The sequence below is a fragment of the Podarcis filfolensis genome (genome assembly GCF_964270895.1).
Source record: "Podarcis filfolensis genome assembly, chromosome: 6".
NCBI classification, from domain to species: domain Eukaryota; kingdom Metazoa; phylum Chordata; class Lepidosauria; order Squamata; family Lacertidae; genus Podarcis; species Podarcis filfolensis.
Window position 1 is genome coordinate 93,515,593 of NC_139609.1, and position 143,507 is coordinate 93,659,099.

The 143,507-nt window shown below is 48.1% G+C and overlaps 1 protein-coding gene across 4 annotated transcripts; it reads left to right on the forward strand.

The window, feature by feature from the left end:
* The first annotated feature begins 28,520 nt into the window (after positions 1-28,520).
* On the forward strand, positions 28,521-119,239 carry UCKL1 (uridine-cytidine kinase 1 like 1). Of its 4 annotated transcripts, none has more exons than XM_083618780.1 (15): positions 28,521-28,646; positions 59,273-59,466; positions 61,888-61,994; positions 70,627-70,797; positions 79,028-79,099; positions 81,985-82,174; positions 83,474-83,535; positions 87,915-87,931; positions 110,358-110,456; positions 110,871-110,964; positions 112,148-112,210; positions 115,015-115,137; positions 116,298-116,405; positions 117,587-117,743; positions 118,858-119,239. In XM_083618780.1, exons 1-15 carry the CDS (start codon positions 28,567-28,569, stop codon positions 118,932-118,934), a joined length of 1,614 nt encoding a protein of 537 aa, XP_083474906.1. In that variant the 5' UTR covers positions 28,521-28,566; the 3' UTR covers positions 118,935-119,239. The 4 variants fall into 4 exon arrangements, with proteins under 4 accessions (XP_083474906.1, XP_083474905.1, XP_083474907.1 ...); XM_083618779.1 differs by lacking the exon at positions 87,915-87,931 and adding an exon at positions 93,512-93,531; XM_083618781.1 differs by lacking the exons at positions 28,521-28,646; positions 87,915-87,931 and adding exons at positions 47,828-48,283; positions 93,512-93,531.
* The last annotated feature ends 24,268 nt before the right edge of the window (positions 119,240-143,507 follow it).

The following is a 143,507-nucleotide window of genomic DNA, read 5'->3' on the forward strand; positions in this document are numbered from 1 at the left end:
TGGTCGGAAATGCTCCTGTAGTGTAGCGCTCAGAGCATTGGATTGGGACCCGAGAAACCAAGGTTCAGATCCTTCACTTGGCTGTGAAGCTTGCCGGGTGACTTTGGCCCAGTCATGGCCCCTCAGCCTAACCTACCTCACAGGGTTGTTGTGAGAATAAAATGGGGAGAGGGAGAGAGCACGTTGTCCTGAACTCTTTAGAGCAGCGTTTCTCAACCTGTGGGTCCCCAGATGTGGTTGGACTACAACTCCCATCATTCCTAGCCAGCATGACCAGTGGTCAGGGATGATGGGAGTTGTAGTCCAACAACATCTGGGGACCCACAGGTTGAGAACCGTTGCTTTAGAGGGAAGGTGGGATCTGAATGTAATAATAAGGAAGTAAATCGAAGACAAAAGCAGAGTTCCCAGTCGCCAGGAGGCTTAACCTCACATTCAGGAAAACACGGGTAGAAGTCATCCTTCCCTCCTCTGTAGGGGAAAGTTGGGGGCAGAGATGGGGTTCGATATTTCCTGCTCATGCAGAATGCCTGAACTTGGCTCATTAAAACAAAAATACCGGGAAGGTCCCACCAACTATAATTAAATCACTGGTTGACTTCTGCAGCGCAGAGGGATGCCAACCGTATTGGGCCAGCGGGTGCATTTGGGATTCTGAGAGAGTGCCGTGGGCGCCGGTCACAAAATGGCCGCCATGGGGCTGTGGTGTCATCCAAGATGGCTGCCGCGAGAGTGTGGCATGATGCAAAAACAGCTGCTAGGGAAGGGGGAGCCAGCAGGATCTGAGCAGAAAGATTGAACAGGGTCTCTCGTGCATTGTGGATTTCTGAGGGGAATTTTGCGGGGACCTTTTTTGCAGGCGCCATTGGAGGTATGGAGACCTTGGTGACTCCTGCTATAGAGGGTGGGAAGTGTACTTGAATAGGATTGGGTGTGTCCTGGCGTGTTATATTATGTTAATTCAGCATAACGAACACCTCAGCATTTACCTCAGCTGGTGGGGCTTTGAGTTGAAACCAGTCTCTCCGCCATCACATGGCGAATGGAACCAGTATGTGCTGCCCGATATCAGGAATCCCCAGAAGTGCTTTTTGGCTATATCCTAAAGCGCCAGATTTAGGCCACAGGGAAAATTGTCTAGGTTCTCAGTAAGGTTATAAACGCTCTTTCCGCCATCTCTGAATTTTCAAAGGATAGACACCTCTGGCCTAAGGGACCGCTTCTGGGATCAAGTCTGGCTACTGTTTCTGCCTAGAGGGGAGTTATTTTTAAGGCCCAGGTAGCTTTGTTGAACTACAACTCTCATCAGCCAAAGCCGGCATTGAGAATGGTCAGGCCTGCTGGGAGTTGTAGTCCAGTGATGGAATAATGGAGAAATCAATCCCATTTAACTTTGATGAAGGTGTAGCTCTAACAGTCTTCCCCCAACCTCATGCCCTCCAGATGTTTTGGAGTACAGCTGTTATGGCTGATGGGAGTTGTTGTCCAGAACATCTGGCGGCCACCAGGTTGGGAGAAACTGAGTTGTACCAACCCTGCGGTATTTGGCAGAAGAAGCCAACTGGAAGTCTTTGAAGCCTAGAAGACACTTTGGGCCTGTCTGCTATCGATGCGGTTGGCAAGTCTTGGGGTTTGAATTGACAATTTTAAGCTTCAGGGTTCCTAGGAGAAGGAATGGGATGATCAAATGAGGAGCCATAATGTAGGATGGCAGTGTTCTCATTGAGAGCTTTCGGCATTCACACACACATTCATAGAATCAGAGTTGGAAAGGGTGTGTGGATCATCTAGTCCAACCCCTTGCAATGCAGGAATCTCAGCTAAAGCATCCATGATAGATGAACATCCAACGTCTGCTCAAAAACCTCCAAGGAAGGAGAGCCCACCATCTCCCGAGGGGGTCCGTTCCACTGTCAAACAGCTCTTGCCATCAGAAAGTCAGAATCTCCTTTCACTTGAAGCCACTGGTTAGAGTCCTTCCCTCGGGAGCAAGAGAAAGCCAGCTTGCTCCATCTTCCATGTGACAATATTTGAAAATGGCTACCATATCTCCTCTCAGTCTCCTCTTTTCCAGGCTAAACATGCCCAACTCCTTTAGATGTTCCTCATCTTGAGCTCCTAGTTTCTTTCCCTTAACCAGCCAAAATGCCATCCTTCTGAATTAAATGTGCAACGCACTTGATCTCTGTAGCTGCAACAACCCAACAAGGCAGAAGTGCTTACGGAGGAGAACTGGGCATCAGTTTGCTTGTTTGTTAGCCTTGTTTGCTTTTTGAAGTTTGCACTGCTGAAGACACAAGCTACTCCACCCCCCTGCCCCCGGTTTCAGTTCCACAGTTTGTACTGAAAATCGGGAAACGCCAAAGGGGCTATTGGCACCTGTCCTGCCCCATTATTTTCCAAATGGTCCTGGGGTTCATGTGAAAGTGTACTAGAGATCCGTAGTGGTCCCTTCAAGGTGGCCGGGGCTGATGGGAATCTGGAGGGCACTAGGTTGGTGAAGCTGGCTTTAGAGTGATGTGCAGACAAGGCCAATGGCAGCATGACAGAAATGCTTTTCCTGCACCGGGGTAAGAGAAAGTCGCAGTATTTCCAGAACACCTTCCATCCCTTCTGCTCTTTTGAACGATTTCTTGTCTCCGGCCTTTGACGCTATCCTCAAAGTAATATCTAATTTAATGGTTTTAGCACAGGGAAAACTTGGGATGGAAGCTACCCCCTAATGAATAATAAGGCCGAATGATCTCTCCCATCCCCTCTCACATTGAATTTCAGAAGGTAAACCTTTTTGTTAATTAAGCTCCTGCCATTATTTCTCTCTCTCTCCCTCTCTCTCTCTCTCTCCACCAGTTCATAGTCCTTTCTTCACGCTAGAAAGACCTCATTCAGTAATTTCAGAGGGGCGGGGAAATCATTAATGGCATGCCTAGAAGTGTCAACTTAACTCTTTGTCAGGCTGGCTCTCTGGGGAAATCTTGGCAGCTGAATTAAAACTTCCGCATTTTGCCCAGTCAGAAGGACTTGCACTTATTTAATCAAACCCCTCAAAGTCTTGGGTCTGTTGGAACCAAGATGCTGGTGACTTTTTTGTGCACAGAGAAGCTTTTCCTTGGCCGGTTCAGTTCAGAGAAGCCACAGGTGCAAGACCTACCAACTGCGTCACCTTTAACAAGATAGCTGCCTCTTTTTGCAAAAGTTGCGCAGTCTTTGAAAAGCAGGAAGGAGGAGGAAGGGAGCAGAGTTCAGCGGTAGAACACCAGATCTACATAAGAGGGTCACCTGCTTCAATCCTTGGAGCCTGCAATTAAGCGAGGGACATCTAGCTTGCTTATGCTTCTCCCGAGGACTGCTCCACACCAGATGCAGCCGCAACCCAGTGTTCTTGTCAAGCGGCCAGGATTGGCACAGTTTTGCCAGCCCAGGGTGGCAGGCAGGTGCACCTGCACCAAGCAGGTGTTTGGCCACATTCAAACACTACATTTTCATGAGTACGCTTAAATCATCTTAAGGTCCACACTTTTAAAAATTGTACAGTTCAAAATAGCCCTACAGTGGTACCTCTGGTTGCGGACGGGATCCGTTCCAGAGGCTCGTTCGCAACATGAAAAGAGTGCAACCCACTGCGGCGCGTCTGCGCACGCGCGGGTTGTGATTCGCCACTTCTGCGCATGCACATGATGTCATTTTGCGCTTCTGCGTATGCACAAGTGGCGAAACCCGGAAGTAACCCTTCTGGGTCGCCGCGGGACATAACCTGAAAGAACGTAACATGAAGCAAACATAACATGAAGTACATGGCTTCAACTTTTTAATCCACCCCCCCCCAAACCACAGCTTTCTCAAATACCATACTGTACTACATTTCCTTCTGGGGGAATAAGGGTTGCTGTTTCTCTATATCTGTATTCATATACCCGTGTTGGGACCCTAGGGAGTGGGACATGGTGGATGAGAGAGTATGGGTTACGCCAGCCCTGCAGAGTAGCGCACTGCAGTTATGCCTATGGGTGGGTGGTTGGGGGTGAGTGAAGTGTATGACAATCCTGCAGGGTAGTCTATAGAGTTGTGGCACCATATTTTGAGCACTTTTTTGGGGGGGGGAATGCAGAGGGGATGATGGGAGGGCTCTCAAGCTCACGGTAGGAGCAACACAGGGTGGGGAAAGGGGCGATTAATTGCTATCCCACCCATATGATGGGGGGGAGGGATCTTGTGGATAGGTTGCTGCTGCTTGCAAACAAATAAATGGATATATTCGTTTCAAAAGGCTTTTGCACAAAAAAAGGAAAGAGAAGAGAAGAGGCAGTGGAGGCTGTTTCAAAATGTCTGATGAGGTAGTGACCTTTGGTCAGGACCAGCCCTACCATTAGGTAGGTGGGGAAAGCAATGTTTTTGTGAGTGCCACGTTGCCTGGGTGTTCTAAGCTAACCTGCTGCCCTCAGTTATAGAAAAGGATACTGCCCCATCACCAGTGTTGGTGTTCAGCCAGTCCAGTTGCCTTCCATACATGGAATTGGGAAGAGACCGCCATCTTGTCCTTTGCCTCAGGCGGCTAAATAATAATAATGAATTTTTATTTATACCCCACCCTTCCTAGTTCAGGAAACTGGGCTCAGGGTGGCTAACAACAAATTTAAAACACTTAATTGATGCTACAAAAAAACCCAGCATAAAATACGGTATAAAATGTAAGTAACAATAAAATCAAGAATCAAAAATCAATCTGGGGGAAAAAGTCTTAGTTTTGCCGCCACTGGAGAAACCACTGTAAAGATGGATCAGCGATCCCTCCTTAAAGCACTTAAACCCTTTGCTTCCCCTCCCCAGATTGATGAAAGGCACCCCCCTCCATTGTTTACCACCTGGAAACGGGTTTAGCAGCGGGTTTAGCAGCGGTGGGGAAAGGGGAAAGCACAGAACTACAAAGATGTGCTCAGATGCAAATGCCGCAGATATAATTAGCTCTCGCTTTGCAAACCAAAGCCGTCCTCTGTGCTCCACAGCCTCACTTTATAGATTTGCTACCTGTGGTTTTAGCAGACGGTTGGTAAAGAACAAAGCGGATGGAAGGGGATAGGTTGTTTTCGTTTGTTGAGCGCCTTAAGTGGGTAGGCCAAAGGCAGCCAGAGATAAATAGCAGCTGATAATATCTTGCCTTTTAACCCCGGAAACCTGGCAGCTGGGTAAGCCATCCTACCTGACCGTGGCGCCAGGCCTATAGGACTGGCTCACCTGGCAGGGCAGCACTGGTCCACAGCAATAGCCTCCTGGCAGCAGCGCCACTGTTGCTTACTGGTTGGCTGGCCGTGATGGTGAGGTTTACGCTGTGCAGTTGCCCCAGTGAGAGCACCAGATTGCCTCTTCTGTGCTTGGGCAACCTAGCTGCCTCGCCCCTCCTGGTAAATGGCAGCAATTCCTGTGCCAGGAGGCTGTTGCTGTGGTTGTGCCACTCTGGGAGAACCGTTCCTTGACTTTAGTGCGGACTGTCTGAATGAATAGTTTGGTGGTATAGCATCATCTGTGCATTCAGGAAGTCGCAAGTTCGCTCTGCTGCATCCTTCCTTATCCATGGTCCGCCCAGGCTGCCTCACTCTTCAATCCCACCAGAGTCCCTTCCTTCCTTCCTGCTTGTTTCCTTCTTCGCTTTTCCTGACTTTAAAAAGTCTCCTTCCTCCCCTTTGCTGTGTAGTTCCAGAATAATTGGAAGGACAAGCCGAGAACAAGCCAACGTGTGTGTGGGTGCTGTACCCTGATGTCAGATGATTCCCAGTCCCAAATATAACCCCCTACTCTGTCCACCCCTAGTTCTAGCATCCATGATTACCCCATTCACCTATGGCGAGCAACAGTCGGGCTGCAGGCGACTAGGCAAGGATCCTACCGTAGAATGGGAGAGAGCTGGTTCATTCACATTGTGTCCTGCTGATGATAAAGTCAGGTCTGGGCAAGGCAGCGAATGGAAATGGTTTTGTATGCTTCCAACGACGTGTTTGCAAAGGTTACGCTTTCTGCTAGACAAACTCCAGGGCTGTGCAATGCTTTGCTTTTCTCTCAAGCCCTTGCATTATCTCAAGTAATCCAAATAACAAGTCACCAATGTTATTATCTCCTTATTGCAGAGGGAGGTTAAGACGAAGAAGCTAGTCTAATAAGCCAAGCCAGTGAGTTCATAGCTGTGCTGAGATTTGAGCGGGGGACTCGTAGCTTATTTGCTTAATGCAAGATCCCTTCCATTTACGGCTTTGAGACGGAAATGTAGCCTCCCTAGAGTACATCTCGTCTACTGATGCATGGAGATATCATGGCAACATCTCGTCTCCAGAGGCACGAGTGACATATTTCTGGTGTCCTCCAGAGGCTGGCTGCAAAATAGACTTTGCCGGTTGGGTCGGACTGCACGTTTTCTCGCTGGTTGTGTGCAATAGGCATTCGCGTCACAGGCATTCATTTCCTGGGGATTCAGGGGAAAAATAATGCAGAATCGCCTAGGCAAAATCAGGCCTTTGCTCTTGTGCATTTCTGCTTATAGACTGGTGCAAACAGATTGTTAGTGAGAACAGCCGAAATGTCTGTAGGTGAAAAGGAAGTGAGAGTGAACTGCAGCCATAAGCAGAGTTTCGATTTCATGAGTACTTCGGATGAATAGGGTTGTAACCTGGAGGGCAGCTCCCAGGGTTGCAAGCGGCAAATTCTGAAACGTGGGAGCTCCTTGTGACAACCCCTACAGCCCTGCCCCTCCTAAGAATATACCGCAGTAATGACTTTTTGCCTACTGCAGACATTAGGGCTTCAGTACTTCAGTTTGTTTCTTACCCCCAACTCCTGCCTTGCTTAACATGCAGGCTGGCGAAGAGTTCTGTTGAACTCAAAAGCTTACTGTCATGTGACATTTTGATAGGTGGAATACTGTAATAAAAGGAACGTTGCGGTTTTTCGGAATAAAAGTTAGCAGTTCAGCCCTTTAGCCGTTCACGCTAATGTAACGTACCTCTTCTTCTGCTTAGCTTATTTCAGGTGTAGGAACCCTGGGATTCTCCAGGGGCTGTTGCATTGCGGTGCCCATCACCTTTGACCTTTGGCCATGCTGGCTGGGGTTGGTGGGAGCTGGAGTGCAAATGCTCCCTGTCCCTGGCTTATTTGGTGGGTTGTTTTTCCCTCTTTTATTTGGCATGCCAAGGAATGGCAAGAAACAGCCCAGGAGACGATGCCATCACCTGCTGCGGAATGCGTGCTGGCGCTTCATGCATGCCCTGGGAGTATCCCTCCCAATTTTGGCTCCCAAGAACCACCTCCAAGCCACTCCTGCTACCTCAGTTTTCTTAATGAAAAGCTATTCACCTCAACCTGTCGTTGATTCCGAGTGGTGTACGGAGAATGAACCAGTTCAGGACCCCTGTGAGTCACCCAGTCCAACATCTCATTCCTGTTTGTTTATCCGAGTTGCATGTTTGATTGGGGGGTGCCGAGTGAGCTTGAGATAAGTCGAGAAGGGCCCTCAACACTAGCTCACGTGTGATCCAAAGGAATGATCTGGGCCGTGCTCCCCAAACCTGGTGCCTTCCAGAAGTTGCTGGACTACAACTCCTATCATCCCTGACCATGTTGTCGGCAGATGATAGGAGCCGGAGTCCAACAATCTCTGAAGAGCACCCGGTTGGGGAAGTGAGCCTGGATCATGGAATTCCGTTTCTTCGGCTTCTGAAACCTCCTCTTCCCAGTCCCAACACCACTCCCTGGGCTCTGATCCGCCTTCCCTGAAGCATGGTGTAGTGGTTAAGAGCGATAGACTCGTAATCTGGGGAACCGGGTTCGCGTCTCCGCTCCTCCAGATGCAGCTGCTAGGTGACCTTGGGCTGGTTGCACTTTTCTGAAGGTTCACAGCCTCACTCACCTCACAGAGTGTTTGTTGTGGGGGAGGAAGGGAAAGGAGATGGTTAGCCACTTTGAGACTCCTTAAGGCAGCGGTTCTCAACCTGTAGGTCCCCAGATGTTGTTGGACTACAACTCCCATCATCCCTGAGCTCTGGCCTTGCTAGCTAGTGATGATGGGAATTGTAGTCCAACAACATCTGGGGACCCACAGGTTGAGAACCGCTGCCTTAAGGGGAATGAAAGGCGGGATATCAAGTCCAAACACCTCCTCCTCCTCCTCCTCTTCTTCTTCTTCTTCTTCTTCTTCTTCTTCTTCTTCTTCTTCTTCTTCTTTTTCTTCTTCTGTGTAGGAACTAGTCTACTTTTGCTTCTGGCCCCACCTACCACTGGGATGTAGCCCCCAGAAGAGGAAATGGCCCTCAGGATGGCCTAGACTGTGCAATAACTCTCTTTGGGGGGGGGAATCTAAAACCATAGAGTGTCGTCCTCTCGGGGAAAGCCATCAACATCTTTGGACTCTTGTCCTGAAGAAACTAGATGTATTGCAGCCTTGGAGCCGATGGGATTTCGAGTCCAAACATCTGGAGGGCACGAGAATGGGGGAGGCTGCCTTCTAGACCCAGCGTGGCATAGTGGTTCAGAGCGGTGGACTCGTAATCTGGTGAACTGGGTTCACTTCCCCACTCCTCCACCTGCAGCTGCTGGGTGACCTTGGGCTAGTCATATTTATTTGAAGTCTCTCAGCCCCACTCACCTCACAGAGAGTTTGTTGTGGGGGAGGAAGGGAAAGGAGATTGTTAGCCGCTCTGAGACTCCTTCGGGTAGTGATAAAGCGGGATATCAAATCCAAACTCCTCTTCTTCTTAAACAGATACAGCTCTGAAGTTTGAGTGGCTTGTGTCTTGGGGATAAAGGGGCCGGTTCACAAGACGTTTTGTTCCTGAACCGTGTGGCTCTTGTGCTGTTAACCCCCTTCTAAGCGAAGGACATAGAAGCTTGCACTTAGATTAAAAAAAAACCACACGAAAAACCTCAAATAACAGGAAGAGAAAATATATCTTCAATAACTGAAATAATAAAGTGTGGAGACTTTACACATTTATGCATGCTTTCCTGTGCACAGATTATTTTGCCCCAGTCTGAACATTTGTGGATATTTTTTTTTATAAAACTAGATTTAAGAAGGGTTGGGAACAATGCATCACTGGGAAGGGGCTAATGTGGGTGGGTGGATGGGTGCAAAATATGACGGGCTGTTTTGGGGCGGGGGAGGGATCTGGAAGAAGAACTCCTACCTCATTTTCCAGCCAGTGCAACCCAAACTTCCTCTGGCTCATAAGCCTCTAAATGACTTCAGGGTTTTGTTTCATTTTCCTGCCTCAATGAGGGCCAGGAGCTATTTTTTACACAATGAAAACCAACGTTGCTCAGGGTTCACCGTGAGCAGCAACCTCTCGTCCTATTTGATCCTGTTCTCATGTTTGACCTCAGAAAAGTCCCGCCGAAGCTTTTCTCCCTGCGACTGCTGCACTCACAACACGACTGAATTGTATGTGTGGTGGGTTGTTCCATCCAAACGGGCCATTCATACTGGGTCGCCGTCATTTCTCCGCAAATTGTGTTGCATCCACTGCCATAAATAATTTCTAGATCAGCTAGCAAGAGAGGCGTTAACATTTCAGTTTCAGGGAATATAAGGTAAAGGGGTAAAGGGACCCCTGACCATTAGGTCCAGTCGTGGCCGACTCTGGGGTTGTGGCGCTCATCTCGCTTTACTGGCCGAGGGAGCCGGCGTACAGCTTCCGGGTCATGTGGCCAGCATGACTAAGCCGCTGCTGGTGAAACCAGAGCAGCGCACGGAAACGCCGTTTACCTTCCCGCCGGAGTGGTACCTATTTATCTACTTGGACTTTGACGTGCTTTCGAACTGCTAGGTTGGCAGGAGCTGGGACTGAGCAACGGGAGCTCACTCCATCAAGGGGATTCAAACCGCTGACCTTCTGATCGGCAAGTCCTATAGGGTCAGGCAATAAGCACGCTATATGTATTTTAAGCCCTCTGCCCCTGAGTTTCTAGAAGCAACCCACCCTTTCCCACTGCTCCCCAAGACTTGTGCAGATTCAGATGTTGCTGCTGAGAGGGAGGTTGGAGGAGCTTGAACATACATGTGCAGTCACCTGTGTGCACCCAGAGGTGCTCTTTGCAGCATCAGCTGATCTTGGCAGAAATGCTTGCAACTTCTTTTTTGAGATGGTCATTCATTGTGCATGCCCACACCTGCATTCTTAGGATTATTGAGGGTATCAGGTGGAAATCGCCAGCTTTTGGACTTCCTTCTCCCATGAAAAGCGTCTTGCTGAAATACTCCCTTCCCATCTAGGTCCAGTTTGCATACTCAGAGGAGGAAGAGAATGAATGGGTTGCAGCCTTCCAGAAGGTCGTCCCAGGTTTGGCCTCTGGTGTCTCAAGTTAATAGGCCATTGGTAGCCAGTCATAGGGGAGCCTTTGCCCGCAGACCCTGGGTGAACTGCTGGCAGTCAAAAATAGGCAGACCTGGAGCAAGGATGACCTCAGGCAAATTTCTGCCTCCAGAGAGGCCAGTTCTGAACCCTCTTCTCCATCAAAGCAAAGAAATCAAAACCTCCTTGCAGGCAAAGAAGCAGCACTTCACAGCTCGTTTATTTGTTATTTATTTAGAAAGATTATTACACTTTTCCTTACAAGATAAATACAGTGGGCGCTCGGGTTGCGAACGTGATCCGTGCGGGATGCACGTTCGCAACCTGCGTCTGCGCACGCGCGTGTTGCGATTCGGCACTTCTGCGCATGCGTGACCGGCGAAACCTGGAAGTAACCCGTTCCGGCACTTCTGGGTTTTGGCGGTCCCCAGCCTGAAAAAACGCAACCTGAAGTGTCTGTAACCTGAAATATGACTGTACATGCAGCCAGAGTGGTCTTGTAGCGTACAACTTCATATAAAAACACATAGAGCTTGGGGTTCTAGCTTAGCTTCCCCTCCCTGCTCTGCTCCTTTTTTAGGGCGTGGTTTCGTCATTTCGAAAGCTCAGGGGAGCGTTCAAAAGTCGGTCCCTGCACCTGCAGCCTGAAGTGGTATAGTCATCCCCCTCATGTCAGGACTCTCCCACTTCATACCACCGGCTGCTCTCAGGCCTCGGATGTCATAAGATGCGTTTTTGTGTGTTAGCTGTGGCTGTACTTGAGCACTTTTGAGGCCTGGTTATGCGCTGGAGCTGTTGAGGGGTTGCAGTACCCCTTGTGAAGTGTGGTTGGCTTTGAACGTCAGCTGTTGACACTGAAAGCTCAGTTTGTTGCCACCAGGAGCTGAAGCTAGCATTTCTGGAGAATCCTGCGTGCAAGGGGACCATAGCAGATGAGTCTCGCGTGGCTGGGACCTCACACCTGCCCTGTGCCCTTGGGGAAGGTTAGACGTATCTCCTTTGCATGCAGAAGGTCCCAGGGTGAAACCCAGGATCGGGAGAGGCTTCTGCCCAAAACCTTGCAGAGCCGCTTCCAGACGTTGTAGACAGTACTGAGATACATGGACTAATTGATTCATAGAATCATAGAATTGCAATATCCTGTACACTCAGTCATTAAAAAAGAAATAAATTAAGGGAGGACACTCCCGAACAACACCCCTGGACCATGTGAAATGTTTTGGGAGTGAGCTTGCAAGTACAATATCAGTCTTCCTAAGTTAGTAAGACTTGGACGGTTAATTGAAATCCTTTTCAAGCTCCATAGGGTGGCCTGGACTCCCAGTTTCCCAGCAACCTTAGTTGCAAACCTGAGCTGCAAAGCAGAAAGTTTGTGACAGAGGAGCTCCCAGTTAGGAGAGTTGCTAGTGCAACTCCAGCAACTATATTAACTTTATATGAGATGACGTTTTCTCAGCATGAAATACTTGCATGGAGGCAAGCCAGGGAGAGGCCGGAAGGATTTCAGATCTTAGCAGCGTTGAATGTGTGGATGCTGTGGGCTCGCAGTTCCATGCAGCCATGACCTTCTTAGACCCGGGATTGTCACGCTCAACCTAACCTACCTCGCAGGCTTGTTGTGAGGATATACTGGAGAGGGAAGAACCTTTAAGCTCCTCAAAGGACAGGTTGGATATCGTAATGAAGGTTTATTATCAGCTCTGCATAAGAGTGTTTTCCCAGGTTGATGCTGTTTCATGTGGCACAGCTGGAGATAATCTTAACTGCTATAGGATTCTCACTGGACCAGCAGTGGTTTGTGTTAAATTAGTGGTGGTTTTGTTGCCACTACCGCAATAAACGACTTCAGCGATAGTTTACTAGTGTATCCCCTGGGGAGGGGGCTTGTAAAAGACAGCCCAGTCAGTTCTGCCCTGCACCATCCATCTGTCTTCCTGGGCATAAAATGTTTGGTACAGTGTCCATCAGAAAATGCACCATTTCCCCATGATCTTTCATTCAGTGCACAGGAATATGGGTTAGTTAGCTGCAAAATTTATTAACATGTGGCCAAAGCAAGAACTGCAACTGTTGTTTGAACCCAACAGAAAAACCGAATCGTCAAAAGTTCAGAAGTTGTTTATTGCAGGAGTTGCAAAGGGGAGGGGTAAACCCTAATTTATTCCTCGGTGGCTTGCTAAAGTGAGTCCATTCACACCATTGCTCTCTCACCAAGTGGTCAAGTTTCTCAGTCGCTTTGGGATGGTGGTTTGCTTCACTGGTCATTTGGCCAAGGTGAAGTCTTCAAAAAGTGAACTGTTATATTTCTACCGAACTTTTCAAATGACCCCATTTCGTACAGAGCTCTCAAAGCGCCATCTGAAAACCATGGGGTCAGGGAGGAGGGATCAATTGAGTTGGCAGCTTCCCACAGCTTAAGTTGCATTTAGCTCCGCCACATAAAGTAATCTCAAAAAAATTGCTTTTGTAAAATGAAGTGGTTGCACTGAATTTCTCCCTATGGCACTTGGATGTCCACTTCTGCTGAAGAAACATCTTGCAGGTGAGAAAACAGCTATTTGAAGCCACACCGAAGCTTTTCAGCTATCTTGACAATCAGGTCCTCCGCGTTAATGGGGTAAGTGGCAAAAGTGCCCAAAGGATCTTTGCACTCCACTGAAATTCAACACGCTTAATGGGGCACCCTGGCCTATGCAGAGTTAGACTGGGCCTAAGCCCAGTGAAATCAAGGAGCGCTGAAGCTTCTAATTCTGCCTTAGACTGGGCTGTTAGTCGCATTAAAATCGGACGGCATAATGTGCTTTTGTGCTCGATGCCACAAAAAGGGCTACAGGTGGAGAAACAGTCCTATGCATCCATCAGAATGTGCTTGGGTCCTGTTCTTGCCATGCGCTCTTGGAGAGACCAGCCCAGGAAGGAAAGACCCAAGGGCTTTTCCTCCTTCTCAGGAGTTGAGGACAAGACTGCCACATACAAAGCTAGCATACCAGTATAATTCAGCAGAGCGGGGTGGGGTGTCTGTGGAGGAATTTATCACCTTGCTACTGTAGTTCTCCAACCCTACGGAGATCAAACGATGCATTCGGAATTAAAGACAATCACCCTGAACATGGTGCCCATCACTGGGATGTGGGCACACACATCTGCCACCCCCCATCAAAGTGGACCAGGGGCCAGTTCTGTGAGAGAGATGGCGGGAGGAGAGGGGATGCAATGGAAGCTGTGTTTTGGTGCGACTCTCATGTGCTTCCATGTGTCTAAGGAGGCCTGCCCCTGCGATACATTCTCGCCCGTATATCCGAAACCACCTTTCCTTTTCCCCTCCCACTGCATCCCTTTCTTCGTGGTACCCATTCCCGGGCATCTCCAAATGTTGTTTTGAATTGTTTCTTTTTTCCTTTTTTTGTCTTTTTATTTCTTCCTTCTGATGCCAGGCATTAATGCATAAGTGTATTTTGAAAAGTTAAAATGGGGAGGGGGAAAAAAAAAGATTTTCAGTCTATCACTTGTAACCATATATAAATAAATATATATAAATATATATTAAAAAGTGTTTATTTGCAAAAAAAGAAAAAGGAGAAAAAATCCAACACAAAAAAATTAAAAAATGTTTTAACTGTAAACTCTCTTATAGACTTCTGATTTGTGACGACCTGTCCTTTTGGTAATCATTGACAAAATAATTCCTCAGCTTGAGTACTGTAATAAAATAAATATTAATATTGGCGCCACTGAAAACCCTTGAAGGGAGAAATCTATGTACTGTATGTATTTAAAAAACAACAACAACCCACAGCTGTATGAAATAAATGTTTATTGCCTTTTTTCATACTTGGCGTGAGTTTCCTTGCTGGTGAAAAGAAAGCGTGGCAGAGCTTGACCCAAAGAGCCTTATGCACAATTATGTATTGTGCTCTGATTCACAACTTTCAGGAAGTATTAGCATCTGCTAATGCATTCACCTCACATACAACTACAAGCTATAGGGCTGATTCACACAGAATACTAAGCAATTATTCTCCAACCTTGTGCCCTTACGTTGTGTAGGACTGCAAATCCCACCAATCATGGCCGATGGTCGAGGATGATGGGAGTTGTAGTCCAAAATCTCTTGAGGGACCTAGGTTAGGGACGCCTGCACTAAACAACAGAGGAGCCTTCAAAGGTCATCACATCCATGTTCTTTCTGTTCCCCACTTGATGGACACCTGTCATTCGTGGACTGAAGTCAACCATCGTTTGCTGGATTTTCTGAACTGTTGGGGCACTGCTTGTTTCCAAAGGATTGGGAACGAGTATGGTTTTTCAAGCTGATTAAGATGAAATCACGTGGGTAGCGCTGTGGATTAAACCACAGAGCCTAGGGCTTGCTGATCAGAAGGTCAGCAGTTCGAATCCCCGTGACGGGGTGAGCTCCCATTGCTCGGCCCCTGCTCCTGCCAACCTAGCAGTTCGAAAGCACATCAAAGTGCAAGTAGATAAATAGGTATCGCTCTGGCGGGAAGGTAAACGGCGTTTTCGTGCGCTGCTCTGGTTCACCAGAAGTGGCTTAGTCATACTGGCCACATGACCCGGAAGCTGTACGCCGGCTCCCTAGCCAATAAAGTGAGATGAGCGCGGCAACCCCAGAGTCGGTCACGACTGGACCTAATGGTCAGGGGTCCCTTTACCTTTACCTTAAGATGAAATTGCAAGCCATGGTTTGCCTTAAAATTTGAGGAGGGACGAAATTGCCACACGTCAGAAAGGAATGGATCTCTGGCTTGCTGTTTCTCTGTGCAAATCCCGAGTGTTTCACCACATGCCATTCAAAGTTACACGCGTCTTGCCATTTAAATTAGGCGCATTTTGTATCTTGAGTTGAGCTGGTAAAGTGAACAGGTTTCTTGCTGCTAGAGAGAGCGGAAATCCCGCGGAAATCCTTGCAACATTATGGTCTGGATCACAAATAATGCTAAGGCATGGCATGTTTAATAAATCACAGATTAACCACAAACAGACAAAAAGTTTGCTTTATTTTCCATCTGCTCCTGCCTTATGTTTAATGTAGTTTGGTGAGCTTCCAGAGTGGGGTGATCAAACAAGCCATAGTTAATGAAGAGTGCTAGGTTCACCAAACCATAGTTAAAGGCTTGTAAGCCAACAACCAGCTATGGTTTCAGACGGTGGCTTGTTGGCTGTAAACAAACTGGGCAGGGTTCACACATAATGTTAAGCCAGAGTTCAATAAACTATTGTTTAATAAGCCATGATTTACTGATTTCTGCAAACCAGGCCTATTTCCACCCAAATATTTTTTTTAAAAAAATGGTGCAAAATGCAGGCAAAGCTGCTGGTACAGTTTTCTAGCGGCAAATTCCATGTGTAAGTCGTCTTTTACATTTTTTATAACCCCTCTGTGTTTACGCTGTTGGTTGAAGAACGAGAAGCACTCGAGAGACAAAATTGACGCGGCTTTTCCATCTGCTTCCTGCAGCCGAAGCCTGACAGCTGTCCTGAAAGCTTGTAGTTGTAAAAACCAAAGCTGTTTTTGTGGAATAAACATGGCGCATCAGGGAATGGGTGGCTGGAGCCAAACAGTGGCGCCTGATGTGTTGGCGTTGAGGCGGCAGCATCAGGTGGAAGCTGACTGGAGCTCGCAGCTCTCCTGGGGATGAACTGGGAACACGAGAGGGGTCTCTTGGGAGATGTTGTTCCTGTCGTTTGCAACAAGGGGGCATGGATGGGAGGGCACAGAAATGTTTCTTCCTAACGCCAAGCACTTGTTTGTTTGCTGTGCCGCTGGGAAGCTTGCCAATCTGGCAGAGACTGTCGATTCTTTCCGGCGCTGACCATGGCACCGCAAAAATTAAATACACCACCGTGGGGTTTTCAGGGGAGGGGACAGGAATTCTTGCAGAGAGCACTGAAAAGAAAATTGGAATCTATTCTATTACCGCTGTCAGCTTTTACACAAGGCCTTTCCATTCACACCAGGCTTCTCGCATAGCTTGATTGGTTAGAGTGTGATGCTGGTAATAGCAAGGTCGCAGGTTTGATCCTCGTATGGGGCATATTCCTGAATGGCAGGGGTTGAACTAGAATCAGGAGTCAGCAAACTTTTTCAGCAGGGGGCCAGTTCACTGTCCCTCAGACCTTGGGGGCCGGACTATATTTTTTTTTTGGGGGGGGGGGAATGAACGAATTCCTATGCCCCACAAATAACTCAGAGATGCATTTTAAATAAAAGCACACATTCTACTCATGTAAAAACACCAGGCAGGCCCCACAAATAACCCAGAGATGCATTTTAAATAAAAGGACACATTCTACTCGTGTCAAAACATGCGGATTCCTGGATCGTCTGTGGGCTGGATTTAGAAGGCGTTTGGGCCAGATCTGGCCCCCGGGCCTTAGTTTGCCTACCCAAGGACTAGATCAGGCATCCCCAACCTTTGGCCCTCCAGATGTTTTGGACTACAAGTCCCATCATCCCTGACCACTGGTCCTGCTAGCTAGGGATCATGGGAGTTGTAGGCCAAAACATCTGGAGGGCCGCAGGTTGGGGGTGCCTGGACTAGATGATCGTTGGTGTCCCTTCCGCCTCTTCAGTTCTATGACCTTCTGCATGAAAGAATATAGAAGACTTGATATACCAAAAGGAAAGTAAAAAACAAACCGCAGGTACCACATTAGATTACACTCTGATGGGCCGCAAGTTGAAGCCACTGCTTCGAGTCCTACCCTCAGTAGGAGCAGAAAACAAGCATGTTCCCTCTTCTGTGTGACATCCCTTGAGCTAAACTGTATCGGGAAGAATTTTTTAAGTTTGATGTCTTGCTGTGTTTTTATATTATGTTGGGAGCTGCCCATAGTGGCTGGGGCAACCTAGTCAGATGGGTGGGGTAAAAGTACAGTCGTAACTTGGTTGTCAAATGGAATCAGTTCCAGAAGTCCATTCGACTTCTGAAAACATTTGACAACCAAGGCGCAGCTTCCGATTGGCTGCAGGAGCTTCCTGCACGCAATTGGAAGCCGCGTTGGACGTTCGACTTCCAAAGAACGTTTTCAAACCGGAACACTCACTTCTGGGTTTGTTCCATTCGGGAGCCAAAACGTTTGACTCCCAAGGCATTCGGCTTCCAAGGTACAACTGTAATACATTATGGTAAAGAAGATGGTGCCTGTTTAACGTGCAAAACATGTCTTCAACCTTTGCCAAAAACTACACAGCAGGTGGCGCTGTGGGTTAAACCACAGAGCCTAGGACTTGCCGATCAGAAGGTCGGCGGTTCGAATCCCCACAACGGGGTGAGCTCCCATTGCTCGGTCCCTGCTCCTGCCAACCTAGCAGTTTGAAAGCACGTCAAAGTGCAAGTAGATAAATAGGTACTGCTCCGGCGGGAAGGTAAACGGCGTTTCCGTGCGCTGCTCTGGTTCGCCAGAAGCGGCTTAGTCATGCTGGCCACATGACCCGGAAGCTGTATGCCGGCTCCCATGGCCAGTAAAGCAAGATGAGCGTCGCAACCCCAGAGTCGGTCACGACTGGACCAGGGGTCCCCTTACCTTTTTCACATAGAAGGCACCTCAATTGGGATGCCGCTACACAGAGCAGGCATAGGATTTCTCACGCTGAGGGCATTCCTCCAAGGTGGGGGATCGTGGCAATAGGTGATTCGATCAATAGGCACAAAGTTGGCTGGGTGTGTGATGGGTATGCAAAATAAAGAGGGGCATGATCTCCAGGGTCCCTTCCAACTCTATAATTCTGTGATTCTATGAAGTACCATCAGCCAGTCATGAGGTTACAATAGACCATTCTATGGTAATTACAACCCACTCCATTAAATCTAAGCCAGTCAGATGTCCAGATTGTACACAAAGATTTCAAACTACGTGTGTGCCAAGAACCTTTCAACTCCTCAATATAGTGCTCTTATTCATTAACTTGCGATGGCGCATTGTGGTTATCCATCACTGATTCCCGCATTATTCTGTCAAGTCCATGTGCTGGCCATACCGGGGGCAGTGTTCTTTTTTAATCTATAAACTTCAACATCCTTTTCCAGTACCTCTTGATTCATTAACTTATTCATTAGCTGGATTCCCTTCTTATCCAAGAACAAACGATTAAGTGAAATAGTTCCACGTAGAGGATTCCCTGCATTCCTTTGATGGAGATGTCTGTGCTTTTGTGCCAAGCTAAAAACTACCACGAAAATGGGCGTCTTTAAGAAAATGCAGTTTTAAGGAAACAAGAGTTTTCTCCTCTATATGTTCTCACCTTTGTGCTCTTAAGTGCGGCACGAGCTTTCGTGGAAAACGGCCTGTTTCATGAGAGGCATTTGTCGGCGCATTCAAGACGTCTCTCTCACAATTCCCATCAGGCCACTGGGTGGCAGTCTTGACACAGCTTCTAAGGCATTGCACAAAGGCTACAGTGACTGGTCACAAGAAATCTCAATTCTCCGCTTCTTCAAAGCTAGCTCTAGCTGTGTGGTCTTTGCTAGCTTTGCACCTGGGATAGCTCAGTTGGTGGAGGGTTGTGGTTTGAGTCCCACCTTCAGCAAAAGATTACTGTCTAGCCAGGGGTTGAGCTAGATGATTATCGTGGTCCCTTCCAACTCTACAGTTCTATGTTTCTATGAAAGGCACTGGCCTTTCTCTAATCCGGGAATGGCAATGCTTCACAGAAGCAGAGATGCACCTAGGGGTCCTTTGTGCCCTTAGAGGAAGAATGACCGGCTGGGAGGAGCACAGAAAGAAGAAACGTCATGGTGTGTCTGCAGCAGCACAACCGGGCGCCTTCATCTGCCCTAGCTGCAACAAAACATGTCTCTCCTGCATCAGTCTCTACAGCCACAGCAGGTACTGTAACTCTCAGACAGTTTGACTTCACTCCCAAAGGTGTCCTCTTCCATTGTCTCCCAAGACAGATGGATGCCTATATATATATAATATAATAATAATCATAATCATAATACAGTGGTACCTCTGGTTGCAAACGGGATCCATTCCAGAGGCCCATTCGCAACCTGAAAAGAACGCAACCAGTGTCTGCACGTGTGCACGGGTTGCTATTTGCTGCTTCTGCGCATGCGCATGACATCATTTTGCGCATCTGCACATGCGTGAGCGGTGAAACCCGGAAGTAACCCTTTCCGGTATTTCCGGGTCGCCGCAGGACACAACCTGAAAACGCTCAACCTGAAGCAAACGTAACATGAGGTATGACTGTAATCATAATTTATACCCCTCCCTTGTTGGGTGGCTTTCAATAAGAAATTAAAAATACATTAAAACATCAGTCATTAAAAATTTCCCTAGCTGCCCTGGACACAGAATTGACCTGCGCCTCCATGGACAGCTCTGAGTCCAAAATGACTCCCAGGCTGCGCACCTGGTCCTTCAGGGGCACAGTGAACCCATTCAGGACCAGGGAGTCCTCCGCACCTGTCCACCCCCTGTCCCCCCAAAACAGTACTTCTGTCTTGTCAGAATTCAACCTCAATCCGTTAGCCATCATCCATCCTCCAACCGCCTCCAGGCACTCACAGAGAATATAATATATATATTATTGTAGGAAGGGGGATATTGATTTGTTCTTGTTTTGTTCTTTGTTACGTATTTCGTGTTCTTATTTTGCAGCTTCATGCTGTGAACCGTCCTGTGATCTTTGGATGAAGGGCACCATATAAATTTAATGAGTAAATAAGTATTAATTTGGTTACCCGGAAGCGAAGCCATGCTGGGCTTCAAAAACAAGAACATGCACTTTGGATTATGTTCCCCCACCCTATTTTTTATTATTATTATACTAGCAAATATAGCAAAGGAAAAACAATCCAACTTCAGATTGTGCTTGGAAGCAGACCAGTCGCTGTTGGCGTTCTTTCAACTCAGGCGAGATACATTCCCTCCTAGTACTTCATAACAGCTGCATTTTATACAAGCTGCAGTTTCCAGGCCATCTCCCAGCCCCGTGTGCATTGCATTGCGGTAGTCCAGCTGTACATTTGAGGGAACCATTGCCTTGCCCTTTTGCTGTGCTCTTCTCCAAAATACCAGAGAAATTCTGAGAGCCGGACGACCGGTGGAGATGGCCTGAGTTTTAAAAAGGATGTCTTGCATTGCCAAAGTGAAATTTCCATTATTCAAATCCTTGTGCCTCCTTAATTTGCATGCTGGTCTTCCTGTGCCCTCACGAGAGGCTATTAATGGCTCCCCAGGACAGCTGCGCTGACAGTCAGAGAGATACCAGAGAGCAGGCTGTGTTGCCTGCTGCCTTCTTGACTTCAGCTGGCGGCATGTGTCTTTCCTGCAACAGCAGATAATATTCTATCAGCAGGGAGGGCGTGTATGTAAAAACAGAGGAGTCTCTTGTTCCCGAATCAAGCAGAGAGCACCCTTCCTTTTGCAGGAACGCCTCTTGTGCTGGACAAATGTCTGGCGTGTGTGTAATAAGAGTCTGTTTGGGAGAGATCGAACGCTTTGGGCTCCAGAAACCCGAGTGGCTGGTTAGACTCCTCAACCCCATTCACAACTTGGCGGAATAATTTACGGAACGCTCCAAGCCGCAGAGATCAGGAGCTCCACATTGGTGCTCCCCCTTCGAGGCCTCACCCCACTGCTAGGCCCCTATGTGGGGACACAGCTGTGCTATATAAATATCTTCAGCAGATCTTGGGGGGGGGGGTTTGAGGGCAGGGGGGACAAAGTCTCCATACTCTGCATTTTGTGGGTCGTTGGTCAGCCAGGGAGACAAGAATAACAATGCAGCCCAGCGCTCCCGTTTCCTTCCCCCCCCTTTTTTATTAACACATAAAGCACATACATAGGGATGCAGGTGGTGTTGTGGTCTAAACCACAGAGCCTAGGGCTTGCCGATCAGAAGGTCGGCGGTTCGAATCCCTGCGACGGGATGAGCTCCCGTTGCTCGGTCCCTGCTCCTGCCAACTTAGCAGTTCGAAAGCACGTCAAAGTGCAAGTAGATAAATAGGTACCGCTTTGGCAGGAAGGTAAATGGCGTTTCCGTGCGCTGCTCTGGTTTGCCAGAAGCGGCTTAGTCATGCTGGCCACATGACCCGGAAGCTGTACTCCGGCTCCCTCGGCCTGCAAAGCGAGATGAGCGCCGCAACCCCAGAGTCAGCCACGACTGGACCTACCTAATGGTCAGGGGTCCCCTTTACCCTTTTAAAACACATACATATACATTTACACAATACACGTACACAACACGTGTAGTTCTCATAACATAAAACATACCTACATTACTCTATATAATACTACACATATCAAAATACCTACACACCTACCCCATACGGACACCCACCAAGTGACTTGACTTCCAGCCATTCCTGTTACGCTCCTTTTTTCCCCAACTAGCTTAAATGCATTTCATTATTTCTTTAACCTCTTCTTTTATTTTAACTTTACTCTCATTTCACTCTAATCATTTTCTGGATTCACTCAGTATCTGTCAGATATTCTACTTTTTCCACAGAAATTTTGATGTATTCCTTAAAGATAGCCCACTCCTTACTCACTTTTTGTACCACATCTCCTCTTATCCTCCCTGTTAGTTCGGCAATACGGAAGTATTCCGTCACTTTAGATAACCAGTAGTTGGGACGCTGCAGCTTTTCCAATTTTTGGCAATCAATAACCTTGCCGCTGTAGCTGCATACATAAATATGGTCTGACCGTTCTTTTTATTTCCTCTGACATGATACCTAGGAGAAAGGATTCCGTTGTTTTTTTCAGTTCATTATAGATATTTTCCCAGAATCCCACTATCTCTTTGCACTCCCACCACATATATAGAAAGGTTCCTGCGCTCCAGTTTCCTAAAGGGGTGGGGTAAACTCTCTTTCCACCCGAGGGCCGGATTCTCTTCTGGGCAACTTTCCAGGGGCCACATGGCAGAGGCGGGCAGGGCCAGCAGCAGATATAAACGTCCCCTTTGTACAGTAGGATACTTTCTGCACTTCCACCCATCAAGCAAAAGGCATTATCAGAATTCAAGGACGTGTTTCGGCCAAGCAAAGGCACCCAAGGAAGATGTGAAGCAGGGCTGGTGGTTATGGCCATGGGAGACAGCACCAAGGGCCAGGTGAAAAGGCTTAAGGGGCCACATTGGGCACCCAGGCCAGAAATTTTCCCCACCTCTAAAGGGATTTGGCGGAGACCTCTGGCTGTGATTGGCTAAGCTGCTGTGAGATCACAGAGAGGGCAGGCACTGCACTCTTGCAACTGTGGCGATAGTGGTGAGCAAGCTTATCGTTCAGAAAAGCTTCTGCTATGAAGGAGAAATTTGTGATATACGGCATGTTACTGAGGAACGCCATTAAGATTTCTCAGAATAGTGGGCTAGATAACTGGGCTAGATAACATCGCAGGGATTCCTTTGAAGAAAGAACAGTTACATAATAGATGCACATTTAACTATCACTTAAAACTTACAAGAGAGCCATTGTGTGGTCGTGGTTTGAATGCAGGATCAGGACCTGGGAGACCAGGGCACAAATCCATGATGTTCACAGAGTGCCCTTAGGCTAGCCACAGTTTCTCAGCTTAGCCTAACTCACCAGGTTTTTTTGAGGATAAAATAGAGAAGGGAAGAACCACGAAGCTCCTTGGATAAAAGACACAATATAAATATAACAACAAATAAACATGTATTACGCATCCGGTTAGGTTGTCTCTAACATATGTATCTACTAGCATATATAAAAACAGACAAAATATGTATTTTGTGTATATATATATATATTAACACAGCTTGAGAGGGAAGAATAGATGGCATATAAATTTTACAAATCCATTAAGCTATTATTCAAATCACCTCAATCTACTCTAAATAGGTTGTACCGACCTCATGGGAACCCCATAAACCATGGGAGAAGTCTTTGTGCTCAAGCCCCATTGGAATGAATGGACCTGCCTTAAAATGAACGGACATGTGGCAAGCTGTGCTTGGGCAATGGTTTAACCATCCAGACGAAATACGGTAGTTTCCCTCTGAACATTGGGGTTGGACTAGATGACCCTTGGGTCCCTTCCAATGCTATGATTTGGTCATGTTTACTTCCCCATAATAAACACACTGAAGGTCTCAGGTGGAAAGTTTTACGGAATTAAGTTCCACGACAAACTAACCTGTGATGGTGACTTAGCTTGAATCATCCAGAATGGAAAGAAGTTCATTGCGCAAGCACTTTTTCCATGGTCCAACAAGCTGTTGAGGCTTAGAGCAGCCAGCCCTCCAAAGACCACAATTCTTTTCCTCCCCCCCAGCCCAAGAAGATCTCAGCAATTTTGGTGGCAATGGAAAAGATGGAGCAACAGCAGATACAGCCCTTGTTTGCTTCTTTCCCCCCATTGCAACCCAAATTGGCAAAATCTTGGTCAAATTGGTCAGAAAAAAATAACTGTGGGACCAGATGACGCCCCCGAACTGGGGGCTAACCACCCCGCCCCACCCCAGCTTCCAGAGTGGGTGGCTTGGTGCACGGTTCATATGGCCTCGGTCCAGTATACCTGAAGGAGCGTCTCCACCTCCATCGTTCTGCCTGGACACTGAGGTCCACCTCCGAGGGCCTTCTGGCGGTTCCCTCCCTGCGAGAAGCGAGGTTACAGGGAACCAGGCAGAGGGCCTTCTCGGTAGTGGCGCCCACCCTGTGGAACACCCTCCCACCAGATGTCAAGGAGAACAGACTTTTAGAAGACATTTGAAGGCAGCCCTGTTTAGGGAAGCTTTTAATGTTTAATAGGTTATTGTATTTTAGTGTTTTGTTGGAAGCCGCCCAGAGTGGCTGGGGAAACCCAGCCAGATGGGCGGGGTATAAATACTAAATTATTATTATTATTATTATTTATTAATAGAATCCTAGAACTGGAAGGCACCTGGAGGTTCATGTAATCCATGGGTAGGCAAACTAAGGCCCAGGGGCCGGATTCGGCCCAATCGCCTTTTAAATCCAGCCCACGGACGGTCCGGGAATCAGCGTGTTTTGACATGAGTAGAATGTGTCCTTTAAAATGCATCTCTGGGTTATTTGTGGGGCATAGTTCTTTCCCCCCCTTCAAAATATAGTCCGGCCGCCCCCGCATGGTCTGAGGGACAGTGGGCCGGCCGCCTGCTGAAAAGGTTTGCTGACCCCTGATGTAATCCAATCCCTGCAATGCAGGAATATGCAGCTGTCCCATACAGGGAATCGAACCTGCAACCATCGTATTATCAACATCATGCTCTAACCATCTGAGCTATCTGGTCTCAGGTGTTATATGAACCTGGTTTTTGACAGCTTTCATACATAATTTCCAGTTGACGAGGTTGGATAGATCTATAGACGTTTTTTAAAAAAAATTAAATTTTATTAGATGTTACAAAGAAAAGAAAAGAAAAGAAAAAGAAATAGAAACAATACATAACCATATATAAAAACATTTATCTACACAATTTTCCAGAATGTAGACTAGAAAAGAAGAAAGACGAAAGGAAAAAGAAAAAGAATGAAGAGAAAAAATACTTTTCATAATCAATAATTCCAAATTCATACTTCAAACATTACAATATATAAATCCTAGTTAAAATCCTTTTTTGGTTTTGGTGGCTCTCCTCTTTAGGAACATCCTTGGTGGGATTTAGCGGCCTAGGAAAATAAGAAGCTGCCTTATGGTTGAACCTGAGACCTTCTGCCTGCAAAGCAGCTGTTCTGCCACTGTACTAGCCTAGCTGATATTCCTGCAGTGCAGGGGGTTGGACTAGATGACCCCTGGGGTGCCCTCCAACTACAGTTCTGTGATTCAAAGCAAGCTGGTGCTGCAGGTGGGAATTAAATACACTGGCGCAGGGGACCTAACAGTACTCCGCCAAAGCCAGCACGCTCAGATTCAGCGGGGGCGGGGGGGGCGGAGAGGGGCTCTGCCATCTCCCTGCTGATAAGAAATCTACTCATCTTCTTGACCCAGGTTTGAGATCTGTAATGCCAAGCAAAGCATAAACCATTCCTAAGGACGAAAGAGTCTTGCAGGGCCAGGGCCTTTTCAGTGATGGCTCCGACCTGGTGGAATACTCTGTCCCTTCAGGATTTAACCTTCTTCCGTCGGGCCTGTAAGACAGAGCTATTCTGCCTGGCCTTTCATTTGAATTCAGCCTGATCTTTTATTTCCCTTCTCTTCCCTCCCCCTCCCCTTTTATGAAGATCACCCGCTCTGAGACCCCATAGCTAATTCTCCCCTGGCCTCCTCGCTGGCCCAATTAGGACCAATTCAGCCAGCTAGCCCTGGGGATTATCTAATTGATTTTTGATTTTTGAATTTTATTGTTATTCATGTTTTTATACTGTATTTTATGCTGCTTTTATAATTAAGTGTTTTAAATTTGTTGTTAACCGCCCTGAGCCCAGTTTTTGAACCGGGAAGGGTGGGGTATTAATAATAATAATAATAATAATAATAATAATAATAATAATAATTATTATTATTATTATTATTATTATTATTATTATTATTATAGATTCACAGATTTGTTATACGGCCCAAGGTTCCTTGCAATAAGTAACCTGGCTACCTTTTGTTTTGTTTTGTTTTTCAAGTTTTTATTTATACTTTTCAAGTTTATACATTTCGTTAGTTTTACAATCAATCTAACATTTCAAAGTCTGACCTCCTTTCCCCTCCTTCTGCGGTTCCTTAAAATTTATTTCTAAATATCTCCTGCATATCCAAATTAATTTAATTTACTCATTTAATCATCTACCTTAAATATATACTCTTATGAAACTGCAGGTTATTACAATAATCCCGCCAATGTTTTTATCTGTTGGCAATTTATCTGCAAATATTCAATCAACCATTTCCATTCCTTTATTAAAAAGTTTGTTTTCTTGTTTTCTTATTCTTCCGGTAAGTTTTGCCATTTCTGCATATTCCATATGTTTTTGTATCCATTCTTCCTTTGCTGGGACTTCTGCTTCTTTTCCGTTTTTGGGCAAGTAGCAGGTAGTTCTGTCCCTATAATTCCCGAAAGAAAAGCTTCCGGTTTGGTTTGGTTTTTACAAAAGTTATTTTGAACATCCTTTTCCATTCATTGTACGTACATCATTGATAACCTGGCTACCTTTTGGGAATCTATGGAGATTTTCAGATCCAGGTAAGCAGGTATTTCAATAGGAAACAGGGGGTCATTCTCTGCTGGCCTTGGGAATGTTTGCGCCTGGATGAGAAAGGCAAACAATGGAAGGCAGTTTCAAGGAATGCCAGAAAGAGAGGTGGAAGCTGGAAGCTGGACAAAGGCTAATCAAACTAATAGTTTCAGTTTGCTGCGCGATAAGGACTGCTCCAAGGCTGCATCGGTGGTGAAAAATTCAAGGTGGCAGGGACAGGGAAACGCTGCTTGAATTTTACTAGCTAAGAACTGGAAAATGCAAGAAATACCAACTGTGGAAGAATGGCAGATGAAGATGATGGATTTTTCGGAGCTAGCTGACCTGACTGGAAGAATCCGCGACCAGAAAGAAGAGGAATACCGAGAAGACTGGAAGAAATTTAAAGACTATTTGAATAAATATTCTAATATAAAAAATTAGAAATCACTTGAAAGTACCAGATAGTCCTAGGATTAAAATAGGATTTACTAAATAAATGGGGTTCAGAAAGTAAGAAAAGTGAATAAGTTAGATAATAAATGGAAATATTTTTGTTTAAGAATGATATTGGAAAGCTGTTACATTCAGATACAAGGAAATTCAGAAGGGAGGGACTAGAGGAAGTCAAACAATATGTAAATAAGGGTGGGTTTTTAAAGGATTAAGTTCGTTTTTATTGTTTATTTCTTTTATGGTGGAGGGTAGGGTGATGTTTATTGTATTGTTTTCTTTGATGTATCTTTTTTCTTTTCTTTGTGCTTCTGTTATGTGGTATAATTGTGGAAAACATAATAAAAAATTTAAAAAAGAAAAGAAAAAGAAGATGCCTTGCTCTTATATAAAAAGCACATTATTTAAAGTCAGGGGTGAAGAACAGTTTTCCGTCTGAAATTGGGTAACTTTTGTGGAGGCAGCCGGGGGCCACGCCACTGATGAATAAGGCCCTGGGCACAGCCAGGCGTTTTGTTAGGGGGCTGGGCTTTTGTTAGGAGTAGAACCATGGGCGTAGCTAGTATTGGGGGGGGGGAGCTTTTTTTTTTTTTTTAGGAAATCAAAGCTGTTGAGCTTTCTTGGGAAATCACAGGTAAAAATACCCCGTAAATAGGACGTTGAGGGGGGCAGGCTTCTGCTGGAGGGGCAGAACATCAGATAACTGAGCACTTTCTATGCTTTTCAATAGTATTTGTGGATCTAAGGGGGGGGGGAGCTGCCTCCCTGCCCCCGGCCCCCCTTTGCTATGCCCATGGGTAGAGCTTCAGATTTGTATTGATTTGTCTTTATTTTTTTGTGGTGGGGGGCATGCTCCCCCCCTGCCATGGGCATAGCCAGGATTTGGGGGGGGGGTGCAGAACCGACGTGATTGGTCAGTTAGTTAAGTATTTCTATTCTTTTCCTTGATCTGGGGGGAGGCAGCTACGCCCATGCCCTCTGCCCCCCTTGATTATGCCCATGGGTGAGGTCACGCTTTCCTAGGAGTAAGCCCCACTGACTGAAGTGGATCTTATTTCTGAGAACATGTACATAGGTGGCTAAAGCTCTAAATATCTTTTTAAGCTCAGCCCATTCTTAAAATACAGAACGATAAACTGCTTGGCATTGGCATTTATTTAAGCAGAAGTAATGTCAGGCAGTGATGGGCCGATCTGCCTTTTGGAACCAAGAAGCACCAAAGTAGCTCAGTCGGCAGAGCAGGAGACGCTTCGTCTTAGGGTCGCGGGTTCGAATCCAGCGTTGGGCAAAAAAAGGGCGCTTGGACTAGCGATGACCCTTCCAAATTTGGCTTCTATTATTCTCTTCCGCCCAACTAATTCCTCTGCAGAGGCCGAACTCTTTCAGTTTCTATTCTCTCCCTTTGCGTAAAGCTCTGCTTTGGAGACCCTCCCAAGGCGCACAAAACTACAGTTCCCGTCGTGCACCGGACAGCAAAGCTTCCGGGTGCTTGTAGTCCTCTTGCCTCCCTCTTGCCATCGTATCGGGGGAGCCGGGCCCGCCTGGAGAACTACAACTCCCATGGTGCCGCGCGGGGCGCCTCCTCTTCGCCCCCCCTCTGTGTCTCCCTCTGCCTCTCCCCGCTTCGCGCTCCGAACAGCTGATCGCGAGGCGCAATGGCTGCAGCAACCGCCGCGGATGCGGGGCGCGGGACGGCGGAGAGCGAAGCGGGAGGCAGGGATCTCGGGGGCGACAGGTAAGAGGAGAGACCCCCCTTTGGCAGACGCGCATCTTTGGGTGGGGGGGAAGGGAGGGAGGGAGCCCAGGTGGCTCTTCCCGCACGGGGTTCCCCGGGGAGAGGCGCGCTCCGTTGCGCCTGGTTGCGAAGGGCGCCCGGGGAGGCTGGATGCGCGGAAAACGGAGCCCCGGCCGGGCTGAGCTCGCTGGCAGGGCGCCCGCCTTCTGCGCGGATGGTCCCGGGTTCAATCCCCGGCATCTCCCGGGATTTGCGGGGAGCGGATCCCATCAGGATAGCGGTTTCCCGTTGGCGCAGAAAATGCCGAATTAGAGGGACGCCCTGGCAAGGGTGCCCACTTGAATAAAACATCGGGGAGGGGGGAGATAAGCCCTGTCCAATATAATCGTGGAGCAGGTACACCATTTGAATGGCCTTTCCTATCAACGTGGGCGGGGGGGAGTGGGGCTCAAATATTTCCTTTGCCCCCTGGCACCTTCCGTTGCGCACCTGAGCACTGCCTCTCTTTGGGTTTCAGTACTTGGCATGTGGAAGGGCTCAGTGGTCATGGAGTTGGAAGGTACCATGAGGGTCATCTTGTCCAACCCCCCAGCCAGGAATCATTTGGGCCAACCTGGGGCTCGAACCCACAACCTTGAGGTTTAGAGTTTCATGATCTAGTGACTGAACTATGTGGGAAGACTAGGAGCCCATTGGGGGCATACAATGGAGTTGGCGAGTTTGGTCTCTTACCAGGCACCCCCAAACTCAGCCCTCCAGCTGTTTTGGGACTACAACTCCCATCATCCCTAGCTAACAGGGCCAGTGGTCAGGGATGATGGGAATTGTAGTCCCAAAACAGCTGGAGGGCTGAGTTTGGGGATGCCTGGTCTCTAACATAGGAACCAACTCCTAGGGGCCAAGGTCCCTTTGGCCCCCCAATAAAATAAAATGCCCCCAGAGTTGATGGACATTGCCATTCAAATGATGTGCATGCGCTGCGTCATGTGATTGATTACATGGGGTGGGGTTTACCCGCCCCCCTCAATCTTTTATTCAAGTTGGCCCCACCTTGTGCGTGCCAAGGATGGAGGCCCAGAGGGGCACCAAAAATGCATCTCTCACCTCTGGCTCACACTCCCTGGACCGTCCTTTGGGTGCCTTGGCAGAGAAGTACAAGGTGGGGGCAGCAGTCAGGATGACAACTTGGATAAAATATTTGCGGGGGCGGGGGGAGGCGTGTAAGCCCTGCCCCATATAATGGATCACAAGCCACATAGACAATTTGAATGGCAATGCCCATCAACTTTCTTGGGGGCCCGGCCCCCTGAAATACTTTATGGAGGGGGTGTGCAGGGAGCTTCTTGAAGGGCCTAGGAAGAAGAGGAATTTAGGCAGGAATTTAGAAGGAGAGATTTAGACAGGCTAGGGGACCTGAATTTCACACAACATGTCAAAAACAACCAGGCACTTTTGTGTCTAAAAATACCAGTAACTTTTGACACCTTAAAGACTAGTCAGTTTTATTAAGGATTAAACTTTTTGCAGACCAGGGCCCAATTCATCAGATGTAGCACACTTATTAAAATCTGTTCGTCTTTACGGTGCCCCAAGATTGTTTTCGCTACAGCAGACTTAACACCCTTTGAATTGTGTTTGCAATTTTTGAGTCCTTGTATATATCATGTCCTCATCCGGTGATGACCTTTGGGATAGGATAGGCGTTTAAACAAGCAAATAATACTGACCACCGACGAGGTCAAACTTTGCTCTTTGTGTTGCCGCAAACTCTCTTCACACCAGAGCCGTAGCTGAGTGATCTTGCGCCCCTGGCAGAACTGTCCAGATTGGGCCCCTAGGTAAAGGGTAAAGTGACCCCTGACCATTAGGTCCAGTCGTGACCGACTCTGGGATTGCAGCGCTCATCTCGCTTTATTGGCCAAGGGAGCCGGCGTACAGCTTCCGGGTCATGTGGCCAGCATGACTAAGCTGCTTCTGGCGAACCAGAGCAGCGCACGGAAACACTGTTTACCTTCCCGCCGGAGCGATACCTATTTATCTACTTGCACTTTGACGTGCTTTCAAATTGCTAGACTGGCAGGAGCAGGGACCGAGCAACGGGAGCTCACCCCATCGCAGGGATTCGAACCGCCGACCTTCTGATCAGCAAGCCCTAGGCTCTGTGGTTTATTAGCTTTTCTTTCAGCCTCTCCTCCAACCCCCCCTTCAATTCACCCTCTGTTTAAAACCATTTCTTATGAGGCAATAATCAATACAGTGGTACCTCAGGTTAAGTACTCAATTTGTTCCAGAGGTCCATACTTAACCTGAAACTGTTCTTAACCTGAAGCACCACTTTAGCTAATGGGACCTCCTGCTGCTGCCTCGCTGCCGGAGCACAATTTCTGTTCTCATCCTGAAGCAAAGTTCTTAACCCGAGGTAATATTTCTGGGTTAGCAGAGTCTGTAACCTGAAGCGTATGTAACCCGAGGTACCAGTGTCCTTATATTTATGGACATATTTTTAGCCGATTTGGCGCCCCCCATTTGCCTGTGTCCCTGGCGGGCGCCCACCTCGCCACCCCCTCGCTATGGCCCTGCTTCACACCTAAAAGCTCACTTGGAGCCTTTATCCGCTGAGGTCACGAACCGCTTCCCAAGCTTCAAAGAGTAATTCCAAATAGCTATGGGTGTTGTTCGTTTGGAGGAAGGTCTAGCAATGCAGTGCTCAGCTAGCAGTGTTAGAAATTCGCCTGGCGCATTTTGCGACTGGCACAGGTCAGATTGCAACCACGTGGAGATCTCTGGGTGCCAGGCTTGCGATGGACATCTGCATCTGGCTGGTCCCTCCAGCTCTCTTAAGCAGGTCAGCAGAAGAGTTTATTTGTTGCGTTCATATCTCAACGTAAAAAATGGTTCACCTCCCATCCTCAGTTAATCCGCACAACAACCCTGTGAGGTAGGTTAAGAGGCTGCGACCGACTCCAAGGTCACCCAGTGAAACTTCATGGCTGAGTGGGGATTTGAACCCTGATCTCCCAGGTCCTAGTCTGACACTCTAACCTCTACACCACACTGCCTTCCTGGAGTTATTCTGCTGTGGGCCAGCTCTATAAATCAAGCAAGTGAATCAATATGGGGGAAAGCCAAATGTCACTTAGAGAAGGATCTGAAATGCTGTATGTTTTGGTCTATAAGACGCCCCCATGTATAAGATGCCCCCTATTTTGGGGGGACTCAGATTTAAGAAAATGGGGGGAGATGTATCTGTGTATAAGATGCCCCCTATTTTTTGACATTATTTTTTAGAGAGGAAACCTAGTCTTATACATGGAAAAATACAGTATTTTCCTTGAAGCTTGAATTTGTTTTCTTCTGGATCGTTTCATTTGATGTTTTCATGCGTTGTAAACCGCTTTGAGATTTTTTCCCTTTAAAATATAAAGTGGTATAAAAATGAAATTATTAATAATAATAAAAAATAATAATGGTAAATTTCACCACGAAAAGCTGCCTAGACATTCCTTTTTTGTGTCTGTAACCTAGGTTTAAGGTGCCATTTGGCGATTAGCTTATATATCTGAATTCCTAACACTGTCAGCTGGGCTGGGCTTTTTCTTTGTTTTGCCGCTGTAGGTCTAGAATTTAATCCACTGTGGGGATTAGCCTTCTGAGAAGCATGGCCAGTTTTAACCTGTTGCTGACTTGCACGCCTGGCTGTTTTCGAAAACACCTGTGATGTTGTCCTGAATATCACACACAGGGCTCTGGAGTTGCACATTTTGGCCAACAAGCCCAAAGGCGAGTTTGTGTCCTGCCCCCACCATACCCAAAGTTTAAAAAGAGGAAGCTTCCAGCACGATGTCAGTGCTCTGGGAGCTTGTCCGTCTCTGTATACGTACAAAGAATATATCTGAATGACGAAAAACAGACAACACACACAAAGAGAAAGGCAAAACGACTAAGTTCAATGAGAGGAGCTTTAGATCATGAAGGCAAAAGAAAAAGTAATATCAAGAGTGAATGAAAATGATGCAATTATGAATCTACAACCGGGGAATAAAATACAGCTTGCATTTGTCACGCATGTGACAGTGCTGTGCTATATTTAATAAATAACCCCACAAACAGAGGTGAAATGAGAAGGCTCAACATCTCCCCTAGTCGCAGAAAAATAACATGCCATTTTCCCCCCCTGAAATAGCAATGAACATAACTGTTTTTAGAAAATATATATATAATTACAGTCATTCCTCATGTTGCATCCGCCTAAGGTTGCGTTTTTTCGGGTTGCAGACTGCCAAAACCTGAAAGGACAGGAACGGGTTACTTCCGGGTTTTGGCAGCCGTACATGAGCTGAAGCGCTAAATTGCGCTTTGTGCATGCACAGAAGCGCTGAATCCACTGTATATAACACATAACTTTCTTGCACAGCTTAGGGGCCGCCACAGAGAAGGCCCTCTCCCAAGCCACCACACCCCCCCAGCCTCTGAGGGCAGAGGAACTAGTAAGATGGCCCCCTCTGCCAATCGTAGCACCCCAGAGGGACTGTAGGGAGGAAGACTCCCTTTCAGATATTTGTTTGAGAAAACGGCCTCAGGCCCCCAGGATCTCGATGGAGGCACTCCCAGCCTCCATATCTGGGTTTGTGCAATATTTTGAAGAGCTGCACAGGTGCGTGGAGGGCAGGGGAAGAGCAGCAACTGGCTAAAATGTCAGTGCTTTCCAGAAACTAACGCTAAACCATTGACCAAATTCCTGCTGAGTTACAATATGGACCTATTATTCCTCCAGCCCTTCCTCTTAGCCTGTCTTAGCCGGACAACAAGCCTGCGAGGTAGGCAAGGTATATGCTGCACTACTGCAGAAGAAGAGAAGGATGTGTTGTACAGGAAAGGAATCCAGTTTCTCGAGAACCTTTGGTTTTTAAAAGGGAAAAGAACCGAAAGTTTATCTCCGATGGTTTTTGTGTAAATACATTTTCAAGGCGTCGCTCCAAATCCTGGCAGGTCCGCTATCTGGGGAGAAAAAACACATTTTTCTAAGCAACAATAGCTTGAATTTGGGGGGCAGGGGCAACATCCTTGAAAACAGAAGCATTTCCTTGAGGGGTAATTTCTGAATTCCACGCAGTTCAGTTAAAAATAGCCCGTTGATAGATTGGGTAGAGCTCCACTTAGCCTCCAAGTTCCCAGTCCATATGGAACATCTCTCTGAAGCAAGCCATGCTGGAACAAACAGGGGGTCTGCTGGAGCCCAGCCGCCCATGAATCCCCTCTGGTTTAGCAGGCGTTGTGCAGGAGATCTTCCTCCCGGTGGATCGCCCTGAAAAGTTCCTTTAAGATGTTTCAGTTCTTGCAGTTCTGCACCAAGGAAAGCTTCCTTGCCTCTCCCCTCTTCCATTGACTGTTGAAATTCAGATTGTTGGCACTTGGGACTAGGAGGGCTGTGTTTTGGTCTTATTGACAAGAGTGTGACATATGCACTGATGGTTCTGTGCACTGAATGGCCATGCTGCCTAGTCTGAAGGCAGTGAAGGCCTGTGTCCAATGCTTGCCCTACTCAAGGTAGGCCCATTGTAGGTAATGACTGGGAGCGACCATTGAGACCACATAACACCGGTCTTGAAAGACCTACACTGGCTCCCAGTATGTTTCCGAGCACAATTCAAAGTGTTGGTGCTGACCTTTAAAGCCCTAAACGGCCTCGGTCCAGTATACCTGAAGGAGCGTCTCCACCCCCATCGTTCTGCCCGGACACTGAGGTCCAGCGCCGAGGGCCTTCTGGCTGTTCCCTTGCTGCGAGAATCCAAGTTACAGGGAACCAGGCAGAGGGCCTTCTCGGTAGTGGCACCTGCCCTGTGGAACGCCCTCCCACCAGATGTCAAAGAGAACAACAACTACCAGACTTTTTGAAGACATCTGAAGGCAGCCCTGTTTAGGGAAGCTTTTAATGTTTAATAGGTTATTGTATTTTAGCGTTTTGTTGGAAGCTGCCCAGGGTGGCTGGGGAAACCCAGGCAGATGGGCGGGGTATAAATAATAAATTATTATTATTATTATTATTATTATTATTATTATTATTATTATTATTATTATTGGCATAGTTACCTTACTGCAATCTTAGGCTTCGATTCAGCCATGTACCCTACCCTGGAAGTAAGACCCATTGCATGCTATGGGCCTTCTGAGAAAGCATGCCGAGTCTCTGTGATTGCGAGAACGACTTTGGAAACAAGTGTTCCTGGATATTGTTTCTCTTACCAAAGCATGCAATCGCATTTCCCTGCTGCTGGCTTATTTTTAATACTTGCTTTTTGGCAACGAGAGCAGAGATGCTGGCAGGCCTCTGGACGGATCCTGTAAACAGATCAGTTTTGTTTGGCCCTTTGCAATTTTTCAACTGTGTTTGCTCGGAAAGGGGGAGGGATATTTCCAAGTCGTAAACGAGAGGCAGACGCCATGCAGTATTGTTCTCTCCGTGTTTGAATGTGAAGGCCCATCTACATGCATGGAGATCTCACATGTAAAGCTACCACTGGATGGCACCATCTTCATATGGATTGCAGAACCTGTGAAGTGGTCAGTTTGTGGGGTGAAACGGCTTTCTCCTGGCCTCTAGGGCACTGTCTGGAGAAGGCAGCGATGCCCAAGAAAATATAAGTTGATCCCTGAAACAGAGACCTAGTTCTCATTGAAATAGTAAACCAGTGTCTTGACAGTACCACTTCATATTGCCGGTAGGGTTTACATTACTGGCCATACACCATCTCCCCACCTCATAGAAAGCTAGCATCTCAGCCCTTCTCCTGGACATGCTAAGTTTCTTTTTGCAGGGAATTGTATTCTATTTTTATTTTTTTCTAGCAAGGAGAATTTAATCATGCAAGCCTCTACGTGCATTCTGAGGTGGGATGCAGCCCAGATAGCTCAGTCTAAAAGACCGAGATTCTCTTAATCTCAGGGGCACGAGTTCAAGATGGGTGAAAGATTCCTGCATTGCCTGGGCCAGAGGGTTGGGCTAGATGACCCTCACGGACCCTTTGTGACTCAATCTTCAAGCCACAGCTTGACTCCCTCCACGAGGACCAGAGCATTCGCTGAGATTAATGTGCCGTTCAACAAGACAGCGTCCTTTCCGCCCACTCTTATTTGGAAGGCGCTGCTTTCAATATAAACCATTAGCCTAGGCAAACACTCCTTGCTTATCTTTTGCGGTTGGTGCCAAGCTGCCGTGAGTCTGCATTTTTGCCTGTGGCAAGTGAGGATCCCAGTTGCTTCACCATGTGTTTACTGGAGACAGGGCGGCTCGCGTCCCTTGTTTCATTTCTTTGAAGAAGGTGCCTGGTTGCTCTTGCGTCACTAGGGGGAGATGTAAACCCTGCAGCTCGACTGGAGAGAGGGCCACGATTAATCAACTCTCACTGGGGGAAATGTACAGTGGTACCAGGGCCGTCTTAAGCATATGCGGTGCCGGGGTGCAAAGATCTGCCTGGTACCGCCCCCCCAAGTTCCCCAGAGTTAGCAACCTTTTTTTAGGGGACTAACACCACGCTTATCTCTGCTCAGGAAAAGAAAACAGGAAACAGGTGCCTGGGGCTGCAAATATGAAGGAAATGGACTATGTGGGGAGCAGGATTTAAATCCACACTCACACGCTTTTAAAAAAAGAAATCCCCCGTAAACGCTGCTAATAGAATCCAGCCAGATGGGCAGGGTATAAATATATTATTATTATTATTCTTCGTTTAGTCGTGTCCACCTCTTCGTGACGCCATGGACCAGAGCACGCCAGGCACTCCTGTCTTTCACTGCCTCCCGCAGTTTGGTCAGACACATGTTTGTAGCTTCGAAAACACTGTCCAGCCATCTTGTCCTCTGTCGTCCCCTTCTCCTTGTGCCCTCCATCTTTCCCAACATCGGGGTCTTTTCCAGGGAGTCTTCTCTTCTCATGAGGTGGCCAAAGTCTTGGAGCCTCAGCTTCAGGATCTGTCCTTCCAGTGAGCACTCAGGGCTGATTTCCTTCAGAATGGATAGGTTGGTCACGAAGAGTCGGACACGACTAAACGACTAAACAACACTATTATTATTATTATTATTATTATTATTATTATTATTATTAATAATTCCATTTATATACCACCTTTTCCTCCAAGGTGCTCAAGGTGGGGTTATGTGGTTCTCCCTCCCATTTTATCCTCAAAACAACAACCCTGTCAGGTAGGCCAGGCTGAGAGATGGTGACTGCCCCAAGGTCACCCAGTGTGCTTCATGGTGGAGGGGGGAATGGAACGCTGGTCCCAGTCCGACACTAACCATTACACCACAGAGGCTCTCTGTTTCAGCGTCACACATCTTAAATCTTTAATCTTATGGTGAACATTGTCATAATTTTTTAAAATCATTTTTATTGGTTTCCCCAATACAAAGTTGTAAACAAAGAATAAAAAAGTATATTTATATAAAGAGATTCCTCCAAATCTCCGGACTCTTTCCCCGCCCCATCCCCCCATGGTGTCCCATTTTGAACATTTATTACTGCATATTCTTTCATACTCCAATTTTTATATCGAACCACTTTGTCCATGGTAATTGCTAAACTACAAGTGAGATCAAAATCCTGCTAATGTTTCCATCTGCTTACAGTGGTCTCCTAAGTAACATAAATTTTTCCCATTCTTTTATAAAGTTTTTGTCCTCTTGGTTCGCAGGTTTTCCAGTCAGTTTTGCCATCTCGGCATAGTCCATCAGCTTAGTTTGCCTCTCCTCTCTGCTAGGGGCTTTATCTTCTTTCCATCTCTGGGCTAGTAACATCCGGGCAGCTGTTGTTCCACAAATAAAAAGTCTCTTCTGTTCTTTTAAGATATCAGTACCTGTAATTCCTAACAGAAAAGAAATTAACAAAAGTTACTTTTTGTCAATTTGGTTTCTTAACAAAGAAATTTTTGGGAGAAAAGCAATGGCAAACCTAGACAGCATCTTAAAAAGTAGATACATCACCTTGCCAACAAAGGTCTGTATAGTAAAAGCTATGGTTTTCCCAGTAGTGATGTATGGACCACTGTGAAAGCTAGACCATAAAGAAGGCTGATCGCCGAAGAATTGATGCTTTAGAATTATGGTGCTGGAGGAGACTCTGGAGAGTCCCATGGACTGCAAGAAGATCAAACCTCTCCATTCTGAGGGAAATCAGCCCTGAGTGCTCACTTGAAGGACAGATCCTGAAGCTGAGGCTCCAATACTTTGGCCACCTCATGAGAAGAGAAGATTCCCTGGAAAAGACCCTGATGTTGGGAAAGATGGAGGGCACAAGGGAGAAGGGGACGACAGAGGGTGAGATGGTTGGATAGTATTCTCGAAGCTACCAACATGAGTTTGACCAAACTGCGGGAGGCAGTGGAAGACAGAAGTGCCTGGCGTGCTCTGGTCCATGGGGTCACAAAGAGTCGGACATGACTAAACGACTAAACAACAACAACAAACAAAGAAATTTGGTTTCTTAACAAAAGTTATTTTAAACATTTTCTTCCTTTCATTATATATCATCTCCCAGAAAGCTTTTATTACCTTACAAGTCCACCACATATGATAAAAGGTACCTTCTTTTTCTTTACATTTCAAACAAGTATTTGTAGTTGTCCTATACATTATGGTGAACGTCATTTGACTCACCTGTCAAGCTGCCCCACGCAGGTACTTTCCACATGCTTTGTGCAATTTCGAATCAGTGTTCCCATTTTTGAGATATGGAAAACTGAGGCCAAGATGTTACACTCATTCGTTGCATCTGTAGGTCACACCCAAGCACACCTCTGTTCTTCTGCATAAACTAGAACGCGTTGTGCCTCTTGGATAAAGGGCAGGTCAGCCAACATAAGCTTTGTGGAAACATCTGAACAAAATGGGGCGAGCTCAAAGTTAGGCTTATTTGGGACAGTAGCATTGCCACCCACAGAATTTTTTACTGGGGAGGGGGGAAAGGGGGAGAGCGGGCTAGTTTTCTCACCCGACCCCAATATAAGGAGCATTTGCTCTCGTATCTCGGGTTCTACAAATGCTAAAAACTTTGGCAAAGTCTCTTGTTCAATGAAATCTTGCCCCCCACCGCATGCCCCAATCAGCTCTGGGGATGCCCACTAATACTCAAGCAGATTTGAGGAAGACGGAAGGGGGCCAGTTCTGTGGACCGTAAGTGTTCTAACACTTTAAAGATGCTCTCAAGGCAGAACTTTTTAAAAAATGCAGTACAATCACAGATAACTGGGAAACACTGGCCTGCGAGCGCTCCAATTGGAGAACAGAGCTATTGCACAACCAACCTTACTGTATGCTTGTGAAACATGGAACACTTATAAACGCCATCTCCAACTCCTCAAAAGATTCCATCAATGGTGTCTCCGAAAATTTTTACATATCACTTGGGAAGGCAGGAGAACTAATGCCAGTGTACTGGAAGAAGCAAAGATCACCAGTGTTGAAGCAATGATTCTTCAACATCAACTTCGTTGGACTGGTCATGTTGTGTGAATGCCTGATGATCGTCTTCCAAAGCAACTACTCTGTTCCGAACTTAAAAATGGAAAGCATAATGCTGGTGGTCAGCAAAAGAAGTTTAAAGACTTTCTCAAGGCACATCTTTAAAAAATGCAGTATAAACACCGACAATTGGGAAACACTGACCTGCGAGTGCTCCAATTGGAGAACAGCCTCTACCAAAGGTGTTGTGGGTTTTGAAGACGCTTGAACTCAGGACGAAAGGGAGAAACGTGCTAAGAGGAAGGCACGCTTGGCAAATCCACACCGTGATCAACTCCCGCCTGGAAACCTAGGTCCTCACCATGGAAGAACATGTGGATCTAGAGTTGGCCTCCACAGTCACTTATGGACTCAAGGTTAAAACCATGTTTATGGAAGACAATCTTACTCGGCTACGAGGAATCGCCAAAGAAGAAGATTATGTTTTAACAGAAGAAGTGCACTAGACGCTACCATTAAGGGGGTGGGCGTTCAAATGAAGGTTGGGATTTCCCCCCTTTTCTCTCTTCCCACCATGGGCACCCATTGAGGGCAAGCAAATTTCTGCCCTTCATAGGCAAGGCTTTCACAAGGCAGAGAGGCCTTCTCTGATTTTGGCGATATGGTGGAATCTTCCAACTCATCCTTTGGTTTTGTTAACTGGGAAAGAAGGAACTGAGTGATTAGTCTTGGTATCTATTTGATTTTTATTTAGCAAGATGTATATATCACTTTGTCAAAATAATATCATTCCCTCAACGGTTCACGTAAAAGATGTAAGATAGTCACAAGCAAATACTGCTGAGATCAAAACACGTTTTGAAAACACCTGGCCGTAATAAAATGTATCACAGTATAGGGGAAAATCCTATATTTTTAAAGACAAATGTGCACCATAAAAAATGCACAAGTCTCAGTAGGCTCAAAAAGCACTTTTTAGCTGGCGCAGAAAACAGTACAAAGGAGGTTAATATTAATAGGCTGGGAGTTCCAGAAAACAGGGGATGCCAATATTGATTTCTTGCAAGTGCGTTACAAACAAAGTGGTTGAGTATTGAGTGCTTTTCAAATGGATCTGGAGGCAGAGGAATTGAGTGTGGGTTTGGTTGTTGTTGTTTTGTATCTTGTTGTTTGGCAAAAACTTTCAAGGCTAAAGTCACAGTCCAAGGATGTGAACATTAAACTCTCAACTCACAAAACGACAGCAGTGATTTCATGGAATGCTCTTTGTGAGATGGCTCTGTTTGCCGGCTGAAAACATTCCCTCTCTGCGCAGGCTTTGGGGGGAGTTAATAATAATAATAATAATAATAATAATAATAATAATAATAATAATAATATATTTGTACCCTGCCCATCTGGCTGGGCTTCCCAAGCCACTCTGGGCAGCTTCCAACAAAGGTTAAAAATACATTAAAATGTCACACAATAAAAACTTCCCTGAACAGGGCTGCCTTCAAGTGTCTTCTAAATGTCAGGTAGTTGTTTATCTCTTTGACATCTGATGGGAGGGCGTTCCACAGGGCGGGTGCCACTACCGAGAAGGCCCTCTGACTGGTTCCCTGCAACCTCACTTCTTGCAGTGAGGGAACTGCCAGAAGGCCCTCGGAGCTGGACTTCAGTGTCCGGGCAGAACGATGGAGATGGAGATGCTCCTTCAGGTGTACTGGGCCGAGGCCATTTAGGACTTTAAAGGTCAACACCTGTATTATTAGAAAGGCAGTTCTGAATATCAGAAGAGCCATCCTGCTAGATCCAGCCAGTGGTCCATATTGTCCACTGTTCTTACAGTGACCAACCAGCTGCCTCTAAAAAGCCTGCAAGAAGGACCTGAGAAAAACAAGAGCATTCTCTCCTCTTGCAATCCCCATCAGCCTGAATTCAGAGTGGCATCTTTGGCTCGGCGTTTCATCTGCTCCTCTTGTTTCATTAATTGGATGACAGTCACCTTTTATGTTTTGAGGATTTGGCGTGCAACCTCTCCCTGCAAAATACTGATGCAATCAACGGCACTTCTTGGCGGAGTAAACCTCACCTGGGAATTTTGACTGTGCTGTTTCAGGTAAATGTCTCGTGTTGAGGAGGAGCGATTGCCTCTGGCTTTAAAAGAGGCTGTTGCGTGACTGCTCCTAAAGAACGCAACTTTGGATGAAACTGGGGCGAATGTTTATTGCCCAGTTGCCAACATTCCTTTTGAGTACAAGGCGATCAAGAAAGTAGTCGCAGCACAATGATAGAGACAGGCTTGGAAGATACAGGTTATCTTGAGCCATTTCGGTCTGGTTTCAGGGTGGAACTGGCCTTGCTGTCCCTGACAGAGAACCTTTATCAGCAAAGGGATGTCGAGAGTGTGACCTTGCATTTAGCACAGCCGCACCAGAAAGTTGCAACACTGCTCCTAAGGAAGTCTGCCAGACTCCCACAGCTCTGATATTTCATTTTCAGCTGAAAATGTACTGTATTTCTTTTGCCAAGTGTTTGATACGATTCATCTCAGTTGGCAGAGCACGAGGCTCTTTATCTCAGGGCTGTGAGTTTGAGCCCCGTGTTGGATTCTGTGACTCTATGTAGTGTTGGTTGCTTGTTCTGTGTTTTAATAGTTTTATGGTGTTTGAGCGATTTCATTGTACATAGACTTAATTTTTTTATGAGCTGCCTGTTTATAAATATTAATAATGGTAGCAATCAAAATTAGCAGCGTAGGAGAATAACATTGTCTTCACCAGGCAGAGGACCTTCTCGGTAGTGGCGCCCGCCCTGTGGAACGCCCTCCCATCAGATGCCAATAAAATAAACAACTATCTGACTTTTAGAAGAAATCTGAAGGCAGCCCTGTTTAGGGAAGTTTTTAATGTTTGATGTTTTGTCATGTTTTTAATATTCTGTTGGGAGCCTCCCAGAGTGGCTGGGGAGGCCTGGCCAGATGGGCGGGGTATAAGTAATAAATAATAATAATAATAATCATCATCATCATCATCATCATCATCATTACACTTAAGAGGTAGCATAGTAAGTGTCTCTCGTGAGTGTATCGTACACAGTCCAGGTGCCACCAGTGAAAAGGCCCTGTCTCCTCACCTCCTATAAAGGCCTGTGGAATGGAAGGTGAGATTTAATTCTGATCTCATCTTTGCGTGATGGATCCCAGCAGAAGTCACTGTGGCCACCTTGCCTCGTCATTCAGATTGTAATCCTCCTGAGGCAGGGACCTTCTTAGCTCACGCCACCCAGTTAAGTTAGTGGTATATGCTACAGTACTAATAATGTTTAAGAACAATAGATGATATGCCTTGTGGGACACCTTTGGGCAAAGAAAGGGCTAAGGAGTAAGCCCTACACAAAGATAGTTGGATGGCATCTTGAATACCTCCTTGTGGCAGCTCCTGCAGCCAAGCTGGTGCCAAACATATTGCTTTCCTTTCTTTGGGACCACATCAGCAAGGCTGAGAGGAGGGGTCTTGTTGTCTGGACAGACCAGGACCTCCAGACACACTGCCCAGGCTTGCGCCCTAGGGGAGTCACTTCGGTGCTACAAAGACAGCAGGAAAAAAAATCTGAATTACATTAAATAACATATTCACTTTATAGCCACAGACGCAGGTCGCGCTGTGGGTTAAACCACAGAGCCTAGGGCTTGCCGATCAGAAGGTCGGCAGTTCGAATCCCCATGACGGGGTGAGCTCCCATTGCTCAGTCCCTGCTCCTGCCAACCTAGCAGTTCGAAAGCACGTCAAAGTGCAAGTAGATAAATAGGTACTGATCCGGCGGGAAGGTAAACGGCGTTTTCGTGCTCTGCTCTGGTTCGCCAGAAGTGGCTTATTCATGCTGGCCACATGACCCGGAAGCTGCACGCCGGCTCCCTCGGCCAATAAAGCGAGATGAGCGCCGCAACCCCAGAGTCGGTCACGACTGGACCTAATGGTCAGGGGTCCCTTTACCTTTACCTTTACTTTACAGCTCTTCCCTAGAGTTCTGGGTTGATTTAGCAAAAGATGTGTTAATATGTGTTAATATCCCTCCCCCCATAGATTGTGTTTCTTGCATAGCTCATCATCTTTGTAGCTCATCACGGGTGTGAATTGCACAATTGTGTACTTCTCCACATTAGCTGGCCTAGTCATGTGAGGTTGGTCAATCAGTAGACGGACCAGACGACTTCATGTATTTGAGCAATTGAATTTCCAAACTTTTTAAGGCACTGTTGCCTTGGTTCCATAAAATCACCCCAAGGGCCCCCTGCCCTGCCCTGCCGATCAAAGGTGTTATTCAGAATAGCAGTTTTCATGAGCCACCAGGGAACATGACGCAGTAAAGTTCAAAACAGTTGCACGTTTGTTCAAAAATCCAAAAACTGGGTTTCAAAGTAGGCTGTCTCCAGTTCCAGGCCATGGATGGACGAAACCAGGAAAGGAGATTGACAGCTGTCCCAAAAGGGAACACTGCTTCAGCACTGGTAATTACAGGCCACTTAGTTCAGGTCTCGCCAACCAGATGTTTGGACTACAACTCCCATCATCCCCAGCCAGCGCAGCTGATGGGAGTTGTCCTCCAAAATGTCTGGAGGTCACCAGGTTGGCAAAGTCTGATGTCGTTGATGTATTGCTTAGGAAGAGGAAGAGTACAGGAAAGGATGAGACAATAGTGTGAGACATCACTGCTAGCACACTTGCTGCTGCTTCCTGGCATGTGACCTTGGGGGGGGGGGAACCGCAAGGGCCCACAAAATATGCTTTGTATGAGAAACCAATAAAAAGCCCCAACTGAATGAGACATTGGCGTTCTGTTAAAATCCGTGGTTCATAATAGTTTCCTTTTGTTCATAAAAGACACATAGCCTAGTTGCTGCTTGGTTGCTGGAAATACCAAAGATAAGGCAATTGGGGAGGGAACTTCTGAAGATTAAAATTATGGGAGTCTGGCTGTGCCAACTTACCAAGTACGACTCCCCTTATGTAGGCTTGTTATCTAGGTGAACATAAATCTCGGACTACAATTCTCCTTTCTTTAGTATGTAGGCTTGTATCTATGTAGGCTTCAAAAGTTTAGAAGTGAGGGGCCCTAGAGTGGCTGGACACACGTCAAGTTGCAGGCTGGACATCCAGAAAGTTGTACCCAATGTGTTTTTGCCAACTACCATCTGCTAATGTTTGCAGCATTTTGATTGGATCTTATGTGAATTCTTTGTCTGTAAACCCATCACTTGGGAAGACATGCAAACTAATGCCAGTGTACTGGAAGAAGCAAAGATCACCGGTGTTGAAGCAATGATTCTTCAACATCAACTTCATTGGACTGGTCATGTTGTGTGGATGCCTGATTATCGTCTTCCAAATCAGCTACTCTATTCCGAACTTAAAAATGGAAAGCGTAATGAAGGTGGTCCACAAAAAAGGTTTAAAGACTCTCTCAAGGCACATCTTTAAAAAATGTAGTATAAACACTGACAATTGGGAAACATTGGCCTGCGAGTGCTCCAGTTGGAGAACAGCTTTTACCAAAGGTGTCCTGGGCTTTGAAGACAGTCAAACTCAGGACGTAAGGGAGAAATGTGCTAAGAGGAAGGCACAATTGGCAAATCCACACCGTGATCAACTCCCACCTGGAAACCAATGTCCCCACTGTGGAAGGACGTGTGGATCCAGAATTGGCCTCCACAGTCACTTACGGACTCATTGTTAAAACTGTGTTTATGGAAGACAATCTTACTTGGCTACGAGGGATTGCCAAAGAAGAAACTCTATAAAAGGTCCGGGGTGTGTGTGTGTGTAATACATGCCCATTCAGCCTTTGTGGAAGTGACTGTGCTGAACCTATTTACTGCAGTAAATAAATTTTGAACTCTTTCTTCAACCCAACTCATAAGTAGTTAATGGTACTAGTGAGACAAGCAGACCTGGTCAGCTTTTCCTTAGTCCCCGTTTTCGGCAGCTCGGTTTGCTTGGACAGCCAGGGCTCTGACAAGCATCCTGAAAGGGGCCTGCTCCATCTCAGCACCCAATTGGCACCAGGGAGAAGTCTACTGATATAATAGGTGAAGCATGGCTTCAGTTTTCCAAACAACTAGCTTTTTAAGCTGCACAACAGGTTATCAACAATATCAGACCATGACTCCATGGTGGAGATAGTTACAACTTTCTTTTTATTTTGTAGATGGCAGGAAATATTTATTAACTTCTGAGGGATGAAAATTAGCCAACATTAAAAATGCAGCATTTTTTGTTAAAAATGGAACAGGATCACCACTTTGCTGCTTGTTGCTGTTGTTTAGTCGTTTAGTCGTGTCTGACTCTTTGTGACCCGCCAGGCACTCCTGTCTTCCACTGCCTCCCGCACTTCGGTCAAACTCATGCTGGTAGCTTTGAGAACACTATCCAACCATCTTGTCCTCTGTTGTCCCCTTCTCCTTGTGCCCTCCATCTTTCCCAGCATCAGGGTCTTTTCCAGGGAGTCTTCTCTTCTCATGAGGTGGCCAAAGTATTGGAGCCTCAGCTTCAGGATCTGTCCTTCCAGTAAGCACTCAGGGCTGATTTCCTTAAGAATGGATCGGTTTGATCTTCTTGCAGTCCATGGGACTCTCAAGAGTCTCCTCCAGCACCATAATTCAAAAGCATCGATTCTTCGGCGATCAGCCTTCTTTATGGTCCAGCTCTCACTTCCATACATCACTACTGGGAAAACCATAGCTTTAGCTATACGGACCTTTGTTGGCAAGGTGATGTCTCTGCTTTTTAAGATGCTGTCTAGGGTTTGTTGCTAATCTGCATCTATTTATTTGGAACAGAATCTGTGGGCATATCCACTCTGTGTGCAAAAGACTTTCTGTACAACTGGAACCCCGATTTGTCAGGGCTCTCAAAATGTATCTCCAGTTGATCGTGCCAATGGTGGGGTGGTACTCAATGTTGCCCACTGAGCGTTCCATGTTTGCAGTACTTCTCTTTGCAATAACAGTTTCATTAGGGGAAGCTTGTGGGAATCCCCTTTTGCCTTTCTATCTCTTTACCGCAATGCATTCCCATCCTCTCAGGCAGATCCACCCTTTGTATCTGATGAGTTTCGTTTCCCACAACAGACCTCGGAGCATGTGATGGCTGTAACTTATCTGAGAGGGCAAGCGGCCAGCCAATTTGCTGAGAGAGCAGAGTGAAGAAGCCGTACCGGGTGGCGATGAGGGGAGTTTATTCTTAGACGTCTTGCTGGCCCAGATGGACAGCCTACGTTGGGGCTTATGCAACCACTTCAAGGAGGAACATCCAAGGCTGGGGTAGCTTAACCTGAGGCTAAGCATGGAGGAGAAATTCGACTCAAGGCACATTTGAAGGTGGACTTATCAGCTTTGCACTCTCTAAAACAGTTATCCTTCCAGCTTTGAAATTACCTGAATTTTGCAATGCAAAATTCCAACCAAGCAATGTTTGCAAAAGCACATCTGTTAGGAGGAAGTGTGTGTGAGAGAGAGACAATATCAGGGAAAATAACATATTGCAATGCGTTGTAGAAGGAAAATTTGCTTCTGAAAATGTGCATGATAAACTGCATTTACAGTCATACCTTGGATCGCGAACAACTTGCAAAATGAACGTTTTGGGTCCCGAATGCCGCAAACACGAAAGTGATTGTTCCGGTTTGCGAACATTCTTTGGAACCTGAATGTCCGATGGGGCTTCCTGCAGCCAATCGGAAGCTGTGCCTTGGTTTGCAAACGTTTTGGAAGGCGAACAAACTTCCACAACGGATTCCGTTCAACTTCCAAGGTACCACTGTAAAAGCATGCTTGTTAGGAGAAATTCACACTAAAATGCAGACTAATTTTCATGAGGGTTTTTTAATTATTATTGCATGGAGAGCTTTGAGAAACAGAGAGAACCAAAACTCACATCTCCACCCACCTCCTCCCTGCAGCCTTCCAGTCGTTGCTGGACTGTCACCAGCCCAGCCAGCCAATGTTCATGGATGATGGGAGTTCTAGTCCCGCAAAATCTGGAGGAGGGTAGATTAGCTGCCCCTGCGCTAATGATTTGCTTTTCAGCAAGATAATTACAAGCTGAGGCACCTCTGCTCCCATTAGCACCTGGGATCTGGGAGTGTAGGACTAAGGTGGCTTTCCCCACACTGGTGCCTTCCAGGTGCCTTGGACTACAAATCCCATCAGCCCTGGCCAGCTTGGCCCATCTAGTCCAACATCATGTTCTCACGGTGACCCACCAGATGCCTGTGGGAAGCCCATAAGCAGGTTTCGAACCCAAGAGCGTTCTCCCCTCCAGTGGCTTCCAGCAGCTGGTACTCATAAGCATTGCTGCCTAATCCTATTTTAAAGCGATCCAATTTGTTGACCACCCCTGCGTCCTGTGGCAGTGAGTTCCACAGTTCATGCTCTTTCTTTTATATGTCCCAGATCTTCCGATATTCAGCTCCACCAGCGTTCTCGTGCCGAGGAGGGAAGAAAAGCCTTCCTCTGCCCTCTCTTCCCATGCCAGGCATCTGCCCACCTCTCTTGTGCATTGCCCTTCTCTGCCAGGCCCCGGACACGCTCCAAATGTCAGGAGCGGCTGCCTGTGGCCTTCCGCCAGCCATGTTTTGGTGTCCCCGGAGCAGAGGGGCTGCTTGGGAGGCTGTGCCGTGCAACTCCTCTTCTCTTTACAAAGTCAGTGCTATTAATATCAGGTAATGAACATAATCTCTAGGTTAAGCTATCCTCTTATGCGTGTTGGCTACTCTCTCGTTCCCTGGGCAGGGCTCTCTTTTCCCTCCTTCTCCCGCTGTTGACACCACACCGGACTTTTTCGGGTCTCCTTGAACCCTACCAGTTTGTAGGTTCTCCCAAGCCCCTGGGTGGTGTTTTTCACCCCTTTCCTCCTCTTGTGATCAGAGTGGCGAGACCCACGTTTTGTTTCACTGTAAAGGCCAGAATGCATGTAGTCAACTTCCTAGGGACTCTGAATTCTTTGAGGCTGCGATGAGACACACACACACACGCACACACACTCCACACGCCAGCTCTCCCAGAGTCAAAAACACCTGAAGCCTTTCTGCCACTTCCACAGTCACCCCAGACCTTTCTCCGGCTAGGGGGAGATGAACAGATCCCCTGTATATTCTGGGGTCAGGATCTCTGGCTGCTGGGCCCTCGGACCTGAAGGCAGGTGAGTGCTTTTGTCCTGTACTCCCCCCCCCCTTTCCGGATGTAAATTAACTCTCGGATGCAGGATGGACGAGTTTTTAGAAGGCTCAGAAAACAGAGGAGGGGGTGGCAAAGAGAGGAGAGGGGAGATCTGCTTTCTGGATTGCAAAACAAAACACTTGTTTTGGGGAATTTCAGGAGCAGCGCAATAGAGAACTGGCTGTTTCGCAGATATCGGAAGGGTGCAATGCGGGGTGTGTGTGTGCGCAACTGGGCTTTTTTGGGGGGGGGGGTCCTGCCTTGCATTTACCTGAGCTGGTTCTTTCTTTTGTGAACTGATTCACTGCCCCACCCCCTTAATGGTAACTAGGGAGCAAAACGTGTTTCCGCGGGAGAGCGTGCTCTTAATAAAACATGCATCCTTGGGTCAATCGGAAGCAGGTGGAAAGGTTCTTAACTTGCCCCTTACTGGACCTATGAGCTATCTGCGGAGATGAAAGGTGGGTTTTGATGCATCATTTGAGCCGAAAGACTATTCTGCGCTGTAGTGAAGATAACAGGTGCATGGTAAAGGGGTTTGGATGTTATTCCGGATTAAATCTCAGAGGGTGGGGAGAATGATTGTTCCCTCTAATTCTCATGTTCAAGCTGTGAGTGCCATTGCTTGTGTAGTCAGAATAGCCCCACACACACGTAAGAGAGAGGTATCTGCAAACTTGGGGGATCCCAAAGTTTGCAATAGAAAAAAAAGTCAGGAGTTGGTGGGGGAAGGGCAATACAACCAACTGAGGAACTGGGCACGCTTGCTTATTGCAGAATGCTGACAGATTGTGGTTGAGACGGAACGGAAAACTGAGTAGGAGGGGGAATGGAATGGAGTATCCTGGAGGAACAGAAACACTCCATACTGCAACATTTTGTTGCAGATCCTACTTGTCTATGGATTTGTGTGTGTGTGTGTGTGTTTTGCTTGTGTTTCTGTTGTTTCTTCCCATCCCTGTTTTCAAGATGGAAAAATAACAGTATTTTTAAAGATATCACTTTACTTCGCCCTAGTGAACGCCATACCTTCCAACTCTCTGATGAATAGCTATTTTTTTCACTGCGTATTTGGCTTGCGGGTGTGCGCTGAGCTTGTATCTGATACAAGAGTTCATCCCCTTGCTTTCTCCTTTGACAGTGGAGACAATAATTTTCGGCAACCTTGCTGGTGTCTCCTGAATTTTGACCAAGTTTCCCTGTTAATTTGGAGAACAGGTCGTTCAGCATATTCTCGGTTCTGATGTATATTTTGCTGTAGGAGGCTTAGTCTGGACAGAATCGAATATACCCTTTCAGAGTTAATGCCAAATACATTACTTCTGATAAATGAGCCACCATGGTTGCCAGAGGGCATGAAAATTTGTGTCCTGGGCTTTTTAGACTTGTCTGCCCGTGTACTATCTGAAACCAAGGGGGCGTATTGCTTGTCAGGTGTGAATTCCCCGCCCCCCAGCTCTCCCACCCTGCTACCAGTGGGAAGTAGGCGCAGCAACAGGGACAAAGGCATCTCACACAAATTACCTGTAAATATTGGTGCTGCCGAGGTGCCCAAAGTCCCCTCTGTGTCCCTCTGGAGATTCCGATGTTCAAATGCAGCAGAAGCAAACTCCTTGCGCATGAATAACAGCTCCTCCCTCCCCCCCTGTTGTTGTCGTTGCTTGCTCGTGTCAGCGTCACTCTGGGAACAAAGCACACTTGTTAATTGCCGCCGCAGCGTTGTTCTCTCTCTCTGAGGGAGCCAGTTGGTGGTTATTTTGCAGGTGAAATGCACGTGTTCTTCCCCGGTCCTCAGTGCCTGATTCCATATTCCAGCGGATCGATGTTGCTAGGAGCAAATTGCGAGCTGCAAGGCGCCTCTGCGTTGCGCTCACAGAGATGCCCTGCAGCTGCCCTGGCAAATTGTGAGGGGGCCCCAGCATTGTGCTTCAAAACCACCTGTCAGATGGCAGTGGTGGTTGCTCGTGAGTAACCAGTCAGGGCTCCGACCTGTCTTTTACAGGTTTTTATTTTATTTTTATTTTGTTTTTTTAAAAGATATTTATTGAAGTTTTACAAAAACCTAAGTTTACAAAATGAAAAAAGGTCATATAAAAAGAAAAAGATACCAAAAAAAGAACATAGAAAAATACATGAAAAAGAAAAAAAGGAATAAAAATACAAAAGACAAATAGCTAAAAAAGAATTAAAAACAAATCTGTTTTTTGTAACTTTGAACTCATTAACTTATTTCCTTGGCCTCCTCACACCTCCCCTTTTTGTATTCCCATTTAAATAATCAAATCAGCAAATCCTTACCCTCTTTCGTTTATCTTAACTCTGTATCTTAACATATTATAACTCTATATTTTCATCCATTATCAATTCATTTTTGCATATTCTTATTAACTTTGTTGCTAATACCACTTATTTTCAATCCAACATCATTTTAACATTCATTAATTTTACAGTATTTCTGAAGATAGTCTTTAAATTTCTTCCAGTCTTCTTCCACCAACTCTTCTCCCAGGTCTCGGATTCTGCCAGGTTTTTATTTTACAGGTTTTTATTTTGGTGCAAACTATTTACAGTGCAGAACCGCAAGTTCATGTCTGCCTCAATCGCTAGCAGAATCCGGGAGTGATCGTTTCTGGGTCCTCCCCCAACATAATACCTTAGTCACCCCCAGCCTTTTCCTTCCTTCTTTGCATTTTACACTTCTGCGCAGGGTGGGCGACGGAAGAGGCGTGCTTCCCTCCTGGCCGGCTTGACCAGGAGCGGCGCTGAGGCTCCCGGCAGCATCCTCTGGTCCCTTCCCCTCTTCCCCACTGGAGGTGTGGCTTTCTCCACCACAGGAAGAGGAACTACTTCTCAAGATTTTTGGAGGTTCCCTGTAACCCAACTGCCCCTCAGCTTTCCTTCCCTGTTCCGATGGCAGTCCCCTGACACCACCCTTTAAAAACAGGGGTGCCAGGAGTGGGGGACCATTAGGCAGAGTGAGGCGACCAGCTTAGGCTGCTGTTGATGGAGGACACCAAACACTAGCAAATTGTGGGCTATTTATTATGTGTCTGCTGGATCAGGCCAATGGCCCGCCTAGCGCAGCATCCTGTTCTCACAGTGGCCAACCAAAAGCAGGATTTGAACACAAAACCACTTTCTCCTCCCGTGATTTCCATCAACTAGTATCCAGAACAGTGGCTCAGTTTCAGATTTAGGGTGGTACCGTCTGAAGGCAGCCCTGTATAGGGAAGTTCTTCACATTTGACCTTTTCTTATGTTTTTATATATGTTGGAAGCTGCTCACAGTGGCTGGGGCAACCCAGCCAGATTGGCATGGTATGAACCCATTATTATTAATATTGAGAATACAGTCATACCTCAAGTTACGTTTGCTTCAGGTTGCGCGTTTTCAGGTTGCGTCCCGCAGCGACCCAGATGTACCGAAAAGGGTTACTTCCAGGTTTCGCCGCTCGCACATGTGCAGAAGTACAAAATGACGTCGCACGCATGCGCAGACGCAGCGAATTGCGACCCACGCATGTGCAGATGCGCAGACATGGGTTGCGTTCTTCTCAGGTTGTGAATGGGCCTCCGGAACGGATCCTGAGGTACCACTGTGCCCATAATTGAGAAGATTCATTTAGGGGCACCAAATTTTGGCCTTGCTCTGGGCACCGTATTACCGAAGATGATCAAAGTCTGTCTGCGGCAGCAGAGCATATCCCTCATGGCTACTAGCCACTCATAGCTGTTATGGGTACATTAATTTATTATTACTGCTCCATAGTATACACAAAGCAAGGGACCATAGCGACAACACTGCTTTCTGGCTCTTGGGCCCTAGTCGCTTCCCAGTCCTCTCCAGTGGTTGCGAGAAGACAAAGCTCGAAGGTCCCTGGGGTATCTCTCAGTGGAGGCCAGGCTACTGATTCGATGTCTGGATAGATGCTCCGAAAAGGAGGCTTGTGTGAAAATCTGGATCGAAGGAGGGGAAAGTGTGAGAAGGCTGTGATGTGGAGAAGAACGTCATGTGGACATTGGAGAATTAATGGAGGAGGTGCAAGAAGATGACTATTCTCATGAAACAACAGAGTGGATGAGCCCTTGGTCTGTGCGCACGGGCAGTATCAACACACTGTGAACAAGGGATGGCTAGCCTTTGTATTCCATCCCCCTCTTACCCCCCTGTCTTATTTATCCAGCTGTTTGGGGCTGATGAAAGTTGGGAGTCCTGCAATTTCTGACGGACAGCCAACTTCCCTGCTCCTGCAGCCGCTGGAGCAGACCTTGAAGTGACATGCGGCTGCGAAGAGTGTTCGCATGTTGCAGCAAATGAGTGCGCACTCGAAAAGGGATGCTCGCATGTTAATGTTTAGAAGGTGTACAATCTTTGTCCTTGGTCTGGGAATACCACCGTCATAATCTCACCCTTCTGCTCATCGGAGAAGCAGGACAATTTGTTTAGAAAGCACTCTCCAACTGCAGAGCCACTTCCTTCGGCATCCAGCCAGAATTTTGGGTTTTCAAGCCGGCACCAAGACCACAAGCAGAGTGGGGAGGGGCTCCCTCTTTCTTTTCCCTAGTTGCCCTCCACGTCTGAGTGTTGGGGTGGGCGAGGTGGCTGTCCAATGGCACCCTGTTGAGGTGATCCCTTTTAATCTCTCCTGGCAGGGTTCCAGGTGTTTCTCTTGTTGCTCACCTCCAGCGGGTTTGGAAAGGTTGCTGGTGCAGCGCTGAGCTCCCCTTCTGTATTCTGTGTAACACCCCGGCTCTCAAGCTGTCGCTATAAGTGGGTCGGTGGGCTCTGTGTGTTTTGCATGTATCCATCTTCAAATATCTGAAGGGCTGTCACACAGAAGATGGAGCAAGCTTGTTCTCTCCTGCTCTGGAGGGTAGGACTCAAACCAATGGCTTCAAGTCACAAGAAAGGAGATTCCAACTAAATAATAACAACAACAACAACAACAACAATAATAATAATAATAATAATAATTAATAATTTATTATTTATACCCTGACCATCTGGTTGGGCTTCCCCCCAGCCACTCTGGGTGGCTTCCAACAAAATATTAAAATACAGTAATGCATCAAACATTAAAAGCTTCCCTAAACAGGGCTGCCCTCAGATGTCTTCTAAAAGTCTGGTAGTTGTTGTTCTCTTTGACATCTGGTGGGAGGGCGTTCCACAGGGCGGGCGCCACTACCGAGAAGGCCCTCTGCCTGGTTCCCTGTAACTTGGCTTCTTGCAATGAGGGAACCGCCAGAAGGCCCTCGGCGGTGGACCTCAGTGTCCAGGCAGAACGATGGGGGTGGAGACGCTCCTTCAGGTATACTGGGCCGAGGCCATTTAGGGCTTTAAAGGTCAGCACCAACACTTTGAATTGTGCTCGGAAACGTACTAAACATCAGGAAGAACTTTCTGATAGTAAGAGCTGTTTGACAGTCGAACGGTCTCCCTCAGAAGGTTCTGTCCTTCCTTGGAGGTTGGATGGACATCTGTCATGGATGCTTTAGCTGAGATTCTGGCATTGGAGGGGGTTGGACTAGATGGCCCTTGTGGGTCGCTTCCCACTCTACAATTCTATATGAAGCCCCCATTCCAGGCATATGCTCTTCTCTCAAGGGAGCGTGAAAATCTTTCCAAGAGGCATCTTCTCTGGAATATTTCAGCTCGCTTCTCAGCAGCCCTGGAATAAGCCAAATGCCGAGTACTGTATGCATAATGATAATACAGTCATACCTCACGTTACGTTTGCTTCAGGTTGATTGTTTTCAAGTTGTGTCCCGCGGCGACCTGGAAGTACCGGAAAAGGTTACTTCTGAGTTTCGCCGCTTGCGCATGCGCAGAAACGCAAAATGATGTCACGCGCATGCGCAGAAACGGCAAATCGTGACCCGCGCGTGCACAGACACGCAGATGCGGGTTGCGTTCTTTTCAGGTTGCGAACGGGCCTCTGGAACGGATCCCGTTCGCAACCAGAGGTACCCTGTAATAGTAACTTCATTGTGGAGCCCAGGGAACTCTTACAAGGAGCTCTCCAGGTGTTGAGTTTCCTAGATCAAAGGCAAGGGGGAGCACTTTGCAAGATGGTTGGCCAGCTTTGCAAAACCTGAGCAACCAGATAAGAAGTGGGGAGGGAAGTTCGTGACTGCTTTAGCTTCCCTTGGTACTCCCTATGCAACTTTGAAACCCAGACACATGACCTGTCCTTAATGTAATAGGCAGAGCTGTCCTATGCACCAATTATGTCTGAGGAGGAGACAGACGCTGCTTCCATGTCCATGTGGTGGGACTGCAAATTCATGGAGGAGAGAGCCACCAATGGCTGCTTGACATGTTGACCCTGCCCTGCCCCTACAGTTGGAGGCAGCGATGCTTGTGAAGAACACTTTCTGGAAACCGCCGGAGGGGAGAGGGTGGCTATTGTGCTTGGGGGTTTCTCTCCATGGTCAGCCACTGTGAGAACAGGGTGCTGGACAAGGTGGGCCGTTAGCCGGATCCACAGGCTCTTCTTACATTCCTGTGTCCTGTATGTGATCAGCCCAGGGGGGAGAAAACGGCAGCAAAAGTGGCCGACACCCCCCCTGTCATCGTTGGAAACCATGGGTGATTTTCTTGTACCAGTGTAGTGAAAGTTCCACTCACTCTACGTGGGGCTGCCCTTGAGACTGATCCAGAAACTCCAGCAGGTGCAGAATGCCGCGGCGAGACTCCTTACGGGGTCCTCGCCGCGGGATCACATTCACCCAGTGCTATACCAGCTTCACTGGCTCCCGGTGGAGTACAGGATCAGGTTCAAGGCGCTGGTTTTAACCTTTAAAGCCCTATACGGCCTAGGACCCTCGTACCTACGGGACCGCCTCTCCTGGTATGTCCCACAGAGGACCTTACGATCTTCAAATAAAAACATCTTGGTGATCCCGGGCCACAGGGAGGTTAGGCTGGCCTCAACCAGGGCCAGGGCATTTTCGGCCATGGCCCCAATCTAGTGGAACGCTCTGTCACAAGAGACTAGGGCCCTGCGGGACTTGACAACTTTCCGCAGGGCCTGCAAGATGGAGCTGTTCCACCAGGCCTTTGGCCAAGGCACAGCCTGACCCCCTCCTTCGGTAATCCTCATAGAACTCTAGCCCAATGGTTGCCAGTAATTTGATTTTGAATTGATTTTAGAATGAATTGGTTTTAGAATGCTGTGTTACTTTTATTGTTGTTAGCCGCTCTGAGGGCAGGATAGAAATAAAATTTATTATTATTATTATTATTATTATTATTATTATTATTATTATTATTTCAAATCCTACGGTCCTGTGACCGGGATAGGATCGTGGCCCGCGGCTGGGAGAACTTCCTTCTTTTTAAATCCTGAATCTGCAGACGAGGATAAGTAGGGTTGAAGCCATTCTAGAGAGAAGACTTCCCCTCTCTATCTTTTTATCCTACTGCTCCTCTGCCTTTTCACAGCAGCCTGGCATGTGGAAACCAAACAGGTGAAGCTTCTCTTGTCAAGAAGACAAAAGCTTCACCTGTGCAATTTCCACCCGGCAGGCTGCTGTTAAATGCACAGGTGCGGGGCCAGTTCAAGTTTCGAAAAGGAGTTCACCCTAAAACAACCCCAGGTTTAGGAACACAATCACAACCACCTCTTTTCTTCAATATTCAGCCTGGACTTGGAGACCACGTTTTTGACTCCCAGATAATCCTGGAAAGGGGAGAAACTTTCCCCGCAGTTACTGGGTGGGGGGGGGGTTTGGATCTCCTTACCTGTATGCAAAGGGGAGGGGTCCCCCCTCTCTGCTTTCAATTGCAGGGCACTCTTATAAAGTCCCGCTTTTGCAGTGCTGCTGTCGCCATCAGTGCATTGGCAAGAGGATGTGAGCCCAGGGTGGAAAATGGGAGGCGGAGCAGAGAGAGGCCGGCCGAGGGGAAAAGATCAACTATAAATAACCTGTCCTGTCCTGTCCCCGGCTCAATGAGCTGCTGTTTTGCTCCAAGCAGCTTATCCCGCTGGCCTGGGTCCATTGGGGGTGGAGAGGGGCGGCTGCGTGCCTGCCATGTGTTTGCCAACCGCGAAAGAGCTCTTGGAGGAAGTTTATCTGCCCTGCTCCCAAAACCGCGCAGGGATTGATGGCTGAGAGAGAGAGCCTGCTTCGCTGACCTTTGCCAAGTGCTTCGTATCGTATAAATATCAGAGAGACGGTGGCCTGCAATGCTTCACTGCAGCGCCGCTGTCCGGCTGCGACGGTCACGTCGGTGCCAAACACGCCGTTTGTGTCCCTCTCTGCCTCCTCGGCTGCTGGCCAGAGGGCAGGGTTCGAAATACAAGCTGCAAGAGCCTTTGTGGCAGAAGAACAGGGGCTTTCTCTGGCCCCCAAGGTAGCATCCGCACCGTATTTTATTTTTAAATTATTACCAGTTTTCACATAACAAACTATTCAAACAAATCATCATTTCCCCCCCCCCCATTTTTCCCTACCACCTCCCCAACAAATGCCTACGACTTCCCTCACCTCCTTTCTCTGATTTCTCAACCAGTTTTAACTTCTGCCTATTATAAAATTTTATACATCCTTATATTATCTATCTACTATGTTTACCCTCAATAAATTTGTGTATGTTTATTCACAACCTGCCAAGGAGTCCAGTACATTTCGTTGTCTTTTTAAATAGTTTGTGAAAGGTTCCCATTCTTCTTTAAAGTCACAGTTGTCCTTGTCTCATAGTTTGCATGTCAGTTTCGCCAGTTCTGCATAGTTCATTTGAAATATACTCGGAGTCGAGAGTGGATTTCATGCTCTTTATTCAGCTCATAGTGATGAGGAGGAATGGAAGTTCCCCCACAATATCTGCTTTATATACATTATTTACACAATGGGCTGCATGTGATTGGCTAATTCCGGGATTCTCCTGTAGGCCAATCAGGTTGTGGATTCACTTCCACCTGGAGCTGGATTGGGGGGCTCCTGCGGACCAATCATACTGCTGCATTGTTCTAGGACAAATCAGACTGCTGCATTCTGAATCCTATTGTTCTAGGACCAATCAGACTGCTGCATTTTGGATCCTATTCAACTCAGTGCATAACATCATTCATTTCTCTTGCCACTGTTCTTTTGTCATTCCTCATTCTTCCATCCTTGTGCAATCAAGACTCTTGCTGCTGTTGTTGCATATATAAATAAATTCTTCCTTTTCCTTGGCAGGTCTTGTCCTACAATCCCTAACAAAAATGCCTCTGGTTTTTTTTTTGTAAATGTTATTTTGAACATCATCTTCAACTCATTATATATCATTTCCCAGAATTTTTTAAATTTCATCCGCACCGTATGTTTAAAGCGTTATGATACCGCTTTAAACCGTCATGGCTTCCCCATGGCCACCCAAGAATGCTGGGAGCTGTAGTTTGTTCAGTGTGCTGAGAGGTGTCAGGAGATTCCCCAGTCCCCTCCCCAGAGCTACAATTCCCAGAGTTCCCTGTGAAAAGGGATGAATGGTGAAACCACTGGGAATTGTAGCACTGGGGCTGACATGTTAGATGATTTGAGCCCCTCACCTGAAGCAGTCCAGGCCACAAATAGTTTAATAGTCGTTCTTTCCCCACTGAGGAGATCAGGTTGTTAATTCTACTGCCCATCATTTGAGGGTCACAGGGCAATTTACGGGTATCTGTTACAGTGGGGCATGTTCACTTTTTTAAACTTTCAAATTCCAAAAGCAAACAAACAAAGTTGTAACATGGCTCAGGAATTCAAAAGATAATTTTGATTAAATTAATATAATTTCGGTTTGCTTGGTAAAAGTAAAACGTGTGTAAAGTTGCATGGAAATCTTTAAAACTGATTGCCAAGTACTTGCAATCAGAGTATTATATTATCTGTTAATATTATTATTATTTAGCATCCCCTGACGTTCTCAGAAGGCAAAACTGAAATTCTTTGGCTTGCTGAAACAGCTTTTGTGCTTCATGAGATGTAGACTTACCAATCTAAATGTTGTCCAGACACAAAAATAATAGCAGGTTTTAATTCCTCACACCCAAAAACTTTATTTTTTTTAAAAAAAAAAACTCTCTGAAGAAATTAGCAAAAAAATTATTTTGCCGCTTAAAATGGCACTCCCTACTGTTAAAGCTACCCTGTTACCTGCACAGGCTCAAATTTGTTTGTTTCATTACATTTAGAATAGAATAGAATTTATTATTTATACACGGCCCATCTGGCTGGGTTTCCCCAGCCACTCTGGGCAGCTTCCAACAGAGTATTAAAATACATCATCATCATCATCATCCTTTTTAATTTGTATACCGCCTTTCTATCTTACAATACTCTAGGCGGTTTACAAGCTGAAGAAACAAAAAATGTACACCTTATAACAATCTAATGCAATACAAAAATGTGATAATAAAACATAACTTTAAAATAGGCAGCCTACATCAAAAAAGTAACATTCATCATTAGAAAAGTATAAAATAATAATATCAACATATAAAAGTTAAACAGAAATCCACTCAGCAGTTACAATAATTTCTAAACTATAATCAATAAAACAAGGGCAAGCCACAGTACATAAAACAATACAATACATATTGAGAAGCAGAGAGTGGGGCAAGGCAGGTGGAAGGAGGCCTTGCCTGATGGAGTCTCTCCACTCATTTCTTCCTCCAGGCACAGCTTCCTGTGGTCTGTTAAACATTAAAAGCTTCCCTAAACAGGGCTGCCTTCAGAGGTCTTCAAAAATTCTGGTAGTTGTTCTTCTCTTTGACATCTGGTGGGAGGGTGTTCCACAGGGCGGGTGCCACTACCGAGAAGGCCCTCTGCTCTTTACACCTTACACCTTTTACATCCCTGCCTTTTTCTGCTAAGGAGCTTGAGGCGGCATGCGTGGTTATCTCCTTCCCTCCTCCTTTAATCCCTCACACCAACCCTGTGAGGTAGGTTTCCCACCTCATCGGCTGATGGAGGCCCAGACTTCTCCCTCTCCTTGTCTCCTTAGCAACAGCAGCGCCGAATCGCTGGACAGGCTGCTCCCCGCAGTGGGTTCCACGAGGTCGCCGCGGAAACGGACCACCAGCCAGTGCAAGTCTGAGCCGCCCCTGCTTCGGACGAGCAAGAGGACGATCTACACAGCCGGCCGGCCCCCCTGGTACAACGAGCATGGTGCGCAGTCGAAGGAGGCCTTTGTCATTGGTAAGACACCTCACTCTGGGACTGAGGGCTGGTCGTGTTTTGGGAATAAGACGGAGAGGCAGTTCATCATCATAATCAAACCTTTTATTTGCATCACATAAAGGTAAAAGGTAAAGGGACCCCTGACCATTAGGTCCAGTTGTGACCGACTCTGGGTTGCGGCGCTCATCTCGCTTTATTGGCCGAGGGAGCCGGCATACAGCTTCCAGGTCATGTGGCCAGCATGACTAAGTCACTTCTGGCGAACCAGAGCAGCGCACGCAAACACCATTTACCTTCCTGCTGGAGCAGTACCTATTTATCTACTTGCACTTGACGTGTTTTCGAACTGCTAGGTTGGCAGGAGCAGGGACCGAGCAACGAGAGCTCACCCCGTCGCAGGGATTCGAACTGCTGACCTTCTGATTGGCAAGCCCTAGGCTCTGTGGTTTAACCCACAGCGCCACTCGTTTCCCTTATATTTGTATCACATACATACACCCAAAACAAATCAATACAGAATTACCACTTCCCCAGTGGCACAAACATTTGCTAAAAGAAAGGAGCAGAGCAGTCTATCGTCACATCTCCAGGTCTCCAGGGAGATCAGACGTCTGCAGTGTATTTCGACGACAACAAACCAAATAGAGATATTTAGCCACTAACTTGGTGAGCTCCTGATCATTCCCCAGTAATAGAAAATGTATGACCTCTGACTGGTTTCCATTTGGGGATACAGAGTTGATCTAGAACTTGCTGACAGAGATCAGCATATAGTTTACAACTGAGACCATATGTGTGAGGGTTTCCACCAGGTGGTCTTCACATGGGCAAGTTCTTTCTCCTTCCACCCTGCCTGAGAACCTTCCCCAAAGGAGGTTTGATGGGCTTGAATCAAACTTGGCCAGCGAAAATGCCCTTCTTTCTTGAGGGTTCAGCAGAAATTCAAGGTAATTATGGTTAGTGTCATGTGCCCAAGAAAGTTGAAAATAAAGAGGGGAACATGTTTTCTCTGCTGCTACTGTTAGTTCTTGGCGTTCAATATCCCACAACCTAGTTTTTATTATAGCCTTGGCAGATGGTAAGGACATCGATTGCAAAAGTTCTACTAACAGCCCGAGTTGCTGTACCTTCTTATTAAACTGTTGTGGCCCTGGGGAAAGAAAGGGGTCTAACGAAACTTCGCTGAGGAGAGGATCGTTATCAGATGTTAGCCAGATGTTTAACCAGCATAGAAGAAAGAGGCAATTCAGTGCTGCCTTCAGAGGTCACATCTGCTAGAGTTATGTGAAATGAGCTTTCCACTGCAAGAAAGTGTTCCCAAGTTTACTGCAAACTGTCTTAAACTCATTGCAAAAATAAAATGTCGCAAGTACAACTCAACACATTGCTCTTAAACAACCAGCAATGCATTCCGGTTTTCTTTAACTTATTGACTGTTGATATAGTCCAAGAACTGGGACCAGAGAGAGATTCAGATAAGCAAGTTGCTTCCTCAATATGCTGGCAATATTCGGGGAGCAGGGGTGGGGGCATAGGCTCCCAGGACTGAGCCGTCAGTAAACACAAGATTGAAACAAAGTCTGCACCCAGAGGTGGAGGGAATGTTCTTTCACATGTGGTGGACTTGTAAAAGGGTGAAAGAGTATTGGGAAATGATACATTGGGGGGTGTTTAAAAGTACGTTCCCCCCAAAAACAGAGTCCTTTCTATTGGGGATAATTCAGACTGAAATTCTCAGGTGTCAAAAAAGGTTTTTTATGTATGCCACTGCTGTGGCCCATGTTTCGTTAGGCCCAAAATGGAAAACGAGCCAAGTCCCAACCAAAGGAGAATGGCAACTTAAGTTGACAGAATGTGCACAATTCGCAGACTTAACATATAGAATAAGAGAACAAGAAGAACATGCGTTTAAAGAGGATGGGAAAATGTTGACTGAATATATGGGAAATAATTGTGTACAGCTGAAAACGTTGGCAGCATTAAGATAAATTCAACAGTGTAAATAAGTTTTGATGGATGTAATAATGGGATACTGAATAGTATAGGTTTTTTTTGTAAAATGTGCAGGGGTTTATGATGTGTAAAATGAACCATGGAAAGAGCAGAAGGGAAACCATTGATATCTTAAGGATGTAAAATGTTAAATTGTAAAACAGAAAACATAATAAAATTATATACAAAAAGCGATAAAAGAAGCGAAGGCTGCAGCCTTAACTCTTTGCAGCTTTAACTGCACAAGCATCCCCCTGTGCTTGCTTTCTGCAAAAAAATGAAGAGCAGTATGCAAATTTAATCAATAAAATAATAAATAAAAATATGCTTCCTAATCTGCCCTGGGATCTGTCAGGATAAAGGAAGGTTGACAAAAATATGTTTTTAATAAACAGACGAAACTGAAACTAAGCTGATTCCTTTACATCTTCCTGCACCCCGACCCAGGTCTCGGCGGAGGCAGCGCCTCGGGGAAGACCACCGTGGCCAGAATGATAATCGAGGCCTTGGACGTGCCCTGGGTCGTTCTCCTTTCCATGGACTCCTTCTACAAGGTGAGAGAGGCAGAGCTCAGCATCACAACCTACATTTCAGTTTAATTTTCTTCTTTTAGGAAAGGGAGCGAGGTAAAAGTGTTAGAGCAGGGCATCCTATTTGTCTATTCAGAGACATTTGTTTCATGCCTTTTCTCTTCAGCTGGAAGAAGTTCCCTGGCTGTATATACTGTATTTTTTCGCCCTATAAGACGCACTTTCCCCCTCCTAAAAAGTAAGGGGAAATGTGTGTGCGTCTTATGGAGCGAATGCAGGCGGGAGGCTCTGCTCAGCGCTGCCTTTAAAGAGCCGCATGGAGCGTGTGTGCAGCTCTTGGGGGCTTTTCCCCGAGGAGGGAGAAGGGCAGCTCATCAGTCCCTTCTCCCTCCCTGGGGAAAAGCCCCCAAGAGCTGCACACACACTCTGCGTGCTCTTTAAAGGGAGTGTGGCTCTTGGGGGAGCCTTAGCCACGCGCAGCCTCTCCCAGGCAGGGGATGAAGGCTCACTGTGCTGGTCCTGGGGGCTAACCGAGAGGCGAGGTCCGAGTCCAGTCCGAGGTCGATGGTGCGGTATGGAGGCTGTCCGTCAAAGCTGTAGCTGGGTCCAAGGCAGGGAGTCGGGTGGGGTCAAGAACTCTGGCAGAAGAGCAGGACAGGGTGCAGGCAGGAACAGGCTACCAACAATGTTGCTCCCACAACCTGGGACTGGGCTGGCTGGCTTTTATCTGCCCCGAGGCATAGGGTGGCCCCGGTCCACAGGTGACTCGCCTCTCCTGGCCTGGAGGCGAGCACTTCTCCTGCGGGAACTTAGTTCCCTCCGCCTTTCTGCCCTGAGCCTCTGCAGCTCAGGAGAGGCTGAAGGGCTACCAGACCCAGAGGCAACCTCAGCTTCCCCTGACAGGGCTGAGAGTGGAGCACCTGCAGGCAATGGGTCCTCCATCACCTCAGGAGCCAGAGCAGACTCAGCTGGTGCCTGCACCTGAGGATCCAACACAGGTGAGGACCCTTCATAGAATCATAGAATCATAGAGTTGGAAGAGACCACAAGGGCCATCGAGTCCAACCCCCTGCCAAGCAGGAAACACCATCAGAGCACTCCTGACATATGGTTGTCAAGCCTCTGCTTAAAGACCTCCAAAGAAGGAGACTCCACCACACTCCTTGGCAGCAAATTCCACTGTCGAACAGCTCTTACTGTCAGGAAGTTCTTCCTAATGTTTAGGTGGAATCTTCTTTCTTGTAGTTTGGATCCATTGCTCCGTGTCCGCTTCTCTGGAGCAGCAGAAAACAACCTTTCTCCCTCCTCTATGTGACATCCTTTTATATATTTGAACATGGCTATCATATCACCCCTTAACCTCCTCTTCTCCAGGCTAAACATGCCCAGCTCCCTTAGCCATTCCTCATAAGGCATCGTTTCCAGGCCTTTGACCATTTTGGTTGCCCTCCTCTGGACACGTTCCAGTTTGTCAGGCTCATGCCCCAGTCCCGGCTCACCCGGCTCAGACTCCTGTGCAGGCTGGGATTCCTCAGGTTCAGCATCCAAGTCCGAATCCCAGGCCATCACACTCCCCTTGCCCAGGAGAGGCAAGGGGCCGGGGCTGGAAAGGGAGCCAGCGATCGACCACACATTCGCTCCATAAGACGCACAGACATTTCCCCATATTTTTTTAGGAGGAAAAAAGTGCATCTCATGGAGCGAAAAATACGGTAAATGTAATGAATGAATACATTAAACCATCACCACCTATTTTGGTAAGAAGGCTTCCAGGACTATGATCTGTCCCGGGATTTCAGCCTCGACAATGGACCCACCTCAGTTTCTTCCTGCCTGCGCGGCTAATTAAGAGGTCGCCCAATTTTCTGCAAAGCTGTCAGGCTTTATCTTCCAAAGCCCACACAGTTTAATTAGCTGATCTTTGCTTCTGAAGTTATCTTTCCGTGTCTTCGATCAGATCCTCCCATATCTTGTCATCACAGCTGGTCCGTTTGTTTAACAGAACGCGCAGCTCATTTGCCGCTTTTATTGTTCCATCTTCAGCAGCTCAGTGGGAGGGCGGGTGCTTGGCACGCAGAAGGTCACGGGTTCGAATCCCATTAAGCAAGAATTGGGTAGCAAGCAATGGGAATGAGCGTTCTGAGCCTTGAGACTCTGGAGAGCTGCTGTTGGCCAGAGTGAGCACTACTAGGCTAGATGGACCAATGGGCTGAATCGGTGTAAGACAACCCTCTATGCGTTTAGTTTTCTCTTCCATCAATACTGTTTTCTGATAGAAACATTTCTGTTAGGCCTCTAAGGTGGTGAACCTGTGACCTGAAGATCAGATCCAGCTCGTGAATCCAGTAGACTCTCCTTTTTTTGAGGTTTTTAAGCAGAGGTTGGATGGTCATATGCCATGGATGCTTGAGTTGAGATTCCTGCATTGTAGCGGGTTGGACTAGATGATCGTTGGGGTCCCTTCCAACTCTACAATTCTGTGATCCTTGGGAGAGGAAAACTCCTACCCTCGGTCTTTCCTCCCTCTTTCTCAGTGGTATTGTTATGGGTTTGGGGTGAGGGGGAAGCAGGCTTTTATGCAGAGAGCCTTCTTACCCTGGGATCCAGCAATAGAAGCCCGTCTGGCTTCCTGGGTTGAGGCAACTGCCTGGGCGATGGGCCGTTAAAGGGAAGGGGCTGTGTGTGAGATGGGCAATGGGTGGGAAGCCCCAATCCGTCAACAGACTGGTAGTTAGAAAAAGACCAAGGCGAGTGTTGAGAATTGACAGTGATGTGACCTAGAAGTAAAGCAGCGAGCAGGAGAGTCAGGGCACCATTTGAGAGCAACACTTGATTTCTCTTTGAATCCAAGAGAGAAACAAGACCCTTTCGAGGGGTTAATACTGTGAGCCCCTCCACTGCAGGCTCAGGTTATATATGTGTGTGTAAATAAGCCATATATCATAAGGACGCCACAGTCTCCTGTGTTCCTCGTAATATTTATTATTATTATTATTATTATTATTATTATTATTATTATTATTATTATTTATTTATTTATTTATACCCCGCCCATCTGGCTGGGTTTCCCCAGCCACTCTGGGCGGCGTCCAACAGAACACTAAAATACAATAACCTATTAAACATTAAAAGCTTCCCCAAACAGGGCTGCCTTCAGATGTCTTCTAAAAGTCTGGTAGTTGTTTTTCTCTTTGACATCTTGGTGGGAGGGTGTTCCACAGGGCGGGTGCCATTACCGAGAAGGCCCTCTGCCTGGTTCCCTGTAACTTGGCTTCTCGCAGTGAGGGAACTGCCAGAAGGCCCTCAGCGCTAGACCTCAGTGTCCGGGCAGAACGATGGGGGTGGAGACGCTCCTTCAGGTATACTGGACCAAGGCCGTTTAGGGCTTTCAAGGTCAGCACCAACACTTAGAATTGTGCTCGGAAACGTACTGGGAGCCAGTGTAGGTCTTTCAAGACCGGTGTTATGTGGTCTTGGTGGCCGCTCCCAGTCACCAGTCTTGTTATCTCTCTGTCATCCATCTATCTATCTACCGTATTTTTTGCTCTATAAGACACACTTTCCTCCTCCTAAAAAGTAAGGGGAAATGTGTGTGCGTCTTATGGAGCATATGCAGGCTGCACAGCTATCGCTGAAGCCAGAAGAGCAAGAGGGATCGGTGCGCACCGATATATAGAGTGAAAAATACGGTAATTTATATCCCGCCCCTCGTCCCAAAGGGTGCCAGTGCCCTGACCCCACAGTCGGAGGCAGCAATATTCTGAAACCCAGTTGCTGGAAACCAAAGGAGGGGAGAGTCGGTCCTGTGCTCCGATCCCTGGACAGGATTCCCAGAGGCATCTGGCTGGACACTGTGAGAGCAGGATCCTGGACCAGATGGGCCCTGACCCTGATCCGACAGGCTCTTATTGGTTCCGCCCTGCCCAACCTCCGGTGTCAAGTTCAGCCACGGCTCCTTGCTAAGCACTGCCAATAACGCTCCTTCAGGTATAGTGGACCGAGGCCGTTTAGGGCTTTAAAGGTCAGCACCAATACTTTGAATTGTGCTCGGAAACGTGCTCATTCTCAAAAGAAAACACAAACCCTGGGTAAGTGCCTGGAACCCTTGGAATCTCACACCACTCAAATGGGGTTGTGTGCAACACTGGTGTTAGAAGTGGGACACATGTTTTCCAGAGGAGGGAAACCTGTGAGTGAGAGATGCCTGAGTCAAGATGGAGGGCTTCACAGCATGAACCCCCTCAAGAGGGTCCTGTTTCTCTCACAGCCACAGCCTTGGATTTGAACAGGAATAAAACGTTGCTCTCGAAAGTTGCTCCGACTCTCTCTCTGGCTCATTGCTTTACTTCTAGGTGGCATCATTGCCAACTCCCGACTCTTGCTTTTGCCTTTTTCTAACTTGCAGCCAGTTGAGGGAGGCCCTGCACCCCTGGAATTTGCAATCTCTCACAGATCCTCTTTCCTTTGTTCCCTTTAATGGCTCATCACCCAGGCTGTCACCTCAACCCAGGAAGCTAGCCTGGCTTCTATTTTAACCCTTGCTGGATCCAGGGGTTAGAAGGGGGTCTGCATACAGCCTATTTGCCCACCCCAAACTCATAACAGTATTACAAAGAGAGCGTGTGTGTATATATATATATATATATATATATATATATATATATCTACGCTCTCTTTGTAATACTGTTATATATATATTGATTTTTTAAACATATCATTTCCAACAGTCATATAGCATAACTTCTTATCTTATACAATGTTTTAGACTTCAACACCTCTGATGATTTTCTGTTCTTTATCACTTATTCTGCTTTTCTTAATTTCTCTATTGCTCTTAATTATCATTAACTAATAATTCTCATAGTCTTTCAAATATTTCAAATAGTCCTCCTTACAAAACTTCTTGCAGTCCTACTAGCGTAATCTGTTCATTACTATTACTTTTCAAATAGTTCATATATTTATTCCGGCCTTCTAAGAATCTCTGGTCCCACAGGTTTCAAATCCTTCCTGTTAATTTATCTAGTTCTGCATAGTCCATCAATTTCATCCGCCATTCTTCTTTCGTCGGTAATTCTTCTTGCTTCCATTTTTGTGCCAGTAATATTCTTGCTGCCAGCATTGCATATAAAAACAACTCACAGTCCTGTCTGTTAATATCATCTCCTACGATGCCGAGTAAAAATGCTTCTGATTTCTTAACAGATTGAGGTTGAATCCTGACAAGACAGAAGTACTGTTTTTGGGGGACAGGGAGTGGGTTGGTGTGGGGGATTCCCTGGTCTTGAATGGGGTAACTGTGCCCCTGAAGGACCAGGTGCGCAGCCTGGGAGTCATTTTGGACTCACAGCTGTCCATAGAGGCGCAGGTTAACTCTGTGTCCAGGGCAGCTGTCTACCAGCTCCACCTGGTACGCAGGCTGAGACCCTACCTGCCCGCGAACTGTCTCGCCAGAGTGGTGCATGCTCTAGTTATCTCACGCTTGGACTACTGCAACGCGCTCTACGTGGGGCTACCTTTGAAGGTGACCCGGAAACTGCAATTAATCCAGAATGCGGCAGCTATACTGGTGACTGGGAGTGGCCGCCGGGACCACATAACACCGGTTCTGAGAGATCTGCACTGGCTCCCAGTACGTTTCCGAGCACGATTCAAAGTGTTGGTGTTGACCTTTAAAGCCCTAAACGGCCTCGGTCCAGTATACCTGAAGGAGCGTCTCCACCCCCATCATAGAATCATAGAATCATAGAATCATAGAGTTGGAAGAGACCACAAGGGCCATCGAGTCCAACCCCCTGCCAAGCAGGAAACACCATCAGAGCACTCCTGACATATGGTTGTCAAGCCTCTGCTTAAAGACCTCCAAAGAAGGAGACTCCACCACACTCCTTGGCAGCAAATTCCACTGTCGAACAGCTCTTACTGTCAGGAAGTTCTTCCTAATGTTTAGGTGGAATCTTCTTTCTTGTAGTTTGGATCCATTGCTCCGTGTCCGCTTCTCTGGAGCAGCAGAAAACAACCTTTCTCCCTCCTCTATGTGACATCCTTTTATATATTTGAACATGGCTATCATTTCACCCCTTAACCTCCTCTTCTCCAGGCTAAACATGCCCAGCTCCCTTAGCCGTTCCTCATAAGGCATCGTTTCCAGGCCTTTGACCATTTTGGTTGTCCTCCTCTGGACACGTTCCAGTTTGTCAGTGTCCTTCTTGAAGTGTGGTGCCCAGAACTGGACACAGTACTCCAGGTGAGGTCTGACCAGAGCAGAATACAGTGGCACTATTACTTCCCTTGATCTAGATGCTATACTCCTATTGATGCAGCCCAGAATTGCATTGGCTTTTTTAGCTGCCGCGTCACACTGTTGGCTCATGTCAGGTTTGTGGTCAACCAAGACTCCTAGATCCTTTTCACATGTAGTGCTCTCAAGCCAGGTGTCACCCATCTTGTATTTGTGCCTCTCATTTTTTTTTGCCCAAGTGCAATACTTTACATTTCTCCCTGTTAAAATTCATCTTGTTTGTTTTGGCCTAGTTCTCTAATCTGTCAAGGTCGTTTTGAAGTGTGATCCTGTTCTCTGGGGTGTTAGCCACCCCTCCCAGTTTGGTGTCATCTGCAAATTTGATCAGGATGTCCTTGAGTCCATCATCCAAGTCGTTGATAAAGATGTTGAATAAGACCGGGCCCAAGACAGAACCCTGTGGCACCCCACTAGTCACTCTTCTCCAGGATGAAGAGGAACCATTGATGAGCACCCTTTGGGTTCGGTCAGTCAGCCAGTTACAAATCCACTGAGTGGTAGCATAGTCAAGACCGCATTTTACCAGCTTCTTTACAAGAATATAATGGGGCACCTTGTCAAATGCCTTGCTGAAATCAAGGTAGGCTACATCCACTGCGTTCCCTTCATCTACCAGGCTTGTAATTCTGTCAAAAAACGAGATCAGGTTAGTCTGACATGACTTATTTTTCAGAAATCCATGCTGACTATTGATGATCACAGCATTCCTTTCTAGGTGCTCACAGACTGTTTGCTTAATGATCTGCTCCAGAATCTTCCCTGGTATTGATGTCAGACTGACTGGGCGGTAATTATTTGGGTCCTCTCTTTTCCCCTTTTTGAAAATAGGGACAACATTTGCCCTCCTCCAGTCTGCCGGGACTTCGCCTGTTCTCCAGGAATTCTCAAAGATGACTGCCAGTGGTTCTGAGATCACATCTGCCAGTTCTTTTAATACTCTTGGATGCAGTTCATCTGGCCCTGGAGACTTGAATACATCTAAACTAGCCAAGTATTCTTGTACTATCTCCTTAGTTATTCTGGGCTGTGTTTCCTCTGCTGAATCATTTGCTCCAAATTCTTCAGGTCGGGCATTGTTTTCTTTATCGGAGAAGACTGAGGCAAAGAAGGCATTGAGGAGTTCAGCCCTTTCTGTGTCCCCTGTTTGCATTTCACCATCTTCTCCTCTGAGTGACCCCATCGTTCAGCCCGGACACTGAGATCCAGCGCTGAGGGCCTTCTGGCCGTTCCCTCATTGCGAGAAGTGAGGCTACAGGGAACCAGACAGAGGGCCTTCTCGGTAGTGGCGCCCGCCCTGTGGAACGCCCTCCCATCAGATGTCAAAGAGATAAATAATTACCTGACATTCAGAAGACATCTTAAGGCAGCCCTGTTCAGGGAAGTTTTTAATATGTAACGCTGTACTGTTTTTAACACTGATTGGGAGCCGCCCAGAGTGGCTGGGGAAACTCAGCCAGATGGGCGGGGTATAAATAATAAATTATTATTATTATTATAATAAAGAGAGCGTAGAGATTCAGGGAACAGGAAGCACTTCTAGACTGTAGCCTTATTAGACTTTACTGACTGGTGGGGTCTGTGTTGCTCCCGGGAGGTAGTAAGGAAGTCAAATGACACCGAGGTTGATTCAGAGAAAGAGTTTATTCTGCTCTCCGGATAGCAGAAGGCACTTGCGTGGTCAGTTCACAGCAAGTCCAAAGACATGAGAAATTTCATGCAGTATATATATCCTCCAGGCACCCTCTCCCCCCTTCCCCAGGAATCCAACCACGTCAGCTTATACACGTAAGTTGACATCCATGCCCATAAACAGATATTCCTGTTCCGGTACTCTTGACCATAAAAGGTTGTTCCTGTTCCTATACTCTTATCTTGGGGCAGGAGGTCACCAACTCTAAGAGCGCTCCTGGCGCCGTTCCCGGGCCTCTTGTCAGACCTGACAAGGTCTGTGCGTTTTTTGTGGTCAGGATGTAAGATAAGACCCAGACGTGCCATCCCTGCTCCACTGGAACTGGCAAGGTCATCCATTGCCGTCACGGACTGATAAAGGAGAGGGCTTTGAGCACTTGTTTATACAGCTGGCTTTCTGTTTATACATTGACTCAAGAGCTCAGGTTAATGCATTTTAGAAATGCTCCCTTGGAGGAGGAAAAATGAGGATTTTGGGTCCCATTTCAGACTGACTGCACAGAAAACCCATTCCTTCCCCCTTCAAGACCGTCTTATAACGGAACCACACCAAAAGAAGTGTTCCTTTTCCAAGGGCTTTCCTGCTCCCTGATTTCCCACCCTGCCCTGCCTGTCCTCCCCATGGCTGCACTTCGGAGGGTGACCCCCTCTTTCTTTCTCCGTCAGGTCCTGACTAAGGAGCAGCAGCAACAGGCATCCAGCAACGATTTCAACTTCGACCACCCTGACGCCTTCGACTTCGACCTGATCATCTCCACCCTCAAGAAACTCAAGCAAGGCAAAAGCGTCAAGATTCCCATCTACGACTTCACTACCCACAGCCGCAAGAAAGAATGGGTGAGCCACGCCTCAGGTGGTCTTTTAAGGGTTATTATATACTGTATTTTTCGCTCTATAAGATGCACCTGACCATAAGACACACCTAGTTTTAGAGGAGGAGAACAAGAAAAAAAATGTTCTCTCCCTCTCTGCACAGCGCCTCTCCAGCAAACCGGGAGGAGAAATGGAAGGGGCTCCGTTTCTCCTCCCAGTTCGCTGAAGGGGCGCTGCACAGCTCTCCCTCTCTGCACAGCGCCTCTCCAGCGAAGCGAAGTCAGACCAGCAAGAGGGATCACTGCTTTCACTGCACAGCGATCCCTCTTGCTGTTCTGGCTTCTGGGACAGCTGTGCAGCCTGCATTCGCTCCATAAGACGCACACACATTTCCCCTTACTTTTTAGGAGGGAAAAAGTGTGTCTTATAGAGGGAAAATATGGTATACATTGTGGGGTATTTTGCATCCATCCGCTTGGAATCGAAATTCCTGGGGGAGAGGAGGCTTAAGGTCTTGGGGGGGGTCTTACCCCCTTCCTTGGGGCGACGGAATGAAACTTGCTTGCAAGCGATGCCAATGGTTGCTCAGAGGGAATTCTGGGAAATCAAAGTGGGGGTGCCACCCAGCTGGGGGGGCACTCTTGCCTCCCCGCCCCACTATTGGTAAGTTGCTCACCCCTGAAAGAATTGCCAAAATGCCCTTCCTTCCCATGTTTATTTTTATTTTTTTCAAAAAAAAATTATTGGTTTTCCAAATTTATAACAAACATATCAACAAACAAGAAAAACATAACAATATCAAAAAACAAACAAACAAACAAACATTTATCCTAACTGTTTTAATCCCACTTTTGTTATCATTGTTAGGTGACTTCCTCAAATCCCCCGAGCTGAGTTTCCATTTAGCTCATTGTAGCAGTTTTCCAACACTATTTTCTTATAAAATTTACTTGTTCAATTAACATCTTTCTTTCTTTTCATATTGACTTCTATCCATAATGTTATACAACTTTGCATATTTAAATCCTAGGCCAATCTGTTACTCACAAGTAGTTCTATTTAAGTTATCTTAACATATTTAATTAAATAATCCTTAAATTTCTTCCTTACCATTTTTATCATTTTATCCCTCCCAATGCATGCAGTGAAAATTGGGATGGTGGGGAGTATGTCGACTCAGCTGTAGAATTTTATTTATTTATTAACACTTTTCTGTCCCACCTGCCCTCCAACAGGGATTTGAACCCTCATCTCCCAGGTCTTTCTTCCCCAATACAGTGGTACCTTGGTACTTGAATGGCTTGGCTCCCGAACAAATCGGCTCCCGGATGTCGCAAACCCAGCCAGATGGCTATAATAATGATGATGAGACGAGGGTGCTTGCAAACATTTGCGAGAAGCTGTGCCCTTTTTATTATTAAAATAATAATATTAAATTTATTAATACACACACAAACATACTTGGGAACTTGGCAAAGGGGAAGTTCTGGTGGATGGCAGGGATAGTGAGCTTATGGGGCCACCCAGGTGCTTTTGGACTCCCAATAAACAAATAAAATCAAGGTCTAGAGATGAACATAATATATTTCCTCAACACAGGCATGCAAGAACTTAAACCAGTCGATATCCAGGTGCAATCTATGACTGATAGCCAACTGAGCATGCAATCGTAGCTGTATAATCTGTTATGGTTTGACGCATACCGTATCGGCCCGAATATAAGCCGCACCCACAAATAAGCTGCACCTTTAAAATTCAAGGGGGGTGGGAAGAGAAAAAGACAATATCCAAATATAAGCCCTTAAAATTCTTCAGGCACTCACACCCATTCCATTTTACCGTATGTCTGTTTCAGCCGCAATATCGAGGAAGCCAATTTTTGCAATCTTTTACCTAAATATTATCACATTCTTGCCATTTTTGTGCCATACTTCCCAAATCACACCTTACATTTTATTATTTCCCCAATTGTTGCATCTTAACTTTTATCTTTGTTTTCTTAATTGTAAGTGTTTACTCACATCCTGCTGGTGAGTCCACTTCTTTGCAATATTTCTGTAAATACAACAGATTACAAAATTAAAGTAGAGTAAAACAGGCAGGAGGAATAAATATTTAAAGAACCAGAAGGGGAAGTTGAGGGAAGTCATGATGATTGTGTGGAATATAAAGTAAAATTAAATAAAAATCATTTTGAAAAAAGAAGAGAAAGCCAATTTTTGTAAGGTCGCGAATTTAAGCCGCACTTTTAACTTTTCACGGTCGGAATTTGGAAAGAAAAGTGCGGCTTATATCCGGGCTAATACGGTAAAGTTAGATGTTCTTTACATTTGGAGCGCAGCTCTTGTGATCTCGGCGTGTTTGGACAAGAACACCTTTGTTCGTGTGAGATAACACCCTGCTCTTTGCAAGGAAAAGTTGTAAAAGCCACAGAAGGTCATTCCGTTTTGATTGCATATTCTTTTGGCGGTCAGCCTGGAGTCATATTCTGATGAAAGCTTACATCCTTGCATACATCCGCTGCAGAAATATATATTCCTATGTTCATATGTGCCTTGACTCCTCCACACTTTTCTCTGGCTGGGGGGAGGTTCCAGGTTTGGTTTGGGGGCTGGGAAAGGTTGAGAGCCCATCGACATCTAGGGAAACCACAGCCTCACCCCATCCCTTACATAAAACCTGATCTCACCAAAGGCCACTTCTCTTTGACAGCTCCCCTAATAATGATGATCGTGATAATTTTGTTATTTATTTACTGGGTTGCCCCGGCCACACTGGGTGGCTTCCAGCAGAATATAAAAACATAGTAAAGCATCAAACATTAAAAATTTCCCTACACAGGGCTGCCTTCATAGTTTTCTAAAACGCATATATGCCGTATTTTTCGCTCCATAAGGCACACATCTTTCTTCCTAAAAAGTAAGGGGAAATGTCTGTGCGTCTTATGGAGCAAATGTGTGGTCCCTGGAGCCGAATTGCCCAGGGGCAAAAAACAGATCATGCTCTTTTTTTTTGAAAGAGGGAAGTGGGTGTTGAAACAAAGCTGCTGATCGTTTGCCAATGGGGAGAGAGATAAGGGACGCTAGAGATAAAGGAGGCTGCCTGGGAGGGGAGAGGTAAAGACAGCAAACTTGCAAAGGGGGGGAAACAGGAAGACTAAAGCAATAAGGAGAGAAAATAGAAGAAAAGGAGGAGCAAAAAACTGCTCCAGCTAAGGAAAAGGCACTAAGGCAAACAGGAGGGAAGGGAGTGTTGAAAGGAAACAGCTGATCGTTGGGATCAGAAGAGAGATAAGGGATGCTAGCGGAGGCTGCCTGAGAAGGAGGAGGTAAAAGCCCATGGATCCTCAGGATTTTTGCATTGGTTCACCCCAGATTCACCCCAAATTCACCATCAGATCACATAGCATGTTCATGGCTACAGCCTGCACCAAAACAATCACACATTCATTGTTTCCTGGAACTGCAATGGTGCAAAAACGTGGTTACAAAGCATGGATCCACATGGATCCTCAGGATTTTTGCATTGGGCCACCCCAAATTCACCATCAGATCACATCTCTGTGGCTACAGCCTGCACCCAAAAAATCACGCGCCCACTGTTTCGTTCAGAATTTTTTTTTTCTTGTTTTCCTCCTCTAAAAACTAGGTGCGTCTTATGGTCAGGTGCGTCTTATGGAGCAAAAAATACAGCAGTTTATCTGTTTGTCATCCAATGGGAACGCTCCCGCCCTCTTCTTTTCTCTCTCCTCCTTGCTTGCAAGCATTTTCACGCCTGTTTAAAATCCAATATTTCTTATGAGCGAACGTGCAGGCGACCTTGGAACGGACAGCTCACGGAAGAACCCCGACCAGACCTAAGAGGAGGCGTGTAGTGGTGATAGGGGATTCCCTACTGAGGGGAACAGAAGCAGTGATCTGTGGGCCTGACAAGATGTCTTGGGAAGTGTGCTGTCTCCCCGGGGCTAAGATCCAAGATGTAACTGAATGACTGTAAGGAATCATAAAACCCACTGACAAATACCCCTTCCTCTTGGTTCATGTGGGAACCAATGACACTGCAAGCAATAGCCTCCAGAAGATCAAAAGAGACTACGAGGCTCTGGGCAGGAAATTGAAGCAATTAAATGCACAAATTGTCATCTCATCTGTCCTCCCAGTTGAACGACGTGGCCCAGGGAGAGAGGGAAAAATAGTGGAAGTGAACAACTGGCTTCGCAAATGGTGTAAACAGGAACGGTTTGGATTCTTAGATCACGGACTGCAGTTTCTTAAAGATGGACTTCTGGCAAGCGATGGGCTGCACCTCACAATGGTTGGGAGGAATGTTTTTGCCAAAAATCTCAGAAACCTCATCAGGAGGGCTTTAAACTGACTAATGTGGGGGAGGGAGACAGTGCTTCTGAAGGTAGGAGTCTATCAATTGATGAAGATGATCATCCAAATGTCATAGACCAAATGGAGCAAACAGCACGCAGACCTAGTGGTGGGAGGAAAAAATCCTTAAATAAGAGACACGGGGGAATGATTAATGGACTTCAATGTCTGTACACTAATGCGCAAAGCATGGGAAATAAACAAGATGAGCTTGAGCTCTTGGTACAGCAAACTAAATATGACATAATAGGCATCACTGAAACCTGGTGGGATAAGTCCCACGATTGGAATGTAATAATGGAGGGATACAATCTATTTCAGAGAAACAGACCAGACAAGAAAGGAGGAGGAGTGGCGTTATATGTCAGGGATGTGTATACCTGTGAAGAGATCCAAGATTTAGAACCTCAAAGCCAAAGTGAGAGCATTTGGGTCAAAATTAAGGGAGAGAAGAATAACAGTGACCTCATTGTGGGAGTTTACTATAGATCCCCAAGCCAAACGGAGGACATAGATGATGCCTTCCTGGAACAGATGGCCAAGCATGCAAAAGGAAGGGAGATAGTGGTAATGGGGGACTTCAATTACCCGGATATTTGTTGGATGTCAAACTCAGCCAAGAGCATAAGGTCAAACAGATTCCTCACTGGCCTTGCAGACAACTTCATCGTCCAGAAAGTGGGAGAAGCAACAAGAGGAACAGCCATTTTAGATCTGGTCCTAACCAATGTTGATGACCTGGTTAGTGGGGTAGAAGTGGAAGGATCATTAGGCGCGAGTGATCATGCTCTTCTGAAGTTTATTATACAGCGGAAAGGAGCAGCCAAGCATACTAGTACTCAATTTCTTGATTTTAAGAAAGCCGACTTCATAAAACTTAGGGAAGTGCTGGGTGAGATCCCATGGACAGTAATACTAAAAGGAAAGGGAGTTCATGATGGCTGGGAGTTTGTTCAGAGGGAGATAGTAAAAGCACAACTTCAGGCAATACCAACGAGACGGAAACATGGAAGGTGCCTAAAGAAGCCAGGGTGGCTATCTAAAGAACTTTTACTGAGTTAAGATTAAAAAAGGATGTGTACAAAAAATGGAAAAGGGGGGAAACCACCAAAGAGGAATTCAAACAAATAGCCAGCACGTGTAGACACCAAGTCAGAAAAGCTAAAGCACAGAATGAACTCAGGCTTGCTAGAGAGGTTAAAAGCAACAAAAAAGGCTTTTATGGGTATGTTCGTAGCAAAAGGAAGAACAAAGAAACAGTGGGGTCACTCAGAGGAGAAGATGGTGAAATGCAAACAGGGGACACAGAAAGGGCTGAACTCCTCAATGCCTTCTTTGCCTCAGTCTTCTCCGATAAAGAAAACAATGTCCAACCTGAAGAATTTGGAGCAAATGATTCAGCAGAGGAAACACAGCCCAGAATAACTAAGGAGATAGTACAAGAATACTTGGCTAGTTTAGATGTATTCAAGTCTCCAGGGCCAGATGAACTGCATCCAAGAGTATTAAAAGAACTGGCAGATGTGATCTCAGAACCACTGGCAGTCATCTTTGAGAATTCCTGGAGAACAGGCGAAGTCCCGGCAGACTGGAGGAGGGCAAATGTTGTCCCTATTTTCAAAAAGGGGAAAAGAGAGGACCCAAATAATTACCGCCCAGTCAGTCTGACATTAATACCAGGGAAGATTCTGGAGCAGATCATTAAGCAAACAGTCTGTGAGCACCTAGAAAGGAATGCTGTGATCACCAATAGTCAGCATGGATTTCTGAAAAATAAGTCATGTCAGACTAACCTGATCTCGTTTTTTGACAGAATTACAAGCCTGGTAGATGAAGGGAACGCAGTGGATGTAGCCTACCTTGATTTCAGCAAGGCATTTGACAAGGTGCCCCATGATATTCTTGTAAAGAAGCTGGTAAAATGCGGTCTTGACTATGCTACCACTCAGTGGATTTGTAACTGGTTGACTGACCGAACCCAAAGGGTGCTCATCAATGGTTCCTCTTCATCCTGGAGAAGAGTGACTAGTGGGGTGCCACAGGGTTCTGTCTTGGGCCCGGTCTTATTCAACATCTTTATCAACGACTTGGATGATGGACTCAAGGGCATCCTGATCAAATTTGCAAATGACACAAACTGGGAGGGGTGGCTAACACCCCAGAGGACAGGATCACACTTCAAAACGACCTTGACAGATTAGAGAACTGGGCCAAAACAAACAAGATGAATTTTAACAGGGAGAAATGTAAAGTATTGCACTTGGGCAAAAAAAATGAGAGGCACAAATACAAGATGGGTGACACCTGGCTTGAGAGCAGTACATGTGAAAAGGATCTAGGAGTCTTGGTTGACCACAAACTTGACATGAGCCAAAAGTGTGACGCGGCAGCTAAAAAAGCCAATGCAATTCTGGGCTGTGTCAATAGGAGTATAGCATCTAGATCAAGGGAAGTAATAGTGTCACTGTATTCTGCTCTGGTCAGACCTCACCTGGAGTACTGTGTCCAGTTCTGGGCACCACAGTTCAAGAAGGACACGGACAAACTGGAACGTGTCCAGAGGAGGGCAACCAAAATGGTCAAAGGCCTGGAAACGATGCCTTATGAGGAACGGCTAAGGGAGCTGGGCATGTTTAGCCTGGAGAAGAGGAGGTTAAGGGGTGATATGATAGCCATGTTCAAATATATAAAAGGATGTCACATAGAGGAAGGAGAAAGGTTGTTTTCTGCTGCTCCAGAGAAGCGGACACGGAGCAATGGATCCAAACTACAAGAAAGAAGATTCCACCTAAACATTAGGAAGAACTTCCTGACAGTAAGAGCTGTTCGACAGTGGAATTTGCTGCCAAGGAGTGTGGTGGAGTCTCCTCCTTTGGAGGTCTTTAAGCAGAGGCTTGACAACCATATGTCAGGAGTGCTCTGATGGTGTTTCCTGCTTGGCAGGGGGTTGGGCTCGATGGCCCTTGTGGTCTCTTCCAACTCTATGATTCTATGATTCTATGGCCTCCGCTCTCCCCCTTGGAAGCTCCTTGTCCCCTCCTTCCCTTTTCCCTTCTCGTTGTATTTGGATTAGAAGTGGTTCCCAGGCGGCTGTTGCTTCTTGCGAGGGAGAAGAGGGCCAAGGTGGTAGGGAAGCCTCCGTTGGGCAAACACCGCAGGCAGCGTGCCAGATGTGTTCGGCTGGCACATTTTTTTTTTAAAGAAATATTTATTAAGATTTTACAAAGACAAATATACAAAAACACATAATAAAAAAATAAAAAAAATAAAAGTAAACATACAGAAAAAATAAGAAAAATTAAAAACAATTCTTTTTCATAACTTAAAACTCATTTGCTTGTTTCTTTGACTTCCTCTCACCTCCCCTTCTTGTACTCCCATTTAAATAATCAAATCAGCAAATCCTTACCCTCTTTCATTTATCTTATCTCTATAACTTAACATTTTATAACTCAATATTTTCATCCATTATCAATTCATTTTTGCATATTCTTATTAACTTTGTTGCTAATACCACTTATTTCCAATCCAACATCATTTTAATTATTTTTTTTTTTACCTATTTATACCCTTCTTCCATATTCTTAAAGCATTACAGCTGGAAACCACTTAATTTCTATCCAACATCATTCTAACATTCATTAATTTTACAATATTCCTGTAGATAGTCTTTAAATTTCTTCCAATCTTCTTCCACCGTCTCTTCTCCCTGGTCTCGGATTCTGCCAGTCATTTCTGCCAATCCCATATAGTCCATTCGGCTGGCACATTTGAACCAGGCTTGCCCTCCTTTCCTTTCCAGCAAGCACTGGCAACCCACCTGTTTGTTTCGTTTTACTTGTTTATCTGGTCTTCATGGCGTGCCTCTCTCTTTCCAGAAAACACTCTACGGCGCCAATGTGATCATATTTGAAGGCATCATGGCGTTTGCAGACAAGGAACTCCTGAAGGTATGGCAGGATCCCTGGTGTTTCAGAAATGGCCCATTAACCCTGTTTTTTTAATTGATATTTTTATCTGCAAAGAAAGTGAAGGCCCTTGCCAGTGCTCAGGTGCACCTCTTCTTTATTTATATATTGAAGTCGTGAAAAAACGGAGACAGAGGACTCCTTTTAGGGGAGGGTCTGTTTCTTCTTCTTAAGGTAAAGGAACCCCTGTCCATTAGGTCCAGTCGTGGCCAACTCTAGGGTTGCGGCGTTCATCTCACTTCATTGGCCGAGGGAGCCGGCGTACAGCTTCCGGGTCATGTGGCCAGCTTGACTTAGCCGCTTCTGGCAAACTAGAGCATCGCACGGAAACGCCATTTACCTTCCCTCCGGAGTGGTACCTATTTATCTACTTGCACTTTGATGTGCTTTCGAACTGCTAGGTTGGCAGGAGCAGGGACCGAGCAACGGGAGCTCACCCCGTCGCGGGGATTCGAACTGCCGATCTTCTGATCAGCAAGTCCTACGCTCTGTGGTTTAACCCACAGCGCCACCCACGTCCCTTCTTAGAAGGTCCCTGATTCCAATCGTTTCCAGATTTAAATGCTCACGTAGCAGGGGGTGGGGAAGATTTCTCTCTGCCCGAGAACTCAAAGATCTGCCACTGCTGATCCGAGTTGACAGAGCAAGGCTAGGTGGGCAAATGGTCTGGCCTGGGGCACAAAGCTTGTCTCCCCACAAGGAGTGACCACAGGCACAATGAGTGTCCTGCAGGTCCCTAAGGATTATTGTTGTTGCTGCTGCTGCCATTATTATTATTATTATTATTATTATTATTATTATTATATTATTATTATTATTGTTGTTGTTGTTGTTGTTGTTATTTCAGTTTATATACTGCCCCGTTATTCAAAGATCACAGGGTGGTGTCCAACATTAAAAACACAATTTACTACTACTACTACTACTACTAATAATAATAATAATAATAAATAAGACGATCACAGGAAAAAATCGTAATGTATCCTGGACGTTCCCTTAATGGTCTGTTTCACAGTTGGGCAATCTTGAAGCAACAGTGACCTCCAGTGGCCAGCTAGGGGATTGTCAGCAGAGAAGCATCTGCACTAAAGAGAGGGGAGTGGGTGGTTTTTGGCTGCTTCTCTTGCTTAAAAGACAAATCTGTGAATGGAGAAAGCCTTGGTACTTCCTGCCCACAGTCCAAGAGCTCCAGGGTGGGCTCCACTTTTGCAAACAAGTCTTCTCAGCTCCCCTGTTTCAGCTGTTTTCTGCTGTTGAGCACCTCAGCCTCTCCCCTGACATTGCTCTCCTTTAAAATGTGGAGTTTGCAGTGTTGTTAAGGGCCGGCTTTGATGGATTCTGAGCACCACTAACAGCTGTTATGGAAATGATGGGGGTGCGCATATCTTTAAAGTTGTTACAATGCTACAAATATGATGCCTGAAAGTATCCTTTCGACTTGACAGCTCAGACAAGATACCTAGCTTTATAAATTCGTAGAAAATCCATACTTTAACCGACTCTCCTCTTTCCAACGCCATTTTAACCCTTAAAGAAAGGTGAATTTGGGCTCCACCTCCCTCCATGAACCAAGAAGCAGGAAGTCACGTAGGCAGCAGGAACAGGGCATGCCACCTGTTATGCACTGAGTTGAATAGGATCCAAAAGGCAGCAGTCTGATTGGTCCTAGAACAATAGGGTCCAGAATGCAGCAGTCTGATTGGTCCTAGAACAATAGGATTCAGAATGCAGCAGTCTGATTGGTCCTAGAACAATAGGATTCAGAATGCAGCAGTCTGATTGGTCCACAGGAGCCACCCAATCCATCTCCAGGTGGAAGTGAATCCACAACCTGTTTGGCCTACAGGTGAATCCCGGAATTAGCCAATCACGTGGGGCCCATTGTGCAAATAATGTATATAAAGCAGACATCCTGGGGGAACTTCCATTCCTCCTCACCACTATGAGCTGAATAAAGAGCATGAAAGCCACACTCGACTCCGAGTATATTTCACCGCGATAATTCCCCAAGCGTGAAAGCACATCCACGCCGCCCCACCCAGGGAGTGACCGGGGGGGGAGCTACAATAGACATCTGCAGAGGCAGTTGAGCAAGTCAGGTGTTCTGAAAGCCCATCTCCAGACAAGTCCTGAGGGCAAGGATATGTAGAGAGTTTTATTGTTCTTTCGGTGATGGGGACTTAAGAGGTGTTGGGAAAGGTGTCTGATAAAGTGACCTAATGTTGAACTTGCGTAACCCTTGTGTAAAGGTAAAGGGACCCCTGGCAATTAAATCCAATTAAAAGACTCTGGGGTTGCGGCACTCATCTCGCTATACAGGCCGAGAGAACTGGCGTTTGTCTGCTTCCACAGACAGTTTTTCCAGGTCATGTGGCCAGCATGACTAAGCCGCTTCTGGCGAACCAGAGCAGTGCACGGAAACACCATTTACCTTCCCGCCGGAGTGGTACCTATTTATCTACTTGCACTGCATGCTTTCGAACTGCTAGGTTGGCAGGAGCAGGGATACAGTAATGCATCAAACATTAAAAGCTTCCCTAAACAGGGCCGCCTTCAGATGTCTTCTAAAAGTCTGGTAGTTGTTGTTCTCCTTGACATCTGGTGGGAGGGCATTCCACAGGGCAGGTGCCACTACCGAGAAGGCCCTCTGCCTGGTTCCCTGTAACCTCGCTTCTCGCAGTGAGGGAACCGCCAGAAGGCCCTCGGCGCTGGACCTCAGTGTCTGGGCAGAACGATGGAGGTGGAGACGCTCCTTCAGGTATGCTGGACTGAGGCCATTTAGGGCCTAACGAGTGATTCCCTGGGAATGCACTGTGTTCAGTAAGTGGAATATCTGTGAGTTCATCACCCCCTTTCCCTTCTTCCAGCTTCTAGACATGAAGATATTCGTCGACACGGACTCTGACATCCGCCTGGTCCGGCGCCTCCGTAGGGACATTGGCGAGCGCGGCAGGGACATTGAGGGCGTCATCAAGCAGTACAACAAGTTTGTCAAGCCAGCCTTTGACCAGTACATCCAGCCTACCATGCGGCTGGCGGACATTGTCGTCCCTCGGGGTAGGTGTCCCCTCCCTGGTCTTGCCTGGCGGGACAACAGCTTGTCCAGTGCCTAAATTCTGTGTGTTTTCTGTGCAGAATAAGGCTCTCCTTGCTTGTGAGACATGATGGGTGGGGTGAGCCTCAGGGCGCACACAAGTGTCAGGGGCTGGACTGAGGAGGAATGGCCTTTTTCTGAACCTTCCCAAGGGCAGGAGGACCGTGGTTTGCGGTGGGCATAGCCTAGAGGGGGAAAGCTGGCAAATACTGGGTGAGGAATAGCTGGAAGAGAAAACACCAGGAGAGAGACAGCTGGCAGATTCAGCATCCTTGGAAAGTGTTCCTGACCCCCCTTCGCCTAAGACTAGACAGGCTCTGAGCATGATAGAACAGAAAGTGCAATGGCAACAAATTCATATTACCCAACGTAGGAGTGATGTAGATTAATGGAGGTGGAGGGGGTAAACCTTAACTGGGAGCAACGCCATTTCTAGAGAGAGAGATGCATTCCTTTGTCTCTCGCTGTGATTATTAAGGAAACTAACTATTAAGAAGGCTCCTTTCGTTTGATCTGCTTATTTACTGCCACCGGGGGAGGGATCCGATTCCTTGAAGCATGACTCCCCCCCCACCAGGGAAGAAGGGGTGAGTGATGATGTACATCAGAAACAAGGGGGAGATATAATTATTATTATTATTGGTACTCTGCCCATCTGACTGGATTGCCCCAGTCACTCTGGGTAGCTTCCAGCATATACAGAGACATAATAAAATTGTAGAGTTGAAAGGGACCCTGGGGGTCATCTAGTCCAACCCCCTGACCAAGGTGGAACTCGAACCCACAAGCCTGAGATTAAGAGTCTCCTGCTCTACCAGCTGAGAAAAAGACGGCAACTATCCAAGGCAGCGTTCCTTCCAGCTGCTTTGGACTACATGTCATGGACCAGGACAGCATGGAGAGCCCAGCTGGTAGAGCATCTTAATCTCAGGCTTGTGGGTTTGAGCCTCACGTTGGGTGAAATGTTCCTGCACTGCAGAGGGTTGGACTAGATGACCCTCAGGGTCCCTTCAAACTCTACAATTCTGTGATTCTACAAATCCCTTCTGTCTCAGTTGGTTGGAGCTGATGGGAGTTGTCATCCAAAAAAACAGCCAGAGGGCACCACGTTGGCAAACGGTGCTGTAAGCAAGAGACATTGCAATGTTAATTCGATTGCATACCGGTTGACTGTGTTCTGCTGCCCTCTAGTGGCTTTCCCGGGTCATAGCTGTTAGGAAACAGGTATCCACAATTCTCTCTCTCTCTCTGCTCCGCTCCAGGCAGTGGGAACACCGTCGCCATCGATCTGATTGTGCAGCATGTCCACAGCCAGTTGGAAGAGGTAAGAAGTGCCGTGGGACGGGGCAGGAAGAAGGGCTGAACGCTGGGTGTAGGGGGACTCTTGCAAGCCCCTCCTTTGCTTCCACGTCTTCAGCCAAACAGAGCTGCCAGGGTGGGTTTTCCGGTGGGGTCTGCAAGGATCCCCGGCTTCTTCCCAGAACGTGTCCCAAAGACCCTCAGATTCTGCTGAAAAGGATTCCAGATCAGACTCCATACTTGGCCCATGCTTCCGAGTCGTCTAGCAAAGGGGACGAGGGATCACTCAAGGCCGCCTTCTCCAGCTGGTCAAATTCCAGACATCTTCAGGCGATCTTGGGGAAGTCTGCCCTCATGCAAATTCTCTGGGCAGGGCTGCAAAAGTCATTTTCCATGTCTTTATCCAGCCCTTCCTCCGGCAAACTAAGGCAGCTTATCAGGTTTTCTTCCCTGTTTTCCAAGACTCCTTGAGCATTTGATCCTCACCACCTGTGAGGTGGGCCATGGGCCCGAGATCGCCCAGAGAGCTCTGGCAGCCAAATGCTAACCGGCTCAAGTCCTAATCCAATGTACTCTCCCTGGCTTCCTCCAACCTTGCCCCTTCCAGATGTTGATGCGCTACAGCAACCCATAAACCCCCCAGCCATTGGCCACGTTGGCTGAGGTTGGTGGGTGTTGGAACCCAACAACATATGTCGGCATCGTTAGACTGGGGAAACCAAAGCCATCTTAAGCATATGCAGCGCCGGGGTGCAAACATCTGCTCGGCGCCCCCCCAAGTTCCCCAGAGTTATTGACCTTTTTTTAGGGGGAGAACCCCAAAGTTGTTGACGTTTTTTTAGGAAAGGTTCCCCAGACTTGTCAGTCTTTTTTTAGAGAGCTGACACCACATTTAGAGGAAAGAGGAAACATAAAGAGCCCAGTGCAACAAACCAGCCCAAGGTGTCAGCGTCGGTGGCTGTGCAAAGCCGGGCACCTTGTGGTGTAATAATAATATAATAATAATACTTTATTATTTATACCCCAGCCACTTTGGGCGGCTTCCAACAAAACACTAAAATACAATAACCTATTAAACATTAAAAGCTTCCCTAAAGAGGCTGCCTTCAGATGTCTTCTAAAAGTTTGGTAGTTATTTTTCTCTTTGACATCTGGTGGGAGGGCGTTCCACAGGGCGGGTGCCACTACCGAGAAGGCCCTCTGCCTGGTTCCCTGTAACTTGGCTTCTCACAGCGAGGGAACCGCCAGAAGGCCCTCAGCGCTGGACCTCAGAACGTTGGAGGTGGAGACGCTCCTTCAGGTATACTGGACCGAGGTCATTTAGGGCTTTAAAGGTCAGCACCAACACTTTGAATTGTGCTCGGAAATGTACTGGGAGCCAGTGTAGGTCTTTCAAGACCGGTGTTATATGGTCTCGGTGGCCGCTCCCAGTCACCAGTCTGGCTGCCGCATTCTGGATTAGTTGCAGTTTCCGGGTCACCTTCAAAGGTAGCCCCACATAGAGCGCATTGCAGTAGTCCAAGCGAGAGATAACTAGAGCATGCACTGTGCCAATCCCAGGTGCGCAGGAGGGTTGAGCCAGCCAGCCGCCTCAGCGCCTCGCTAGCTCGCTCACCCCCAAACTCACGGCGCAGAGCCGCCCGCAGTAGTAGAGCCCGCCGCGGTGCTCCAACCAATGGGTGGGCTCTTCCCCGGACTCCAACTCTCAGGGCCCGGACTCTCAGTCTGGCACCCCTGAGAGCCTGGCACCCGGGTGACCCGCACCCCTGCCACCTATGGTTAAGACGGCCCTGACCAAAGCAGAAGAGTGGCATTATTATTATTACTCTAACCACTACGCAGCACTGCCCAACACAACTGAGGTAGAGCGTGACCGCATAGTATTTGATTGGGCAGCAGCTCTGAGCTCACATCAAACTGCTTCTCGGCACTGGATCCAATTCTATGATCCTACGGTGAGGATCAGCCCCACGTCAACTAAGTGTGTGGAACAGACCCAACTGCAGAGAGCAATGAGTCGGGCTTGGGGAACCTGCGGCCCTCTAGATACTAGTGGACTCCAACTCCCATCATTCCTTGTCAGCCTGGCCAGTGCTCAACGCTGATGGGATTTGTAGCCTTGCGGGGGGGGGGGAATCTGGAGAGCCACCAGTTCTCTATCCTTGCAGTAAATAATACGGGAAGCCACTGCAGCTGAATTTGAGAAGTACTGGTCCAACTGGGAAATCCCAGGGAAGGGGGAATTTGCTCCCACTCCAACCCTTCTGAGAAGTGGGGTGGGGAGTTTTTTGTAGTGGGGGGAGCAGCCCCACCCCCTCCATTTAGGGACCATCAAAAAGGATCAGTAATCTAGAAGACAACCAAGGAGGAACCGAAGAGCCTCTGCCCACCTCTTGAGATACATATATAGGCGGCAAGTTAATTTTTGTCCTGTCTGAGAAGGTTCTTGGGACCTGCCCCCGAATGACTGGGGGGGGGGAGGGGGGCGAAAGGCGCCAAATGTGGGGGCAGGTCTCCGGAACTCACTTGCAAACTAACTGCATGAAATCCTCTGTTGCCCACCGGGTTGTCAGTTTGGGTGTTTGGATGTGTTTATTCCAACCGCCCGTCCCCGTTTTCTGTGTTATTTCTTAAAAAGCTGTTTGCTTGTCCAGCTTCTTTGCTCAGTTTGCAGCTCTCGCAGGGTGGGGAGAAGATTTCAACTCATTGAGGGTGGAGAAGGGGGCGGTTTGCAATAAATCTGCAACTTGGGGCTGCTCAGTACCGTATTTTTCGCTCCATAAGGCGCACCAGACAATAAGGCGCACCTAGTTTTTAGAGGGGGAAATCAAGGAAAAAAATATTTTAAAATCCTTTAAGGTGCGCACGGCTCCTGCGGGCTTTTCTATGAGGAGGGAGAAGGGACTGACTGGCTGTGTCAGTCCCTTCTCGCTCCTGGGGAAAACCCCGCAAGAGCCACGCAGAGCTTGTGTGCGGCTCTTGGGGGCTTTTCCTGCCTGCCTCCCCCCTGCATTCGCTCCATAAGATGCACACACATTTCCCCTTACTTTTTAGGAGGGGAAAAGTGCGTCTTATGGAGCGAAAAATACGGTATCTGGAGCAAACAATGGACAAAAAACCTTGTGGTCAAATTTCTGAAAGGTGCTCTCAGCTGATTACACTGCAGTTTTTAAAAATCGTAATTTTTAATTCAAGGACTAAACCATACTAGCAGGGGGGATATGATGAAACCATTTGTCTCCTATGCCCAGGAGGCAATACCAAGACGCCTGTGGCACTCAACTGCACCTCCTAAAATAGCTCCCTCCCAGCATGGGGCCTTCCAGATGTTTTTGAACTACAACTCCCAGTGCATGCAACAGCCAGGGATGATGGGAGTTATAGTTCAAAATATCCAGAGGCCAGCAGCTTCAGGAAGGCTGCTCAAAAACCACTCGCTTTTCTTCTTCAGAGATAATATTTATGCAAACGTCTTGTGTGTAAAGCGCAGTTTCGTACCTGCTGCCGGCTGGTGGAAACACCCCAGAGCAGTTTAAAGGAAAACACCAGGAAACCAGTTTAAACAGTGGCAGAATTTGAACAAAGAGCATGAAAGAAGCAGGAAGAGCAGTGCTGAATTTGAAAGAGCTGAAGTGAAATAGAACTTTCTTTTCTGCCTGCCTGAGAGTCACCAGGGATGGGGCCAGAGCGGTATCCCCAGGGAGGAAACCCCATAACCTGGGGGGCTGCCACAGAACATAGGCAGATCTGATGGATTCTGAAGCAGGCTGACATTTCCAGTGGCTTCAGCTGACTTAAGATGTCTTTATTTGGTCATCGGCCCATGGGCTTGCGCACCGTGTGGGTGTTCAGAGCGAGCATTCAACGGATCCCTGCAACATGCGCCATTCAGGCTGCACCCCCCCCGATCTCTCCCTCCTCACAGTTATTTTTACCAGTTTAGGGTTCAGGCATATTTTTCCCCTTCTGTTTTCTCCCTGCCACACATACTTTTTTCCTTTTTTTAAACCCCTTTCAGTCTTGCAGAGACACCGTAAGAAAAATTAGATTTGAGCGAAATCCTAAATCCAATTAAATATGTACGCTACGGGGTTTTTTTTTGGGGGGGGGACCTGCCAGACGTGGCGGTATTTGGGAAACGTAGTTGCGTGGTTAGTTGTGGCAGCTTTGAAAAGCGCCCCCCCCCAAGAGAGCTGCCCTCTGAGCAAAGCTGAAATCGCAGCGGGTGCTTTAAAAAAATAAATAATAATAATAATAAAGATGCTAACTGCTCCAAGTGCTGTGAATCCCGGGAAAACATGTCTCCCTGTGTTTTTATTTCCCTTTTTGCCTCTTAACGCCCTGCTGGTGTTTCCACTGTTTTAATACGGGGTTTGCTCGCTGTTCTTTTTGTTGCCGCGGCAGAGAGAACTCAGCGTCAGGTAAGGGCTCCTCCTAACTGTCTCCCTCTCTGTGTGTCCTCCTTTTTCCGTTTGCAAGGACCAAAATGCATCTTAATAACCGGTGCTGCTAAGCCGACTGTTTGCTGAGGCTGTGTGTTTGTGTGTCTGTGTGTGTGTATTTGTGTGTTTAAACATAAAAAATTCCTGCAGAATGGTCACCGGATACACGCGCAGAGATCTGATGGTCAGGGGGCAAAGGGCCATCACTTATCTGCATTACTGTAGAATCATAAATGTGGGAGGAAACGTGAGGCTCATCTAGACCAACCACACACACACACCCACACCGGCAATGCAGGGATATGCAGCCGTCCCTTACAGGGATCGCTGCCCCCTGTCCCTGCACGACAAGGACCTCAGATTCTGTGTTGAAGTGCTCTTGCAGTTCACTTGGTAAGAATGGTTCATCCTGTGATAAGAATTTTAAGGTTCCCGCCTGACTTGACCCAGCCAACCTCCCAAAACAGAAAGGAGCCTTTTCAGGGGAGTATCGGGGAGCGCAGGTAATAATAATAGTAATAGTAGTAATAGTAGTAGTAGTAGTAGTAGTAGTAGAGTAATAATAATAATAATAGTTTATTCTCTATACCCCGCCCATCTGACTGTGTTTTCCCAGCCACTCTGGGCAGCTCCCAACGGAATAAACACGATAAAAGATCAAACATTAAAGTTGTCTTCTAAAAGTCAGGTGGTTGTTTATTTCCTTGACATCTGGTGGGAGGGCATTCCACAGGGCGGGTGCCACTACCGAGAAGGCCCTCTGCCTGGTTATTTAATCATAATCATAATAATTTATTATTTATACCCCCAGCCACTCTGGGCAGCTCCCAATTGTGTGTTAAAAACAATACAGCATTAAATGTTAAAAACTTCCCTAAACAGGGCTGCCCTTCAGATGCCTTTTAAAGATAAGATAGCTGCTTATTTCCTTCACATCTGAAGGGAGGGCGTTCCACAGGGCGGGTGCCACTACCGAGAAGGCCCTCTGCCTGTTTCTCTGAAACCTCACTTCTCGCAGGGAGGGAACTGCCAGAAGGCCCTCGGAGCTGGACCTCTGTGTCTGGGCTGAACAATAAGGGTGGACATGCTCCTTCATACAGGACCGAGGCCATTTGGAGCTTTAAAGGTCAGCACAACACTTTGAATTGTGCCCAGAAACGTACTGGGAGCCAATGTAGGTCTTTCAGGACCGGTGTTATATGGTCCCGGCGGTCGCTCCCAGTCACCAGTCTGGCTGCCGCATTCTTCACACCTTCAAAGGTAGCCCCACGTAGAGCGCATTGCAGTAGTCCAAGCTTGGGGCTTCAGCTTGCTACCTCAAATATGGGAAGGTGTACTGAGTCAGACCAATTGTCCTTCTAATTTAGCACTGCCTATGCCAGCTAGCAAGGGACGCGGGTGGCGCTGTGGGTTAAACCACAGAGCCTAGGACTTGCTGATCAGAAGGTCGGTGGTTTGAATCCCCGCAATGGGGTGAGCTCCCGTTGCTCGGTCCCTGCTCCTGCCAACCTAGCAGTTTGAAAGCACGTCAAAGTGCAAGTAGATAAATAGGTACCGCTCCGGCGGGAAGGTAAATGGCGTTTCTGTGCGCTGCTCTGGTTCGCCAGAAGTGGCTTAGTCATGCTGGCCACATGACCCGGAAGCTGTTCGCCGGCTCCCTCGGCCAATAAAGCAAGATGAGCGCCGCAACCCCAGAGTCAGCCATGACTGGACCTAATGGTCGGGGGTCCCTTTACCTTTACCTATGCAAGCTAGCAACAACCCTCGAGGGTTTCAGTCAGGGGTCTTTCTCAGTCCCCCATGGAGACGTGACTGGGGTTGGGTTTGGGACCTTCCCTTGAGCCACGCCCCCCCATCCCTGCCTGACAACCCTCCCCTCTTTCGGCCCCCACTGCCCCTCATATCCCCCAGTCTCTCCACAAACCTGAGCCTGCAGTCACCCATTGGCCATTTTATGCTGTTTGGTAAAGGGACCCCTAACCATTAGGTCCATTCGTGGCCGACTCTGGGGTTGCGGCGCTCATCTCGCTTTACTGGCCAAGGGAGCCGGCGTACAGCTTCTGGGTCATGTGGCCAGCATGACTAAGCCGCTTCTGGCGAACCAGAGCAGCGCACGGAAAGGCCGTTTACCTTCCCGCCAGAGCGGTACCTATTTATCTATTTGCACTTTGACGTGCTTTTGAACTGCTAGGTTGGCAGGAGCAGGGACCGAGCAACGGGAGCTCACCCCGTTAAGGGGATTCGAACCACCAACCTTCTGATCAGCAAGCCCTAGGCTCTGTGGTTTAACCCACAGCGCCACCTGCGTCCCTGTTTATGCTGTTTGAGTTACCAGCTAATTGGGGAGGTCCAGAACATCTCCGTTCCCGACGAAGAATAGAATTGCTGGGAGGGAGCAGTTAGAAAGCGTTTAAATAATTGGAGCCCAGCCGAATAGAAGAGACAACTTCTCTTTCTGCTTTCTCCACACACACACACATTTTTCTATATGTCTGGAAATGCTTTTTTGAAAGAAGAAGAAAAAGTTTTTAGGAGACGGCGTTCCAGAAATAGATCCCTCCGCTTGGATCTGCCACGCCTTACCTCAGCTCCGAGCCTTGATCCCCTCAAGGCGCCCTCCTTATGGGCGCCTGGGGGCACAATAGCCCCCACATCTTGGAAATGTCAAGCCACTTCAAGGCTGCCCTCCTCCCCGTTTGAAAAACCTCAGCTGGGCTTCCCAGCTCCTTCCTCTCCCTTTCTCTGTCTTCTCGCTTCTTCTCTTGTCTGCTTCCTGTTTGATTCTGCGAGAGCGCAATGAAAGGCACCGGTGACATTTGTGGGGATTTGTGTGTGTCTTTTGAGCTGGTCACCCGGCATTTTTGAAGCGTTTTTGTTCTCCGGGGAGGGAGGCTGAGGAAGAGGAGGGGCAGAAGATTTGGTTTCCAAATGCGAGACTTAATTTTTTTAAAAAAGATAACGAGGAAAGGAAAAAGACCAAAAAAAGAAAGAAAGACACCATCCGCTTAAGGCTGCTTATCAATTTTTTCCACTACTGGTCAGACCCAGCAAAGAGGTGGCAGGAAGCGCCGAGTACCTGTGTAAAATTCAGGGGCGAAAGGAGGGAGAGGCAGAACCTCCTCTGCAAAGAAAGGCGACCGCTTCAGACGTGATAGAAGTTCTTAAACTAACGCACGGAAAGGGGAAAGAGGAAAGACTTTCTCTCTCATAACGCCAGGCCTCGACCTCCAATAAAGCTGTATGTTAGAAGAGTCAGGGCAGATAAAACAATGCTGTCCAGGGTTGTAAAGACTGCAGAGAGAATAATTGGGTGCACTCTTCCCACCTTGGATCAAATCTATGCTTCCAGGTGCCATAAGAAAGCTGCAGAGATAGCACAGGACAATGTGCACCCCGGAAATGATCTCTTTCAGCTTCTGGCTTCTGGAAGAAGGTCCAGGGTTATAAAGACTAGGACTAGCTGCCTGAGAAACAGTTTCTATCCAAACACAATTTTGGTTTTAAACACATTGTAAGCGGGTGGCGCCGTGGGTTAAACCACAGAGCCTAGGACCTGCTGATCAGAAGATCGGTGGTTTGAATCCCCGCGACGGGGTGAGCTCCTGTTGCTCAATCCCTGCTCCTGCCAACCTAGCAGTTCGAAAGCACGTCAAAGTGCAAGTAGATAAATAGGTACCGCTGCGGCGGGAAGGTAAACAGCGTGTTCGTGCGCTGCTCTGGTTTGCCAGAAGCGGCTTAGTCATGCTGGCCACATGACCCAGAAGCTGTACGCCGGCTCCCTCGGCCAATAAAGCGAGATGAGCGCCGCAACCCCAGAGTGGGCCACGACTGGACCTAATGGTCAGGGGTCCCTTTACCTTTAAGGAGTCTGTATGGGAGTATATTGTATTTTAAAATGGGGTGTCAGAGTTTTTAGGGGGCTAACCAGGCTGGGATAGCTGGGATAGCAGTCTTGTTGGGTTTTGAATGTCATATGTAGATTTTTCAATTTCATTGTTCTGTATGGGACAGTGACAATAAAGATTGTCGTATCGTATCATAAAAGAAAGCGCTTCTTCACACAGTTAAACTGTGGAACTCCCTGCCACAGGAGGGCAGTGATGGCCACTAACTTGGATGGCATTAAGAAAGGACAGATTCATGGAGGAGGGGGTTGTTGGTGGCTACAAGCCATGGTGGCTGTGTTCTGTTTCTGTGGTCGGAGGCAGCAATTCTTCTGAGAAACAGTTACTGGGGAACACAGGACAGGGAGAGGGCTAGAAACCTGCCTGCTGGTTTCCCGCAAGCATCTGGTTGGCCGCTTTTGAGAACAGGATGCTGGACTAAATAATAATAATAATAATAATAATAATAATAATAATAATAATAATAATAATTTATTATTTATACCCCGTGCATCTGGCTGGGTTTCCCCAGCCACTCTGGGCAGCTTCCAACTGAATATTAAAAACAATACAGCGTCAGACATTAAAAACTTCCCTAAACAGGGCTGCCTTCAGTTGTCTTTTAAAAGTAAAATAGTTGTTTATTGCCTTGACATCTGCTGGGAGGGCGTTCCACAGGGCAGGCGCCACTACCGAGAAGGCCCTCTGCCTGGTTCCCTGTGACCTCACTTCTTGCAGGGAGGGAACCGCCAGAAGGCCCTCAGCGCTGGACCTCAGTGTGCGGGCTGAACGATGGGGGTGGAGACGCTCCTTCAGGTCTACGGGGCCGAGGCCATTTAGGGCTTTAAAGGTCAGCACCAACACTTTGAATTGTGCTCGGAAACGTACTGGGAGCCAGTGAAGATCTTTCAGGACTGGTGTTACATGGTCTCAGCGGCCGCTCCCAGTCACCAGCTTAGCTGCCGCATTCTGGATTAGTTTCTAAGTCACCTTCAAAGGTAGCCCCATGTAGAGCGCATTGCAGTAGTCCAAGCAGGAGATAACCACATGGGCCACTGGCTTGATCCTGCAGGCTCTTCTTGGGTTCTGAACATTCTTTCCGTTTTAACACACTTGCTACTGGGTTATTTTAATAAAGCAGACCTCCAAATGCGATGTTATTTTGGCAGTAATGGCCCTGAATCATCAAGAAGGTGCTTGATACACTTGAGAGGTTCTTATGGGAGAATACCCTGAGTTACAGCTTCTCCCAACTCTTGCAGAAGTTGACATCTCTGCCCTGTGCAATGCTTCAGAGCCTGTGCCAGAAAACACCCTGTGAGACTAAGTTGTTGTGGGAGCAGGCAAGGTTTGGTAAGGACCAGCCTGAGGGCCACACGACCTCCCAGGGGCCGCATGTGACGAATTCCATGCCAAAGCTAGGCGTTCCTACTCCTCTCCACCCAGCCATACGAATGACTTTGTTACAGGTCAAGGATTCTGCATCCAGGCAACAGAGATGCAGGATGCTTTTCCAGGGCAAATTCCCCCCCCCCTTTTTTTAAATTAAGTGCTCTTATTTCCCTGCTTTCTTTTCTCTTCCCTCCCTCTTTGGTTATCCGTGTCTCTCTGTGCTTTTGGTTGTCTGTTACCTGCTTGACTCATCCCCGAACTGCAACTCCCATCTGATGAACAGAGGAAACTCCGCTGGGATATGTGAGGATCAAATTGCACCCTCCAACTTACTATTTTCTTTTTTTCTTTTGGTTTGGTTTGAATACTAAATCGAGTGTAGAGTTCTTGCTGAGGTCTAGGTCTGCATGATGAGGAATCTACCGTGTGGGTCGATGCGCCCCCTTTAGCGGGGGTATCTTTTTAATTAAGAAAGGTATATACCTCCCCCCCCCACTAAAAGCCACTGGGAGGTTTATAGCATAATGAGCAACTTAACATACGAGAGTTGGGGGGTCCCGTGGTACCCAGGATACAAGGCGTGGGGCAGAAATTCTGTCTGGGTCACATGTCAATGCAAACCCATCCCAATTTGCGCTTTCCCAAACAATCTATGAACTGGAGCACAGCTGCCCTTTGAACTTCTCCCAATTTTGCCAGGAGGGTGTAGTATTATTATTATTATTGATTTGCTAATTGCCTCCTAAACAACCATCTCAGGGTGATGTACAACAAAGACAATTAAGAACAGATGAGAACGCAAAAACAGCAGAAAAACAACAACAACAACATCTTGAAGGTCCCGGGCCACAGAGAGGTTAGGCTGGCCTCAACTAGAGCCAGGGTTTTTTCGGCTGTGGCTCCAATCTGGTGGATCGCTCTGCCACAAGAGACTAGGGCCCTGTGGGACTTGACATCTTTCTGCAGGGCCTGCAAGACGGAGCTGTTCTGCCAGGCCTTTGGTCGGGGTTCAGCCTGACCCCCTCTCCCCTTTCATAAGAACTTGCATGAAAGTGGCCTCTCAATTTTTCTCACAGGCCCATATAAGTTCAGCACAAACAGTTGGGCCTGGTGAGCATTTAAGGTCCCCAACCCTAATCTGCGGGTTGCCATCCGATTGGATTTTATTTTGATCCTGATCTGATTTGAGGATGTATTTTAATTGATTGTCTGACTTTATGTTAATGTATTATACATTTGATGTTAGCCGCTCCGAGCCCGGCTTTGGCTGGGGAGGGCGGGATATAAATAAAATTTATTATTACTATTATTATTATAAACAAAACAGTCTTGAGGGATCAAGCAGCTGTCGCTCATTAAACTGAATCAAGCCCCCCCTGCCCCCCAAGCTGTTTTATTACTGTTTTATCCCAGTGCAATTGGCACTGGGACCATGGCATGGATGGATGGAGTATTTAACAGAATCATTGAAATGGGATATTGGAAGGAATTCTGAGCATCGTCCAGTCTAACCCCTCGCAATGGAGGAATAAACCTTTAACACCCCCCCCCCTTTTACTATGGTAAAATACGGTCCCAATGCAGATTAGGGTCTTCCACAGCTGCTATTTTAAAAATCCTTTAGTAAAAACAAATTAACACACGCACACACGCAAAAGCAAAATAAGTAATGAAGGAGTTGACATGGGCACAGGGGCACCCTTGAGATCTTCCGCCAGAACCCTTGAAAAGTCCATAGATCTGAGACTCTTTCTAGCTCCTTGCTAAGCATTCGTACAGCTATGCACCATCTCCCTGACTCCTGGTTAACCCTCTTCCGTTCGACTGGCTTGTGGTTGGTTCTCTGTGTGTTTGCATGTGCGCCTCTTTCTCCCGGACCCAAAACTGGCAAATCACAAACCTTTAACCAGTTTCTTTTTTGCATGTGCATGTTTTAATGTTCCTCTTTCCCCCCCGCTCGCCCTGAATTAAGGCTCGCGTGTGTGAGTCCGTGAGCGGAAAGGATCTCCACAAGGCCCTTTGTCCACCCGAACCAACCACACAGACACAGGGGACACAAAAAGCCTGGCGTTGAACAAATAAAGGGTGTCCTAATTAGAACCTCCTTCCTCTTCCTCCTCCAAGCTGCTAGCTAACCTGCCGGCCGCTCCTCGAAACCACCAGTTTGTCATTCAGATGTGACTCATCCTGACCCTTTTATTCCTCCAACGACTAAGGAAGCTGAGCCCCAGTTTTCATTTTGGCAACGAGGCTTTGTCCTTCGCCCCACCACCCGCAGGAGACAGAACTCCACCCCTTAGGCTGCTTTTGAAATAATAATAATAATAATAATAATAATAATAATAATAATAATAATAATTTTATTATTTATACCCTGCCCATCTGGCTGGGTTTCCCCAGCCACTCCCAACAGAATATTAAAATATTGGTGGCTCCCAACAGAATATTAAAATACAATAGTCTATTAAACATTAAAAGCTTCCCTAAACAGGGCTGCCTTCAGATGTCTTCTAAAAGTCTGGTAGTTGATGTTCTCTTTGACATCTGGTGGGAGGCCGTTCCACAGGGCGGGTGCCACTACCAAGAAGGCCCTCTGCCCGGTTCCCTGTAACTTGGCTTCTCACAGCGAGGGAACTGCCAGAAGGCCCTCGGCGCTGGACCTCAGTGTCCAGGCAGAACAATGGGGGTGGAGACGTTCCTTTAGTATACTGGACCGAGGCCGTTTAGGGCTTTAAAGGTCAGCACCAACACTTTGAATTGTGCTCGGAAACGTACTGGGAGCCAGTGTAGGTCTTTCAAGACCGGTGTTATGTGGTCTTGGTGGCCGCTCCCAGTCACCAGTCTTGTTATCTCTCTGTCATCCATCTATCTATCTACCGTATTTTTTGCTCTATAAGACACACTTTCCCCCTCCTAAAAAGTAAGGGGACATGTGTGTGCGTCTTATGGAGCATATGCAGGCTGCACAGCTATCGCTGAAGCCAGAAGAGCAAGAGGGATCAGTGCGCACCGATATATAGAGTGAAAAATACGGTAATTTATATCCCGCCCCTCGTCCCAAAGGGTGCCAGTGCCCTGACCCCACAGTCGGAGGCAGCAATATTCTGAAACCCAGTTGCTGGAAACCAAAGGAGGGGAGAGTCGGTCCTGTGCTCCGATCCCTGGACAGGATTCCCAGAGGCATCTGGCTGGACACTGTGAGATCAGGATCCTGGACCAGATGGGCCCTGACCCTGATCCGGCAGGCTCTTCTTGGTTCCGCCCTGCCCAACCTCCGGTGTCAAGTTCAGCCACGGCTCCTTGCTAAGCGCTGCCAATAACTTTCTCAAGGGAGGTGGCCGGGAGTGAGATTTGTGGGGTTGATTAGGGAGGCAGGAGAGGATATATTATTTCATGATATCCATCCTAACTTGCGCCAGCAAGTTCCATATTCTAGCAGAGTTCCAAACATCCCCCTTTTTAAATTACGCAGCGATCAGCTTATTGCTGACTCATCTGAGTCTTCCTATTAAAAGATTCCTTCCTGGTAAAATCCCTCTTAAAAAGAATAAACACAAGTGTCAGAGCTACCCTAGGTCCCAGCTCACTAAGGACCAACGCTGCTTCGTTGTTAAGTATAAAAGTCTTTATTGAAGTTCAGTTTCACTTCCAGAGCCGCAGCGCGCAGCCCCACGTCCAAAGTCTCAGACCACTGATGCTCCGTCTGAGTCTCCTCCCCCTTGACACCAATTTAATAGTCTAGCCTTGCTCCACCTTCTCCGCTGCTCCTTCCTCCTCTGGGTCCGCCTGCCCGCCGGGGTTCCGCCCTTTCTAGCCTCTTCTCCCGCTGATTCCCCTGAGCCTTCTCCCTCCCTCCGGCGGGCTTTAGGAGCTGGTTCCCCATCCGGGTCTCCTGCTGTTCCGCGCGCCTGCACATTTGAACTTGGCGCGCGCGCCCAGCCAGCAGCTTTCCTCCTGACCGTTCCACTGCTGCTGTCACTGCTTCCCCCATCGGGGGGGCTAGCTGCAACTGACCTCCCCTCCGTTGGAGGTGTGGTCAGCCCTGACTCCCTCTCTGGAGGAGACACTGCTCCTGACACATGTGACTCCTCCCCCCCACTACGCTCTGGTGGGGAAACTGGTCCTGATCCTCCACTGCTGCTTTGGGGTTCCCCTCTGGCTCCTTGTTTCTGGTGCGTCCCCCCTGGGACCCCCCTTGCCCTGACCATCGGCGCCCCCTTCTGGGAATCTTCTGATTCGCTGGAGAAGCTCATGGAATCTCTCGGGCCACTGTCATACTCCCCTACGCTGCCCTCGGATTCTTCCCCTTCGCTCTCCCAATCCTCTCTCCCCAGTGCTCCTGCTCCTGATTCCCTGACATCCATCCCCCCCTCGAAGCCCCCCCTTCCCCCCTCCCCCTCTTCGGGTGTGGGTTCCGGGTGCTCCAGTCCAGTGGGTGTGAGTGCGGGATACCATTCTTCCCCCCTGGTGTGTAGCCGGTCCACTGCATCCGGCCCAACCGCAACTGGCTCGTCGACGTCGATTTCCTCTGCTTCCATCTCTCTGCTGATGTGCTCGAATCCAGGATCCTCCCCCAACACGTCCATGTCCTCCCCTCCCCCGGGTACCTCTGGTGAGACTGCTTGCAAAGGTCCCCGCAGCAACTCCCTGCGCCACCCCACCTCCGGTTGAGTGTCCCACCAATAGGAGCGGTCTGTGGCAAACCCCGAGAGAGACCCCTCCGAGGAGCTGGTGTCCGGCGTCGTCTCTTCAGCTGATGAAAAACCCTGGAACGTACTGGCTGACAGAGTGGGTGTGAAGAGCCAGTCGTCGAAATACTCTGCCGGCATAGGTCTGTGTGGGAAGAGTGCATGGAACTCGTCTTTAAGATAGTGCTCCTCCACGGCATAGCACGGTACCCACCTGTTAGCGCTGGCTGGGGTACCTTCCCTGGCGAGGAGGTATTCCACCCCCTCTTCCCCCCACCTCGAGTCCAAAATCTCCGTGACCTCGTTGAGTGGCGTCGCCCTCCGTGACCCCTCCCTCTTCGGAGATTCGTTAAGTGGGTCTGGCGCGTTCCCTGTCGCCTGAAACCTGTGGGGTTCCCTGTAGGGCGTGAGCACTGACCTATGAAAGACTGGGTGCATTCTGGAGCCCTCCGGGAGTGTCAACCGGAAGGCCACTGGATTGATTTGCGCCGCGACCTGGTAAGGTCCCAGCTGCTTGTGCTTGAGCTTCCTCTTAGCTAGCGTCCTGGCCGGCACTGCCTGGGCTGCTAACCAGACCCAGTCCCCCACCCGGATGTCCTCCCCGACCCTCCTGTGCTTGTCTGCCTGCATTTTGTAGGCGTGTTTCGCCAGTTCCAATTGCCTGCGGAGTTGCTCGTGGACCTCCTGTAACTCTGCTGCTAAGTGCTCTGCTCCCCTTGGCTCCCCCTCCCCCTTCGTCTCTAACCCCGGGAAAGTTCTGGGATGCCGCCCATTATTGGCGAAGAACGGTGTCACTCCTGTAGACCCGTGCTTCGTGTTGTTGTAGGCAAACTCGGCCAGCGGTAGGTAGTCCACCCAGGTCGAGGGTTGTTGATTGGCGTAGCATCGCAGGTACTGCTGCATGATGGCGTTGACCCTCTCCGCTTGTCCGTTGGTCTGCGGGTGTCGTGCCGACGCTAAGTTGATTTTGACGTTCAGGATGCCCAGCAGCTTCTGCCAGAAGCTCGAGATGAATTGGCGACCCCGGTCGGACAGGATGGACCGTGGCAGGCCGTGAGCTTTGAACACGTGGTCTATGAACAGCTTGGCGGTCTGTTCCGCTGTGGCCACCTTCGCGCACGGAATAAAGTGCGCCATCTTGGTGAACATGTCTACGACCACGAGCACCGCTGTTTTGCCTCGCGAGCTGGGCAGATCTGTGACAAAGTCCAGGGCCACTTTCTCCCACGGTTCGAGCGGCGTCTGCAGGGGTTCTAGTAGACCCGCCGGCTTCCTGTGTACTGGCTTGGCCCTTTGGCAGGTGTCACACCTGGAGACGTAATCCGCGACTTCTCCCCTCACCTTGGGCCACCAAAAGTCTCTGGTTACTAATTCCGCCGTCTTGTCCTTGCCGAAGTGCCCAGCGCTGGGCACGTCGTGTAGCTGCTGCAAGACTTTCGCGCGGAGGTCGTCTCCGGGCACGTAGAGAGCCCCTCTGCGGATGAGCAGTCCGTCTTGTATCTGGAACTCGTCGTCCTTCGCTGTGCCTTTTCGCACCTCCTCCATCTTGGATTGTGCGAACGAATCCGTCTGCAGCGCTCGACGCACCGCGTCCAGGTCCACGGCAGCTGAAGCGCACGCCCACGCTTTCGGTGCGAAAATGTGCTTGGCCGCCACCGGCGCCGCTTCCTCGAGATACTGCGGCTTCCTGGATAGTGCATCTGCCATGACGTTGTTGTCTCCCGGGATGTATTCTATCCGGAAATCGAAATCCGCAAAGAACTCCGCCCAGCGAATGTGTCTCTGGTTCAGGAACCGCGCCGTGCGCCAGTACTCCAGGTTCTTATGGTCCGTGCAGACTTGCACTGTGTGTCTGGCTCCGACGAGGAAGTGCCGCCACGCCTTGAAAGCTGCATGAATGGCCAGCAACTCCCTGTCCCAGATGGTGTAGTTCTGTTCCGCCTTGCTGAGTTTCCTGGAGTAGAATGCGCACGGCCTCCATTCCCCTTGCGGATCTTGCTGCAACAGGACGGCCCCCACCGCTCTGTCCGAGGCGTCCGTCTCAACCCTCATTGGTCTGCTGGGGTTTACATGTAGCAGCTGTTCTTCGGACGCGAAGAGACGCTTGAGTCTCCGAAAGGACTGCTCCGCCTGGTCCGTCCAGGTGAACTTCTTCTTCTTGGAGCTGAGGGTGTCCGTGATGGCCGCCGTCTCCTTCGCGAACCCTTTGATGAACTTGCGATAAAAGTTGGCGAAGCCGACGAACTTCTGGACCTCCTTCCGATTGCGCGGGCTCTTCCAGTCCAACACCGCGCGGACCTTGGTGCTGTCCATGGCGAGTCCCTTGTCGGACAGCTTGTAGCCCAGGAAATCCACCTCCGTCATGTCGAACTGGCACTTCTCTAGTTTGGCGTAAAGTCTGTGCTCCCGTAGCCTCTGCAGGACCTCCTTGACGTCCCTCTCGTGAACCTCCTGCGATTCCGAGAAGACCAGGATGTCGTCCAGGAAGCAAACGCACTTCTTGTAGAGGAGTCCCGCTAACACGTGATGCATGAAAGCTTGGAAGGTATGGGAGCCATTTTGCAGACCAAAAGGCATTACGCGATATTCATAGGTGCCTAAAGGTGTAAACATGGCTGTCTTCCACTCATCGCCCTCCCGCATGCGTATAAGGTTGTACGCCCCTCGTAGATCCAACTTGGTGAAGATCCGTCCCTTCCTCACCGTCGCGAGCAGGTCGTCGATCTTGGGCATGGGGAATGCTGCGGGCTTTGTTTTGGAATTTATGAGCCTATAATCAACTATGAGCCTGCGTTGGGGCGTGTCCTTCTTCTTCACGAAAAACACGGGACTGCCCCCCACTGCTTTAGATTCTTGGATGAACCCCCGCTTCAAGTTGTGATCTATGAACTCCCTGAGTTCTTGCAGTTCGTCTTCAGACATGGAATACAGTTTCCCAGTCGGCAGCGTCGCTCCCGGCAGGAGGTCAATCTTGCAGTCGTAAGGCCTGTGGGGAGGCAGGTTATCCGCTTCCCTCTCGCAGAAGACCTCCAAAAACTCCTTGTACTTGTTGGGTACCGCTTGCACCATGCCTAGGTGTAACTGCGGTTCATCCTCTTGCCCCTCCTCCTCCTGGCGGGTCTGGATGCAGTGTTCTGCGCAGTAGGAGGAGCAGAAGGTCAATTGCCGCTGGTACCATGCTAATGCCGGGCTGTGCCTATCCAGCCAACTCATACCCAACACTATGGGCGTGTCTGACAGGTGGGTGACGTTGAAGCTGATGACTTCGCGGTGGTTTCCAATATGCATCACCATCGGTGGTGTTTGCTGTACCACCTCTCCTCCAAGTAGCTTCCTGCCATCGACCGTGACGACGTTTAGGGGCATCGTGGCTGGCATGAGTGCTATGCGATGTTGCTTGATAAAGTCCACTCCTATAAAGTCTGCGTTGCTCCCAGAGTCAATGGTTATTGGTACTTGCCTGGTGTGCCCAGTGGGCAACTGGAGCGATGCGGTGAGTTGCACCACTGGTTTGGGTGGGAGGGGGTCTGTGGGCTGTAAAATCTCTGGGGACTGCTTCACTGACTTGCCTGGTTGGGCCCCAGTGGCTCTGTTTCCAACCAGGCGTCTTCTTCCCCCTGCGGCTGCTTCGGCTGCTGACTTGTTCCCTTTACTGTTGCTGAGGCTGCAGTGTGCTTCTGGAGCCTCTGGGGACACTCTTTGGCCATGTGCTGAGCACTGTCGCAGATGTAGCACTTCCTGGTCCCTCTAGGAGCCTTCGCCTTGACTGCTCCCGGTGTTTGGGCTCTGCTGGCAGTCTGAGCCCTGGCACCACCAATCTCCATCGGCTCTTCTCCCCTCCCCAAAGGAGGCATGGACAGCGCCCGCCCCGCCTCTCTGGGAAAGAAAGGGGTTGCCCTGGCTGGGCTGCTTGCCTTACGTCCTTCCTCCCTGCTCCAAGGGCGTCCTTCCAGGCGCACACCAATCGCCAACGCTCTTTGGGCAACTTCTTGGGTACTTTGCGGTCGTTCCCCTCTTGCCAGCTCATCTTTCACCTCTCCACTTAGCCCCTCCCAGAACAGGTCTCTGACAGCAATAGAGTCCTTCTCCCAGCCCAGCACGTTCAATAAGGCAAAAAAGCGTGAGTGATATTGTCTCACCGTCGCTTTCCCTTGCTGTAGCCCATGCATTTCCCTCCGAGCAACATCTACATCTACCGTAGATTTAAAGCAAGCGTCCATAGCTTTGATAAATGCATCGGAATCTTTGAGGGCGGGGTCTTCTTCGCGCCACAAATTCCGCAGCCACGCTTTTGCTTCCCCATGCAAATGAGTGATTATGAAGCCCACTTTCTCTTCCTCATCTCTAAAGTCCTTCCGAAGCAAATTGAGCGCGTAAACCACGTCAGCTCTGAAGTTAGGGTATTGCTGCAGGTTCCCATCGAAGTGGGCTACTAGGCTGCCCCCCCTCTTCCCGAGGCCAACTCCCTCCGGTTTGGGTCCTGGCAGCCCCTCTTTCCCCCAACGGTCCCACCTTGCCTGCAGATCCCGGCAGAGCGCTACTGCTTCTTCTTCTCTTTTCCTGGATGCTGCTACTTCTGCGTAAAGCGTCGTCACTGCTTCTTGCAGTTCTTTCACCTGGCTCTCTGTAGCCATCTTTGCCTATCTTCGTGAGCTTGCAAAACACCAAGTCTTGCCCCTCGCTGCACCAACTCACGCTGCGAGGTTTTTAAAGGGGACGGAGCATACTGTCAGAGCTACCCTAGGTCCCAGCTCACTAAGGACCAACGCTGCTTCGTTGTTAAGTATAAAAGTCTTTATTGAAGTTCAGTTTCACTTCCAGAGCCGCAGCGCGCAGCCCCACGTCCAAAGTCTCAGACCACTGATGCTCCGTCTGAGTCTCCTCCCCCTTGACACCAATTTAATAGTCTAGCCTTGCTCCACCTTCTCCGCTGCTCCTTCCTCCTCTGGGTCCGCCTGCCCGCCGGGGTTCCGCCCTTTCTAGCCTCTTCTCCCGCTGATTCCCCTGAGCCTTCTCCCTCCCTCCGGCGGGCTTTAGGAGCTGGTTCCCCATCCGGGTCTCCTGCTGTTCCGCGCGCCTGCACATTTGAACTTGGCGCGCGCGCCCAGCCAGCAGCTTTCCTCCTGACCGTTCCACTGCTGCTGTCACTGCTTCCCCCATCGGGGGGGCTAGCTGCAACTGACCTCCCCTCCGTTGGAGGTGTGGTCAGCCCTGACTCCCTCTCTGGAGGAGACACTGCTCCTGACACATGTGACTCCTCCCCCCCACTACGCTCTGGTGGGGAAACTGGTCCTGATCCTCCACTGCTGCTTTGGGGTTCCCCTCTGGCTCCTTGTTTCTGGTGCGTCCCCCCTGGGACCCCCCTTGCCCTGACCATCGGCGCCCCCTTCTGGGAATCTTCTGATTCGCTGGAGAAGCTCATGGAATCTCTCGGGCCACTGTCATACTCCCCTACGCTGCCCTCGGATTCTTCCCCTTCGCTCTCCCAATCCTCTCTCCCCAGTGCTCCTGCTCCTGATTCCCTGACATCCATCCCCCCCTCGAAGCCCCCCCTTCCCCCCTCCCCCTCTTCGGGTGTGGGTTCCGGGTGCTCCAGTCCAGTGGGTGTGAGTGCGGGATACCATTCTTCCCCCCTGGTGTGTAGCCGGTCCACTGCATCCGGCCCAACCGCAACTGGCTCGTCGACGTCGATTTCCTCTGCTTCCATCTCTCTGCTGATGTGCTCGAATCCAGGATCCTCCCCCAACACGTCCATGTCCTCCCCTCCCCCGGGTACCTCTGGTGAGACTGCTTGCAAAGGTCCCCGCAGCAACTCCCTGCGCCACCCCACCTCCGGTTGAGTGTCCCACCAATAGGAGCGGTCTGTGGCAAACCCCGAGAGAGACCCCTCCGAGGAGCTAGTGTCCGGCGTCGTCTCTTCAGCTGATGAAAAACCCTGGAACGTACTGGCTGACAGAGTGGGTGTGAAGAGCCAGTCGTCGAAATACTCTGCCGGCATAGGTCTGTGTGGGAAGAGTGCATGGAACTCGTCTTTAAGATAGTGCTCCTCCACGGCATAGCACGGTACCCACCTGTTAGCGCTGGCTGGGGTACCTTCCCTGGCGAGGAGGTATTCCACCCCCTCTTCCCCCCACCTCGAGTCCAAAATCTCCGTGACCTCGTTGAGTGGCGTCGCCCTCCGTGACCCCTCCCTCTTCGGAGATTCGTTAAGTGGGTCTGGCGCGTTCCCTGTCGCCTGAAACCTGTGGGGTTCCCTGTAGGGCGTGAGCACTGACCTATGAAAGACTGGGTGCATTCTGGAGCCCTCCGGGAGTGTCAACCGGAAGGCCACTGGATTGATTTGCGCCGCGACCTGGTAAGGTCCCAGCTGCTTGTGCTTGAGCTTCCTCTTAGCTAGCGTCCTGGCCGGCACTGCCTGGGCTGCTAACCAGACCCAGTCCCCCACCCGGATGTCCTCCCCGACCCTCCTGTGCTTGTCTGCCTGCATTTTGTAGGCGTGTTTCGCCAGTTCCAATTGCCTGCGGAGTTGCTCGTGGACCTCCTGTAACTCTGCTGCTAAGTGCTCTGCTCCCCTTGGCTCCCCCTCCCCCTTCGTCTCTAACCCCGGGAAAGTTCTGGGATGCCGCCCATTATTGGCGAAGAACGGTGTCACTCCTGTAGACCCGTGCTTCGTGTTGTTGTAGGCAAACTCGGCCAGCGGTAGGTAGTCCACCCAGGTCGAGGGTTGTTGATTGGCGTAGCATCGCAGGTACTGCTGCATGATGGCGTTGACCCTCTCCGCTTGTCCGTTGGTCTGCGGGTGTCGTGCCGACGCTAAGTTGATTTTGACGTTCAGGATGCCCAGCAGCTTCTGCCAGAAGCTCGAGATGAATTGGCGACCCCGGTCGGACAGGATGGACCGTGGCAGGCCGTGAGCTTTGAACACGTGGTCTATGAACAGCTTGGCGGTCTGTTCCGCTGTGGCCACCTTCGCGCACGGAATAAAGTGCGCCATCTTGGTGAACATGTCTACGACCACGAGCACCGCTGTTTTGCCTCGCGAGCTGGGCAGATCTGTGACAAAGTCCAGGGCCACTTTCTCCCACGGTTCGAGCGGCGTCTGCAGGGGTTCTAGTAGACCCGCCGGCTTCCTGTGTACTGGCTTGGCCCTTTGGCAGGTGTCACACCTGGAGACGTAATCCGCGACTTCTCCCCTCACCTTGGGCCACCAAAAGTCTCTGGTTACTAATTCCGCCGTCTTGTCCTTGCCGAAGTGCCCAGCGCTGGGCACGTCGTGTAGCTGCTGCAAGACTTTCGCGCGGAGGTCGTCTCCGGGCACGTAGAGAGCCCCTCTGCGGATGAGCAGTCCGTCTTGTATCTGGAACTCGTCGTCCTTCGCTGTGCCTTTTCGCACCTCCTCCATCTTGGATTGTGCGAACGAATCCGTCTGCAGCGCTCGACGCACCGCGTCCAGGTCCACGGCAGCTGAAGCGCACGCCCACGCTTTCGGTGCGAAAATGTGCTTGGCCGCCACCGGCGCCGCTTCCTCGAGATACTGCGGCTTCCTGGATAGTGCATCTGCCATGACGTTGTTGTCTCCCGGGATGTATTCTATCCGGAAATCGAAATCCGCAAAGAACTCCGCCCAGCGAATGTGTCTCTGGTTCAGGAACCGCGCCGTGCGCCAGTACTCCAGGTTCTTATGGTCCGTGCAGACTTGCACTGTGTGTCTGGCTCCGACGAGGAAGTGCCGCCACGCCTTGAAAGCTGCATGAATGGCCAGCAACTCCCTGTCCCAGATGGTGTAGTTCTGTTCCGCCTTGCTGAGTTTCCTGGAGTAGAATGCGCACGGCCTCCATTCCCCTTGCGGATCTTGCTGCAACAGGACGGCCCCCACCGCTCTGTCCGAGGCGTCCGTCTCAACCCTCATTGGTCTGCTGGGGTTTACATGTAGCAGCTGTTCTTCGGACGCGAAGAGACGCTTGAGTCTCCGAAAGGACTGCTCCGCCTGGTCCGTCCAGGTGAACTTCTTCTTCTTGGAGCTGAGGGTGTCCGTGATGGCCGCCGTCTCCTTCGCGAACCCTTTGATGAACTTGCGATAAAAGTTGGCGAAGCCGACGAACTTCTGGACCTCCTTCCGATTGCGCGGGCTCTTCCAGTCCAACACCGCGCGGACCTTGGTGCTGTCCATGGCGAGTCCCTTGTCGGACAGCTTGTAGCCCAGGAAATCCACCTCCGTCATGTCGAACTGGCACTTCTCTAGTTTGGCGTAAAGTCTGTGCTCCCGTAGCCTCTGCAGGACCTCCTTGACGTCCCTCTCGTGAACCTCCTGCGATTCCGAGAAGACCAGGATGTCGTCCAGGAAGCAAACGCACTTCTTGTAGAGGAGTCCCGCTAACACGTGATGCATGAAAGCTTGGAAGGTATGGGAGCCATTTTGCAGACCAAAAGGCATTACGCGATATTCATAGGTGCCTAAAGGTGTAAACATGGCTGTCTTCCACTCATCGCCCTCCCGCATGCGTATAAGGTTGTACGCCCCTCGTAGATCCAACTTGGTGAAGATCCGTCCCTTCCTCACCGTCGCGAGCAGGTCGTCGATCTTGGGCATGGGGAATGCTGCGGGCTTTGTTTTGGAATTTATGAGCCTATAATCAACTATGAGCCTGCGTTGGGGCGTGTCCTTCTTCTTCACGAAAAACACGGGACTGCCCCCCACTGCTTTAGATTCTTGGATGAACCCCCGCTTCAAGTTGTGATCTATGAACTCCCTGAGTTCTTGCAGTTCGTCTTCAGACATGGAATACAGTTTCCCAGTCGGCAGCGTCGCTCCCGGCAGGAGGTCAATCTTGCAGTCGTAAGGCCTGTGGGGAGGCAGGTTATCCGCTTCCCTCTCGCAGAAGACCTCCAAAAACTCCTTGTACTTGTTGGGTACCGCTTGCACCATGCCTAGGTGTAACTGCGGTTCATCCTCTTGCCCCTCCTCCTCCTGGCGGGTCTGGATGCAGTGTTCTGCGCAGTAGGAGGAGCAGAAGGTCAATTGCCGCTGGTACCATGCTAATGCCGGGCTGTGCCTATCCAGCCAACTCATACCCAACACTATGGGCGTGTCTGACAGGTGGGTGACGTTGAAGCTGATGACTTCGCGGTGGTTTCCAATATGCATCACCATCGGTGGTGTTTGCTGTACCACCTCTCCTCCAAGTAGCTTCCTGCCATCGACCGTGACGACGTTTAGGGGCATCGTGGCTGGCATGAGTGCTATGCGATGTTGCTTGATAAAGTCCACTCCTATAAAGTCTGCGTTGCTCCCAGAGTCAATGGTTATTGGTACTTGCCTGGTGTGCCCAGTGGGCAACTGGAGCGATGCGGTGAGTTGCACCACTGGTTTGGGTGGGAGGGGGTCTGTGGGCTGTAAAATCTCTGGGGACTGCTTCACTGACTTGCCTGGTTGGGCCCCAGTGGCTCTGTTTCCAACCAGGCGTCTTCTTCCCCCTGCGGCTGCTTCGGCTGCTGACTTGTTCCCTTTACTGTTGCTGAGGCTGCAGTGTGCTTCTGGAGCCTCTGGGGACACTCTTTGGCCATGTGCTGAGCACTGTCGCAGATGTAGCACTTCCTGGTCCCTCTAGGAGCCTTCGCCTTGACTGCTCCCGGTGTTTGGGCTCTGCTGGCAGTCTGAGCCCTGGCACCACCAATCTCCATCGGCTCTTCTCCCCTCCCCAAAGGAGGCATGGACAGCGCCCGCCCCGCCTCTCTGGGAAAGAAAGGGGTTGCCCTGGCTGGGCTGCTTGCCTTACGTCCTTCCTCCCTGCTCCAAGGGCGTCCTTCCAGGCGCACACCAATCGCCAACGCTCTTTGGGCAACTTCTTGGGTACTTTGCGGTCGTTCCCCTCTTGCCAGCTCATCTTTCACCTCTCCACTTAGCCCCTCCCAGAACAGGTCTCTGACAGCAATAGAGTCCTTCTCCCAGCCCAGCACGTTCAATAAGGCAAAAAAGCGTGAGTGATATTGTCTCACCGTCGCTTTCCCTTGCTGTAGCCCATGCATTTCCCTCCGAGCAACATCTACATCTACCGTAGATTTAAAGCAAGCGTCCATAGCTTTGATAAATGCATCGGAATCTTTGAGGGCGGGGTCTTCTTCGCGCCACAAATTCCGCAGCCACGCTTTTGCTTCCCCATGCAAATGAGTGATTATGAAGCCCACTTTCTCTTCCTCATCTCTAAAGTCCTTCCGAAGCAAATTGAGCGCGTAAACCACGTCAGCTCTGAAGTTAGGGTATTGCTGCAGGTTCCCATCGAAGTGGGCTACTAGGCTGCCCCCCCTCTTCCCGAGGCCAACTCCCTCCGGTTTGGGTCCTGGCAGCCCCTCTTTCCCCCAACGGTCCCACCTTGCCTGCAGATCCCGGCAGAGCGCTACTGCTTCTTCTTCTCTTTTCCTGGATGCTGCTACTTCTGCGTAAAGCGTCGTCACTGCTTCTTGCAGTTCTTTCACCTGGCTCTCTGTAGCCATCTTTGCCTATCTTCGTGAGCTTGCAAAACACCAAGTCTTGCCCCTCGCTGCACCAACTCACGCTGCGAGGTTTTTAAAGGGGACGGAGCATACTGTCAGAGCTACCCTAGGTCCCAGCTCACTAAGGACCAACGCTGCTTCGTTGTTAAGTATAAAAGTCTTTATTGAAGTTCAGTTTCACTTCCAGAGCCGCAGCGCGCAGCCCCACGTCCAAAGTCTCAGACCACTGATGCTCCGTCTGAGTCTCCTCCCCCTTGACACCAATTTAATAGTCTAGCCTTGCTCCACCTTCTCCGCTGCTCCTTCCTCCTCTGGGTCCGCCTGCCCGCCGGGGTTCCGCCCTTTCTAGCCTCTTCTCCCGCTGATTCCCCTGAGCCTTCTCCCTCCCTCCGGCGGGCTTTAGGAGCTGGTTCCCCATCCGGGTCTCCTGCTGTTCCGCGCGCCTGCACATTTGAACTTGGCGCGCGCGCCCAGCCAGCAGCTTTCCTCCTGACCGTTCCACTGCTGCTGTCACTGCTTCCCCCATCGGGGGGGCTAGCTGCAACTGACCTCCCCTCCGTTGGAGGTGTGGTCAGCCCTGACTCCCTCTCTGGAGGAGACACTGCTCCTGACACATGTGACTCCTCCCCCCCACTACGCTCTGGTGGGGAAACTGGTCCTGATCCTCCACTGCTGCTTTGGGGTTCCCCTCTGGCTCCTTGTTTCTGGTGCGTCCCCCCTGGGACCCCCCTTGCCCTGACCATCGGCGCCCCCTTCTGGGAATCTTCTGATTCGCTGGAGAAGCTCATGGAATCTCTCGGGCCACTGTCATACTCCCCTACGCTGCCCTCGGATTCTTCCCCTTCGCTCTCCCAATCCTCTCTCCCCAGTGCTCCTGCTCCTGATTCCCTGACAACAAGAATCTGATTAACGTTAATATAAAAGTACTTTACTCACAGATCCATTCAGGTTCACAGACATGTCCCTGAAGGCAGGCTTAGGTTACATAACAACTAGAACTACATTGGTACCTCGGGTTACATACGCTTCAGGTTACATATGCTTCAGGTTACAGACTCCGCTAACCCAGAAATAGTACCTCGGGTTAAGAACTTTGCTTCAGGATGAGAACAGAAATCGTGCTCCGGCGGCGCGGCGGCAGCAGGAGGCCCCATTAGCTAAAGTGGTGCTTCAGGTTAAGAACGGACCTCCGGAACGAATTAAGTTCTTAACCCGAGGTACCACTGTCCAGTCATACCTCATGTTACGTCCGCTTCATGCTACATTCTTTCAGGTTACGTCCTGCGGCGACCTGGAAGTACCGGAAAGGGTTATTTCTGGGTTTCGCCGCTCGCGCATGCACATAAGCGCAAAATGACGTCACACACATGCACAGAAGTGGCAAATCGCAACCCACGCATGCGTATATGCACCACTGCGGGTTGTGCTCTTTTCATGTTGCGAATGGGCCTCTGGAACAGATCCCGTTCGCAACCAGAGGTACCACTGTATTCCATAAATAGGTTAGTCCCAAGTGACTGCAACTAAGCAGTCACTTCTCCAAACACACAGCAACATACAAAATGGAGAACACACACTGATCAGAACATGGAGGCCGTGTGGTCCTCCATGCTAGTACAACAGACCACCCCCTCTTCAAGTCACATACACTGGAAGTCTGTCCCAGCTCAGGAGGAAACAGGAAGTCTTCTCCTGAGTGGTACAAAACATCCCCTAACATGTCCACTGTACGAATGTTGTACTGGACTGCAGTTTTACATCCCACAAGATTCCCTTCCCCATTGAGCCTGTCCATGGGGCGTTTTAGCCATGGCAAAAGGTCTGTGTGGTTTGTTCGGATGAGGAAAGCCATGGGATCTTTGGGGTGGTTTCTCTTCTCTGGCTGGGGGAGGAAGCAGGACTTCCCCAAGAAGCCTTTAACTTGACTTTAATTCTCCTCTTTGTCTTCAGGGCAGCACTGGCCTCTGCCCACCAATGCCACCCTCTCCCCAAGACTCTCAGTGTGCTGAAGAACACCCCGCAAGTGAAAGGCATGCACACAATCATCCGGTGAGTTGGGTGCCTTGTTCTAAGTTCTTTTCAGCACCACGGAGAGCTCCTGGTGAGCCGCTTACTCCATTGAGAGCAGGAAGCAAACTGTTGCCTGTTGAGCATCCGCCTCCAGACCCCCCCTTTCCTGTGCTCTGCCACACAAGTGACAAGAAAGGAGAGTTTGACAAAACATCAGGAAGAACTTTCTGACAGTAAGAGCAGTTTGACAGGGGAACCGTCTCCCTCGGGAGGTTGTGGACTCTGCTTCCTTGGAGGTTTTTAAGCAGAAGTTGGGTGGCCATTTGTCATGGATGCTTTAGCTGAGATTACAGCATCGCAGGCGGTTGAACTAGATGGCCCTTGGGTCCCTTCCAACTTTTATAATTCTATGAACCTAATGCCTTCCTTCTCTCCTCTTCGTTACCCTTTCAGGGACAAGGAGACAAGTCGGGATGAGTTTATCTTCTACTCCAAACGGCTGATGCGTCTTCTGATTGAGCATGCACTGTCCTTCCTGCCTTTCCAGGTAGGGTGATCTAAGTGTTCTTCCAAACCACGGGTAGGCAAACTAAGTCCTGGAGGCAGGATCTGGCCCAATCGCCTTCTAAATCCGGCCTGCGGACAGTCCGGGAATCAGCGTGGTTTTACATGAGTAGAATGTGTCCTTTTATTTAAAATGCATCTCTGGGTTATTTGTGGGGCATAGGAATTCGTTCATTCCCCCCACCCCAAAAAAATATAGTCCGGCCCCCCACAAGGTCTGAGGGACAGTGGACCGGCCCCCTACTGAAAAAGTCTGCTGACCCCTGTTCCAAATCATGGCTGAACTGAAAGGGATCAGGACTCTTTTGAAAGAGGATCCTGTGTCTTTGGGTGATTTGTCGCAGAATCATTGGGAGGAAGCAGGCAGCGTGCTCATTTTGCATCCTCTTGATTGGTGGGGATCACCCATGTGACCTCTATAAGTGGTATTGCCCTCGCTCAAAATGGCGCCCATCTGCCCTTAAGTAACAGGTGCCGGCCGCCAAATCTGATTGGTTGCATTCTATTGCAATGTTGCCTCCGGTGCATAATCTCCAATGGCTTGGGATCACTTGAGTGAAATACAGAGGGGAAATGACTGATTTGGCACCAGATTGCGAGGCAGGGAGGTGATTTGTGAATAGTGTTAAACAGCTATGAGAAAAGCAGAGTTGGGGGGTTTTGGGGAATGAGGTTTGCCCCACCTGAAATCATGGATTTCAAGCTAGAAGGTGGACCTGGAAAAAGTTCCGTTCAGCCCTAAATCTAAGAAAAAATTTCAAGGGCAGGTGATGCCACAAAAGGAGTGGCGTTCAAGTCCAGAGATGAGTTTTCTTCTTTCGCTGAACACAGTTTAAAGAAGCAATATCAGGCTAAACTTAATTATGCCCCAAAAGTGACCTTCCTTGCTCATAAAATCCTCTAGAACCTCACCCCCGCTCTCTGTACCCTTTTTGTGGCCTGGGAAGAGAGCTGGATAGAAATGGTTTCAGGGATGGGCGCTTCCATTCTGCCCTAAGGAAACCTGGATTTGCAGCCTGCATAAGTTGTTTTTTAAAAATGCACACGTCTGTTTGTTTTGTGTAATTTATTCTGCTTTTCTGCCACTGATGAGCTCCGTACTTCTCCCTTGGACTCTGTCCCTGCCCAAATTCCATATTAATTCCTGTGTGCCGTTGCCTTTCCAGACCTGCACAGTTCAGACTCCGCAAGGGCAGGACTACGAAGGCCGAAATTACAGTGGGAAGCAAGTAAGTGTCGCCGGCAGAGGATTCTCAAAGCAGAGTCCGGAGAAAACCAGGGGTGTGTGAAACCTGCTCCTGTTTTGATTCATAGTTCCAGCTTTCTGCATGTGGCATCTTCTATTTGGGACAAATCTTAACTCTCTCTTTTTGCATTGTGGTGTTTTGAGGGGATATTTGCTGAAGCCTTTGACAGGTGCTGTGCTGACAGTCACTCCTGCACCTGTTGGTGCCACAATAGTGACCTCTGGGTTTCTATATCTGCACATTCAGTAGTTTTCAATAACTTGGAGCTTTTGGACAGCTTTCTCCTAAAAATAGCGCACATCTGGGTCTGAGCATCCTTGAGTCTGGTGCACCTGGAGAGTGTTGGAACCGTGGGATGGAAAGCCAGCTGGCTTGGCCCCAGCCGGATCGTGTCCCTTCTCAGCCTTGCCATTGTGGAGATCCATCAGTCATCCTCATCCAACGTGCGTCTGCGACTCATGCTACTGTGCATGCAAGAGCACACATTACTCAGCAGAGTAAACACACAACAGATCAGGCTCGAGGCATGGATACTATACTAAACTATGCATTTATTATACATAAATCAGGACAAAGAAAAACATGGCTTCTCTCCTTGTCATTCTTCTCGGAGAGAGAGAAAACAAAAGCAATACAGAGCGGATGTTCCACTCACGGGACTCCAGCAATCTGTGCTGGAATGTAAACAGACATGTGACATGTTACAATCCCACATATCTGTAGCAAAGGGTGGAATGGAATTCCCAACTCAACCTGACACAAACCCCAAAAGGAAAGAACAGGCCCAGTTTCTGTTGAGAAGAACCCACCAGCAACTGAAGAAAGCAAGAGGATAATGTAGCAAGAGAAAGGTTTTCTGCTGTTTAAAATATTCTTTTTTCTAATTGATTAATTGCCTAGCTTCACTCAGTTTAAAATTAATTTTAAAATTTAATTCAAATGCATTTGGTAACACTTTAATAAAGGCTCCTTTTCCAGGATCCTGAAGAAGAGGGATAATTTATTGGAGAACATCTGGGCGGGATGACAAACTCCCACTGAGTCTTCCTGAAAAACATTGGTGTTGATTTTTTAAAAAAGGAATAATTCTCAAGAATGCTTGGAGTGAAGCGGTGGGGAGATTTCAGCGTTTGATTAAGTATTCTTAGAGAAAACACACACACAAATCCACACTAGGTTAAAAAAAGGTGAAGGACCCCTGGACTGTTAAGTCCAGTCAAAGGTGACTATGGGGTTGCGGCGCTCATCTCGCTTTCAGGCCGAGGGAGCCGGCGTTTGTCCACAGACAGCTTTCTGGGACTAAACTGCTACTGGCACACGGAGGACCGTGACAAGTGCCAGAGCGCATGGAAACGCCGTTTACCTTCCTGCTGCAGCAGTACCTATTTATCTACTTGCACTGGTGTGCTTTTGAACTGCTAGGTTGGCAGGAGCTGGGACAGAGCAACAGAAGCTTACCCCTTCGCGGGGATTCGAATCGCTGTCCTTCCAATTGGCAAGCCCAAGAGGCTCAGTGGTTTAGATCACAGCGCCAACCATGTCCCTTAACAAACTCACACTACCAGAGGGTGAAGCGTGCACTGACAATTCTTACCAGGGATCACGGGACTGCCGTTTCCTCTGCCTCCCAACTCAATGTAGAAGGCAGAGTAACTCCAAGTACCAATCTTGCCGGCAGGAAACAACTGTCCTAGGGAAATTGCGCTTGCCCTGCAGTCTGATTTCCCCTTAACAACTGGATGGCAAGAGCTCTCCTGTCTCTTGCAAGCCCACCTCCTCACCAACTACCCCCTCCCTTCTCAAAGGAAAGAAGCTTTCTACTTGGAAAGGTTTTGGAACTTGCAAGGAGAGCTGGCCGATGTTACAGATGAACCCCTTTTCGAACTGAACCCCGTCTGGGCACCACTTTGAAACGGAGCGGAGCTTTTCCAGCTCAATCATTTGTCTAAGGCGGGCATGAACACAACTCCACACAACTTCGCTTGAAAACAGGAGAACAAGGCAGCGACTCCTTTGTATTCATTTATGACAATGACACAGCCTGATCACCTGGAGGTGATTTTTTTTACTTAGCCCAGCCACGTTCTAAGAAATGCAGAATGGTGAGATAGAAGAAGAAGAGGAAGAAGAGTTTGGATTTGATATCCTGCTTTACCACTACCCTAAGGAGTCTCAAGGGGATGTGGGTGGCACTGTGGGTTAAACCACAGAGCCTAGGACTTGCTGATTGAAAGGTCAGTGGTTCGAATCCCCACGGCGGGGTGAGCTCCCGTTGCTCGGTCCCTGCTCCTGTCAACCTAGCAGTTCGAAAGCACGTCAAAGTGCAAGTAGATAAATAGGTACTGCTCTGGTGGGAAGGTAAATGGCATTTCCGTGCGCTGCTCTGGTTCGCCAGAAGCGGCTTAGTCATGCTGGCCACATGACCCGGAAGCTGTACGCCGGCTCCCTCGGCCAGTAAAGTGAGATGAGCACCGCAACCCCAGAGTCGGCCGCGACTGGACCTAATAGTCAGCAGTCCCTTTACCTTTAAGGAGTCTCAAAGCGGCTAACAATCTCCTTTTCCCTTCCTCCCCCACAACAAACACTCTGTGAGGTGAATGGGGCTGAGAGACTTCAGAGAAGTGTGACTATCCCAAGGTCACCCAGTAGCCGCATGTGGAGGAGCAGGGAATCGAACCTGGTTCACCAGATTACGAGTCCACCGCTCTTAACCACTACACCACACTGGTAGTAGAGAGCTGGAGGAATTATGCTTGCAGGCTTTCACCTTGTCCTCTGTCTTCCAGATTACTGGCGTGTCCATTTTGAGGGCTGGGGAGACCATGGAGCCAGCGCTGCGGGCCGTCTGTAAGGATGTCCGGATTGGCACCATCCTCATCCAGACCAACCGGTATACAGGGGAGCCAGAGGTAAATGTCCAGGCCTGGTATGGGGCAAGGGCTTGGTAGTGGCCTGAGCTACTTGGCCACCTCTCTGGCGGTATCCCAAACCCTCAAAACTGAAGGCATAGTTGCTCTGCACTGTGGTCCTGTTAATACGGTTATTGGTCAGTTTTGTGGCTTGTTATTTTATGATTTTAATGAGACTGAGTTTGGGGCGGTATCCGGCTAACGTGTCCTTCCAGCACAAGGATCTGTGCTCCTGCAAGAGAACTTCCCCCCTTGCACCCCTAATTCTGTTCCAGGGGCTCCCCCAACCCATCCAGAGCAGATTTGGGAAGGGCACTGGGCGCACATAGGAAGAAAGTTCTGTTGTGCAAGCATTGCACTGATATTATTTGGATACCATCGTCTGTCGTTAATTCTGATATTTTTGTAACCTGTCCTGGGACCTTTTGGTCAAGGGCTAGCTAGAAGTGGTTTGTGGCCAATTAAATTTTGGGTCTGCGCCCATTGAAACAGATGTGCCTAAGTTTTCCAGATCCATTAATTTCAATGGCTCTACTCTGAGCATGACTTGCATTTGATACAACCTATTATTATTATTATTATTATTATTATTATTATACAGCGTCTTGTTCTTTGACGGCATAGTTCACGCCTACTTTAAGAGGGCTGATGATGGAGAAGCAGAGTGATAACAAAGATATTTAAGCAGTGTTGCGCGATAGATACAGGCCAGCCCGACGTCCTGTGCGGCTAGATCAAAGAGATCAGGTGGATATTGAAGGAGTCCATTCATTTTGTGTAGTCCATCCTTTGCCAGCTGAGTGTCCTTCAAATCTTTTGGACTACAATTCCCGTCAGCCCAGCCACAATGGGCAGTGGTGTACAGTGGGCATGAATAAAACTTAATATTGCCAACAATGCAATGCTTTGCAGCTTTCTAAGACCTAGAGCTTTCCAGAAGTTGTTGGCCAAAACACCTGGAGGGCACCAGGTTGGGGAAGACTGGCCTAGTCTATATCCACTTCTGGGCTCACTTGATGGTACTATCCAACTTTTGTCTTGGGGATGTGGGTTGCCAACAGTGACCCTATGCAAGGAATGAGCAGGGCAGTCCTGCTGGGGACACTTCCCTCCCTGCTTGCCATCTCTGAACGCTCCCTTCCTCCTTCTCCCTCCTCCAGCTGCATTATCTGAGGCTTCCGAAGGACATCAGTGAAGATCACGTGATCCTCATGGACTGTACGGTCTCTACAGGAGCGGCAGCCATGATGGCTGTGAGGGTGTTGCTGGTAAGGGAGGCAGGTGGTGTGGGACAGCTTTGACTTAGCAGTTGGGAGAGAAAGAAAGAGGCTGTTGGGAGGGAAGGGAAGAGGCAGTTGGGAGGGAAGGGAAGAGGCTGTTGGGAGGGAAGGAAAGAGGCTGTTGGGAGGGAGGGAAAGAGGCTGTTCGGAGGGAAGGAAAGAGGCTGTTGGGAGGGAGGGAAAGAGGCTGTTCGGAGGGAAGGAAAGAGGCTGTTGGGAGGGAAGGGAAGGGGCAGTTGGGAGGGAAGGAAAGAGGTTGTTGAGAGGGAGGGAAAGAGGCTGTTGGGAGGGAGGGAAAGAGGCTGTTGGGAGGGAAGGGAAGAGGCTGTTGGGAGGGAAGGGAAGAGGCTGTTGGGAGGGAAGGGAAGAGGCTGTTGGGAGGGAGGGAAAGAGGCTGTTGGGAGGGAGGGGAAGAGGCTGTTGGGAGGGAAGGGAAGAGGCTGTTGGGAGGGAAGGGAAGAGGCTGTTGGGAGGGAAGGGAAGAGGCTGTTGGGAGGGAAGGGAAGAGGCTGTTGGGAGGGAAGGGAAGAGGTTGTTGGGAGGGAGGGAAAGAGGCTGTTGGGAGGGAGGGAAAGAGGCTGTTGGGAGGGAGGGGAAGAGGCTGTTGGGAGGGAGGGAAAGAGGCTGTAGGGAGGGAAGGGAAGAGGCTGTTGGGAGGGAAGGGAAGAGGCTGTTGGGAGGGAAGGGAAGAGGCTGTTGGGAGGGAAGGGAAGAGGCTGTTGGGAGGGAAGGGAAGAGGCTGTTGGGAGGGAAGGGAAGAGGTTGTTGGGAGGGAGGGAAAGAGGCTGTTGGGAGGGAGGGAAAGAGGCTGTTGGGAGGGAGGGGAAGAGGCTGTTGGGAGGGAGGGAAAGAGGCTGTAGGGAGGGAAGGGAAGAGGCTGTTTGGAGGGAAGGAAAGAGGCTGTTGGGAGGGAAGGGAAGAGGTAACAGCACTCCCCTCTGAACATTAGAAATGAAGGGAACAATGCTGAATATTTCATCTCACCGTTCGCCGGAAGCATAAGCTGGGTGTGGGAAAACCAGATGTTGCTGAACTATAATTCCCACCAGCCCTAGCAGGCACAGCCAGTGACAAGGGTTGTTGGGAGTTGTAGTTCCGTAACACCCAGAGGGCCAACGGGCAAGCTGGGGAGTGAAACTAAATGGCCGAAACCCTCTTCTTTCTCTTAGGACCACGACGTCCCAGAGGACAAGATATTCCTCCTCTCCCTGCTGATGGCCGAGATGGGCGTCCACTCTGTCGCTTACGCCTTCCCGCAGGTGAAGATCATCACGACCGCCGTGGACAAGAAAGTGAACGACCTCTTCCGCATCATCCCTGGTATTGGTGAGTGGCCAGGGTTAGGAGGTCCTGCCCCTGGTCTTGAGCCAGCAAAGCTTCTGAATGCCCGTTACTGGAAAACTCAAGAGGGGAGAGTTTCTCTTATGCTCAGATCCCAATTGTGTGTTTCCACTGCGAGAACAGGATGCTGGACTGGAGTGGCCATTGGCCTGATCCAGCAGCCAGCTCTTCCCTATGTTCTTACGGTTGTCGGATCCCTGGAAAAGCTTTTGAGTTTTTCATTCTCTCATGGCTCACAGCTGCTTGCAAGCAAAAGTATAATTCCTAACCACCACCATTGATGCAGAAAATAAGGGGTCGTTTCTTGGCATTGTGGTTTTTCCCCTAGCTGCAGACAGTTTGAATAAGGCAGGCATAGGCAAACTTAGCCCTCCAGATGTTTTGAGACTACAGTTCCCATCATCCCTGACCACTGGTCCTGTTAGCTAGGGATGATGGGAGTTGTAGTCCCAAAACATCTGGAGGGCCGAGTTTGCCTATGCCTGGAATAAGGCATCTGAAGGCAGCCCTGTATAGGAAAGTTTTTAAATGTTTGATGTTTTACTGCGGTCTTACAGTTGTTGGAAGCCACCCAGAGTGGCTGAGGTAACCCAGTCAGATGGGTGGCATAGAAATGTAATAATAATAGTAATAATAGTTGTAAAAACAAGAAAAATAATTCCAACCAGGGCAAACCAGTGGGTCCCACAAAGCAAACTTCTTTTCAGCATATGACAAAAGCCAGACAATGGAGATACATCTCTGTGGGGAGTTCCACAATTTAGGGTCTGCCTCAGGGAAAGCCCTCTCCCTGGCCAGCTTTCCCCACACTTCTGATGATGGTGGAAATACCCAAGAGAGTCTCCACTGCCAGATTTAACACCTGAGAAGGCTTCAAGCACCTCGAGCCGTGAAGGTGGCAAATCTCTAGGATTTGCTGAACGCGCATGAAACGGGTTGCAAGAATGAGAATCTAGCAGAAGGATTTTGGGGTTTTTGCCAGACGGGAACGTTCCGGGCACATCTCTGAATAGCACAGACACAGCTCAGCGTACTTCCTACGTGCACAAGGGTTTCTCGTAGCCCTTCCTAATTCCCGTTCCCTCCTGCCTCCCTCTAGGAAATTTTGGAGACCGATACTTTGGCACAGATGCACCTCCTGACTGGAGTGACGAGGAAGACCTCCTGGACTCGTAGCAAGCTCCTCTTTTGTAAAGGAACCACTCTGGAGGGAAAGAGGCATCTGCACTGCACCTTAACCCCCAAAATATGTCCCCCAAACATTTGCAAAGAGACTATCGCACTGCACCATAGTTTTTTCTTACTCATCTTCCACCAGAGGCCCTGGCTGAGAGCATATTTTTTTGGAAGTGGAGAGGATGGCGAGAGATGCTTGCTGCCTTTTTTTACGCGCTCGGGAGCGTTTCTGAGCCTAGAGGCAAAGTATTTTAATTTAAAGATTTACTATAACTTATTTTATTAAAAAAAGAGAGAATGTTTCAGCTAAGTTTCAAGTGTCTTGTTGACGACTGGTGTCAATCATGCCCGACTAACCCAGCAGTTCAACCATCTTTTGTGTTAATGTGGCCACAGACCCAACTTTAAACTCCTGATGAGGCAGTAAAGGCAGCTAGTGAGGCGGTTGGAGGATGGATGGCGGCTAATGGATTGAGGTTAAATCCTGACAAGACAGAAGTACTGTTTGGGGGGACAGGGGGCGAACAGGTGTGGAGGACTCCCTGGTCCTGAATGGGGTAACTGTGCCACTGAAGGACCAGGTGCGCAGCCTGGGAGTCATTTTGGACTCACAGCTGTCCATGGAGGCACAGGTTAATTCTGTGTCCAGGGCGGCTGTCTACCAACTCCACCTGGTACGCAGGCTGAGACCCTACCTGCCCGCAGACTGTCTCGCCAGAGTGGTGCATGCTCTAGTTATCTACCGCTTGGACTACTGCAATGCGCTCTACGTGGGGCTACCTTTGAAGGTGACCCGGAAACTACAACTAATCCAGAATGCGACAGCTAGACTGGTGACTGGGGGTAGCTGCCGAGACCACATAACACCGGTCTTGAAAGACCTACATTGGCTCCCAGTACGTTTCCGAGCACAATTCAAAGTGTTGGTGCTGACCTTTAAAGCCCTAAACGACCTCAGTCCTGTATACCTAAAGGAGTGTCTCCACCCCCATCGTTCAGCCTGGACACTGAGGTCCAGCGCCGAGGGCCTTCTGGCGGTTCTCTCACTGCGAGAAGCAAAGCTACAGGGAACCAGGCAGAGGGCCTTCTCGGTAGTGGCGCCTGCCCTGTGGAACGCCCTCCCATCAGATGTCAAAGCAATAAACAACTACCTGACATTCAGAAGACATCTTAAGGCAGCCCTGTTCAGGGAAGTTTTTAATTTGTGACATTTTAGTGTATTTTTGGTCTCTGTGGAAGCCGCCCAGAGTGGCTGGGGAAACCCAGCCACATGGGCGGGGTACAAATAATATATTATTATTATTATTATTATTATTATTATTATTATTATTATTATTAGCAGCGAGCCTTGTGGCTAAGTGGAGATTTGAACCCTCGACTCCCAGGTCCCAGTCCAACACTTTTAGCTACCACACCAGCTCAACCTTTTTTAAAACGGTCTTATCCTGATGGGATAGCCCTTCGAGAAAAAGAAGCATTGTGTCATATGAGCCTTGCAGCTGCAATAGTTTATACAGGATATAGAATACAGTCATACCTTGGAAGCCAAACGCCTTGGCACTCGTACATTTTGGCTCCCAAACGCCGCAAGCTCAGAAGTAAGTGTTCCGGTTTGCAACTGTCTTTTGGAACCCGAACGTCCAGCGCGACTTCGGCGGCTTCCGATTGGCTGCAGGAGCTTCCTGCAACCAATTGGAAGCCACGCCTTGGTTTCCAAATGTTTTGGAAGTCAAACGGACTTCTGGAACGGATTCCGTTCGACTTCCGAGGTACGGCTGTACTGGAAATCGAAAGGTATTCCTCAATTGAGAGAATGGCTTTTATGTACAGAAGAGTTAGCAGGAATAAAGCTGCGGAGGAATGGAGAAGCTTTAGGGAATTATGGAATGCAGAGTAAAAAACTCTAATTAAGAGCAACACCTTCCACTTAACCGTAATCCTTTATAGGAGTATTTTTGATATGACCCATTTTCCGGAATACCATGATTTGTAATTGAGCAGTTAATTCTGTTGTGCATTGCAGTTTTGATGCAGTTAGTAAAAAAAAAAGTTTTTTAAGTGCACTCATCCACCAGTTCAGCTTCTGGCCAGACTGTTTGCAGCGGCGGTAGCTGTACATGGGAGCTGGTGCATCGAGTTTAAAAAGCAACAACCTTTTCAGTGAGACTCCAGGCCATGTGAAACTTGATTTGGGTATGTTTTCACATTGTTTGTGCCTTCCGCATCTCCTGCAAATGGGCTCTGTGATTCACACTCCGAAATATAAACAAGCTGGAGGATGAAGCGTTCTCAGGAGTTATTGTTTTAGGAGAAATGTCAAAGCAGATGAATCCCAACACCTCTCACAACATGGGTACCTTGCTAAGGGAATGAAAGTGGTAGATAATTCAGGGGTAGGAAACTTGTTTCCCCTCTCCCAGATGTTTTTGGATTCCAGCTCCTACCGGCTCCAGTCATCAAGGCCAATAATGAGGTATGATGGGAGTCATAATCTAGCAATGTCTGCCAGTTGGGTACAAAATAAGGCTAGCTAGGTTGCTTGCCTCCATTTTGATGTGAAATGGGCACCAATACTCTGTGAGAGCAGACCTGCTCAAGATGGCAGTTGGGGCTGAGTGACATGCAGTGCTGCCATCTTGGATGTGGCCAGTGGGCTAATGAACAACACATGACAAGTCACGTGATGCTCCAAGATGGCTGCATTCATGAGAACTCTCTGGCCCCATCCTGTTTCTAGCTTGGCAAGAGGCTCAAACAGGCCAAATTCGAGAAGAGCTTTCTGGAGAAGGAGCCCTAGAAAACAGGAACCAGAACCATCTCTCTGATTATAGCAAGTCCCGAACCTGTATTTCCACACAATTTGGTTTGGCTTCCATGCGGTGATGAGATTAGCCAAGGGACAAAAAGTACCTGCGAAGAAGTCTTGCTCTGAGCCAGGAAACTGTTCCACCAAAGCCAGTGCTGCCTGTTCTGGCTGGCAGGGGCTCTTTGGGGTCTCAGGTAGGGATCCTGCCTTGTCCTTATATGCTGAGTGCACTACTAGGTTTCCATGTGTTTGTTAAATTCATGTCATCCAAATTTATATTAACCAAATGGGGCTCAAGACGGGTAGCAGGAGAAACATAAAAATAGCAATTTAAAAAATGTGAAAGCAAGCTACCTTTGAAGATGACTTGGAAACTACAACTAATCCAGAATGCAGTGACTGGGAGCAGCTGCCTGGACCATATAACACCGGTCCTAAAAGATCTACATTGGATCCCAGTACGTTTCTAACCCTAACAAAAATGCCTCTGGTTTTTTGTTGAGGTTATGTTTAAAAACCTTTTTCAACTCATTGTATATTATATCCCAGAAGGCTTTCACCTTAGTACAAGTCCACCACATATGAAGGAAATTCCCCTCCTTCTCCTTGCATATCCAACTGTTTTTACCTTGGTTTCTATACATTTTAGCAAGTTTAGTCAGCGTAATGTACCAACGATACATCATCTTCATTAAGTTCTCTTTACGTGACACACATGCTGTGAATTTAATTGTTCTTGTCCACAATTTTCCCCACCTTTCAAAGTCAATATTATGTCCCAAATCCTGGGCCCATCTAATCATAACACTTTCCCCCTCTTCATCCTTTGCATTCCACTCTAATAATATACATTTTCGACAGTATTTTTCTTTTACTGCCCAGCAATTCTGTATCAAGGAATTTTTCGCTCTTTCTGGCTGGAAGTTCCATGAGGTCTCAGGTGGGTTGTCCGTTCTTCAGCTTCTCAACCCAATACAGTGGTACCTCAGGTTACATACGCTTCAGGTTACATACGCTTCAGGTTACACACTCCGCTAACCCAGAAATAGTACCTCGGGTTAAGAACTTTGCTTCAGGATGAGAACAGAAATTGTGCGGTGGCGGCATGGTGGCCCCATTAGCTAAAGTGGTGCTTCAGGTTAACAACAGTTTCAGGTTAAGTACGGACCTCCGGAACGAATTAAGTACTTAACCTGAGGTACCACTGTACCTCTTTTTCCGCTGGCAATGCCGGGGATTAAATTGGGGACCGTCTGCCTGCAGTGCCTGCACTCTCCCACTAAGCAAAGCTCGTCAGCTTGCAAACTTTCCAGTGCAATTTTAAATTTGCTGCATCGCTCGTCTCCTGACCAACCCTGCCTTAAAGGGCTGACCTCTGAGAGCATCCTGCTGGTTGTGGCAGCTGCCCCACCACACTGGAAAAAGCGTGTGGGCGTCCTTGCGAACCCAGTCCCCGATTATGATCATACCCTGCCCCTCCCTTGCCGAGTGACCAGAAAACCCAGATTTGTGCTGATAGTGAAAACAGCAACAGATACAGATCTCAGAGAGGCCAAGCCGTCAAGCTCTTCCATATATAGCTCAGAGTGAGAGAGTCTATTCTTTCCAGCGGAAGCATCCATTATGGTCAATATCCTATACAGAGACTGTGTGCAGGTAGGGGAAAATTTTACAGGTCCTTTTATATACAGTGGTACCTCGGGTTACATACGCGTCAGGTTACATACGCTTCAGGTTACAGACTCCGCTAACCCAGAAATAGTGCTTCAGGTTAAGAACTTTGCTTCAGGATGAGAACAGAAATCGTGCTCCGGCGGCGCGGCAGCAGCAGGAGGCCCCATTAGCTAAAGTGGTGCTTCAGGTTAAGAACAGTTTCAGGTTAAGTATGGACCTCCGGAACGAATTAAGTACTTAACCCGAGATACCACTGTATTGCAGGGTTTTGGACTAGATAATGCTTGGGGGGTGGTTTACCTTCCAACTACACAGGCGCTCCAAGCCCAGCAGAAAAGATTGCACAGGTGTAGTTCAAAAGGTGTAAGAATTGGAAGGGTGGCTCTCTGTTATTTCAGAAGTGAAGCCCTTTGAAATCAACTGCTCTCTAATCTTGGTATTGCCAACCTGGTGCACCTGAGCACCGTCGCACCTGAGATGGTCTCCCCCAGCACCTATGAGGCCTCTGCAATTCCTCCCACGTTTTTTTTTAATCTCCTTTGGAAGTGGGGAGAAATAGAAAATAATAATAATATAACCACGACCTATCTATGCTTCAAATACCATCTTACTTTCTCTTTGTATTGTGGAAAATAAAATATCCGTTATATTATATATATTTTTTATTTTAAAAAATGCTGATGATTGTGGGGTTTTTTTATAAAAAAAAGGGAAAGGAAGTGGGGAGGTTCTGACCACAGCCATAAAAAGAACAGAGAGGAAGTGAAATGGGCGTCACTGTTTCCTACTTCCACCCTGTGAACTTTGCCAGCCTGGCTTTGGCACCCAGGTAGCCAGGCAGGAAAGAGGGAAAGTGCCTGGAGAAAATGTGTTAGAGGGCAAAGAGGGAGGGACAGAAAAAAATGTTATTTTGTGAGGGACAGCAGCAGTCACTAGGATTAATTTAGGACTAATTTGTTTTTTCTTTCTCTTCTGGGTTTCTCTCTTTGTTTCTGGGGCTGGGTTGATGTTTATCACTCTGTTGCGCTGGGTTTGGGTACCTAGAAATGGATCCATTTGCCTTCCGTCAGGTTTTTGTGACGGGTAGCCATTTTGTGAATAGCTACCCCCTCCATGGCAGCCATTTTGTGACAGCGCCCACAGCGCTCTGTATTCCCACAAATCCCAAAGGACTGACAATAAATATGCTTCTCTGGAGCTATAGCAAAGTGAGGCCAGAAAAATCATTGGTCTGAGCACCAGCATGTCTGTTTACATTTTAATCTTACCTTTTTCTTCAATATGCCATTTGTATGGTTGGTTCCATCCCAGGTGTTGAGGACTCCCTGGTCCTGAATGGGGTAACTGTGCCCCTGAAGGACCAGGTGCACAGCCTGGGAGTCATTCTGGACTCGCAGGTGTCCATGGAGGCACAGGTCAAATCCGTGTCCAGGGCAGCTGTCTACCAGCTCCATCTGGTACGCAGGATGAGACCCTACCTGCCCGCAGACTGTCTCGCCAGAGTGGTGCATGCTCTAATTATCTCCCACTTGGACTACTGCAATGCGCTCTATGTGGGGCTACCTTTGAAGGTGACCCGGAAACTACAACTAATCCAGAATGCGGCAGCCAGACTGGTGACTGGGAGTGGCCACCAAGACCACATAACACCGGTCTTGAGAGACCTACATGAAAGACCTCCTGTGTGAGTGTCTGGAGGTGGTTGGAGGATGGATGGCGGCTAACAGATTGAGGTTGAATCCTGACAAGACAGAAGTACTGTTTTTGGGGGACAGGAGGCGGGCAGGTGTGGAGGATTCCCTGGTCGTGAATGGGGTAACTGTGCCCCTGAAGGACCAGGTGCGCAGCCTGGGAGTCATTTTGGACTCACAGCTGTCCATGGAGGCACAGGTCAAATCTGTATCCAGGGCAGCTGTTTACCAGCTCCATCTGGTATGTAGGCTGAGACCCTATCTGCCTGCAGACTGTCTCGCCAGAGTGGTGCATGCTCTGGTTATCTCCCGCTTGGACTACTGCAATGCACTCTATGTGGGGCTACCTTTGAAGGTGACCCGGAAACTACAACTAATCCAGAACGCGGCAGCTAGACTGGTGACTGGGAGCGGCCACTGAGACCATATAACACCGGTCTTGAAAGACCTACATTGGCTCCCAGTACGTTTCCGAGCACAATTCAAAGTGTTGGTGCTGACCTTTAAAGCCCTAAAGAGCCTCAGTCCAGTATATCTGAAGGAGCGTCTCCACCCCCATCGTTCTACCCGGACACTGAGGTCCAGCACCGAGGGCCTTCTGGTGGTTCCCTCACTGCGAGAAGCCAAGTTACAGGGAACCAGGCAGAGAGTCTTCTCGGTAGTGGCGCCCGCCCTGTGGAACGCCCTCCCACCAGATGTCAAATAGAACAACTACCACCAGACTTTTAGAAGACATCTGAAGGCAGCCCTGTTTAGGGAAGCTTTTAATGTTTGATGTATCACAGTATTTTAATATTTTTTTGGAAGCTGCCCGGAGTGGCTGGGGAAGCCCAGCCAGATGGGCGGGGTATGAATAATAAATTGTTGTTGTTGTTGTTGTTATATTATTATTATTATTATTATTATTATTATTATTATTATTATTATATTCCCTTTTTGTTTTCCACAACAACCCTGTGAGGTGGGTCATGCCAAGATCTTGTGATTGTCCCAGTGAGGTCACCAAATGAGCTTTATAGATCAGCAAGGATTTGTGCCTTTGCAAGTCCAATATTCTGGCCATGGCATGTCACTATTGGCTTTCAGGGAGTGGAAGGAGAAATTATCATTAGCCATTACATGCAGGGACAGTTTGTCTTTAGTCTATTTCACTTTTGCATTCATTCATGTTTATTTGTAAGTCTGTTCCACCTTGCTTCCTAGTTAATCTGTGGCGTTTCTCATTCTGCACGAAAATTCACATTTAAATACATAATTCAAAGCATATACCATCCCTAGTTGATTTCGCTCCAGTAGCTGGGATTCAGAGACAACCTAACTTCAAACATCTCCGTCTTTAATAATAATTAGGGATGCTTGAAGAATTTGATCCTTGCAAATTCAGAAACAGACCCACACAGCACCTCCCAGACTTAAATGTAGATCAGAATGTTGATATCTATTACTTTATTTGGAATTACAGGCAACCACCCATTTACATGGGGATCACGTCATAAGGATAATTATACTACAGTGGTACTTTGGGTTATAGACGCATCAGGTTACAGACACTTCAGGTTACAGACTCTGCTAACCCAGAAATAGTACCTTGGGTTAAGAACTTTGCTTCAGGATGAGAACAGAAATTGTGCGGCGGCAGCGGGAGGCTCCATTAACTAAGAGGTACCTCAGGTTAAGAACAGTTTCAGGTTAAGAATGGACCTCCGGAATGAATTAAGTTCTTAACCCGAGGTACCACTGTATTTGTTTGACCAAACTGCGGGAGGCATTGGAAGACAGGAGTGCCTGGCGTGCTCTGGTCCAGGGGGTCACAAAGAGTCGGACACGACTAAACGACTAAAAAACAACCACAACAACCACTGTATTTATATCCCACACATCTTACTGGGTTGCCTCAGCCACTCTGAGCAGCTTCCAACATGTATAAAAACAAAACAGTAAACATTTTAAAAAAAACCTTCCCTATACAGGATTGCCTTCAGATGGCTTGGGGGTCAGATAACTCCATCCCCTCCAATATTTCTCCAATGAAAATAGGGATGTCCTAAGGAAAAGTGGGACATTCCAAGATCAAATAAGAAACTGGGACAGCTTCTCTAAATCAGGGATGTCCCTGGAAAATAGGAACGTTTGGAGGGTCTGCCACTGTTCACGGCTTCGGGCACAATCCAGCGAGCAACACGAGAACGGGGCCTTTTCTGCAGTGGCTCCATGTCTGTGGAGCGCTCTCCCCAGGGAAGTTCGCATGGAGCCTTCATTATACACCTATAGCAGAGCTCTTCGTGCACATCTGTGTTATGGGGAGAGGAGGTGGGACGAGAGTAGGGCCGTCTTTAGCAAATCCGCCGCCAAGGTGCAAAGACCCACCCAGCGCCCAGAAATTTTGTGCTGCCCGTTTCTACACCCAAGATATACTTCTCCATGGTTGCAGGCGAGGCCATGGCGTTGGCGTTGGCGGCGTCCTGCTCTTCTGAGTCTCACCGCCATCTCCCCTCAAGAACGGGGCGCCCAAGCTCCGCAAAGGGACGCAGCTTCACATTCAGGAGCTTTTAAAAGCTCCTCAGGAGTAGAAGAGGGACACAGCAGCTGCGCTGATGACGGGCAAGAGAGCAACGCCTCTCCATGCAAGGCAGGACTCCGGGGAGAAGAAAGCAGCTAGGGTGGAGGCAGCAGCTTTGAATGTCAGCTTGATCAAAATTATTTTTTATTTCATAACAGGTAGATAGAGCTTAGGTGGCTTCAGCGGCAGGTGACTGGTGCCCCCCAAAATTTGGCGCCCAGGTGCCCCGCACCCCTTGTACCCCCAGATAAAGACGGCCCTGGACGAGAGAGTGTTTTATTATGGGACAAGACACACCCATTACCACACACACACACTCCAAATGTATTTTGGTTGAAACAAGCAAACCAGACAAGCACCAGACGCAACTAACAGAAATGCGATTTCAAAAGGCCTGCTGACATATCCTCTGTTCAGGTTCCAGCTTGTGAAGGGAAGGAAGTTAGAAGCATTGTAGCAAGTGGGTCATTATCTGCGCGCGCCTCTGCCGCCCCCCCCCCCCCCGGACGCTTCTCTAGGTGACAGTATGTGAAAGAATCATGTGTGGGAGTAGCGTAAGTGGAGAAGGTGTGAAAAAAGCACATCGCACATGAAAGGGGAAATGGACACTCACAAACCTCTGAGCAAACAAACACATATTTCTACCTGCAGACCTAAACATCCAATTTATCTTCTGCAGCATGAAGAAAAAAAGGGGGGAAGGGGAGAGAGCCAGTTGGAAAAACTTCTTCGTTAAATTTACAAGTTTGCAGAATGACTGCGGTGCTACCACTGACCACATATCGAAGATGCTAGTATTATCGTATATGTTTTTAAATCTCATTATAGTTTAAACTGCAATTTATATATTTGTGCACGTGCTTGGAGCATTTTTTAAAAAGTGACAGATACAACATTATAAATATACGTATGCTTGCACTAAAAGGGGATCCAGCAGCTCTAAAGTCATCCAGAGGGCTTCAGAAAGGAATGAAAAAGAGTTTGGGCATTGGAGGGTGGCTGAAGCTAAACCGCTGGCATCTCATATTCAAAATATCTCAGGTAGGAGAGATTGGGGGAAAGCAAAATCTCTTTGCCAAAGCTCTAGGCAAACTGCCACCAGGGACAATGAATTAATGGGTGAGGAGCAGGGCCGGCCCAACCGGGAGGCAGGGTGAGGCAGCAGCCTTCGGCGGCAGAAGCGGCACCAAAATTTATGAGATCTCATTGAAACCTCGTGAGATCTCATGGAGCACACTATACAGGGAGACCAGAGCAGTTTCTGTGCCGAAACCAGGCCTAAACCTCGATTGAAATGGCTCCAGAAAATCGGTTTCTTCCAAAAGTGCCTGGATCTGGTCTGCAGCCACTGGCTCCAGAACCTTGCCTAGGAAAGGGAGGTTAGCAACTGTCTGGTAGTTAGTTAAAAGGTAAAGGGGCCCCTGACCATTAGGTCCAGTCGTGACCAACTATGGGGTTGCAGCGCTCATCTCACTTTATTGGCCGAGGAAGCCAGCGTACAGTTTCCAGGTCATGTGGCCAGCATGACTACGCCGCTTCTGGCGAACCAGAGCAGCGCACAGAAACGCTGTTTCCCTCCCCCCCACAGAGATACCTATTTATCTACTTGCACTGGTGTGCTTTCGAACTGCTAGGTGGGCAGGAGCAGGGACCGAGCAACGGGAGCTCATCCCGTTGTGGGGATTCGAACCGCCGACCTTCTGATTGGCAAGTTTTAGGCTCTGTGGTTTAACCCACAGCGCCACCCGCGTCCCTTAGTTAGGTAGTTAGTTAGGTTTTCCGAATTCTGGGAAGGTTTCTTAAGGAGTGGTTTTACCACTGCCTCCTTCAAACAGGCAGAGACCACTCCCTTTCGTAAAGAGGCATGGATCACCTCCCTGGCCCAGCCAGCTGTTCCCTCCCTGCTAGTTTCTATCAGTCAAGAGGGGCAAGGGTCTAGATTGCAACTGGCTGCCCTGATTGATCCAAGCACCTTGTTCACATCCTTGAGCCTTTCCAGGTGAAACTCATCCAACACAACAGGACTAGACTATGCTCTGGACACCCCATGAGATTCATTTGCTATAACAGCAGAGTCAAGGTCTTGGTGGATGCAAGCAATTTTGCAAACAGGTCACAGCGAACTACCGTTGGTTCTACCACCTCCTTTGGGCCAGCCTGTAAAAGGCCCTGTACAACCCGGAAAAGCTCTGCCAAACGACATAATGAGGATGCAATGGAGGCAACAAAGTACAGTGGTACCTCTGGCTGTGAACAGGATCTGTTCCGGAGTCCTGTTTGCAACATGAGCAGAACACAACCCGTGTCTGCGCGTGTGTGGGTCGTGATTCGCCGCTTCAGCGCATGAACGTGACGTCATTTTGCATGTCTGCACATGCGTGAGCAGTGAAACCCGGAAGTAACCCTTTCCAGTACTTCCGGGTCGCCATGGGACGCAACCTGAAAATGCACAACCTGAAGCAAATGTAACATGAGGTATGACTGTATGCCTTCTTTGCTGCCCTCACCGCCACTAGGTAGGCTAGTGGCAGTGTTTGTTTGTTTGTTTGGTTGGTTGGTTGGTTGGTTGGTTGGTTGGTTGGTTGCATTCATTCAGATGGTTCCTCCACTTGCGTTCAAGGCGCCTCCCAGCTTGTTTCCTCTCCCTCAGCTCTGGAAAATACCAGGGGGCCAAAACAGGCTCCATGAAGTGGGAAAGGGTGCTCAGGGCTCGAGCCATTCAGGTGTTCCAGAGGTCGGCCAGGGCTTTGACAGGGGCACCAGTCATATCAGCCAGAAAACCCCCCAGACCCCACTGGCTCCATCAGCCTCCGAGGGCAGACCTTCCAAATAGGTCCCCTTCCTTTGTGGAGGGGAAAACGCGCTGGCAGCCTAAATCTCAACAGAGAGTGATCTGACCATGACAAGGGACCGATGTCAATGTCCCCCACCTTCAGATCACCTTCTTCCTGCCCAGTTGAGAAAAGGCTCATGTGCATTCAAAGCACCACAGCTAGGAGATATTCTCCACACAGAAGTACAGAGATGGAGAAAACTTCTGCTGCACAGGAGCATTGCTTGAGGAAAGCTGGCAGTTCTCCTAGGGCCAAAGATATTCATAGATTCATAGAGCTGGAAGGGACCCCTGAGGGTCATCTAGTCCAACCCCCTCAATGCAGGAATCTCAGCTAAAGCATCTTTGACAGGTGGCCATCTGATCTCTGCTTAAAAACCTCCAAGGAAGGAGAGTCCACAGCCTCCCAAGGGAGACGGCTGCACTGTCAAACCGCTCTTGCTTTCAGAAAGTTATTCTTGAAGCCATTGGTTCGAGTCCTGCCCTCCGGAGCAGAAGAAAACAAGCTTGTTCCGGAGGGTAGGACTCGACCTCATGGCTTCAAGTTGCAAGAAAGGACTCTCTGCCTCGGAGACCTGCCCCCCTTCCGATGAGCCCCCCTTGCTTCTGATCAAATGTCTGTCTATTTTGATAGTGACACCTTCCGCCCCTGTCTTTGAAGGCAAGGCAACCATCGCTTGTTTCACCCCACAGAAAGAACAATCATTGCTGGGGATGGGGTGAGAGAGCGGCGAGGGATGAAGAACGTGAAGCTTCGCCTCAACTGTAAAAACCCGGACTGGCGCGCCTGTCAAACAAAAGAGCAGCAAAGTGGCCAAACCCGCTCTCAGGTTTAATATCTGTGGCTTGGGACCTGCCTATTTTTAGCTGCCAAGGGGCCCTCGTTCGAGAGCACCTGATTGTGGCACTTGTGGCTCGATTTCTTTGTGTCCGGGCAGGAAGTCGGTCTAAAATTTCCAGTAGAGCATTGCAGAAGAAGGAAAGTGCAGCGGGGCGGAGGGAGGGAGGGAAGCCTTGGGCCCCATAGAGGGCGGGTGCGGCTGTGTAGCTGCATCCCCACAAAGTCTGCAGACAGGCACATTCCTTGAGGGTGTGTGTGTGTGTGTGTGTGTTTCGGCGAGGGGGTTAGAGTAAGGTAAACACAACGAACCTCCAGCAGCTCCTCTTTATCAAAGTGAAATTGCTCGGCATTTGCAAAGGATGGTAGCCAGGCCCCCTGCCCCAAGGAGCTTACAAATCTGCAGCTCTCCCAGGAAGACAATTGCTTTCGTTTTATGCCGCCCTTCTTCTGCAGAGCTCAGAATATCTATTTACCATATTTTTCCGTCTATAAGATGCCCCCATGTATTTGGGGGGAACTCAGATTTAAGAAAATGGGGGGAGATGTATCCGTGTATAAGACACCCCCTAATTTTGGGCATTATTTTTTAGGGGGAAAACCTAGTCTTATACACGGAAAAATACCGTATTTATTGTGTTCATATCCCATCTTTCCTACAGGTTGGTCCGAGCGGCCTATGTAGTTATCCCCCTCCCCATTTTATTTCTATTTATTAAGTTTCAATACTGTCCTTCACCCTCACAACAACCTTGCGAGGTAGGTCAGGCTGCGAGTCAGTGACTGGCACAAGGTCCTTCCCCATGTTATCCTTGCAAAAACCCTGCAGGGTAACTGACTGATGAAGGTCAGCTTAATTCTTTAAGCAGGCCTTGTGGGTATCTGCCCCCTTATCCATGCATTCCCAAATATCCTATTTTTCTGCCTGTTTTTGCTCTGCTCCTCCCTCAACTACTAGGTCCTGCTCAGGGCAAAACCCTGCCATCACAGCTGCCTAATTCACCCCCATTGCCCACTAGGGATGGAAGAGAAATTTGACTCAGTTCCCATTCAAAGCCTATTCTACCTCATTCGCACTTTCTGAAACAAAAAGCGAACTGCGACACAGCCATCCCTCGAAAAGTGCATTTCTCTGAATTTTGCAATGCAGTTCTCCAGCCCAGTCGTGAGTATATTAGGGAAAGGTGTACATAAAAAATGCACATATCTGTGAAAATAATGTACAGGTGGGAAATTGCTGTGCAAAAAAAGGGCACGCATTAGGCAAAAAGGCATATGCATTAGGAGAAATTAGCACTAAAATGCTGGTGAGTTTTCATTTTTTAAAAATGTGAACATGTGAAAAACTGAAGTTAAGGACGTGGGATGTGCTTGGGAGGAGAAGAGGGGGGAGAGCAGGGGGGGCCCAATTACAGTGGTTCTGGGTAGGGGGAGGTATGTCGTGGGAGGAGAGGCAGGCAGGGTAAGGGGTACGCGGCCCAGGCAGTTAGTGACTGTGCTGTGTGCCAGCCCGTCCTCCAACCTGGGGGCTTGTGATAGTCATATCAGCCAGCTCTTGGGTCTGCGACTGCTGTTGTTGAATGCCAGGTCGGTTTGGAATAAAATCTCCCTCATCCATGATCTGATTACGGGTGAGGAGGCTGATCTGACGTGTATCACTGAAACCTGGGTGGGTGAACAAGGTGGAGTTGGTCTCACCCAGCTGTGCCCACCTGGGTACTCAGGGCAGATCGGGTCAGACTTGAGGGTCAGGGAGTTGCTGTGGTCTATAGAGATTCTCTATCTCCAGGCTCTCTGTCCAGTCGGGTGTGTGTGTGTGTGTGTGTGTGTGTGTGTGTGAATCTAGAGTGTGTGTTCCTGGCGTTGGGCAATCGGGACAGATTAGGCAGGGGTCAGCAAACTTTTTCAGCAGGGGGCCGGTCCATTGTCCCTCAGACCTTGTGGGGGGCCAGACTGTATTTTGAAGGTGGGGGGGGGGGGAGGAACAAATTCCTATGCTCCACAAATAACCCAGAGATGCATTTTAAATAAAAGGACACATTCTACTCATGTCAAAACATGTTGATTCCCGGACCGTCCGCGGTCCAGATTCAGAAGGCGATTGGGCTGGATCCAGCCCCCGGGCCTTAGTTTGCCTACCCATGCACTACTAAGTCATCCTTGAAATCAATGGACTAATTGATGGGCTTAAGCCAGCCACGCCCATTGAGTTTGCTGGATTCTGCTGAATATTTTCCATGTTAACTCAACCTTGTTCCACCACATCCGGCCCATGACTCTCTCCAATGATTCACGCAGAGATACTCGAAGAGATCTTGCAAATAAATCTATTGGGAGACCTTTTGGTGACCCCTCCCGCAATTCAATTTCAGTTTCTCCCTCATCAGCCCACGCACCAAAATGCTCTTTTCTGCCCTCCAGATCAATAGATCTACAGCCGACACCACCCTCACAAACCCCTTTCCCACACTGCAAGGTCAGTTAAGTTGTTTAATGGCAGGAAATTCTGCTGTAGAGAGAAATGGCACAGGCAGTTCCATCTGCTAAACCTCTGTGTAGCAGGTTGCTTTCAAAGAGTCAGTATCAGAGGGAGACAGAAATTTGGCAATACTTCAACCCTCAGTATCGAGAAACTCAGATTCCTTATGAGTCCTGTGTTAATGACATGCACTGCTGTCACGAAATCAGTCAATCAGTTAGCAAAATCTTCTTAAATTTGCATATCAAATTTGCATACCTGGGGAGAAAACAGCAAAGACCTGACGAAGAGAGCACAGCAGAGGTTACATTTTTTGACAATCCTCCAGAAAAGCAATCTCTCAAAGGACCTGTTGATGGCATTTTACCATTGTACTGTGGAGAGTGTATTAGCTTATGGTCTGTGTGTGTGGTTTGGGAGCTGCACGGTCAGGGAAAAAACAATGCTGTCCAGGGTTGTAAAGACTGCGAAGAGAATAATTGGGTGCACTCTTCCCACCTTGGATCAAATCTATGCTTCCAGGTGCCATAAGAAAGCTGCAGAGATAGCGCAGGATAGTGCACACCCCGGAAATGATCTCTTTCAGCTTCTGCCTTCTGGAAGAAGGTACAGGGTTATAAAGACTAGGAGTGGCCGCCTGAGAAACAGTTTCTACGCAAATGCGATTTTGGTTTTAAACGCATTGTAAGGAGTCTCTAGGAACGCGGGTGGCGCTGTGGGTAAAACCTCAGCGCCTAGGACTTGCCGATCGCATGGTCGGCAATTCGAATCCCCGCGGCAGGGTGCGCTCCCGTCGTTCGGTCCCAGCGCCTGCCAACCTAGCAGTTCGAAAGCACCCCCGGGTGCAAGTAGATAAATAGGGACCGCTTACCAGCGGGAAGGTAAACGGCGTTCTGTGTGCTGCGCTGGCTCGCCAGATGCAGCTTGTCACACTGGCCACGTGACACGGAAGTGTCTGCGGACAGCGCTGGCTCCCGGCCTATAGAGTGAGATGAGCGCACAACCCTAGAGTCTGGCAAGACTGGCCCGTACGGGCAGGGGTACCTTTACCTTTACCTTTAAGGAGTCTCTATGGGAGTATATTTTATTTAAAAATGGGGTATCACAGTTTTTAGGGGGCTAACCAGGTTGGGATAGCAGGCTTGTTGGTTTTGAATGTCTTATGTAGATTCCCCCCCCCCCCAATTTTGTTGTTCTGTATGGGACAATGACAATAAAGATTATCGTATCGTATCACCACGCGAAGCGTACTGTACATAAAAATGTGAACAAAAGTTGCATATGAAAACTGCTTTGTGTATATGAGGCAAAAAGGCACCCAACAATACGTATATCAGGAGAAATGCTGAGGAATTCTCAGCAGGAATATTCGGGGAGGGGAAGAACTGCTTTGGAAAAATGAGAAATGGAAAGGAAAAAGATTTGCTTACCCCCACCCAATGCTAATGGAGTTATTGTGGTACTCAAGGCAGAAAACCCCATACATGCCTTTCCTCTTCACTGGCAAAAAACAAAACTAAACAAATTATAACTAACAGTTTTCTGTCTTTTCATGATGCCCAAAATCAGCTGCTGCCTGACAATGCCCAGTGACAGGACCCGCCCAAATCCTGTCCCCTGCCATGTTGCTGATACAACAGTAACCACCAGCACTTAAGCATTGTAATATCCTGAACACCAAGATCAGGAGATCATATGTGTAAAAAAAATTGACAAGGCAGACAGAGCCCAATAATCTTGGTGTCGACTTAGTCATGCCTGGACCAGACTCGCTCAAATCAGTATGACTAAAGCCAAGCCCATAATGTCTCCAACAGGCTTGTCGAAAAGAAGAAAAATGTTCTGGAAACACAGAGGCTTGCCAGCAACTCCACACACCGCAGTGCCGGATTTACATATAAGCTAAACAAACTATAGCTTAGTGCCCCACTCTCTTGGGAGCCCCCCAAAAAATTTAAAGGAAAAAAACACCTGGGTGTACATTTCCAAAATATAATGTAAAAAGCAAATAAAATAAAACCTACATACGGTTTGAGCTTAATAATTATTTCACTATTAATATACTTCTTCTTGAGGGACGTGGGTGTGCTGTGGGTTAAACCACAGAGCCTAGGAATTGCCGATCAGAAGGTTGGCGGTTCGAATCCCCGCGACAGGGTGAGCTCCCGTTGCTTGGTGCCTGCTCCTGCCGACCTAGCAGTTAGAAAGCACGTGAAAGTGCAAGTAGATAAATAGGTACCTCTCCGGTGGGAAGGTAAATGGCATTTCTGTGCACTGCTCTGGTTCGCCAGAAGCGGCTTAGTCATGCTGGCCACATGACCCGGAAGCTGTACGCCGGCTCCCCCAGCCAATAAAGCGAGATGAGCACCGCAACCCCAGAGTCGGCCACGACTGGACCTAATGGTCAGAGGTCCCTTTACCTTTACCTTTATTGTTGTTGTTGTTTAGTCATGTCCAACTCTTCGTGACCCCATGGACCAGAGCACGCCAGGCACTCCTGTCTTCCACTTCCTCCCGCACTTTGGTCAAACTCATGCTGGTAGCTTCGAGAACACTATCCAACCATCTCGTCCTCTGTTGTCCCCTTCTCCTTGTGCCCTCAATCTTTCCCAACATCAGGGTCTTTTCCAGGGAGTCTTCTCTTCTCATGAGGTGGCCAAAGTATTGGAGCCTCAGCTTCAGGATCTGTCCTTCCATTGAGCACTCAGGGCTGATTTCCTTAAGAATGGAGAGGGGTTTGATCTTCTTGCAGTCCCTGGGACTTCATACTTAATTATATTTCACTATTAATATACTTCTTAATTGCATTTCAGTTCAACAATTACTTTGATAAAATACACATTTTGTTATGTGCAAATGGCTTTAGATACCTTTTAGGTTCATGAATTACCATATAGCATATATTCGACACAAAAAAACAGTGGCAATTTGCGGTTGACAAAGGACAGCTGGACATATAAAGGACCCCATTACCTTCAGTAGCTTAGGGCCTCATCAAACCTAAATCTGGCCCTGCCTACCCCCTTCTCCTATACCCTTAAAATCGTTTCCCCAGCAAATTGTGGCTTGATGAGAGAATGGCTCATGTGTTATGACTATCAAGGTATTTACTCAATTACTCCAAGGTTCCTAACCCACGAAGTCCAGGGAAGATGCCCTTTATTTTATTTTTTCATGTGAGAGGCACAACTAGATCAGTAACAAAAGGGGCAGCAGGACTCTTCTGAAGACAGGTATGTGCCCTAAAAACAAACCTGTCTGTGAAAATCATCTAGAAATTTCTCTTCTCTGGTGCCCTTGTCTACTGAAGTTGGGCAGATGGTGACCAAAGAACGGCCATTCTTATTCCTGGCACCCCAATTTTGGAATGAGTGGCTCATATCCACCAGGAACCATGCATGCCGTCTGGTGGGTCCAATTCTGTGGGATTCCCTCCTGGCTGGGATCAGACAGGATTGAATTTCTGGTGTTTGGTGAAGACGTTTTTCTTAATTCCTGCAAGGGATTTAAACAAGTTTTCTATTCGTTGGTTTTCACCGATTTTATGCTATATCCCTATTCTAATCCTTTCTGTCTCCATATACGCCACTTAGAAACTGTGATATGTATGATTTCTTAAAAAATATATTTGTAAAATTATTATAGGACCACAGAGACAACTAAACAACAACAAAAATAAAGGGTGGTATACAAATTAAATGAATAATAATACCGTATTTTTGGCTCTATAAGACTCACTTTTTCCCTCCTAAAAAATAAGGGGAAATGTGTGTGCATCTTATGGAGCGAATGCAGGCTGCACAGCTGTCCCAGAATCCAGAACAGCAAGAGGGATTGCTGCTTTCACTGTGCAGCGATCCCTCTTGCTGTTCGGGCTTCTGAGATTCAGAATATTTTTTTTCTTGTTTTCCTCCTCCAAAAACTAGGTGCGTCTTGTGGTCTGGTGCGTCTTATAGAGCGAAAAATACGGTGGTAATAATAATAATAATAATAATAATAATAATAATAATAATAATAGCATTATATATCCAATAAAAGGTGCAGCACACAAAACCTAAACATATCAAATAATAACACCCAGTCTGAAATAAATGAGAACTGTCTCTCTCTTCACAGCACAGGGAGAGTAAATCTGAAAACTCTGTAAAATGAAATCCCAACAAATGGACTAGGCATTATCAGGGTCTTCTCTTTCTGTCCCTTAGAGACCCACAACCTATTTGCTGGCTTTGCCCTGCAATAACTAAATTCTAGAGATTTTTATATCATAAGGAAACTGAGCAGGGATTTGAACCCTCGTTTCCCAGATCATAGGCTGACACTTTAACCATCATACAGCACTGGCTGCTATGCTGTTCTTTTACCTGCTGGCATCTTTTAGTGTTTTATTGAGCAACTGCTGTTCTGCTGCTTCAGATAAATTTGGTGGTGCTGTGAATTTAACATTTAGTGTTGTTTGACAACTTTGTGGTACTTGAAGTTTTTTTGTGTCCGAAATTTAGGAGCTGCATTGAAAACAATCGTATTAAAAGAAAGGATCAAAATATGTTAAATGAATGCATCAGTAACTTCCTTGATTATTAGATGTTTAAAATTATTAGATGATTTAAAAGCACCCTGACATGCCAAAAAGTAGCTTAGCAGGCATAAGGTTCACCTCCGTAGTGTAGGCCGTAGAACAGGGGTCAGCAAACTTTTTCAGCAGGGGGCCGGTCCACTGCTCCTCAGACCTTGTGAGGGGCCAGACTATATTTTGAAAAAAAATAAAATGAACGAATTCCTATGCCCCATAAATAACCCAGAGATGCATTTTAAATAAAAAGACACATTCTACTCATGTAAAAAACGTGGATTCCTAGACAGTCAGATTTAGAAGGCCTTAGTTTGCCTACCTATGCTGTAGAACTTGGAATGCTATTTTTCCTGACGATCTTCAACAACGATCTTTTTCTATTAGCTTATAGGACCAATCTTCAGTACAGGTTGTGGGAAGGTCTTTAAATTCTGTTATAAGCACAGGAAATTCAGCACATCCAGCTTTTCCCAGAATGGAAATACATTGTGGGCAGAAAGGAATCTCCTTCCTTGCAGGTTTCTAAGGAGAGGTCGGGTGGCCATCTGCCATGGATGCTTTAGTTCAGATTCCTGCATTGCAGGGGGTTGGACTAGATGACCCCCGGAGGTCCCTTCCGACTTTACGATTCTATGATTCTATACATGCTTTGCAATAGAAAAAGAGTGGTGAACCTGTGGCTCTCTGTGTGTTGACCATGATGGCTGGGGGCTGATGGCCTCTGGAATCCCACAGTTTCTGGAGGGCCATTGGTTTCCCATGCCGTGGCCCACAGTTACATCCCACTTGAAAGGGACCAGGAAAAGGGCAGGAAATTATAAGTCATGAAACGAAATCGTGGGAGCAAGATTTGAGATGAAAGCAGCGGGAGGAAAACGACAAAATAATTGTAACGGAGAAACTTTTTATAATAGATACAAGATACAGTGGTACCTCGGGTTACAGATGCTTCAGATTACAGACACTTCAGGTTACAGACTCTGCTAACCCAGAAATTGTGCCTCGGGTTAAGAACTTTGCTTCAGGATGAGAACAGAAATTGTGCTCCGGTGGCACAGTGGGAGGCCTCATTAGCTAAAGTGGTGCTTCAGGTTAAGAACAGTTTCAGGTTAAGAACGGACCTCCAGAAGTTCTTAACCCAAGGTACCGCTGTACAATGCAGCTGGAAAGGTTTGAGGGGAAAAACACTGTGGAGTTGAAAGTGGGAAGCCAAATACTGTGGAGTTGAAAGTAAGAGGTCCTTCTTTGCCCAAAAGATAAACCCTGAATTTCGTTCCTGCAAGGTGTTGTGTGGTGGCCACCAACCTCAACGGCCACCTGACCTTTCTAACTGAAGATGCTGGCGTCAAACCGGGGGGCTTTCTGCATGTGCTCTACCACGCATGACCTATGAGGGACAAAAGCCATCGCCCGTTGTGCATGAATCGAGCCCGAAACCCTGTTTCGTTGTTCATCATTCCGGTCCCCTCGTGCAGAGAACTGGTGAGCTGGCGCGATCAGAGATGAATAGGCACTTCTGGTGAATCACCGTTGAAGGCCTGAAACGCATGAATCATCCCATAGGGTACGAAACCCCATGGGGAGGTCTGGTGCTCCCCCTTGGTGGGAGACCTCGGCGCAGGAAAATACTGGCTCTCCTCCTGTCTCAAGGAGGGAAGATCTGAACCAGGGACCTCATGATTCGAGGCGATGTGCTGCACCACACAGTCCCACACGGCTGACGAAAGAAAAGAGCGAAACTCGCATCGTTCTGTGACTTCCCCCTTCAAATGAGCCCTGAACTCCTCTTTTCCCCCCTTAAAAGTCTTTTCTTTTGAGAAACACGCACACACAACCTTCATTCTCAAGGCCTTTTCTGCTGCCTCGCTCTGTCCAGTGGTGTCATGGAAATTTCAGCGCAGACGTTTCGACGAGGAAACAGGAAACCGGTCGTTGGTGTGGCAAGTCGCAAGAGCCGCCTTGGCTTGCGGAGGGCTCATAAAAGCAGGTGAGGGGGCTAGAGATAAGGAGAGGCAGGAAGAAGCTGGCTGGGTGTGTGATCCTGTCCAAATTAGCAGCTGCCCCCCCCTCCGCAATGTGCACCTCCAGGTAAGAGAAACCAACTTTGATTTTTAATTAAAGCAGAGTCCCCCCAGCATGTCCTTCAGTGCCCTTCTTCTCCCAGCTTTCTTCAAATCATAGAATTGTAGAGTTTGAGGGGACCCCAGGGGTCATCCAGCCCAACCCCCTGCAATGGTGAGCCCCCGCTATTTGGGTGGCTACCTGTTTTTAGCGTATCGGCAGCTAATAGTTGACGGGATGGAACTTACCAGTATGCGCATGAGCAGGATACCCATAATTGCCCAATGCTCGGCACAAACAGGCCAGGTAAGTCGGCAACGCCTTGCTGGAATCTTAAAAACATTTTTTCATAGCTGCCTTATAGTGAACTAGACTTTGGGTCCATGTAGCTCAGCATGTCCGACACTGACTGGCAGCACCTCTCCAGGGTTTCAGGCAGGAGATATTCCTAGTTCTCCTTAGGGATGCTGAGGTTTGAAGCAAGGAGCTTCTGCAGCGCAATGGTGCTGATTATAATTATGATTATGATATTATTATTATTATTGTTATTATTATTATTATTATTATCACCAATTTCTTTAAAAAAAATTATTTGATTTTTCCAAATTTTGAAATTTACAATTATCAAGCAACCAAAATAAAAAGAGAGTTCGGCAGAATCTCCTGGATTTCCCTCCTCTCTTTTTTGGGTCCTTATATTAACTTTTTCCTCCTGCATCTTGTCTATTAATCCAAATCTATTAAATCTCCATTATAGCCTAAATTCAACATTAAACTACAAGTGTTATTCCAATCCTACTAATAATTTTAATTGTTTGCAACGGTTTTTAAGGTAAGTTATATATTGTCCCCATTCCTTATTAAAATTTTGGTCTTCCTGATTTCTGATTCTTCTGGTCATTTTTGCCAATTCGGCATAGTCCATCAACTTAATCTGCCCTTCTTCTCTGGTAGGGACTCTTGTCTTCTTTCCATCTCTGGGCTTATATTTACCAATTTCTAAAGGAGGCCCGAGGGACAAAACAGCAAGGCAGCAAAGCAATACCATTAAAATGAAAAATATTTTTAAAAACAACTAAGAATATTTAAGGTGTCCTTCATGTGTCTCCTCCACTAGAAATCCAGAGGGTGGCAACACAAGAACAGGGCCTTTTCTGCAGTGGCTCCTTGTTTGTGGAATGCTATCCCCAGGGAGGCTCGCCTTTTAAATATATCTGAGGGGAGCGGGGCGGGTTACTGTTTCGTTGTTTCAGTTTAGTTATTTACTGCTCTTGATCTCGTATTTTATTCTGTGAACCGCCCTGAGGTCTTTTGACGAAGGGAGATTTATAAATTTCTTTCTTTCATTAATTGTAGAGCATTTTAAAACAGCCACATACCCTCACAGCTAATATAATTGAAAGGTTTCTGGGGACATTCCCTTTCAGCCATTCAATGCCTGGGGCGAACAAGAATGTTTTAAAATTCCTCCTGAACTAGGATTACCAGACGTCCCCAGTTCCCGGGGGACAGTCCCCGGATTCGCAAATCTGTCCCCGGACAAATTCCGTCCCCGGAATGTCCCCAGATTTGCAAATCTGTCCCCGGGAAACGTGGCAGCGGCAGCCTCAGGAGCCCGGAACCAGCCTGGTAGCGCAGTTGGCTCTGGCTGGCTTCAGGAGCTGCTTGCTGCCGCCGCCACTGCCGAAAGGGAACCGGGGACGTCCGGCGGTACAGATCTCCTGCCCCCTTCCCCCTTTGTTTTGACAGACCGGGGGAGGCTCGGGCGGGCAGCCATTGCCCAGTTTTATAAAAAAAACCTCTGCACATTTATGTTTCACAGGGTGAGAAAGAAGGGCTTTGCACCTTTATACAATATGCATGTGTGCTTGGGACCAGGGTCTTTTGCCTCACCATCTCCACTACTGACTCCCTGTTGCTACTCAGCTTCAAAAGATAAAATAAAAGTGTCCCCGGATCCATTGACAAAAATCTGGTAACCATATCCTGAACGTTATTATTTTTTTTTAAAAAAATTAAATTTTCCACAATTATAACAAATACCACATAACAGAACAACAAACAAAAAGAAAACAAAAGCAGAAAAGTACGTCAAAGAAGAAAACTATACAAAAGACACCATCCTACCCACCACAATAAAAAAATAAATAAAAATGAACTTAATCCTTTAAAAACCCAACCTTAATTACATGTTGGTTGACTTCCTCTAATCCCTCCCTTCTGAATTTCCTTGTATCTGCATGTAACAGCTTTCCAATATCATTCTTAAACAAAAATATTTCCAACTGTTATCTATCTTATTCACTTTTTTTACCAATCTAATTCACATTTATATAATTGCATCCTAATTTAGTCCTAGGCCTATTTGGTACTTTCAAGTGACTTCCAATTATTTATATTACAATATTTATTCAAATAGTCCTTACATTTCTTCCAGTCTTCTTGGTATTCCTCTTCTTTCTGGTCGCGGATTCTTCCAGTCAGGTCAGCTAGCTCCAAAAAGTCCATCATCTTCAACTGCCAATCTTCCACAGTTGGTACTTCTTGTGTTTTCCAGTTCTTAGCTAGTAAAATTTGAGCAGCAAATTTTGTGGTGTACAAAAATAATTTAACATCTTTCTTGGGCAATTCCAAACCTGTTATTCCAAAAAGAAAGGCCTCTGGTTCCTTGATAAATGTATATTTCAACATTTTTTTCAATTCATTATAAATCTTCTCCCAGAAGTCTTTCACCTTGGGGCAGGTCCACCACATATGAAAAAAGGTACCGTATTTTTCGCCCCATAGGACGCACCGGCCCATAGGACGCATCAAGTTTTTTGGGGGGGAAATAAAGGAAAAAAAATTTATTTCCCCCCCAGGCGCTTGTGGTGCCGGCAGCGGGGAGAAGCGCTCTTCTCCCCGCAGCCCGCCTTCAGATCAGGTCCGGGGACAGCGGGGAGACGCGCTGCGCCTCCCAGCTGTCCCCAGAGTTTGCGGGGTAGGCAGCGGGGAGAAGCGCTCTTCTCCCCGCCGCCCGCCTTCAGACCAGGTCCGGGGACAGCGGGGAGACGCAGTG

Coding starts and splice junctions, on each gene's coding strand:
- UCKL1 (XM_083618779.1), top strand. CDS start 28,567: ATGGCTGCAGCAACCGCCGCGGATGCGGGGCGCGGGACGGCGGAGAGC. Junction 61,995..70,626: donor CCATGGACTCCTTCTACAAG/GTGAGAGAGGCA, acceptor TTTCTCCGTCAG/GTCCTGACTAAGGAGCAGCA. Junction 110,965..112,147: donor TGTCCTTCCTGCCTTTCCAG/GTAGGGTGATCT, acceptor TTGCCTTTCCAG/ACCTGCACAGTTCAGACTCC.